Source organism: Podarcis melisellensis (assembly GCF_964234715.1).
Source record: "Podarcis melisellensis genome assembly, chromosome: 8".
NCBI classification, from domain to species: Eukaryota; Metazoa; Chordata; class Lepidosauria; order Squamata; family Lacertidae; genus Podarcis; species Podarcis melisellensis.
Genome location: NC_138540.1, coordinates 65,081,035 through 65,183,455, shown reverse-complemented (window position 1 = coordinate 65,183,455; position 102,421 = coordinate 65,081,035). Strand labels below are relative to the sequence as shown.

The 102,421-nt window shown below is 43.7% G+C and overlaps 3 protein-coding genes and 1 long non-coding RNA gene across 9 annotated transcripts; 1 reads left to right on the top strand and 3 right to left on the bottom strand.

Moving 5' to 3' along the window:
• Nucleotides 1–24,822: 24,822 nt before the first annotated feature.
• On the bottom strand, nucleotides 24,823–29,613 carry HMGN2 (high mobility group nucleosomal binding domain 2). 2 transcript variants are annotated; one of them, XM_081921661.1, is made up of 6 exons: nucleotides 29,283–29,613; nucleotides 26,951–26,995; nucleotides 26,576–26,605; nucleotides 26,336–26,386; nucleotides 26,083–26,178; nucleotides 24,823–25,725 (listed from the first exon to the last, which is right to left on the bottom strand). In XM_081921661.1, exons 1-6 carry the CDS (start codon nucleotides 29,295–29,297, stop codon nucleotides 25,690–25,692), a joined length of 273 nt encoding a protein of 90 aa, XP_081777787.1. In that variant the 5' UTR covers nucleotides 29,298–29,613; the 3' UTR covers nucleotides 24,823–25,689. The 2 variants fall into 2 exon arrangements, with proteins under 2 accessions (XP_081777787.1, XP_081777786.1); XM_081921660.1 differs by lacking the exon at nucleotides 29,283–29,613 and adding an exon at nucleotides 28,441–28,533.
• Nucleotides 29,614–33,631: 4,018 nt separating this feature from the next.
• DHDDS (dehydrodolichyl diphosphate synthase subunit) lies at nucleotides 33,632–55,739 on the bottom strand. The gene is made up of 9 exons (XM_081920826.1): nucleotides 55,616–55,739; nucleotides 49,941–50,052; nucleotides 48,367–48,483; nucleotides 47,668–47,810; nucleotides 42,722–42,838; nucleotides 42,056–42,157; nucleotides 38,611–38,725; nucleotides 35,452–35,559; nucleotides 33,632–35,073 (listed from the first exon to the last, which is right to left on the bottom strand). The coding sequence occupies exons 2-9, from the start codon at nucleotides 50,001–50,003 to the stop codon at nucleotides 34,837–34,839; spliced, it is 1,002 nt and encodes a 333-aa protein (XP_081776952.1). The 5' UTR covers nucleotides 50,004–50,052; nucleotides 55,616–55,739; the 3' UTR covers nucleotides 33,632–34,836.
• Nucleotides 55,740–55,826: 87 nt separating this feature from the next.
• Nucleotides 55,827–88,844, top strand: LOC309375367. Of its 3 annotated transcripts, none has more exons than XR_014170862.1 (5): nucleotides 55,827–56,360; nucleotides 58,049–58,145; nucleotides 80,106–80,181; nucleotides 87,824–87,886; nucleotides 88,479–88,844. It is a non-coding gene; the product is annotated as an uncharacterized lncRNA (long non-coding RNA). The 3 variants fall into 3 exon arrangements; XR_014170864.1 differs by lacking the exon at nucleotides 55,827–56,360 and adding an exon at nucleotides 56,730–57,019; XR_014170863.1 differs by lacking the exons at nucleotides 55,827–56,360; nucleotides 58,049–58,145 and adding an exon at nucleotides 56,730–57,019.
• ZNF683 (zinc finger protein 683) lies at nucleotides 67,194–89,830 on the bottom strand. Of its 3 annotated transcripts, XM_081920616.1 has the most exons (8): nucleotides 89,552–89,830; nucleotides 83,405–83,426; nucleotides 78,446–78,644; nucleotides 73,898–74,017; nucleotides 73,169–73,421; nucleotides 71,419–72,377; nucleotides 69,688–69,816; nucleotides 67,194–67,928 (listed from the first exon to the last, which is right to left on the bottom strand). In XM_081920616.1, exons 3-8 carry the CDS (start codon nucleotides 78,602–78,604, stop codon nucleotides 67,416–67,418), a joined length of 2,133 nt encoding a protein of 710 aa, XP_081776742.1. In that variant the 5' UTR covers nucleotides 78,605–78,644; nucleotides 83,405–83,426; nucleotides 89,552–89,830; the 3' UTR covers nucleotides 67,194–67,415. The 3 variants fall into 3 exon arrangements, with proteins under 3 accessions (XP_081776742.1, XP_081776744.1, XP_081776743.1); XM_081920618.1 differs by lacking the exon at nucleotides 89,552–89,830 and having other exon boundaries at nucleotides 83,405–83,974; XM_081920617.1 differs by lacking the exons at nucleotides 83,405–83,426; nucleotides 89,552–89,830 and adding an exon at nucleotides 81,502–81,989.
• Nucleotides 89,831–102,421: the final 12,591 nt, after the last annotated feature.

The window sequence follows — 102,421 nt, the reverse complement described above, 5'->3', positions numbered from 1 at the left end:
CAGACGTGACTTGCTCTGAGATCAAGGCCAGCACCACGGCAGGCTGTGGCACCTGACTACATATTTAAAGCAAAGTTATGAGTGAATAGATTGGATCCAAGAGCATTAAAAGAGAAGACAGAAAAAAAATCACCCTTAAACCAGATCTGCCTTGCTTAAGCAATGCCTTTGACAGGCAAGCCTGCAGTCCTAAAGGGGCCACGGTGAGGTACCCAGAGTGTTTGGAGTTCTGTGCAGCTGGAATTTCAAATATGCTGGCCATCATCCACCATGCTCAGTTAGTGCAAGGAAGAGACAGGCAGCCTCTTTTCCTGTTTGAAATGTCAAGCACTCCGCAATGTTTGGAAATAAGTCGAGACCCTCATTGCTCATTTCTTTCCATCCAGGAAACGGGAAATTTGTGGTATAGGGAGGTGAGGGAAGGATGATGGTGAGATTGTAGCCATGGCAACCAGCAGAGATGACCTCTACTGCCTGGGCGCCTCTCATTTGATTGGCTAAGCTCTCAAGTGAGATGGGTCTCTTTCTGCTTTGTGGGTATATATTACCTCTGGCTCAGTTGCCATATTTTTGCAAGTTTCTATGACAAGTAAAAGCTCCTTCGAGCAGATTTATGGAGCTGAAGTAGAGAATTCTCAACGTAGGAAGATCAGACAGGATGTGGTTGGAAGGAACATTGTTTCTTGAGCCTGGTTAACCCTTTTAAAAGCTGCTTCGTGATTGTACCACTTGATTGGGCTTTGAACATGTGGGCATTCCAAGGGACATCTGTTTCTAGTCTTTTCCTACTCCCTGCACTAGTAGAATGTGCAAGCAGACACAAGGAATAAATCAAGTTAGGAATGCACAGCACCTAATTTGATGTTTGATAGGAATTATGATATATGATTGTGATGTTCCTGAGACCCTTTGAAAGGCTCTGTCATCAAGTTGTCCCTAAGATTAGTCTCTTCCATCAATCCAATTAAGCCCAAACATTCCTTGGATACCAGCTGCCACCACCTACTGATTTGGAGAGAACAGTAGGAATCTCCCTTGGAAATCTGGCTTGGACCCAGTCCCACTTAAGAACAAAAGAAGAGCCCTGCTGGATCAGACCAATGACATGTTTAGTCTAGTGTCCTGTTCTCACAGTGGTCCTCCAGATGCCTATAGGAAGCCCACAAGCAGAACATGACTGAAATAGCCCTCTTTTCAATTGCAATTCTCAGCAACTCTTACTCAGAAGCATACTGCCTCTTGCAGTGGAAGGGAAGTATAGGCACTGAGGCTAGTCAGTTCATACATTGGATGAGATATATCTGCTTTTGAAAACCCCCAGACCACAACATAGATCATTACATGTCAAATTCTATTTTGCTAATATAACACTTGCCAGAGTTTAAATGTTTTATCCTAAAAAGACTACCTCTATCCCTAGCTGCTATCCTTACTCTGTTTACATATTTACTGACATCTCTCTCTAATCCCATTCCCCCCTGCCTGTCTCCAGCTGTCAGTTTGCCATTTTCCTAAATGACAATCTCTACCAGTCACTTCCTCTAGCTCTGTCCAACATTCTGCTCAGCCCTGTCAATCATTTGTAACACAATGTTTAAATTATCTAGTGGGGTGGATTACGTTTGGTTGGTTGGGGATACATTGGGCTGGAGGAGTAATGTTGTTAGATGATATATGACAAATATCTATAAACTAATTATAAATACAATCATCATGGGTGTATGACACAAGCACAGAATTTGATCTCTACTCCTTATTGACAGAGCAAAGTGAAGCCTATTGGAAGAGACCAGGATTGGTGCATGTGTGTGGATGAAATCCCTTCTTTCGCTGTTCTCCTCTTTAAAATTACTTTCCATCCTCCAAGGCTGCTACTTCCCCTTGTAATGTTTTGCAAATAGCTCCTTAGGGGAGAGTTCAGTTTGGGAAAAGGTACATTGCACCCTCCAGTGATGTGGTCACCATCCAGACTGGGTTTCCACAACTGCAGTGTCCTAGTTGGGGCTGATGGGAATTGTAATTCAAGACATCTGAAGGGTACCAATTTGGGGGAAGGCTGTTCTACACACTAAATAATATGTGTTTAAATGAATAGACCTATGTGCTAGCTCTTTGTGCCAAAGCCACAAATGTCTTTGTATAGAAGAAGCTGACTTGTGTGGATAACATTGTTTTACTTTTGATAACAAGGTATATAGTAACCATAACAGAAGCTCATAAAATACAATGCTATGCTTTTCCTGTGACTTAAACCTTGATTATAAATAAATAAAACTAGGCCTTTTAAACCTTACTTAGATGCTTCACCCTCCCCCAATCTGAAATTATCTTCCGCCCTCCTAGGTTTGTTTCAAATGATTCCTGGCCAAGGCAGAGCAGCAAATGACCTTTAGTCAAAGTGAACAGTACCCAAAGCTAGTCAAGTTCTTTACGTATTTCATTCAGAAAATCACCCAAGAACCATTTGCTGCTTTTTTGTGACATCCCAGATCTGTTGCCTGAGGCAGCCGCTTCACTCCATCTAATGGTAGGGCCACCTATTACTGAATACATTTTCTCTTATGTAACTGCATTTAACTGAATGGCCTCCTGATCATTAAAGAGAAGTGCAAGACTCATCAGATGCTTGCGGCCACCTCTTTCAGGGGAAGTGGAGTTCCACATTCTCCCTGCCTTGCTATCCCCCAGGCATTAATTTTGCAGGATGTCTGCTGCTGTGAAGCATTTTCCACACTCCTGTTGCTGCCCAGACTTGCCTCAGAAGGCTGTGGCATTTTGGGCAGCTGTGATCACATGTAGCAGCAAATAAAGTGCATTTTTTTTAAGTTGGAAAGAAACCCATCACAAAAGGAAAAATATATTAAATGTGATGTTCAAGGGCGCTGGCCAAAACATCTTACATCTGGAGCTTCTGTTCTCTCTCAAAGTGTGACATTCACACCCAGCAAAGGAAAAATAAAATAGTAATGGAGACGTATGCACAGCTCAGACAAAGTGATACATCATCTTATCCGCATACAAAAACACAGAAAATAAAAACAAGATGGGAGCAGGACAAAACAATGGTATATGAATTAGTTCTCAGATTGTATTTACAGTTCAAGCCCATTTATTTATTACTTTTATATTCAACCTTTCTCCCAATGATTTCAAGGCAGCAGATATGATTCTACCTCCCTCCACCCCAGTTATTCTCTCACAACACTGTGAGGTTGGCTAGGCTGAGAGAGAATGTGACTGGTCCAATGTTGCTGAGGGAGTTTGGTGGCATGGGTTGAGGAGATTCGAATCTGGGTGTCTCCAGTCATAGGCAGTCTAACCACTGCACCACACTGCCTCTGTGACAGATGTTTGTTTTCCCAGGGAAGTCAGTGAGAATTATACTTCTACAAAAGAGGGGTTGTTTTTTTTTAAGGGAGAGGGGAATATCTAATGGCAGGAACGTATGGCTGCATAGAATCAATAAAGCTGCCTAGGGCATGTTCTATTGAATAACAGGATTTAAATTTAATAAATAAAATGTAGATTTTTCGTATGAAGGTACTCCCTGAGAGTGAATTATTATACCCTCCAGTGTTGGTCCATGCTAAGGCAGAGACATTGACCCTGACACTAGCCTCCGAGTAGCTTTTACTTCAAGGCAAACTTCCAGCACAGCCAAATTCACTCACAACCTCATCCAGCTACAGAGAATAATCTGCCTCTAACCCCAAATCTCTTCCAGTTGAATTTCCAAATGCTTCAGCTGATTTTTTTAAAAACCAAAACACTTGTGTCACCTTATTCCAGTAAGAACTTTACACAGGCTCATAGCACTGGCTCCCTTCCTCTTATATTTGCCAGCAAAGTACAGTTATCACACCAGGAAGAAGAGCTTAATTCTGAAGGCTCAGCTACCCACCCTCACCTCAGCCTTTGCCTCACACTTCCATCTTCAGCCAACACTTCCAGCTGCCATAATTTCTCTCAACAGGCAGTTAGCTGCCCTTTCTTCACTGACTGGACCCTCCAACCAATCAGTTTGTTAGTTCCCTGACCAATCAAAATGAATTTACCTGACCCAGATCCCTTCTATAAATATTAAAAAGCCATTCTCATTCTCCTTCCCTCCCTTATGTGCTTGTGTACACACTATACCCAGTGCTTTTTTCCCCCCTAGAAAAAGCGGTGCTGGAACTCACCATGAACTCTGTTAATGGCCATGGCACCCACCTGAGAGGTGCCAGAACTGAGTTCTGGCTAGTTCCGGCTGGAAAAATGCCCCGATGATTATACCTTTAAAACATATTGGAAGTACATTCTGTCCTTCAAGGAATTCTGGGTACTGTAGTTGGTTAAGGGATTATGGGAATTGTAACTCTGTGAGGAGTAAACTACAGGGCCCATAATTTTTTTGAGGGGAACAATGTGCTTTGAAGGTATACAGCATAACGCAGCTTCTGCTACTTCTAAACAGGCCTGCAACATAGGAACAGCACAAGGCCTTGAACACTGACAGCCATCCTCAGAAATCAACAGAGGTCACAGACATACAAAGCGCAAAACATAAACAGATGCTCAAATACACAGCATTTCACCACCAGGAGAAGTTATGCTAACTAGCTGGTGTGGGCTAGCTAGATCATTGGTAAAAAGTCCATTTCATCTATGAGCCTTTTTCAAGTCATTGGTAGCTTCTGATTTTTTTAGGGAAATGTTCTTTGTCAAATTCCAGCACGAATCGTTAAATCTGAAGCTACCAATAACTCAAAAAAGATTCGTCGTTGAAATGGACACACTGCCCGTGATCTATAATTGTTGTGGTTTTATAATACTGTTCAGTGGTACCTCGGTTTACAAACTTAATCCGTTCTGAAAGTCCGTTCTTAAACCGAAACCGTTCTTAAACCGAGGTGTGCTTTCCCTAATGAGGCCTGCCGCCAGCAGTGCCCTTTCAGTTTGGATTCTGTTCTTAGACTGAGGTAAAGTTCTCAAAGCAGGACACTACTTCCGGTTTTGCAGAGTTCGTAAACCGAATAGTTCGTAAACAGGGCTGTTCTTAAACCGAGGTTTAAGATTTGTATTTGGATTTGTATAGGTTTGCAAATTTATATTAATATAATTGAAACATAGTGTTGGAAGGGACCAATATATTAGATATAAAAAAGATAGAGATATATTTAGAACATTCTATTTCTAATTTTTTCTTGTGAAACTCTTTTAACATATATGTCTTTCATGCATCACAATAAAGCAAAATGAGAACACTGTCTACTTGCTTAAAAAAAACCCCTCATTTCTAATTTCTCTTTGTTTTTATTAAGCCTTCCATTTCTTCTCTCTTCCTCCCCATTACAAATAGGTAGTTGTGGAAGTGATAGGAGAAAGTTCAAAGCTGATAAAATGCTGCTCTTTCTAACCTCAGGGGTCAAGTCAGGAAGCAATATCTAGGCTGGAATTTATTTTTCATGGGATAAAAATGTGCCTTCAGGCATCTCTCTTAAAAATTCATGCAGTGAAGGCAGTTTCAGGAAAGGGATAAATTAATGCTGAACCAATTGAGCCAAGATTTATCAGAAGACATTTTTCTGACAAAATTTCTGAGATTTCATTTTTTTGGGGGGGAGGCCACTTCACAGATCGCACCGCCCCTATATTCTTCACCATTTTTTGTGGCAGTCACCATTCCCCAACATACAGTGTCCTGAACCAACACTATGGCTGCACACACCCCTTACGTTTAAAACACTCCCCCAATAATTTGGGGAACTGTAGTTTGTAAAGGGTGCTGGGAATTATAGCTGAGGGTGTAAACTAGAATCACTTCCCATTATTCCTGGGGGAGGGAGATGTGCTTTAAATGTATGGTGTGTATGTAGCCTGGGTATGGTGCATTACCTGAAGAGTGGAAAATGTTGTCCAGGATGCCAACACGGTGGCTGCTGCCACCTGCAGCCTTAAAAGAATAAGGTCTGTGCCACTGCCAATGGTGAGCCCTGCCCTTGAGAAGCTGTTGGAGAATTCCCCCTTCCTCGGAAGAAATTCAGTGAAATGATCCCCATCCCCTAATTTCTCAGCCCACAGTTATGGTGGAGAATTTGGAGAGACTAACCGCACACAGCTCAATAATTTGCAGGCAGAGCAGAAGGTACCAGTCCCTGGCTTCTCCAGTTAAGAAGGTACATTGATAAAATGATGACCTGCTTCAGTGTAATGTGGCTTCACACATTCTTATGAATTAGGTCAACCCTCTGTTACTATGGTGACAAAATGGCACTGAGGATAGCGCTGTTGCACTTTTAATCAGGGCTCAGCCAAGTCATTTTGGCCACCTGAGGCCAAGATGGCTAAACACCGCCCCCCCCTCCAATCCACATTCAGAAGCCAACTGAACTGGCTTCCACCCTGGCAACAGGAAAGCATACTTCAGCTCAAGTTTAGGATGTGTGGCATGGACTGTTTAGCACACAACAGCTCTATCATAAAATGGTGGCCGTGGTGGGGAGATTGTGGGGGAATGGTAGAAAAAGGCAGGGGACTGCCACAGCCTCACCCAGCAATTGCTGCATGCGGCAGTCACCACACTCTGCCTAATGGGAGGATCAGTCCTAATGTTGAAAGTGGCAAAGAAGGATGGAACTTTAGATGACACAGCTCACCATTGCAAGGTGCAGGGGTGAGAAAATATGCATGTGCTAAATATCCCTGGCTTCTACATAACTGTTAAATGGGTGTCTCCACTATCAACCGCTACACAAAGAGAAGGCACACCACATCCCATCAGGGGAGGACTTTGGCAATATGGTGCCATCTGTGTGGTTAAAATTTGATGCCCCTGCCTAAGCAGACTTTGGGAAGGAGATATGAGGCTCTGGCAGGGTCCTCTGGTCCTCCTGCCTCCTTCCCAAAGCCTAGTTGCTTGCTCAGCTTTGGGAAGGGCTATGGAGAGCTCTAGCAAAGGCAGTTGCACCAGGTGCAGAATGTATGGGGTGCTGCAGCAGGCACTGCAACTATGACATCCAATGGAAGGCGAGAGGCAGGGGGTGCCCGATTTTGGCATCACACAGGGAACCACTAAAATTTGAGACACCAAGGTCCGCCACTGGCTCTAGGACCCTGCCAGAGCCCTCATGCCTCCTTCCCGAAGCAAGAGCATACTATGCTTTGGGAAGGAGGCAGGCAGACACTCCCTTGACTCTGTGCCCTGTGTGCCCTGCCCTATATCTGCCTCTGATTTCATGACCTACCACTTATTACTGACACCAGAGGCATAGTAGTGATAGAGTGTGGGGTATACACATGTGTGCATATATATAGTCACAGTATATAGCATAACACCCAGTTTATTAGGATCAGCATGACTGCAATTCTATGCATTTTTTTACTGCATGCGAGTAAGCTCCATTGAACTCATTGAGGTGTGCTTACTTCCAGGAGAGGCTGGCCTATTAGGTTGAATAGGATACTGCCCCAGCAACAGTGCTGGATTAAACCCTGTGGAGGCACCAGGCAGTCAAAAAAAATGGGGGGGGCTTGCAAATTATCTTGAAGCTTCTACTTGGCTACTCACGAATATTCTACCAGAATCTAACTCACATAAAACTTTGTATCTGGAGGTTTCTTGTGCACGTGCTCTAAATGGGATAACAATGAACTAAGAAAGCTTGCTTGCAATTTTATTTCAAGATCAAATCAGTATTATTTTGATCCATTGTCATGGGGCCTACTCCGCCTATTTCATAATCCGGCTCTGCCCAGCAACCTCATCGTGTCCTCAGCCAGCCCCCACCTTCTGGCCTTCTTACTTACATCCAATTCAAAGTGCAAGGTCTGTCAGCTTAGGCTCAGTGCTGCCCTTGTAGAACTCAGCAGGGAGAATGTTGGTGACAAAACTAGAATTAATTGGCTTTGTCTCTCATTAGCTGTGGCTCCACCTACTGCTGGCCATCCTGTCTTCCACCTCACCAGTCACAATAGGCACCAGCCACCACTTCTTACTTCAGACTGCATAGGATCAACTTGTAAAACTCGTGAGTTTTACCCAAAGTATATTCAACTAGCTCAACTGCAGCCTTTAACTTTCAGTTAAAATACAAACCATCTTGCAAAGAAATGTTCCTACTTAAAGTGTGAACCCCATCAAAGAAAAGGAATGAACTATCAGGTTTGAGTATGCAGTGTCTGCTTCTTATTCTCATTCTCAGACTTCCTCTACACCTCATTTGCTTGGCAAAAGAAATTGGGCCCCTCCGTTACTGGCTGTTCCTGCTCCAGAAAAATAATTAAAATAAAATCCAGAGGTGCACTCCACTGCATTCCCTCTTCACTACGCTACAGATTGATACTGACTCTGCCACCAGGTCCTAGACCCCACCTGCTCTATACACTTAAATATCACACCACTTCAAGTAGTCATAGCTTCCCCAGAATAAAGCTGCAAGCTATAGTTTGTTAAGGGTGCTGAGAGCTGTTAGAAGGCCACATATTCCTCTCATAGAGCTACCATTTCAATCTATAGTGGTTTAAAAGTCAATCCCTCTTCCCAAGGAACTCTGGAAATTGTAGCTCTATGAGGGGAATAGAGTTTGCCTAACAACTCTCAGCACCCTTAACACTGCTACACCACATTTCACACAATTCATTGAACTCGACATTGACTTTCCTGTGTTGTTTGGGGAGCCACATGCATGCTGCAATTGCGTAAAGGATGTAGATTTGCCGGTGGGGTGGGGATAAAATAAACTGCTCAAAACGTGACGTCTGCAATTCCTTTAAAAAGATCTACAGCTTCCAGATCATTTATTACACCTCCAAGTGTCTGTGCATTCCTTCCTACCTATTTCGAAAAGCTGCAAACATAAAGCCCCACTTTTGGCAGTTCAGATGCAAAATGACAGCAGAAATGAGGTCAGTACAGTGGAAAGAGATGTTTAAATGATGCTGTAAGAGGATTAGGCTGCATTCTTCCATGAGATGGTTTGGATAGGCTGGGGAGATGCAACTCCACCCATAAGGTGTCCCAACACCAAACGTTTAACAACAATCCACATTAGGCTATGACTGGCTTTGAGTATATCACCTATATAGGGGCAGGAAAAGGAATGTGCCATTTGTCTGCAATATATCTGGTGGTGATGAGTGATTAAGCCTACAGACGAGGAGTGTTGGATCTCATGCATGCAGCATGAAATTGCTCTTTACCTTCTTTCTGCCCTTCTTTCCCATTATATCCATGTGCATGACCACGGTCAGCTGATCTAAAAGCCTGATGCTTTCATTTAAGTCTCTGACTAGCCCCTTATGACTGGCACTGCTTCTTAGAAGCTCTCTGTGGAGCTGGGGATAGGGGAAGAAATCAGTCAGTTCACATTTAAAGGCAATTCTACCTCCTTAGCACTTTCTGATACAAGGCATGAACTGAGGGCTTATCCACACCCCCGCTTTCCCAGCTGCTTTCCCTTGGGGAAACATGATCTTTAGCACAGAATTGGAACAAATGGCAATTGGGTTTTCTGCAGATTGCTGTCTGTTCTGATTTAATGCTAAAGAGCAGCCTTTCCAGGGGGAAGGACCCATGCATAGAAAGCATGGGTCAAGAGGAAAGCCATGTTGTAGGCACAGGACGAGCAGAAGTGTGGGCAAGCCCTGAAAGGCAGCCAACCTTCAAAATTCACACTTCTCCGAATTTTGCAGTGCAGTTCTCCAGCCAAGTGATGAGTACTGCAAGTATATAAAAATGCATATATAAGAGAAAACAACATACAAAAATAATTATATCAGGGGGAATGCTTTGCAAAAACGTGTATATTAGGAGGAATTCACACTGAAAAGATTTTCATTAAGACTTATTTTTTTAAAAACTGCAAACTGATGTGGACATTTGGAGAAGTTAAGATGGGAAAAATTGAAACTGGAATTGACCGACTTAACCTTTTTGGAGCCACTTTTCTCTCTTGCTTCAACCCCCAGTTAAAAATCCCCGCATGAAACTTACACCCTGCACATTCAAAAGCCATTTGCTTGCTTGTCTCTGTTGTCAGTCTTGCTTCCCCCATGTCTCTTTCCCTTCCCTTGACCTTCTCTCCCACACAGCCATCATTTATTGAAACAAGTACTGAAACTTTTTTTGGGAACTGTGCCAGTAAGTGCTGCAATTTAGTATTTATTGTATTTTGATACTATGGATCCCGGAGATTTTGGCTTGGGATCCTATGACAGTATTCTTTCTTGCAAATCAAAGAGATTTTTTAAATGGTGAGCAGTACATAAATTATATGCATGCATGCATAAATAAATAAATAAATAAATATAAAGTTTAGTTTGCATCCTCTTTGAGGGAGACCTCTGTGCAACTTTTTTTTTCTAGTGGCATGTAAATTGAGGACACTGTGCAGATAACTGCAGCCTTTGTCCTCCCAGCTGCTGAGAAGCACTTTTATGAAAAAAAATAAAACACTGCTAAGTATCCAGAAACTGTTGGACCTGGGAGGGCATGTTCAGCCCTTCATATTTATTTCCTCTTCCCTGGACTCCTCTGGAGCCATTGCCTGGTTGGTGCTTGGAAGTGTGGTGGTGTGGATTGGGGCTTGCTTGAAGGGCCAGGTGGGGGCAACAAACCAGTGAGCACTTGTGGCCCATCACAAACATGAAGAAGGCAACTTAGGCATCCCAGGCCCAACGCATCTTATACAGAGGCGTATTTTCTAACTGTCAATGCTTGATATTAGTCTCTGCTCCAATTTGTTAATGTCACCTTAAATTTTAAGACCAGTTCTCTAGAATGTTTGCAAGCCCCTTGAGTTTTGTTTCCTCTGTAAAGAAGATCAGAGCCAGCTTTGTCACTAACTATAAAAGAATGCTGTAGCCACAGCTATTGCAACTCACTATAACGCACGTAGAGTGCTAATTAATAATTGAACTGATTATGTATGTTCCTTACTGTTACTTTTTGTAACCGACAATCCAATAATATGTATTCCATATGCTGTTTTCATTTTTATGTTGTATTTCTGGTGTTACTGCCGAAAACCAACATAATGCATATTAAAAATAAAAATAAAGGAATGCTGTAGGATGCCTGCCTAGTGTCAGTCCATTGACAGTAACACCAATTGAATGTTGTTTTTACTTACTTTATTATCAAATTTGCCCGTCACTTTATCTTGCCCAGGGCAACCCAAAACAACTTAAAATCAAAGAGTAGCTCCTTGTAGGACACATTTTAAAAGAAAGTCCTGTGGGACTAGATCAGTTCAGCTTCCCCTATGCTGACAAGCCTAGAGCCATATTAGCTGATCTTCTACTTACCTCTACACACTAACCTCAGCTACCATAACTAAATAAACCATGTCTTCTTCTTCCTCCTCTTCCACCCCTCATCATCATTTCTAAGAAAACTATGCTTTCTGCCCATCTAGGCAGCTCTGAGCAGGAAAGATAGAACTAAGGCCTCATTTGCTCAGTTAACAACATTTCATTGCCTTGAATTGTCCCACCACCGCAGTAATTTAATTAGGGTGAGGCAACAGCAACACCTTCCTCCAGGCAGAAAGCAGAACTGGTTCTCTAAGTTTGGGCAACACATTCAGAGGCGGCAGGCCTCTCTATGGCTTCTTTATGTATTGCTGAGAAGTGCCTTGGGATCAATGATGAAAGGTGGTATGCAAATCTGGACAAATGAGCAAAGTAAATAGAAGATTGAGTTTAGGTAACACTGAAATTCAGAGACAGATAACCAGTGGTGTAGTGGTAAAATCTGAAGAGCAGGAATTCATCTTGATGGCCCCTATAGTCATCACACCCACCCCAGGCAAGTAAAAAAATGAACATAGCTATATTACATTCACATGCACACGCACCAAAGGACAACAGTACCATTCACACACATGAGGAAGGCGTCAGCAGCAGGCTTGGGGTAACCCCAAGGTTTGTAGATGTATAAGTACATTTTTAGGTGGAGGGTGGTACCAAAGCTGGGGATGGGATCAGGAGACCAAAAGCAGCTCAGTGAGGACTGAGCATGCTCAGTGGGCACAGGATACTGAGTGTCTGGGGTATGGAATGGAAAGGAAATATAGAATATTGTTGCATTTTAAGCCTCTGTCTTTTAATTCCAGTGCTAGAGCCCACAGATTCCTTCCAGATTGGTTTCAGCCACTGGTTTAATAGTTTGCTGGCGCCACCACGTGGTAGAATAGGCATATGACCACAGAGAAAAAGAAGGCTAGCAAAATATTAGACTAGGAGCCTTTTCACACAACCTTCAGGCACACACCTTAGAATTGTTGGAAGAGAACCCAAGGGTCATCTAGTCCAATCCCCCGCAATACAGAAATCTCAACTGACAGATTTCCTCCCAATCAAAGAGGATAGTCCCAATTCCTCAGTTCCACTGTTGAAGAAATTTCAGGCGACTGTAAATTCTCAGAAGCAGGACCTTTTTCAGGTTTTTAAGAGCCTGCTGGATCAAGCCATTTGCCCATCTAGTTCAGCATCCTTTTCTCACAGTGGCCGACCAGATGACATATATGTTACTATCTAACCATTATTTATGTGAAAATGGAGGGGTGGCATTTGCAACACGAGTGTGCATTCTGGTGAATGAAGATTTTATATTCGAGTTACAAACCCTACTGAAATAACAGCCACTTAAGTCAAGTGTGAAACACCCCCTATAGGCCACAATAGGGCACGATCAAAGCTTAAAGTGAAAATTCCCTGACCTCTTTCACAATTGCATCACAACTGTTGCTGAAAACTAAACAGGTTTTAAAAGCAGTCCATGATAAGATGTATGGCGAGTGAAAAGGATTATTCAGACATGTAACCCAAGTGGACTGTAAAGAACTCTAAAATAATATTTTCAAACTAGATGAATGGGGAACAAAATGGTAAGTAAGGTTTCATGTGTAAATCAGGGCAAATACATCCAGAGAGATGGGGCTAAATGGCTTTAAATAGGAAAGAGATCTGTGGGTTATGGTGGATGGATCAGTTACAACATCAACTCAGTTTGTGGCAGCTGTGAAAAGGCAAATTCCATCCTATTGGGCACTATTAGGAAAGGGACTGGTAATAAGATTGGCATTATAGTAATGCCCTCAAATAAATTTGCCACGTGACAACATCTGGAATACATTGAACAGTTCTGGTCATCCCACCATATATAAGAGCTGGAAAAGGTGCAGCAACCAAAATGAAGGTTGGAACACTGTGCTTATGGGAATTGCTGGAAGAGTTTTGGGCTCTCAGGTGTTTAGAAAAAATATATTACTAAGTGAGGTGGGGTAGGGACATGATCAAGTCTGATAAAATTATGCATGGTGTGGAGAAAACGGATAAAAAGGACTTCATATTGTGCCCCCATAATCCTAGAACTAGGGGCCAACCTATGAAGTTGACTGGGAGTATATTTAGGGTAGGCAGAAAGTATATCTGCACAGAGAATACAATTGGCTATTGGCAGTGAATTCCATAAACTCATCAGCTTAGGTGACTTCAAAAGGAATTTGACAAACCCAGGAGGGATAAACAGCTGCTAGACATGAGAAGGGAGGGCTGCAATAAAATGTTGCAGTGAGAATCCCCAGCCCTGGACAGCAGTATTCTTGTTCAGAACTCCAGGCCACTTGGAAGAGGAGCTTGAAGCACTCTGCTGGAGCTCAAAGTAGGGCAGGGTTCAGAAGATGGAAAAGGGACACCATTTCCTCCTTTCCCATCTGGCTGAAACCTCCTCTGTGGTGCTATCAAGAATTACAGCTTGGGAACTGGTTGCCAACTCCAAAACTGAGAGGCTTATTGCTGTAGCATATACCACATGCGTTCCAGAAGTGGGAAAGAGATAAGGGATCACTTTTTCTTTCCAGTCTGAAAGAGCCCTGTTATCTGCAAGGAGGGAAATTGCTTTTTAAACTCATAACACATGTTGGGCTCGTCACTCACTCTCAACTCAACCTACCTTTAAGGGATGCTGTGAGGATAACATGAAGCCGAGAACTATGTACGCTACTTTGAGCTTCTTAGAGGAAAGGTGGAATATAAATTGCAAAAATAAAAAATAAAATAGACATCACCTACAAGCCTAATCCCCACCTGCAGGATATTTACCGTCCTAACATGATAATGAGGTAATTAATGGTGTAAAATTCCCCCACAGTGGACAGTGAGGTGAACAACATATTTTTTTGTCCGACACTGAACTGCAGAACAAAATGGTTCTTATTTAAATGCGTTAGCGAAATGACCTTGTGGACCCAAGCCAGGCAGTACTGTGTTTACAGTAGACATTAAATGTGGAGATTTGTCTGATGGTTTGTATCTTGCCTTCAACTTTGAGTCAAGACACCACTCCAGTGGAATACATTACATCACTGCAGATGTTTAACCTAGGCTATTTCAAGCAGTCTCTATCAATTCATTGTGGAAACAAACTGTTTTCTGTTAAAATAGAGTTCCAGGCGTTCAAACTAGGTACATGACAAGAAGCCACCCCTTTTAAAGTTGCAGTGTGATTTCACTGCAATAAAATAACAATGACTTGTTTAATTGTTGAACATTCTCGATAAGCAAAAGCCATTTAATACATTCTCTTTGTCAGCAGCCTGTCCAGCGCAGCAGCTGGAGCAACTGTGTGTTTGGAGATGTGTGTCTTTCTTGCACAATGTGTCCTCACAGCAGGAAATACTGGTGCAACACTAGCACAACACTGCTGCAGCTATGCCAAACATGTTTGTTGCATAAAGTGTAAACCAGCTCTTCTGAATCTTGTGCGGTTGCTGTGGAAAGAGTGCTATTTTACAGGGCAATCTTATAGCTATCTACTCAGAAGCAAGTTCCACCGAGTTTAATAAGGTTTACTCCCAGTTAAGCACACAGAATTCTAGTCTTAATAAGGTAAAGGTTGAAAATAGGGTTGTGGGAGATCATCATTTTGGTTTGCATTTAAAGGTGGCTCTACCTAATTCACACTTTCCAAGATCATCAGCAAATCAAAGCACAGCCAGCCTTCAAAATTTACAGTGTTGTTCTCCAATGAAGCAATGAGTATAAAAATGCAAATACAGGGTGCATAAAAGGCATACATTAGTGAAAATAACACACACAAATGCTTTAAAGTAGGGAACCCTGCTTTGCAAAAATGTATATATTAAGAAAATGGCATACAAAAATTTCTATGAGAAGTTCACGCTAAAATGCTGATGAATTTTCAGGACATTTTTCTGAATCACAAACTGGTATGGGAATGTGGAGAACTGAACTTAAGATTTGGAAAACGAGAAATTGAGGCTGTGTACACAGTCCTGTTTACTATGCATCTAGTGAGCTCTCACTGCTGCTTTGGGAAGCAGTATACACAGCCACAATCCTTATCTATCCTGTCATTCCTTGCAAAAGACTGCATTTTTATGCATTCCCCGCTAAACCAGCTTAGATTCAAATTGGGGGGAAAGCAACCTAGCTCTGCTTTAAGATAGTAATGTAAACCCAGCCTGAGAGAAACCAAAATGTACAGATTTGCCTAACTGGTTGAAGAGCAGCATATTTTAAAACTGAATAAAATGGACACAACAGATCATAATCAGTTATTTTAGTTTATGGAATTGTCATTAATGGAGTTTTTATGTTTTCGACATTCTTTTTTCCTAGATGCCTTTTTAAGGGTTTACCTGAGGGACCTTCCTGCTATTCGAGGTAGCATATTGCAAGTAATTGCAATTAAGATAGAAACATACAAAGCAATTATTCCCCTAAGAGCTGCAATTTGAGCCCAGACTCACCGAATTCAAAAACAGTCCCTTAGTTTGTGATAGGATGAAATAATTCAACACTTGGGACTTCATTTGAGTTGTTGTTGTTTTAGGAATAAAATACACTGTGCCCCATTTCACTGGACCAAGAATGCATAAAATGTGTCAGTTCCAGTTCGTTTTGAGAGAAGGCTCCAATAACCCACTGCCAAATTCCTCCATATGTAACATTCCACTTTTATTAATAGGCAAATTAATAGACAGGTTACGCTAACTTCAATTGGTCTACTTTAAGAGAGAGAGAAAAGGGGAATACTTCCTCCCTGTTGGGCAATTAAATAGTTTTGCAAGATTATGCCAATACATAGGAAATTTAAAGTTTTCTCTTTTAAACCCCCCCCCACACAACTCTTTCGTTTCTAATGTGCACAATTCTGCAACTGACCAGCATAGGAGATAATTTCCAAAGGGACTTACTTGACATCTTCAAAATTTCTTAAACTGAGCTTTCTGTGATGCTTTTAAATTGCAAAGTGCTGGAATATAACCAAATATTGCATGTGTGAAGGGAAATTACTCACTGCAATGATAAACAAATTGACAGACTCAAACACTCGAGCTGAAAAAGGATCACTCTGTATGTTTTGCATCTACTGTAGGAATCAAGGATTTCCCTTCTCACAAGACTGGAGATTAGGAAACTCCAAGGCATATCAAATGTCTTTGTGGGGTTTACCATCAAGGAAGAAAAATTTGGGCAACACACTTCCACATTCCACACTTCATGAAGTGGATCACTTATATATAGGGAACTGTGATGCACATCTGCCATATAATCTTGTTTGTAACAAAGCTTGAACCTTTTTAAAAATGCCTTTTGTGTGAGGAAAGCAGATATAGCTTCATATTGGAATTTCTGAATTGAACTATTAATACATAAACAAGTATGATTTCTTTTTGGTCATCAAACATACCAAGACTTTGCCAATAATGATAATTATTGTCATTACAAAGAATAATTCAATTTTTATCATGATAAAGCTACTGGATTGTAGCCAGTGAAGTTCTAATCAGAGTAGACCCATTGAAATTAAATAGACCCAAGTTAGCAGTGTTGATTAATTCCATTAGGGCCACTCTGAGCATGGCCGAACACTGAATAAAACCCACTGTAACACCCCTCAAAACATTTATACCAACAGGTTTTTAGAATCGTCTTATTTTGGGAGCAATCAAAAGCATTTTCTCCCCTAAAAGGCATCTCAGAGTGTATTAGGACAATATATGAAACAGAAATGGACAACTAGAGGCCTGAAGTTATTTGGCACCAAAGTAACTGCCTGGGCCCACAAGCATTTTAATCAAATGTGATAAAAAGAGTGCCAAGTTTGACTTTTAAGGAAAAGGATTGGAAAGAAATACAAGTTATCAGAAAATTTGTATCAGGTTAGCTAACCTGTGGCTCTCTAGCTCTTGTTGTCTATCTAGCTCACTATTGTCTATGATCCAGCAGTAGCTTTCCAGGATCTTAGGCAGAATTTTTTCCATAACCTGTCAGCAGCTCGTTTTTTAATCCGATACCAGGAATTGAACCTAAGTACTTCTGCATGCAAATCGGACACTATAGTACTTGAGCCATGGCCCCTTTCACTACACTGTTGCAATTAGTCTTGTTATATTTGGATTAAAACAGGAGTCCTCTCTCCTCAGCCTCTATGCACAATTATAGCTTTAATTTGGAAAACTGCCTAAATTAGTCAAATGTACAAATACACATTCTAAAGTATGCTTAGAAGAAAAGGACTAAAAATATAGTAAAGGTAAGTTATGCAATGTACAGCCACTTTAAAAGATTTATATTTCTCATTAATCAAGCTTTTTTTTGGCAGTCATGCACAAATATCATGAGACTGAAAACCACAATTTCCTGTGCTACAATTTGAAGAGAAGGCACAAATCATCCATTACTTGAACATGAAAAACTCATGTTTGCATGAACATGCAAGGTCTATAGTAGACACTTTGGCACCATTATTGAAAATGAAATCTACACAGTCTTCTTTGCAGTGTGAACATGGGAATCCAAAGTACAAAAGTTGCTTTCAGTCAGATCCTATATTTGCAAATTTCATTGTGTTCAATGGAAACAATACCAATGTACTCACGATGGTGGTGTTAGGCTACAAATTCTAGACAAGTCTACTCAAAAGCTGTGAGTTCAATAGGACTTACTTCCAAATAAACATGCATTGAAGTGCCAATGTATTGTCTCAATTCTGATTGCTTCTTTCTCTAAATTCCATAGTTGGGTTCTAGTAGATACAAATTTATTTCTCTCTCCAAAGGGTGGCATAAACACCTGGGAGGTACGGGCAAGCAAGGGATTGTATAGTATGAAGAAAGTGACTGACGTTCTGAAGACTTGCAACCAGGCACACTGTCATGCAGAAATCAGAAACTCTCAGCGATAGTTTTTACAGGCACATTTGTGGAGAGCGGTATACTTTAAAAGGATAAGTAAAATAAAAATACAAATCACCAAAGGCAAAACTTACCACAATCCTTTTCAACTGAGTAAACTCTTACAATCTTTGTGTTCTGCTGAATATTAACTAAGAAAGGAGAAAGATAATTTTAATATTTCTTGTAAACCGCTTAGAGGTTCCACTACAATCAAATGGTATGCTGTATTAAAAAAAGGTAAAGGTAAAGGACCCCTGACAGTTAAGTCCAGTCACAAACGACTCTGGGGTTGCAGCACTCATCTCGCTTTACTGGCTGAGGGAGCTGGCATACAGCTTCCGGGTCATGTGGCCAGCATGACTTAGCTGCTTCTGGCTAACCAGAGCAGCACACGGAAACGCCGTTTACCTTCCCGCCAGAGCGGTACCTATTTATCTACTTGCACTTTGACGTGATTTCAAACTGCTAGGTTGGCAGGTGCTGGGGCCAAACAACAGGAGCCCACCCTGTCGTGGGGATTCGAACCACCGACTTTCCAACTGGCAAGCCCAAGGCTCAGTGGTTTACACCACAGTGCCACCCGCATCCCAAGGTATACTGTATGCATATTGTTAAATAAATAAAACTAATGTGGAGTTGGGAATTCACCAACATCTGGTGGACCACAAGTGCTTCATTTCCATACTAAAAGCACAACAAATCAAACCATGTGACAAGTAAAATCTATCAAGACTGGCCAGTTCAAATTAGTAAATGAGATGCTAAATAGAGTAACCACCGCTTTATTGATGGAATCAAATAGGGAAGAAATAAATATAAGGGTGGCTTCAAGCACATAATATAAAATCTGGCTTGTACTGCCTAAGGTTACAAAATCTATTCTATCTGGGCAGCACTCATAGGTTTTGGAAACAGCATTACATTTTGATCTTAACTTCTGGAAAAGTTGTTTTGAGCATTTAAAAAAAATATTATTTAATCATTTTTTCAATACAAACATCACCCTCAAAAGACACATACAACAAAAGCCATGGTAACAATAACACAAATTGACAATTCAGATTTGAATACGCTGATATACCTATTACACTGATACACTGATACACTATATACACTGATACACCTTTTTAAACAATATTTTCCCACCTCTCTCTCCTCCCCACCATTATCCGCCTTATCGCTTAAATATTCATTCCAGATTTCTTCATATTTATCCATTCTTATTTTGCGTCAACATGCAATTCGTTCATATGTAGCTAATCTGTCCATATTATCAATCTGTGTGCTCAATGGAATCTTTTTGCAGCTCTTCCAATTCATCAAAAGAAGTTTTTTTTGCTTCTAATATAGCACGGTACATCCATTTTTTTGACCCCTTAAAATCTCCGTTTCCGGAATATAATTTAGAATTAAATTCAGTTCCCCTAAATAACAATTTCTTTTTATTACTCTTGCTATAAATATCCTCACCTCGCACCAAAATGATCGTATCATCGGGCAGTTAATCAACATATGTTGATTATTCATATGTTGAAGTTCGCATTTTTACTCCCACATCTCCAGCAGTTGTCTGCATTTGTTATTTTCTTCTGGTAGAGTTTTACTGGAGTCCAGTGGACTCTGAATATTATTTTCTGTTGAATAAGTCTTAGTCTTAGATCCATAGAGGCTATATCTGTTGATTTTATACTTGACTCCCATATATCATTTGTTATCTGTACCCCTAACTCTTCACTCCATTTTTGTCTATCATATTCTAAATCATATTTCTTCCTGTTGAGTAGGGTTTTATATAGTGCAAGTGTAGTTTTTTTGTTTTTGTTGCAGAGATTAAATCTTGTAGCAGCATGGGTGTTTCCGATGCTGCTATAGCGTCAGGGCCAAACTGCCTTTCCAACTTATGTTTCAATTGGATGCATTGCCATTGTGTTTCACTGGTTAATCCGTACTTTACTTGCAAAGTCTTATATTCCACAAATTTATAATTTTCATCAATTAATTGATTCAATGTCAAAATACCTTTTTTCGTCCAATTTTGCCAAATTATTACTTGATTTTCAATTTTGGGTTGGCCCATATTGTTTATTTCTCATGCTGATAGGGGTCATCCTTATTATTTTTATTTATATTCATCCAAATTTGTATAGGTGCTTTAATAGTCTCCAGGATAATATATTTCATAAAATTGGAGCCGAGTTTAGTCCACCCTACAAGAAGTTCACAGAAACTATATTCGAGAGTAGCCCAATTGGGATTCCTGCTAGCTCTCCAATAATTAGTCTTACTCAGCAGGTAAGCCTGCTGATATGATTCCAGATTTGGGAGCCCAAAGCCGCCTTCCTGAGTTGGAAGTTGCATTTTATGCAGTGATATTTTTGGTGACAGACAAGATTTATTTTTTGGAAGTATAATTTGGGAATATATATTGGTAATCCTCTAAGAATGTGTAAAAGCTTTGGAACAACATTCATTTTGAGGACATTAAAGGAAGAGGTTTAGAGGTCCACACCTTTCAATATCAAAAGAAATCTCATTTATAATTTGATTCAAATTTAATTTTACAATTTGGGCATAGCAACTTATTTTATTCCTCAAAGCTGAATAATTAAATGCCAAACTACAATTAACTACATATTTACCTTCCATTATTCATGTAAAAAATCAATTATCAGGGACATATAAACTTGATGAGTAGAACATCAAAGACCACAATGTAGAAAAATGTTTTACCAGAACCCCCAATGTGTGTGTGTGTGTGGGGGGGAATAATCTGATTACTGCATTGAGTGTGTGCATAAATTGAGCCTATGCTTCGGACTGTATATTCATGTTAATTACCTTGACCAGCCAGATACAGAAAGGGGCACACTTTGCAAATGTGGCCAGCAAATCTATTTATTGATATAGATTTTTATCCCACCTTTCAGAGATTCTATCTTCACAAGATGACTTACATCATCAGTGACCAAAAATATATATACTAAAATTTACGAATTGTTAAAACAGCAATAGAACTCACATAAAAAGCAGATGAATTACAACTAGCAACAGTATATCCATCCTGGCACCAAACTTTAGCGCATATCCCAGAAAAAAAGCCAGATCTTCAATTGGAGGCCAAAACTCCGCAGGGAACTTGAGAGCTGGGGTGTCATCACCAAGAAAGCTCTCTCATTTTTACTTCAGTTCGCTCCAGCTTGAGATGCTACAGCTAGGAGGGTCTTCCTGGTAAATCTTACTAAGTGAGAAGGTCTGTATAGGAGCAGCTGTCCTCTCAGGTCTCCAGGGTCCACGTTGTATAGGGCTTTCAATACAAATATATCCTGAGTTGGGCCTTGCAGTATATTGGCAGCCATTGCACTAACTTCAGAAGAGGCATTACATGCTTATGGTCATATTCAACAAGAGACTATTGCAATTTGTATCTATAGCTACTAAACCAGTCTGAAAACCAGCCCATTACACCAATACTTTCTAGAGGTTACCAGCCCATAGGCCATCAGGCTAGGATTTTGCTGCTCAGAAATAGCTGTAACGTAGGTGTGGCAGAAGTATTTTTATGCATGCATGTTTGTGTTGACAAGTTTACCATTTTTGTTTTGGATTGAATATATTGCTAAGGCTAGTTAACCTGGGAAAACAGGGACTAAGTTAAATGTAAATAGTTGTGTGAGACAGTTATGGGCAGTCTTGGCAACTGTTACTAAGGGATTTGGGATGTTGGGAAAGTGAAAGTTGAAGCAGTTAAGGGCAGGGAGAGAAACAGAGGGAGAATGAGATGGAAGCGTGATTTGGAGTACATCTGGTTAAGGGAGATGTAATCAGGTGCTGCATGTGGATATGGAAGAAAACAGGGATGGAATGTGTGGGAGGTGCAGGGGGGGAACCAGAAGTCTACACCAAGGACTCATGAAAACATCGCTCCACAGAAACACCCAGGCAACGCCATGGTATCATACAGGAATCAACTGGGGAAAATGACTGCAGTGCTGAGTCATTGTACAAGGACATAGCCTTGAAAGGGTATTATGTACTAGAGAAATTATTCTTTGAATAATTTAGAACAAAAGTTGTTTAACACATGTAGGCTTGCAAACTCCCTTTCCAGAGTGCGAAGACTGACCTACCAGCCAAAGGTAATAATGGACTACATTCCTTCAGAGGGAGTGCAACCCCATCTAGAACAAGCAATTTGCCTGATTTCTGGATCTGGAAACTATCTACTCACAGGACCTCAATCTTTTTGGGATTCACTGGCACACCACTAAATTCAGGCATGAGTCCAGAACCTGCACAGCTTCACCTGGCTTGTATAGAGAGCATACTGATGCCACTCCAACCCCCCAATGACACCACCAAATGTTTCAACACCACTGGTGACAGAACCCTGTAAACTTACCAGTTCAAAACGCAAAGGGCCGATAATGGTTGCAACACTGTGCTTCCAACACCTATCTCAGAGCTGCTCAGGATACCCTGGTGGATGGTATCAAAAGCTGCAGAGATCCACAATTAACAAGGTTGTCTTCCCCATCCATCAGCATGACCAAAGCTGGTACAGATGCCAAACCAGGCCTGAATCTAGACTGGAAAGGGTCTAAACATTTCCTACAAGAACAGAGAAGAGCTTAGCCAGCACCACCCTCTTAAGCACCTTCCCTACAATGGGATATTGGCAACATGATAGTTGTTTCAAATAACCCACATTAGACCTGGAGATTTGTATCATTTCCAGAAGGAAATTTAGTACTGCCCTAGCAGTGATGTGCAAGTTTTTGTTTCCTTGTGCTGAACGTATGCATCTGATAAGAGGCCTACAGCAGCAGCATTATAGTAATGGAAATAATAGCTGGGAGTGGTGTGTTTATGATGAAAGAGCAATCTAATGAAAGCAGCAAGCATCTGCAAAACTCTTTAATTCTCCAATTTTATTTTTTGCTGTCACAAAATCCAATTATGCAAATTAACACCTATCTGCTTTTGGAAGGTCATGCTAAGTTACTAATTTTGAAAACATTATGAGGACTTGTAGAAAGTGCTGTAAAAGAGCTGATGCACTGGAAGGTTTAGTCTCACCCAACCTGAGTCTCAGCACTCTTCTCAACCTGCTGGATTCAACTTGATTCCATATTACAAAAAAGAAAGTCCCACTGCATTCTAGAGCCTTTGAATCTTCCGTATTTTTATGGTGCTACTTTCTTTCTGGTTATTCTAAGATTAATTTAACAACATGATCAGATCTAAACCAAATCACTGCTTACTCCTTGTGTAATACCACTCTTGGCCTTCAATTCAACCTTGTGTTAAGCATTCAAATGGAGTTGTCCACCCTATACCTCTCCATGAATTCCTACTCCATTCCATACTGCTGTAGCCACCAAGAGTCACATGTAATCAATCACTATTATTTTTGAACAATAAAGGCAAGATGACTAAATCCTGTAATTTACCTAAGCAGATTTAGTCTACAGAATGAGTGGAGCCTCAGGTTCAGAGCTGCATGGGGCCCTCGAAGAGAAGACTCTAAGGCACAACCTTCAACAACTGTTGTTGAGTAGTTTTGCTTGGCTGGAATGTATTGCTGAACTGCAATAATTCTTCTTGCTTACTTGGAGAGCTATGCATGTACACCTCCAACTTGTGTGTGTATGCTGAAACCTCCAACTTGTGTGTGGCTGGAATGTAGTCTCCTGTCTAAAGGTAGGGTTGCCATATTTCAAACAGTGAAAATCTGGACAGAAAAGCTGTTGAGCTTTCTTGGCAAAATCACAGAAATTTGCCGTTTCTGAGCTCCTTTTCTGGAAAATCGGCAAAAATGGGCCTGCCGTCATGGGCTGCCATGCGTCCGGATTTTCCCGGACATACTGTTGATTTCCGCCTGGACACTGCTGCCAACTGCAGTATTCCAGATATGTCTGGGAGATTCCAGATGTATGGCAACCCTAGTCTAAAGGTAAAGAGTCAAAACTGTTTTATCCCTCTTTTGCCTAACTACCACTGGCATATGGTCCCTGGAAGTTTGTTCACAAGGAAATGAGGCCATTGGGCTGAAAAAGGTTCCCCACTAGTGTCTAAAGCCTTAAACATTAAGATAAAAGGCACACAGTACAACTCAGTATTGCAAAAGAAGCCCACAAACGTTACCAGCCTTGAAAAATGTTTACTAAGCCTACTGGGGCTTGGAGAAGAGGCAAAACACCCTCTTTTACAGCAGCTGTGAGCTTCCATCCTCTGTCTACTCACATGCAATTTCTTATCACCTATGGGTATCAGGGTTAGTTCTTAAATACAAGGCTGGTAGAACTCTTCTGAGATTATACCACTATAGGACATAGATGGGGAAAAGCATGACAAAATATTAAAAATAGCACCAGGGGTGAGGGGAGAATAATTTTCCTTGACATGCTACTTTTGCATTTTGTCATGCAATTCCTTCACCTACATTTATAACTGGAAAATTCCCAAGAGAATTGAACCATGTGGTTTTTCTGATCATGTAGATCAATGCTTAGTGTGTTTCTATGACAGCGATGCCATTTTGAAACGTATATACTTACATTTAAGCTCACCAATATAACCCTGAAAGAAAAGCACTAGAAATCAAAGAGAACAGAGTAAAAAAAAAAAAGAACAGTCCAAGCCAAACAATATCCAGCTTTATTAAAGGTACTTTTCATAAAACAATCAATCAATGGTATTCAGGCAGGACATGGTCTACAATCTGCAATGTTTTACAACAAATTCCAACTCCCCTTTCTTCTTGGACTACCAAAATGTAAAGTTACTATATAAAACCCAATGAAATCTTCAATTCTTACTTGGAACAGGGAAAGTTTAGAGTGAGGGTGGACACTTTCACATTTAGTATGTTGTTTAACAACTTTTCACAAGCCTACCCTGACTTTTAGAGGAAAACAAAACCGTAGAATTCTTAATTTGAAGATTCACAATATAAGAAATGTGGCTCATCTGAGAGCCATCCTTCCCCCACCCCATAGTATTTGACACCAGAAGTCTGGATTGCCTGACACTGTGAGTACGAATCTGATTTATGAGAGCAAGTATCAAAAGACCCTATGCCACACTCAAAGGAGTGGTAAATGCAATGCAAATGACAATGTGAAAGAACAGAGGAAGTCTAAGTACTGTTTTAAATGTACCTTCTCAGACACAAGCATTTTGGGAACTTCAGTGTTCACTCAAGTATTTCAGAAACAAAAGATGAACAATATCAGGGAATCCCCCTTTCTTGCGTCCATGTAGACCCCCTCTTGTAAAATTGAAGGGGGCTTTAAAAAGCCCAGGTTCTAAGTAACAGAGTCAATGGCATTTGTCCCCTCTCCTTCCCCCAAAACACAACAACGAAGCGTTCTGTGTGCTAACAACATAGCTTTAAAAAAAAAGTAAAACAAAATTCTGCATTGTTATAAAACTTGATAAAAAATAGTATTTCAAACTGTACAGTCACCAGAAGTACACAGTTATCAAAAATTCACACAATTCACTTGGCATCCCCAGCACCTTCAGCTTTCTGTGCCTGAAAGACAAAGGCAGTCCCGTCAGTTTTCTTTATGCTAATGCAAGCTTACTACCCACATAGGCCAATGTCTGCATGAATCTATGTAAATTATATGAAACAGACACACACCCATTAACACAATGCAAGCTATTATGAAAAAGTATTGATGTTAGACTTGAGCAGAAGAACGAAGACAAATATTTCTTACATAATTTTTAAAACTGCAATCTCATATACAATCGGGAGCATACTATTCCATTCATACACAATCATTTCACAACAAATTAACAAAGGAGTTTGGAGGAAACATGCTGGTCCATATCACTAAATATATAGTTTAGCAAAGTAAAGAAATCTACTATATTGCTATTATACCTGGTCTGTTTTGGCATCTCCATTTTCTGCAGGATTGTTTCCATCCTTGCCTGCATCAGCTTTCCCCTTCTTCCCCTTAGGTACCTTCTCAGCCTTCTGCCAATCAATGGAAATAATTAATAGTTCACAAACCATAAACATCTGCTGATATAAAGGACTTCACACAATTTAAAACAATTGTTTGAATATAAGTATCTCAGACAAGAGAACAAAGATGTATTCGAGTTCAAATTGCATACAATTTGAATTTTACCTTTGGAGCTGTTTTTTTAGGTTTAGGTTCTGGCTTTGGAGGAGCAGGTTTCTAGAAAAGACAGAACAATTCAAAAGTAGTTTTGAAACAATAAGGTATTTGTTCACTTTAGTATATGATGTCATGCTTAACAGCCAACTTAATCCCTTTCAGGGTGTCAATGAGTTGACTATCAGTAGTTCTTTAGAAGTTACTACTGCTAACAACCCTAAAGGACATTCCATCACACAACATACTTACAGCAGATAACCTTGCTGATCTCCGCTGTGGCTGTTTTAAAAAAGAAAAGTTAACCATTAGAATGAGTTGTTGTTTTTAGAATAGAGACCTAAAATCCAGCATTCAAATATACACATTACATTCTACTGATACAATTTTCAAGATCAGAAAGCTAACATACTTCTAGTAGCATATCTCCATCTGACAGGTAATGTTAAAATGAGAGCAATGTGGTAAGAAAGCTAGATACATACAAATCTTTGCACATTACACCACAAGCTTAACCATCTCTACTCAGAAGTAAGCTCAACTGAATTCAATGGGATTTAGTGGCAAGTGAATACATTTGGGATTTCAGGTTTAGTCTATAACATAAAAATATAGTAATGCTCTTACCTCATCCTTTGCTTTGGCCTTGTCACCCTTGGTATCTCCTTCAGCCTACAAGGAATTAAAAAGTGAAACAGCTGAAGAAACCCTACACCATCAATCTAATTTCTTCGGAGGTTTTAAAAACTTGGATAAGCTGATGTTACTTAAATATATAAAGAAAAATATTTAATGCATTGCAAAGCTGACAATCTCACCTTTGTCCAATTCCTTTTCCCTCAAATTTTAAAATAGCACACACTCTCACAACTACTTAATATTATTTTTCCTCCCTGTATGCAGTAAAGAAAGCTGCCATATACAGAATCAAACCATTAGTCAATCTAGCACAGTATTGTCTACATTGACTGGCAGCACTTCCCAGGGTTTCAGACAAGTCTTTCCCAGCCTTATCTGGAGCATGGATTGAACCTGGAACCTTATGTGTGCAAGGCAGATGCTTTACTACTAAGCTATGGCCTTTATATTTTAAATCAAGACGTTGGCATTTTAAATTCTATGCTCAGAAAACCAAGAAATTGCTTGTGAAAAATCAAATAATTTTTCTAGTTGCATAAAGAAAATATGCGGCATAGAAGATGCTCCCTGGGGCCATATAGTGTCGTCAGAAGCATCAACTATTGCAACACTCCAATTTATGTTCCTACAGAACCAAGTTTTACTCAATGCAAGTTCCCATAGTTTTTGACAATTATCATTTCAATAAATTTGATATAATTATTACCAGTATCTTCTAATTTTAAAAAATGGCTATGTTGTATGCATTTCTGCATCCTTAGTGACCATATGTTCTCCCAATGAGAGATGTGTTTGTGGGAGGGTTGTGTGGATAACAGCATTGCCAGATGCCCCTAATTTTGATGCATTATTCTTTATTCCCCAACACTGCAGCTCTAGGCAACATAATGGCTCCTTTTATTTCAGAACACTATGACCTCTATTGAGTCCGTGTAACAGACCCAAGATCTCACTTATTTCTGGAATTTTGATCTCGCAATTTGAACCTTGCTTGCCTGCCTACCCCTAGTGCCTCTTCAGACCTATGAAACCACTCACTGTGCGACATTTAAGGCTCTTGTCGCTTTAAGCCTTAAGGGATCATCCCTAGATTCAGAGCTCAGGCAACTCCCCTGGGCCCAACAGACCCCCTCCTTCCCAAGACACAATTGGGGAAACAATCCCGAATGCCTCTTTGAAGTGAAACGTGGATTTGGCAACCTAAAGGGCTCCAGAGAAGCAAGCCACGACGTGTACGTGTGTGGGCAACTCTAACCCTCCTTCGCCTCCCAACACTTAAGATGGTCACTTTCCCCCTTAGAGAGAAGGCAGGGGGCGGGAAAGATTCGCTAAGGAGCGCATGTAGGGCGGGAGGCGGGGCCTCTCCAACATCTTCACTGACAGGGGAAACCTCCATCCCCCGCGCAAACAACTGACAAGTCTCTCGCCAGGACGCCATAGGGCTGCTCTTTCCCCTCCCCCAGGGCTTTCAAAACTACCGCTTTTTTGGGGCCTTCCCGCCTTTTCGGGAGCGCGGGGGATGGCGGGGGAGAAAAGCCTGCGCCCCCCGCCCCCATTACTGTATTTATTTGTGAAGGAAGCGGGAGGGGGAGGCGGATGACAGAACGCGAGTGGGAGTGCGCGCACGCGCCCTTTTTTCCAACGTACCCCGCTTTATGTTTGCACGGGCGCGCACGCGCGCGCCCAAGCACCTACAACCAGCCACGCACGTGCCTCTCTCCAGCCAACCACCCTCCCGCCAAAAAAAACAGCCAGCTCGCTCCGGCTAAGCTGAGTCTCTTATCTTCCATATCTTGCTCTTCTGCCCACCCGCTGGCGGGCGCGTGCCCCTTCCCTATTGGTGGGGACTTAAGTGAGCGCGCGGGCGAGAAACTGCCAATGATTAATATTCTCGCGCCCATTCGAGTGCGCGCGCGCGCGCCGTCTCTCTCGCTCTCTCTTCTTCCTTATAGTTCCCCCCCCCCTCCCTACCCCCGGCGATCAAGAATGCGCGACGGTTAACGGTCGTTCTCGCTCCGCTCCGCCCACTCTTCCTCCTCACTTTTAAGTCCTCAGAAGCACCGTCGAGCCGCCTCGCGCGCGCGCGCTCTTCCCCCGCCTCACAACCGTTAACCGCTCGTGGAGGAGGAAGGAAAGGAGAACCGGGGAGGGTGGGGGGGAGAGGGAGAAAGAGGAGGAGAAAGGAAAGAAAATGGCGGCTGATCTAAATCTCATCCCCGCATAAGCACCGCTCCTTCTGCAAACTACCATGTCTCTTCCCCACTTCCTCCTTCCCCGTCTCCCGTCCGAGCCATTAGGTTCCCTCGCCGCAGCCACGTACCTTTCTCTTGGGCATGTCGGCGGCGCGAGACAGAGGGGGAGAGAAAGAGAAAAAGGAGGCTGGGTTGGAAATATAAAAGCGCGGTCTCTGTAGGAGGGAAGGGAGAAACTCAACCGCCTGTAAAAAAAAAAAAGGAGGGGGGTGCAGAGAAGCCGCGCAGCAAGGAAGAGCAGAAGAGGAAAAGAGAGAAAGGGGGGCTCCGTTTGTTGGGTTCGCTCGTGTCGCTCACGACCCCACTAATTTGAATCGGGTGTTTATAAAGTTTTATATAGAGCCGGACGCGGCCCAACCGGTTCCAGCCGGATCCCCACCGCCCCGGCTGCCTATTGGACAGAGCGCGTCACGTGGCAAGGGCCAGCCAGGGCGGGCGCTGCGAGGGGAGGCGAGGAGCGAAGGGGGCGCGCGCGCAACTAGTAAATCCTCCCTGCAAGAGCTGTTGCTCGGTCTTTCGACCACGGCGCGAATTTGTTTTAATGACAACAATAAATGGCAATACTAAGACCGACCCTCGGCGCCGTATAGAATTTTATTTTTATTTTTAATAATAACCCGGACCTCTTTTTCGTTACGTATGTACGCAAGAAAGAAAAATGCATTTCGTAGATTCTCATACCACTCTTGCTGCCTCCCCCCTCCGTTAAAAATAATAAAAAAACAATAATTTCTCTTGGGTTTTAAAAAAACGCACTGCAAAATTAATTAATTAAATAATATAAATCCTCTTGGCTGAGAAGGAGCTCTCTGCGTAATCTTCACAACTCCTCTGGCGCGGTGACTGGACTTGCGCCCAGGTAAGCGTACATAAAGCTTGCGGTCGAAAGTTACCGCTGAGAAGCCAGTGCAGTGTCTCTCTCTCGCTGCAGGAGGGCGAAAGACCGACCTGCCTGGCGCACCTGCACAAGCCATGGCGTGCCTCTCCTGCGAAGGCGCAGGCAGGAAGAAAATGTTTCCGAGAAAGGGCCTTTCCCCTGTTCTTCCTGCCCCTCCAAGCCAATAACAACAACAACAAGAAATCTGGGTGGAAGCTTGGGTGGAAGAAGATGGTGGCCTCTTCTAGCGCTCGAAGGGAAAGGAAGGTGCGGTCATTGCCTAGCTGAGGAGGGCAGAACGCAACCCACAGCGCCCTCTTCCTTTTCAACCTTGACTACGAACTGGCAGGGTCTCCCTCAAGAGCGAGCAGCAAAGGGCCTCAGGTGCAGCAGCCACCTCGCCTTCCCCCTCTCCTAAGGGAGAAAGAGGGGGAACGGAAGCGTTCTTGTGGCGCGGGGACACTTTTACCGAAGACGCTTCCTTGGCAGGGGCCAGGTGAGGAGCTGTCCTTTTCAGCACCATTCTGTCCTGCTGCTGGTAGAATACCCACCCCAAAACCCAGCAGTTAGAAAGAGGCAGGGGCAGATATGGAATACCTGCAGAATAAGGCATGTTGCCCACATTGGATCTGTCATCGTATATAGTGTCTCCCTTAACATAATTTGCCTTGCAATGGACACAACCATGCAACATCATTACAGCTTGCACTATTAAGCGGTAAAGGTTACATTCAGGGTGAAGTTAAATGAGAGAGTTGCAGTGATGTCTTCACTCGTACAAATAATTTTGTGTGGCTTATATAGCATTAGAACACATTCTTCAATTGCACATGCACAGCTAATGATGGAGGATCTTATCGTCTTTGTTCAAGGGCAGCATGCCACCAACTAGGCAATTGCTGAGGGGGCTGTATATGGAACCTTGCTTATGGGCTACTTTTGGAAGCAAAATGCTGAACTAGACACAACTATGTTCACAGGATGTAGTGATGGCTACCAACTTGGGTGACTTAAAAAGAGGATTAGACAAATGTATGGGGGTTGAGGCTATCAGTGGTTACTAGCCGTGATGGCTATGCTCTGCCTCCACAGCAAAACACCAAATGGATTTCCAGCAGACATCTGGTCGTGCACTGTGAGAACAGGATGATGGATCACATGGACCATTGGCCTGATTCAGCAGGGATTGTCTTCTTATGGCATCCTTCTTCACTGCATTTCACTTGGGAGGTGCTCCTGCCAAGGCACCCAGAGGAGCCTGCATGCTTCACCTGACTGCTGTCCAGAGCAGCAGAGCAACAGTCTGGGGAGCATGCAGATGGGCAGGTGGGCTCCTAGCCACTCCAAGCCAGAGTGGAAAGGCGTGATTTTTGTGTCCTGCTGGGCCTGCACCCTCGGCAGGGCCAACTTCACAAACTCCTAGATACGCTCCTGAGTTCAGGGATGGGGAACCTTTTTCGGTCTTAGGGCAAAATTCCTTTGTTGGCAACCATCCAAGGCTGCATGGGTGATCAGACACAAGGGTGGGTGGAGCAAAGAGAGAGATTTACTTTTGTACATTAAGCTTCCTTCCAGCGATGCAAAGGTTTATAAAATATATGTGCTTCCCTCCAACCAGGCAAGCAAGAGGCATTATCACAATTCAAGGTCACATTCTAACCAGGAAAAAGTACTCTAGCATGGGCATGAGACTGAAGGAGCCCAGAAGGCCAGACAAAACAGTAATGGAGGGCCACTTTTGGTACCCAGGCTCAAGGTTTCCCATCCTTGCTTTAGAATTTTAAACAGGCTGGAAGCAATATTGGTAACTACACGAAGCACTTTTAAGATTTAACATTTCATATGCCAGTTGCCAAATCTAACAATCTTCAACTTTTTTTTAATTCCATCAGGATTCTAGTTATATTTCACTATGAACACAGTTACTACAGTAGAGCTAAACAACTTTGCACTCTTAAAAATAACTCAAGTTGGCCTCTTACTCTCATTCTCCAGGAATAGAAATACCCCTTAACAGTAGGTGCAATGAACCACATAACGGCAACACAGCCGCCATTCATTCCAATTGTTCTCAGTGTGATCTACAAGCCATTTAAACAGGCAAGCATGTACTATAAGCCTGTTTAGTCAGATTAAAGTCATTGACATTAAGCACACAGAAGCAAGTTCCACTGAAAACCTACTGGACACCCTGAAAATCTGCTAGAGGGTGGTTGAATGCCTTTTTCATTCATAATTTGAGCCACCCAAGGCAGCTTTAAAAAGGCAAAGTATTAAAAACACAAAGCACAAATGGATGCGGGGGGTGAGGCTGGGGTGCAGAACAAGCAAGCAGCAGACAGTTAGTACAAAACCGGAATCCAGCAAAATGACCCCCCCATCCAGTCCAAAAACCTGCCTGCCAGAACTGAGTACGCTCCACCAAGGAGTTCCCAAACACCCAAACATTTTGGTCACTGGAAAGGATCATATGAGAGCAGACTGTGTTTTAGGTATACTGGTCCCACACAGTTGAGAACTATGAAGGCAAGTGTCCAGCACTTTCAATTGCTCCTGAAATTAGACCAGGAGTCTGTGAAAATGATGTAAATCAAGAGCAAAAAGCTCCAAAAACACTATGCAGTAGTCTGGCTGCTGCATCTTATACTATCAGGTCTCAGAAGATTCAGAGACACAACATCCCACCACCAGCACATTAACAGTAATCTAGTTTTGATGTGTGACCATGACAGATGCAACCGGCAGCTTGCATGCTTGCCAGCATAGGATGCCACAGTGGCTAGACTGATGCAAACTGTTCTGTATACACCTAGTGAGCCAGGTCATTATCTCCCCCACCCCACTGACCAACTTTTGGCAGGTAAGTGGGAATCACCCATCCATCTGTTATCATGATGGAAGTGATATGTTGGTAGGCAGTCCCACTCCCTTATCAAACATTGACCCATGAGATGGGGTGGGGTGGTGAAGCACCAAGTAGGATTGAACTCTCTGCTCACCTACTCAGGGTTCAGTCAGGCTCCCTGCAGGAGTCTGCTATGGATGCATGTTCCCCATAGGGAATGCACTGGTGAAGTAACACCCAGCAGGATTTTAAAAAGCCCATCAGCTGATGGACACGTGGTTGTGATTTTGGGGGGAAATGGCACCACAAACCAAATTGGATTCCCTGAAGGACCAAAACTGACCCATGCACTGGAGGCTGACCACCCCTGAGGGGGTTTGGACTGGTGTGCCAACATCTACTTCTAAACCATGTAGACAAAGAAACACCTTCATTAAGGATGTTGGACCTCTTGTTTCCCACAGAACCAACCATTCACGTTTTTCAACTTATTGATTGTAAGTTTTTAATGCAGAAGAAACATTTACTAACAAATATTCTTTCCCACCTCTGAAAAGATAACACATGGCTGGGAGGTTATGTGCATGCCATGTTCAAGAAACAGGAGAGACATTCCCTTTAGAATTTGAGGCCTTTCTTAAAACAGCTGTTTCAGACATCATAAAAGCTATAAAGATTCCGCTTCTAACAGTAGGTAAAGCCACTGTATGAGAACAAAGTTCCCATAATTTATTGGTCACCATGTATTTCTGTATACAGTATATCCTTAACTACTTGCATCGAAAAAAGGACACAATTCTTAAATGGTTTGATGATTTACAGTATCAGTTCTCTGACAATTGGCTCATCCTCACCATTTTTTAAAAAGATAATTAAACTGCACATTTCTTCTTTGGATTCACATAGCTTTAGAATTGAAACTTTTAATAATATTCAGCTTATTTTTAAAATTTGTTGTCTCCCCCCAAAAATTGCTTTATTCATGGCTTGATGCCTTAATCAGCCTCTTCACAGCTGTATACAGCATGCTGAATCTGCAAGTTTTTTATTTTTAAAAAATGACATTTTCTGGTGCCATCTGAAAGTAAAACACTTTAAAAAACCACACAGAGAAAGACAGCAGAGTATGCTGTATTAGATACACCTCCAGCAAACTGGAGTGCCCAAAGCTCTGTAGCACATACAGAGCCAAGCAGAAAGAACATTTTCCCAATCTAGTTTTTATTAATTTATGTACCACAATGCCAAAATAATTCTGGGGCAGGCAATGTATGTTTCCTTGTAGAGCCTCACAAGTACGCAGGTTCACCAAATTAGGGCAATTCTATTGTTTCTGGCCACACACAGAAAATTGAGACGAGAATTTTTATTTTTATTTAATGGGACAGCCAGTCTTCTAATTAGGCATCAAAAAGCCCATCTAGAACTAGACACCCATTTATCTGTGTGCATGCAAACAAGGTCCTTGTCCACTTTCCCCAACTGCACCCCTCCCTGCACGGCAAGCAACTTTTCAGAATTCGAAGAAGTTTAAGGAAACTTGTTTAGCTGAGGCACCGAAACACTGCAGTTTGGGAAGAGGGAGTGAAACAAGGACAGACCTTCCCAAGAATATCTACTCAAGCTTGTCCTCTTTGTTTGGTTACCTTTATAAACCCACGTGGAATTTAGGAAGCATAAACTTATTTCAGACACCGTCATCCCCAACCAAAGCTTGAATAACAACCAGAAACACAGAGGTGGTAAAGTCTTGTATATGTCTACTGAGAACACAAAGGGAAACAAAACTTTACATTCCCATTAACAAGTGAAGACCACTGGCAGCAGCTGAACTGTTTGTAACTTGATTCATGTCCTTCCTCTCCTGCACCAGACTCCTGGCCCTACAAGTTCCTTTTTGTCATGCTGATGCCATACTCAGTTTTTCTAGGAAGTCCATGTGCTTATTCTCCAGGGCTTGCAAAAAACTCTGGATTCTCTCTTCCCGTTTAGCTCTGCATTCCTGGAGGAGAGTCCGCCGTCTCTGCGCATCTGTACAGGATGCAGAACCTTCCTCTTTCAGCTTCTCAAGCACACAGATCTTGTCATTTTCCATCTGCTGCCACTTCCTTTCTTCCATGTACAAATCCCTGGCTTTCTGAAAAGAAATGGCATATGAGTTGGTGAAAATGAAGCAAGCCTAATAGTCAATAGGGGGAGAGTCAATGTGGTGCCTGCCGTCCAGATGTTTGCGGGACTACAACTCCCATCAGCCCCAGCCAGCATGGCCACTTGGTCAAGGTTGATGAGAGTGGTGTGCCTTAACATCTTCAAAGTACCTCACTGGCTTCCCTGGAATAGAGAAGCAAAAATTGTTGGAGAAATTTGCTTCTCTATTCCAAATTTGCTTTTTAAAAAAACTGGCACAATTCCCAGTCTTTTAAGTCTTGAGAAAGTCAGTTAATATTCATAATATGTTGGTGGGGAGTTCTGGGTTTGCCAGATTTTCCTCAGATTTGTGCCCTCCGGGTGTTACCTGCAAAGCATTGTAGTTCATCTGGAACTGAAGGACAGCCTCCCACAAGTTCCAGAAGGAGTAATCTGGCCACAACACAGACTGGAAAACCAAGCATGTATGAGATGTCTGCAGAAAGAAAGACAAGGAGTTTAACAGGCAGCCCGCAGAGGGAAGAACACCACAGAATCAAGCAACGTTGGCCAGTGAAATTATTCTAGCACAAACCCTTTCATCCATATGCTACATACATTCCTATTCATTGATTGCATGGGTTATGTGCAGATACTTTGGACCATGCTGGAATTCTGTAACCTCAAAATTCTACTATAAGAATGTGAAAACAGGGCGGAGAGGTGTTTAGCTTTGCACTAGGACCTTTGCAGTCATGAAAAGTGACTTCCCCGTTGCTGCTGAAAGAAAGGGCTGAGGCTGTGAGGATTCATTCTAGAGTGTGCACATTCAATACCAATTGCCATTCCACCTCAATATCCTTTTGGCAGTGAAGGGAGCATGATCAGTCCAACACTACACCTCTAAAAAGTTTTTTTGGTTTTTTTGGGTGGGGGTAGGAGAAGGGAGGGCATTGAGCTCTAAGGATGTATGCCTGAGGTGACAACCTGTGGTCTACTCTAACACACTCTCTCTCTCTCTCTCTCTCTCTCTCTCTCTCTCTCTCTCTCTCTCTCTCTCTCTCTCTCACACACACACACACACACATTCTCTCTCTCTCTCTCTCTCTCTCTCTCTCTCTCACACACACACACACACACACACACACACACACACACACACACACTCTCCAGTGGGCTCCTGCTGTGATACCAAAAGATATTTGTGGCTCCCTCCAAATTTCTCCATAAAAAAAGAAATTTAAAAATCCTCTCCTCTCCCCACCCCAGCAGTTCATGTAGGTCCCTCACTGTACTATTGTGATGACAAATGGCTTGTGTCCCTCCAAGCCACCCCCACCCCAGTTCAATTGGTCCATTTTAAAACAATGGCTTTAACACTTACTTATAACAATGGTTTTGAATAGTCTCACCTTTATCTAGAAATATCTAAAATAATTAAATCACCCGTACAAGCTTCCCCACAATTGTCTTTACGGAACAGGATGACTGTTAATGTGAAGGCTTGTTGCTCTAAACAACCTTTGGCATGGATGCTAACTGCAGCCAGGATGGTTTAAGAACATATGGACTTCAGCTATTGCAGGGAGGGGTGGTGGTGGGGATAACACTGTTTATCCAGAGGGATGGATGATCCAGATTGCTGGTGGGATTTTATTTCTGGTGGGATTTTATTTTGCATGCTTTGGACTTAGATGCCCAACATTCACCATCCACGCCAGCTCAGGAAATATGGATGCCTCAATTTAGACTGGTGTGTTGCCATTTCTTCCTCTTATCCTTTTTTTGTTTGCTTGCTTTTTTTCTGTATAGTATGATGTGATACCCTGCTAATAAACTTTTGTTTGCTAGTAACACTTTTTATGTTACAATAAAAATAACAAAACAACATTATGGGGGAAATGTTTTGGAAGGCAGCCTTGAGAACTACAGTTCTTGTTGTGCACATTTTCTCACTTTGGCCATACCTCCTGGACAACCACGTGGCCCTCTGCCTGGAAAAGGTTAGCCAACTCTAATGCAGGCCAAAGAGCACAGATTCTTGCAGGCCTGCTTCTTGCAGTCCTTTTTGTAGCAAAGCACACCCCCTCCTTTTCTGCTGGGAAAAGGATCATGTTGCAGGAAACCAGCAGGTAGAATGACCCCGGCATTTGCAAAGCAGGGTGAGAGCTGCACTTGCTTCACATTCAACCTACACAATTCACTAGCCTCCTAAACATCAAAATGATAGGTGCCTGTTTAATCTCAGCTGATAACCGATTCCAGAAGGCTGTAGCTGCAAGACTCAAAGCCCAGGTTCTAGGTACAGGCTAAGTGCACCTTTGGGACATGTGGTACTCCCAGAATTCTCCAGCTGAGGGGTGCAGTTGCCAGCTAGGGATATATGGGGTGAAGAGGTCCCTTAGCAAACGGGACATGGAAATCAAAGGGGGAATCCTGAAAGGAAATTTCCCCATTTATAGTTCATGCTTTAGCATAAAACGGAAAGCTGTAATTCAGGGGCAGCTAACTTGCGGCCTTCCAGACACTGCTGGGGTATAGTGCCATTGTCCTTGACCACTCAAGGTGGGGCTGTTGGGAGCTGGACTTCAGTGGCATCTGGAGGGCCATAGGCTGGCCACTCCTGCTGTAATGTTAGCAGTATCAGAAGAAGAGCTCTGTTGGATCAGACCAAAAGCCCATCTAGTTTAGCATCTTGTTCTCAGAGTGGCCAACTAGGAAGTCCACAAACCTCCCAGCAACAGATATTCAGAGGCATATCCATGGCTTAGGACTGGCACCTGCATGCAGCTTAATCCAGAAGCTGCAGCTAGTGTAGAATGCAGCAGCTAGGTTGGTTGTTGAAGTATTCTATTGAAACCATAAAACACCTCTGCTGAGGTTGCTGCACTAGCTAGTGTTACAGTTCAAGGTTTTGCTTTTAGCATTCTAAGTCCTAAAAAACGTGATCTGGAAGGGAGACCCTTGCCCAATATAGCCCTACCAAGCTACTGCTCTTCTCAGATGCAATAGTGTTGAGAGTACCATATGCCTTAACTTGCACTAGAAACCAGACTTTTGGTTCTGCAGTTCCTTTTCTCTGGAATCAGTTCCCAGCCGAAATCAGTCACCAGCATCAAGCTGCCTAGGCGCCTTCTAAGTACATTTTTGTTTCAGAAGACTTTCTTTGAGGCATGACCCAGTCATTTATGCAACATCAGTTTTATATCTGAACAAGATTTTTGGAGCCCGTAGGAGTGGCTTTATTGTTTTTAAAGCTTGACATTGACTCTCAACATTTAGCCCTGATCTGACAGCTCCTTTGTTCACACTGGAATTCCAGTACGTGATGCAGGACTGTATATCTTCGAATGTATTTTTATTCTAATGGTTTAATGAAGAGAGATTCAGATTCCACCCCTAAAGCTGAAACGCAAAATCTTTCCTGAAACCGTACAACAAAATCCCCAGAGCCAAAGTGCTAAATTATTTCTAAACAAGACCAAGCAGAGCAGGAGAGGTGGGTCTCTCTCTTCCAACCTCATGGGTAATTTCAGTTCACTGTTACCTGCCAGAGCATGAAATCGCTAAGTCTGACTTCTCCGGAAGTCCTTATTAGGATGTCTGGATGAGGAGATTTACAGGTATACAGGCACTTGTCGATCAGCGACTCCGATACATCACTAAGAGACACAAAACTTAAATTAGCGAGGCAATGTTTATCTACAAAGTGGAATGCACATTAGGTGGACCATGAAGACCTTCTGGATCAGGCAAAGAAGAAGAAGAAGAGGAGGCCCACTTATTCCAGCATCCTCCTCCACACACTGCAGCCATGCAGATGCCTATGGCAAAACTCCATAAGTGGTACACGTGGGTATCAACCCTCACCTTCTGTCGCTCCTCCAACTGGTATCCAGAGGTTTAGTAAAGGTAAAGGTACCCCTGCCCGTACGGGCCAGTCTTGACAGACTCTGGGGTTGTGCGCCCATCTCACTTAAGAGGCCAGGGGCCAGCGCTGTCCGAAGACACTTCCGGGTCACGTGGCCAGCATGACATCGCTGCTCTGGCGAGCCAGAGCCGCACACGGAAACGCCGTTTACCTTCCCGCCAGTAAGCGGTCCCTATTTATCTACTTGCACCCGGAGGTGCTTTCGAACTGCTAGGTTGGCAGACGCTGGGACCGAGCAGCGGGAGCGCACCCCGCTGCAGGGATTCGAACCGCCGACCTTTCGATCGGCAAGTCCTAGGCGCTGAGGCTTTAACCCACAGCGCCACCTGCGTCCTGATCCAGAGGTTTACTGTCTCTGAATTCAGGGGTAGCCTACAGTCATCATCATGGCTACGAGGCAGTGGTGAGGCTCCTAGCCATGAAGACTAGAAAGACGGCACCATGTGCTTATTTCTGCACCTCTGGATCTTAACTTTAAATGATTCCATCCGAGTGCCAACCTCCTTAAAGAAGAAAAGGAGGGCACAGAGAGCAGCATGGCCTACCCACTTAGGAAACTGCCTTCCCCAAGAAGCAAATTCCAAGCATTTTTCTGAAAGCACTGAGGACTCTGTTTGAACTTGCTTTGGGTGGTAAGGAGTAAACTGGCACAAGATACATTTGATAAACATGTTTCATATACGATCAGACTCATTATATTATTTTTTCTAAAGTGTGGAGCAGATTCTAAAGGGCACAAGGGAGATGTGCCCTTTATTTGGAGTTTCTAAACTCCAAATAAAAAAACAAACAACTCTTGAATCTATACTAGCACTATGCCTAATTGCCCATTCTTTGTTTATGGCACTTATTTTTCTTTCTCATTTCAATACTGTACTACTTTTCCGCCAGAGAAGAATGCACCAAGTAGGTGAAGAAGAAATGCAACACAGTTACAACCACAAACACAAAAAGGCAATACAAAGTGTACCAGCACTTAAGACCATGACATCTGAAAGATCATAAACCTAAAATAAATCCACTTGTGTTTTGTCCTCACGCCCTCCAGAGACTTGAAAGAACAGGGAAGTTCTAAAGAACCAGCTCAGTGCATGGAAAAACCTTGTGAATAAGAGTAACTAGCATGCAGAATGTGTCACCAGCCTCCAGGCAGAGAGAGAGATATGGAGAATTCTGCTCATCCTCTTCCAGCCTGATTTGGTTTCTTGGGTTTCTGTGCCAGGTGTGGAGCTGCTCCTCCTCCTTCCCCAGTCCACATTTGCCTAAATGGAACTCCATGTGCTTGCCTACATGCAAATCCTTATCACCTATGGCTACCAGACTCGTGCTTAAATACAAGGCTAGCACAGGAGGATGGCATGTGGTGAGCCTCTAGAGGAGCAAAATCCACAAGAACGGCACCACTGCTAAGGTGGTCCTGTTCCACTGATGTAAAAATTCCTATGGGTCTCAATGACCAGAATACTTTTGTATGTGGAGAAGCCCTTACTGCATCCCAATGGTCCTCCAACCCCCAAAATAGTAGTTTTGTGACTGTGCCCAGGTGGTGGGTGTAGAATGCAAGACATTCCCAGGTGACACTGATCAGTCAGCAGCTTTCAATTCAGTCCAGAATGCTATCCTCCTGAAGGGGCTCTGTGAGATGGAAGTCAAGAGGTGCAGTATTGTGGTAGTTCCAGTCCCATCTGCAGGACCACTTCCAGAATGTAGCACTTTCACTTGGCCCTGAAGCAACTGTGCTGCCGAGTTCCATTCTGTCCCACATGAGCTATAGGAAGCTGCTAGGAGGGGGTCTTATAAGGATTTGAGGCTTGAATAGCTGAAAATCAGTTTTCATTTAGAGAGAGGATGGGGAACCTCAGCCCTGAGGCCAAACGCAGCCCCCTCCAGGCCTCTTAGTGGCTCTCAAGACTTGTATGGCTCGGGAAGGGGTGCAGCCTGGGACATGTCACCAGCACTGCTTAGCAACCTCCTATTGAGTACCCAGCGGTCTGTTTCATGTTTGTTGTAGCATATGCTTGCTGTGTGTGTCTTTTGTTTTTCAAATAGTTTTGCTTGGTTTCAAAAAAGCTATATGGGCAGGTATTTGAGACAGAAAGGTGGCACACTGAGTTTTAGTACACGTGACTTCTCTCAAGAGGTTTGGTCGCACTGGCGCGGGCCTCAGGCCCCTGCAACTATGATTCAGAATGGAGTGCGAGAGGTGGAGGGGTGCCGAAATTTGGCATCACCCAGGGCACTGCTGAAATTTGAGACCCCAAGATCCACCACTGCTTCTCTAAGAACATTTAAGGGGTTTTTAGAATGGCATTGGACTTCTGCGGGAAGGCCCAGGGAGTTGCAGTGGAGAATGTAGATGAGGAAGAGGTGTAGGTCACTGGGAGTAAGTCAGCGTGATGCTGGTGGACTACAATCCCATTATCTCTGACTGCTGGCCATGCTGGCAAGGACTGATGGGAATTGAAGTCCAGAAACACCTGGAGGGCACCAAGTAGGCTAGCCTTGCAAAAGTATTATTATGGCTGTGTACAAACAGACTGGAAAACTGTAATTGGCATGAGCTTTCCTCCTGCAGCCTGAGCTTTGCTTTCCCCAACCTTTTCCTAAGCAGCACAGGTAGAGCCTGCGACTCAAGTCCTGACTGCCAGCTTGCCTTTCCGCTGAGGCTTCGGATTTCATGACTGCTTTGTTTGCATTTCCAAGAGCCATGCGTATTTATGCCCTCCAATGTTTGTTTAGTGCTTTAAGGTTGCTGGTGTTTTTTTGTTTTGTTTTTTTGTTTTAAAGTTTTTCATGCTTTGAAAACTGCTCTTCATGATTGACACAATGGCCAGCCAATCAGTGTGCAGGAATGTGCTCCAAGGAGTGGCGGTGGCAGCAGCATGGGGACGGGAAAATCTGGCTTCATGTGGGCACAAGGGCCCGATAGTCAGCACAATGATGATCCAGCTCCTTCTGCCAAGCCTAAGGAACAGAGTTAAACCTGGGACTGAAGATGGTATGCCACAGAGTGGATGCTTCCACAGCAGCCCCATTGCGGAAATCAAACATGCAAGGTTACCTGGGCTGAAGCAGTCCTTCTTCGACTCCCCAAGCCAGCTCTTTCACCGCATTGCTAATCTCTTGTCTTGATGTGTATGCAATACCAATGTTCAAAAAACACCTTTTAAAAATAAAGAGAGAAGAAAAATGATGCAACGTGTTAAGGAAGTTTTCCTCCCTCTCTTATCATACCTGAACTTGAGTTCATCCAATTATTCTATTCTGAATATCCTCCTAAAAGGAAGCTGAAAGGAAGTATTTAATGTTTGATGCTTTATTGTATTTTATATATTCTGTAAGCCGCTCAAAGTGGCTGAGGAAACTCAGCCAGATGGGTGGGGTATAAATAATAAAATTATTATTATTATTATTACTATTACTACTACACAATTAAAGGAAGCACAAAGGGTTCATAATCCACACAAAGCCAAGATATGGACGGGCCCAGGGTTTCTGATACAACTGCAGAGAGATTATGCACAGGGAGTGGCCTGACCTAATACCTCCCTGCCCCATTTTGACATTAAATCCAGACATGCACAATGAGAGTAATGAATGATCACTTGGTTTTTGTTCAAACATCTGACAAACATGCTCCTACTGATGTTCTGTTTGCTTTTATGGTCTTGTGACGACTCCAATAAAACCATGTTTTAAAATGGCAAGACTTTGCAACAGGACTCACGTGTTGTAGTGCTTCGTTGCCAGCACAACTTTGGCAATTAGTTCCTGGATATCTTTCGGCAGGAGGGGCAGGTCCCCGAGAATACGAACACACACACCGTGTCTCTCCAAGTTCTCCCTAAAAGGGAGAAGAGGAAGAGGAGGGAGGAATTTGACTAACACAACAGACAAGACAAACCCCAGCAATGCCAGCACATACAGTATACAGACATTATTAACCGACACTCAGTTATTCAGAGATTCTGCTTACATCTTGCAACAGGACACATGGAGGAGTGGGGGAGAGAAGAATACAAGTCACAAGGGTTTTCCACGCAAGCAAGAGTTGGATCTGGGGCCATGTGAAAAATGACAAGACAGCAACACATTTGAAACTGTCCTGCCAAAAGCTCCAAAGATGTTTACTATATCATTCAGCAGCCATGATTTCAGCTTACAGTGGTACCTTGGTTCTCAAACGCCTCGGTACGCAAACAAATTGGAACCCAAACTCTGTAAACCTGGAAGTAAGTGTTTCAGTTTGTGAACTTTTTTCGGAAGCTGAACATGCTCCGTTTTGAGTGTTACGCTTCCGTTTTGAGTGTTATGCTGACGATTTGAGCGCCACACTTCTTTTTTGAGTGTTACGATTCTGATTTGAGTGCCACACTTCCATTTTGAGTGTTACACTGAGGTCTGTCTGTTTTTGCTATTTATTTTGCGTTTTTGTGGCTCTTTTTTGTTTTGTTTTTGTGACTGTGTGGAACCCAGTTCAGCTACTGACTGATTGATTGATTGTGTGACTGCAGTACATTGTTTATTGCTTTCATTTTATGGATCAATGGTCTCGTTAGATAGTAAAATTCATGTTAAATTGCTGTTTCAGGGGTTGTTTTTAAAAGTCAGGAACGGATTAATCCATTCTGCATTACTTTTACAGGAAAGCGCGCCTTGGTTTTGGAACGTTTTGGTTTTGGAATGGACTTCCAGAATGGATTAAGTTTAAGAACCAAGGTTCCACTATACTTTAATGAGCTGTGAATGAACAGAAATGAAGTGTATTGTGTGGGTGTTGGTTTTTCAAACCCATTGCATGGGGAAACATTAATTAATTTAGTCTACTGACTTTTACAAGAGGGGACCAGGCTATCTACACAGTTGCACTTTGCTTCAGCCTAGGGTGGAAGGCAAAGGTGCTCAATCCTGCCATCGCCAGGCTCCACTGGCTAAGAGCCCCAATAAAAATTATTGCCTTCAGGGTCCCAACTGAATGCCCACTCTTCTTAGACGTAACCTGAGAAAAAAATCATATAATCAGGTTTACACTACAGTAGGAAGAAGGCTGTTCATACCCACCCTAGACTAGAATTATATTTACTTTCATCTTGGTCTAAATTGGAGAAGCTCCCCCCAAGATTCTAGACAATTTAATATACAAATTAAGCACCTTAATTGTTTCACTTTGGAGGAAGGACACACACTGAAGCTCCAAGAGTAAAAGAGCTCCAAGAGTTTACTTCCTTTACTGGCTGTCCCTCTTATCAGTGTTATGGTATCATTTGAAATGTGTTTTGGTTGTGAGCAGATCTTAGCTCTAGGAGAGCACTGCTCCAATTAATAAAGTTTGCTTTATATCAACAGTAATTTGAAAGTATAAAAATTCCCAATAAATAATAATAATAATAATTTATTATTTATACCCCGCCCATCTGGCTGGGTTTCCCCAGCCACTTTTCCCAATGTAAATTATATACCAGCCAGCAGGTTACAGCCAGTTGGGTTAATAATTCCAGTCCTAACAACCTTTCTTCCCATAGTTAACCAGTCAGCAATTGGCAAACCCTGAAGTTTCACTTCAAGTACAGGACAGGACAGTATGAAACATACTTTATAATTAATGTAATAGCTATCATATGACACTTTTCTTACATTCCACATACAATTATTCTGTAATCCTTATGCACAATCTTGTGGAATAGGTTACAGCGATTATCCCTATATAAACAGCGGTGGGAATGGGGGTTTGGAGCTTGCCCCCAAACCACCCACTGATTTCATGACAGCTGACTAATCTGGGGATATCCTTGTTCACAGCTCATTCTCTTAACCATCATGCTACCCTCATCTCAATGATAAATAACTTCGGTTTAATTATTTACTTGTGTTTTATTTTGTATTTTATTATGCGATGAAGGACAGTATATAAATTTTATTATTAAATGATGATGATGATCATAATAACAATAATAGGTAGGAAAGCCTGTGCCCCTCCAGATTCATTTAAAGCCCACCTTTCTTTTATCATGGCATACATGAGGTTCTCAGGTGGTTATCCATCCAGGCACTGATCAGAGCCTTGCTCAGAATCTGCAAGATGGTGATCCTCATGTATTTTAAGACCATACCCAGAGGCCCTGTGGGCACCAATGGTTGGGGCTGAGGGAACTGAGAGTCCAGCATCATCTCTAGAGAGACCTATCAAGTACAGTCATATTTAGGCTTAAATATGCTTCGAGTTGGGCGTGTTCGAGTTGCGCTCCTCAGCAACCCGGAAATAACGGAGCGCGTTACTTCCGGGTTTCGCCACTTGCGCATGCGCAGACGCTCAAAATAACGTCACCCGCATGCACAGAAGCGGTGAGAAGCGACGCGTGCGTGCACAGACGTGCCGTCGCTAGTTATGTTTACCTCTAGATGCGAACGGGGCTACGGAACGGATCCCGTTCGTATCTAGAGGTACCACTGTATTTCTTCAGGTCAACTGTGTGTTTGAGAAAGCAGGCATTGTTGCGGCCTGTGGAAACTCGATTCCTAATGGCCATTTTCATCCCGATAATAGCACAAGGATGTGGAATAATCCTCCAAACTCTCCATAGTCCAGCACAGAACTGAAAAGAACCCAGTAAGTACCCACTACTCTAGTTTCTTTCTGCTGCTCTATCAATATACACTAATGGTCTATTTGACCCAGTAAAATTCAAAACACAACCACATTTCTCTTTTTATCCTGGTCCCACTAACAGCTGTAATACAGTCAAGCAGCAGCTATTCACAGGAATAGCTCAGGCTAGTTTTGTTTTATTTCGTAGTGCAAAAATATGCAGAAACATGAATAATATACCTATAAATAATATTCCTCCAGCTTTCTTAGCTTAATTTGTTGCAGGAAGTTAACAATGGGACAACGAAAATAGATTTAATGCGATTTAATGGTAGCCAAGAGACTGATATGCATACATGATCTCCTTTTGATAATATGATAACACTTGCAACTGATGAACAGACATGTTTACAGACGTAGACTCTGCTTGGATAAATGATAATATTTGGAATACATTTATATAAAATGTGGTAGGCTATTAATATTTACATTAGCGTTAGAACAGTATCAAATTTATAAAAGAATGTATGGCTTAGGGTATTGTTGTATATATTCATATATCCCCCCTCCCTTACAGATTTTTGTGCCTTTTTTTGTTTGTATCACTTTATTGCTTTATAATTTAAAACAGTTCAATAAAATATCATTAAAAAAAAGATTTGCTGGTAAACATCCCCTTGGTTTGTTGCAAGAGAATGGTATGTAAATAATTTTATAATTATGAATTAATAAATGTTAGAAATGATCACAAAAATTGTAATAATTTTATGCAGGTCTCTTTCTTGCTCTCATATTATCACCACAGGGGTTAATTAGCCTACTAATGTTTATGTGATCAGCACTGCTTTGTAACTGGCCCATGCATGTACATTTAAGCTTTTAATTGTCACAGTCTCTATTTTTTCCATTTCAATTCCCTCCAACGTCACTGTTGACCAGATTATCTTTACCTCCATCCACCATCACCCCACAATGTGCCTACTATGGCACTTCACAAAGTAGACACTAATCTGCTAAAGCTTATGCCCTTGAAATTATATACTGAAAATAAAATAAATGGATGAAACTTTGGGAAGGTATTGTTCCAAAAATAAGTTAAAGCACAGCAATATTCCATATCCTCAGTTACTAATCTGTCAGTTCACAGAAACCTCAGCCATTTCCCTGTAGAATTATACAAAAATTTTAGTCACTAAGGAGACTGACAACTAGTGTGACATTTGTTTCCATATGTACCAAGACTCTAAAGATCTTCACCTGAGGTCTTTCGCCAAATTACTAGGTGAAATGTGGCAGGCAGGTAATGAAGATGGGGCCTTTTCAGTGGTGGCACCTCAATTATGGAATAATTTCCCAAGATGTTTACCTGGCAACCACCTTGATGTCTTTTTTTGGCAGCAGCAAAGACCTCTACTGTCTTTCTCTCTCCACCAAATGATTTTATGCTGCTTATATAGGTTATTATTGCTTTTATTCAGTGGTATCTTTTTTATTTTAATAAAAGGAATATTTTGCTTAGGTAAACTGGCTTGGGAATATTTGTGGGAATGGCAAATTATAAATATGTAAAACAAATAACCAAACCCTGCTTCCAACAGTTTGCCTTTGAGACAATACAAAAAAGCTACTTTAGAATCAAGTATATTTACTGCAACTTCCCCCACCAGGGCAAAAATCATGTTCTAATGCAGGATTAATTCATGGGTTCTTTCCAACTGACCTTTACTCAGAATGGACCCACTGAAATGAACGGCTTTGACTCACTTAGGTCCATTAATTTAAATCGGTTTGTTCTGAGTAAAAGTCACTTGAATACAATTCAATGTTTCCCGCTGGTGACAGAAGTGATGACTCAAGTCAGGCCTAACTTTTAAATGCATGCAGAAATACATCATGTTCCTTAACAGCAAATGAGGGCAACCTGTGGCCCTCCAGATCTTTGCTAGACTACAACTCCCATCATCCCTGACCATTATCCATGCTAGCTGGGGCTGATGGAAGTTGGAGTCCAATGACAACTGGAAGGTCTCAGGTTCCTGCCCCTGGACTTGCAGGTTGCGACGGAAGGTTAGAAAGAAGGAGCTTACTGTTCTTCTAGAAGACGGGTAAATTTTTGCCTTGCCATCTCCATCAGGCCTTCCACTTCTTCCTGGGATCGCTTGAAGTTCTCAATACTAAAGGCGTAGACTGTGACTTCCCGGATACCCAGACTCAAGCACCACTGCAGTGTCTGTAGAAAGGGAGCTATTTATTCAAAGCCAAAGTGACAACAAACTAGTCACTAAAACTAAATTTTTGCTTTTGGGTCGCCCTTCATCAAATAGCTCTAAGGTGGGTTACAGAAACACACGCAAACCTCTCTCCCCATTTGATTTACGGATATCTGCTAAATAGGTGGTTTTTGCTCCCTTTGTGCTCATCAAATGATCTCTCCAATGACCACTGGGGCCACCACTGGAAAGGCCCTCTCCCTGGAGGTTACCCACCTCAATTCATCCAGAGAACCCCCTGAAGCTTTTAAGGTTCAGGTAAGTACAGAGGGGAGAAAACTGTATATAAAATAACTTGGTCCCAAGTCATTTAAGGCTGTAAAGGTTAAAGCCAGCAATTTTAATCTGGACCTCAAAAGGAAGAAATTGAGGCCAGACAGAAAAAAAGAACAGGGAACAGGGTGATTAGACACACACATTTTGACCTAGCCAAGGCAAATGTGAACCAAGTCTTGAAGCCACCATCTCGGCCTTTGCATCCTAAACAGCCACTTGTCTAGAAAAGGTCCTCCTCACCTGTGCTAGTTTTGCAAATCCCTGTGAATGTCCTTCTATTTTTTTCACTTTGTGTTTTTGAGCATAACGGCGGTTGCCATCCATGATGAAGGCGATGTGCTTGGGCATTGGGCCTGCCTAAAGGCAAAGGGGGAGGGGAGAAAGCAGAGAAATGATAAGCTGTCAGAAAAATGATAATCAAACTCAATTTCACCCTAGGCATGTATCATGAGCAGATATCAAAGGTCAGCAGAATCAGGCACCTGCGGACAGCCCACATTCAGACAAGAGCCATCTGGACCCAATCCTCCTAGTCTTGCTTGTTCACCTGTGCCTCATTCTGGCCCAGAAGGGATGAGCAAATAAAGACCTGCTGCCCACTGCTCGTCTGCCCACTGGTTCTGTCTGGCAAGCAAGCAAGCAAGCGGGTGGTAGAAATAATAAGTCACAGCAATAGAAGAGAGTGGGTAGACTGTATTGCTAATGGCCTCCTATACCAGGTCAAGGCATGAACTCAGGCTTGCCCTCCCTAAAGGTGAGCACAAAGTGTGTGTGGGGGGGGGGGAACGGCCCGAAAATAACAGTTGTGTGCAGAGTGCAGGAGCAAAAGCAACACAGATTAAGTCAGCAGTACACCTCTACCCCCCCAAATTACAGGTTTTTTAAAATAATAACTGCTGAGTTTTAGAACAAAAACACAGAAACTGAAAGGTGGTCCAGAGCCTAATCCTGGCAGATCTAAGAGCACCATAGGACAGCCTTGTTCATATGCTCATAAAGGTTGGCAACCTGCAAATGCAAATACACACACACACACACACACACACACACACACACACACACACCAACCTGCTGAGGAATAGTGGAGGAGGAACAGGGAGTTCTGTCCTCCTTGCAGGACCCCTGTGCTGGGTGCAGAGGACAGGCAAAGCCAACCAACCCTTCTCCACCATCCCACTCACTTATCTGCAGGAAGGAAATTCCTTCCTGCCTATGACCAAAAGAGCTATCCTCTACGGCAGGGCTGTGGAACCTGCAGCTCTTGGTCAGGCAATACATGGCCCTTAGCCTAATACCATGTCAGGTGGGAAGCCTGAAGGGAGGAAACATACGGAGTTCTGAAAGTGATCACTACAGAACTTAGAGAATAGTAATTTGTCTGTTCCCTCGGCAGTACACTATTGGGTGGGGGGAGACAGAGGTGGGTGCCCCTGCCTATATTTAGCTCTGGCCCATGAGAGATCACTGGCAAGAGAAGGAATGCCACTGCAGAAAAAAGGTTCTCCAGGAGAGACTCTAGGACCAGAATTTCCAGAGGTGTTCCCCTATAGCAGAGGTGGGAATCTATGGCTCATGGGCTTAATGAATCCTGCCAGGCCTCCCCAAGCATGGCCACCTAAATGTCATATATGACATCGCGATGTGCAGTGCTTTGCAAGATCTCATGGCCTACAAGATAGGGGATCTGGGTTGCTGGCAGGATTCAGCTCTTCACCCTTCAAGCCCTATAGCATCATATATGCAGCAATGCTTCTAACACTCACATGCAAGCATCCAAGTCAAATAACTTGTGATAGCATCAGCATAACACTTACCTTTATCACACTGGCACAGAATCTCTCCAAGATGGACAAATCTCCTTCTTTTATCCAAGACATGGTCCTCCCTTTTCAAGCAAACTTTTTTAAGTTGAAGAGAAAGGAGAGCCTGAAAGTTATAGGAAGAAAAAAAAAGTTTTATTCATCCTTATTATTAATTAAATTTCTATCCTGCCCTTCATCCCAAAGAAGCCCAGGATTTGGGGGGTGGGAGTGGGAAACAAAGCAGTGAAACAAAATAGTAAAACAATAACATCAAGAACATCTAAAAACAGTCACATATCCTTCGAGTTAATACTGAAGGTCTACCAGGCTTGCACGTTGAGCACACTGCTTTATGGAAGTGAGTTGTGGACAACTTACAACTGCCAGGAGTGATGCTTCAACACCTTCTACATGAGCTGCACCAGGAAGGTTTTGGGTATCACTTGACAGGACAGAGACTCAAACAAAGATGTGCTCTCCCAAGCCCACATTCGCAACATGTCAACACTCTGGTCTCAGTGACATCTACACTAGCTTGGTCATGTCTACAAAATGGAAGATGGCAGACTCCGAGACCAGGGAAGAGAGACGGCGGAAGATTGGAAGAAATTTAAGGACTATCTTAGGAAATATTGCAAAATTAATGAATGTTAGAATGATGTTGGTTTAGAAATTAAGTGGTTTTCAGCTGTAATGATTAAGTAAAAAGAAAAGAAAGGTTAAAAATTAAATGAAAATTAAGGGAGAGGATTTGTTGAATTAATAATTAGAAATTGGAATACAGAAAGGGGAGGTATGAGGAGGTCGGGGAATTAAGTTATAAGAAAATAAGGGAACGAAACCTTATTTGTTTTTAAATAGTTTTTAGTTTTGTATTTTGTCTTTTTTATATCTGATATTTTCTGTGTGTTTTGTTTTTGCTATTGTTTTTTCTTTTTTCTGTATAACTTTTAAAACTTTAATAAATATCTTTTTTTTAAAAAAGGAAGATGGCAGAATCCCCTAGGGCCTGCTCTATGGGGAGCTGGCTTTAGGCACCAGGTCAGTTGGCAGACCATCTCTGTGTTACAAAGATGGCTGCAAAGGTGACCTGGAGGCTGGCAACATTAATCCCACCATATGGGAATCCTTTGCAGACAATTGCACTATTAGGAGACAGTCAGGTCGTGTATCCATAGCAATGACCAGAGGAAGAATTACTGCTGGGAGGAGTGCAGAGAGAAGAAATGTTGTGGTGCACCTGCAGCAGCACAACCGGACAATTTCATCTGTCTCTGCTCAACAAAACATGTCTCTCCCGTATTGGTCTGTACAGCCACAGCACGTGCTGTACGTCTCCAAAGGTTTGACTTTACCCACAAAGGTGCACTCTTCCATTGTCTCCCAAGACAGGCGGGTGCCAACTAGAACAACTAACTGCTAGGAACAGTTATCTTTCAGCCATCAAATGCCTTTGTGAACAGGAATGTTTTAAAATACAATCTGAAGACACCGGAATTTTGGGACACAGGGTCATCTTTGGATGAACATGCATCTTACTGATCCATAACAGAAGGAATGAAAGTTCTCTGGTTCTCCAGCTGTTGTTAGACTACAACTCTCATCATGGCCAACTGCTCACTATACCGGCTGGTGCTAATGGGGAGCCTTGTTTCACAGCAGTTATGGAGGAAACTTTTCAGTTTTATTGATTGTAATATGATAGAATATTGGCCCAGTGTATAACCACAGAGCCTAGGGCTTGCCGATCAGAAGGTCGGCGATTCGAATCCCCGCAACAGGGTGAGTTCCCATTGCTCGGTCCCTGCTCCTGCCAACCTAGCAGTTCGAAAGCATGTCAAAGTGCAAGTAGATAAATAGGTACCACTCCGACGGGAAGGTAAACGGCGTTTCTATGCGCTGCTCTGGTTCACCAGAAGCTGCTTAGTCATGCTGGCCACATGACCCGGAAGCTGTATGCCGGTTCCCTTGGCCAATAAAGCGAGATGAGCACCGCAACCCCAGAGTCAGTCATGACTGGACCTAATGGTCAGGGATCCCTTTACCTTTACCGTTTATTAACCTGGCTTTTAAGATCCACCTGAAACCTGTGCTTTCAGGTTTTTTTGGATTTCTGTTTCAATTGCGTATTCTTACGCAAGGCAATTTTCATGGAAGAGCAATATATAATAAAATTAATCTCTGCAGAGGATGGACTTGCCATACTAGCATTGCTAATTGTGCAAGAGTCCATGGGCATGTACAAGGCTCATGGGCTCCTATGCAGTACTTCCCACAAAGCTTTTGCCACCCTTTATGTGCAAATAAAAAAGAATTCAGAACTAACTCCTGCAGCAAAGCAGCAATTCCTCATGTAGCCAGCAAGGCTGAAGCAAAAGATGGTTTAATTGACTATTGTTGCACCAACCAGTTGCTGTGGAAAAGAAAGTTTCAGGGTGCAATTCTGCAGTACTTACTTGGGAAAGTCCCACTGAACTCAATGGAGCTGAATAAACATGTACTGGATTGCAATGTCAGTTACATAACTCCTCCCTCAGTAACAGCAACCCCTCTAGCAGTACTGGGGCAAAGGGGGAGAAGGCATTCTGCCTTCTCTCTTGCCTTCTCTCTTAACAATTGTTTCAGTGGTTTGAAGGCTGTTTCTCTTCTCTTGGACAGTGCCTTGTCTTTATACATTTGCCCAGCAGCCATAGGAGACCTGGAACTCCACATGAAGTAGTAGTAGGAATGCAGTGCCCTGTCCCTCCTCAGCACAGAAATGTAGTAGGTTGCTGCTAGAGGGACGAAGCTATTCATCCTTCTTCTGCCAACCCCCAGCAAGGTAACAGGGTGTGCATTTGGTTTTGGGCAGACTAATAACTTTAGTGGGGTTATTTGGAAGGCTGCTACTGGAGCAGCGGAAGGAAAAGGCTGAGGTGGGGTTAGAACACAGCAGAAAAGGAGGGAATGCTGTATTCCATAAAATAAATAATGGTGGCTCCCTGTTTGTGGAATGCTCACCCCAGAGAGGCATGTTAGCACCATCACTATCTATTTTAGGTGCCTGGCAGATACATTTTTATTCACCCAGACCGGTGGACTTTAATTTTTTGCTTCTTTTAGTAGAGGGATTGAGTTGGATCTTCTATTTTATACATAATACTGTACTGTATTGGTGAATATTTTAGGTTATTTTTCCTCTTGTTTTTACACTAGCTTTTAATTTTGTAGGTCAATTCATGTTCACCTTTCTGAGAAAAAGTGACTAATACAATTCATAATGATATATTATGACTATACAGTCGTAATATAATATGAAGACTATATACACCTGTAACTCAGGATAACACTTAGTGCATCTGATAAAACAAACTGTGGTCCATGAAAGCTTATGCCATCATAAACCTGTTAGGTCTTTAAGGTGCCACATGACTTTGTTGTTCTTGCTGCAACAAGATTAACACAGCTGGAAATATGATGGAGGTGTTAGTCATCAATATATCAGCGTTTCTGCTTTATTTTTTTAGCTCTGTTTACTGCTCTTGAAAGCCACTTTGAGAATCATTTGGAAAAGATGTCTAAAAATAAACTTGAAGAAATGTAGCCTAGTTTTCACTGAAGTGGCAAACCTAGGAGTGTTCCACTTCAGATTTCAAGGCAAGATCTTTCACATTAATGATAATAAAGATACAAAACTCCTTGCATGCAGGAAAGTAGCACATCAGAAAGAAGCATTCTAGCCCAGCCCTCTTTCAATATACCATATTTTTTGCACCATAACACTCACTTTTTTCCTCCTAGAAAGTAAGGGGAAATGTCTGTGCGTGTTATGGAGCGAATGCCTGCGGGTGGCAGGGGGGATCTGCTGCAGTCGTGAGCAGAGGATCCATGGTTCCCCTTCCTTCCCTCCTCCATGGTTACAAAGCATGGATCCACATGGATCCCAGGATTTTTGCATTGGGCTACTCCAAACTCACTGTCAGATCACATGTCTGTGGCCACAGCATGAACCACAAAAATCATATATCCACTATTTCGTTTAGAATATTTTTTTCTTGTTTTCCTCCTCTAAAAATGTGCGTGTTATGGTCTGGTGCGTGTCATAGAGCGAAAAATACGGTATATATTTTTGGAGTTTCTCTAGCCATTCCTTGTATGAGTTTCTGAACACACCCAGGAAGTTCCTGGTCTATGAATATGGATTATTTGGCAATATGAAAAAGGTAGTGGGAGGAACTTCTCTAAAGATGTCGGCAAACTCCCCCGTCCTTCTCATAATTACTGAGGGTGTTGGGAAAAACAAGGTATTTCATCAAAAGAGGAAGATGTAATTATTGTCACCTCTCCCATGACAGGAGAAAGAGAAGAAGGGGGAACCCCACCTTTAAAAACAGAAATCATAAAGCAGGTTCATTTTCATGGCCCAACTAAATGAAGAGAGTGGAAGCAAGACATTCCCACTTAGGCCCTATTTCCTAGCGCGCTCTCTCTATCTGTGTATAGGTAAACAAATATACACATAACCACCACACATGAATGACCATACTTATCATCAATATTTATATCCTTCCTATAAAGTATCTCAAAGATGAAACCCTTTACAGTTGGAACAGATTCTTCCTTATTCCCTAGTATGTTCCAGGGTTTCTGAAAAAGTGCTTAACTGTTCAACCCTATGCATATCTACTTAGGATATGCTGTAATCCTAGGAACTTACCTGTAAAGTCCAATTAAATGGGGCTTACTTCTGAGTAATGTAGGATCATGTTATTCTTTCATGGGGTTTTTTTACATATAGTTGGACTGTTGGGGGGGGCAGGTTAGGGTGGGAGAAAAACTGCAACCTTATACCCACTTATCTCAGAGTGAGACCCAGAATGGGGATTACTTTCCATATAGAGTTGTTCTATAAATCCCCAGCAGTAGCATCAATGAAAGAGTAAAAACAATAGGATCATGTCCTGTAAGAGACTTCAGCTGTCAGCCTAACCCCACTTACCTGGGAGAAAGGTCCATTGAATTCAACAGGACTTACTTCCGAGTAGGCATGCTCAGGATTGCAGAGTGACCAATCAATTACAGCACAACCTGTTGTAGGTTCATAGGAACCCAGAAAACTACCTCATACCAAGTCAGACCACTGAGCCACCTAGCTCAGCTCATCTACACTTGGCTGGCAGTGGGTTTCAGGGGAGTCAGTCTCTCCCAGCTCCACCTGAGGATATCTGGGGTTGAACCAGGGACCGGTTCCCATGCAAGGCAGATGCTCTACCCCTGAGCTATGATTCTCCCATTTCTCCAGATTCATCAAGAGTCAAACCCATCCCAGGGATTAGCGCTGTAGACCACAAAGCCTCACACCGCAGTTTATTCGTTCATCTTTTAAGGCACCACCAAAACTCTTTGGGCACTGCAACAGGCGAATCCTTTTCCAAAAGATGAACATACGGTTCACCATGTCACCCACGGAAACAAACTAAGAAAAGCCATTCGACCTGGAAGAGGGGCCCTCTCTCTTCCCTCCACCTTGAAAGGGGTCCCTCCCAAGACGGAGGGGGCACTGGAACCCCCCAAACCACCGCAGGGGGCAGAAAGAGCCCCGATCTTTCTTCCCGCCTAAGAAGGGCTCCTGCGTGTTTGTCTCTACAGGGCACTGGCTCCAAAGGAAGCCCCGCTGAGCTTGACCAGTAGGCGCTCCTCTCACTCACCCGCCTGCCGGGTCTGAAGTTGCACCTCTTGGAGACTCGGAGGCGGCGGCTGCTCTGCAAAGGAGCGTGACGTGCCCTTCCGTATATGTCACTGCGACTCGACCCGCCTTCCGAGTTACGTCACCGGCTCGGAAGTGCGCCGCGAGCGCGCGCCCCTCCGCACGAGGGGAGGAGGATTCCAAGGCCTGGCCCCTCAGAGAAAGAAGGGAGTGCGCGTGCGCGCCTTTGGAAATCTCCGGGCCGAGCGTTGAAAGATTCGAATTGGAACGCTCGCGTTGCAGCTGCAACGGATGGTGCTCGAAGAGGCTCGCGATATTCTGACAACAGCAACGGCCCTCGCATACAATAAAAATTTAGCCTAGCATATGCGTATGCATCTTATATCTATCTAGAGCTCTGTGTGTGTGAGACCCGAAAAACAGTTCTAAATACTGCAGTGCAAAACGTTTAAATTCTGAACGTAAAAATAATAGTGATGATAATAATATTCTGCTTGATATCAAAACAGCATTAACACTTAGCATCGATACTAACTGGAAGTGCAGGCAGAGGTGAAACGATAGGTATAAATGGCGGATAAATGGCAAGCTGACCTTTGTTCACCAGCCTTGAAGTACAGGCGAATCGCGTGGCACTATCGGTAACAGCGACTGCCAGCGCCACCCGAAGCCTGGCTAGATCGTCGGTGGTTTTAGAAAAAGAGTATCGGGAACAGACAGCCCGTCAATCCCACAGTTTGCTCGAAGTAAGTCTCGTGGAGTTTAATGGTGAAAACTTGCACAGGGTTGTAGCCAGCAATATTATCACCGCTATCGTTATTATTTACTCTGTCTTTTAGGTTAACGTCTTACAAGTCAATGTGCAAAATTCAAAATCGATAATAAAAACATGATCAGTTACAGTGTAATGAAATAACATTAAAAGCGCTGCTAAACAAAAGTTATCTTAAAACATGCCAGGATACAGATAAAAACTACAAACAAACCCTAAAACCAACCAAGATATAACAAAGCAAATGCTTTGTGTATGTATAATTATTATTAAGGCATTTTTTTAAAAAAATTATTTACTATGAATAATTCTTCCATTTGCTTGTTTTCCTGTTCATGCCCAATATTTTCTCCCTTTTTTATCGGGTTCATTCAGGAGTCACCAATCTTTTTACACCCATTGGCACACCGGGATTTTTCAGTGAGTGCTGTGGGCATCAACCCCTCTGGTCATTTCTTTCCCCCCACCACCATGTGAAACATGAAAAGAGCATGCACACCACACACTTCACTTTTCAAAGGATCTGAATAAAAGGCAGATCTAGTAGAATTAATCTGAGCACATGGAGCTGAAAGAAAAAGAAGTGACTTCCAACTTTTTTCTTCAACTCTGTTCTTTTTGAGGAAGAAAAAGGTGACTATCCTTTAAGAGAGATTAGATGGGGCGGTTCAGAGGCTTCATGGGCAAGACCTCAGCAGTGGTGGACTTTGGGCTCTTAAATTTCAGTGTTGCCCTGTGTGATGCTAAAATTTGGTGTCCCCTGCCTCTTGCGCTCTGTTTTACAGCATTGTTGTGCTGCTTGGCACCGTGGTGCCCAGTGCAGTGCCCAGTGCAGCTGCACTAAAACTGCCTCTAACCTCAGTATCTTGAAACCCACACTTGCCATGTTGGCATATCTGATAGCAAGCATATGTGCAGTGACTGTGGTTTTCTTAACATTTGTACAGGGCCCTAGAAATTTTGGCATTTTATAACTAATGATCTGTATTTTCTGAAGTAACCCTGCTGTCAGTCTGCGTTAAGAACATTGATAAGTGATAGCCTGAATTTGGCAAGCATGTAAGAAAGGACGTAAAATGTTTGCTTTACCTTTAATGAAACTTCAGGTTTCTGTCAGTCTCTGTCTTCAAAAAAGAGCTTCCAGCGGCTCCTTCTGAATACCACAGGGCTCTGGAATAGAGCTAGGGAGCCTTTGACCCTCCAGACTTTTTTGGACTCCATCTCCCATCAGCCCCAGCCTGGATAACCAATGATCAGATGATAGGAGTTGTAGTCCAACAGCTTCAGGAAGTTCATTACCTCTAGAAAATTATCAAAGTTCAGACTTAAGGCTGCTGGCAAGAAGGGCTCTCCACTGCCCACTCTTCTTCTGGTAGGGATCTTGTGCCTTAAACAGCCAGTAGGCAAGTAGAATTTCAACAGGGATAGCTTTTTTCCAGGATGGAGAGGCTGTGCTATGGGGAAAACTTTATCTGCTAAAATCTGTCTGCCATGTAGTTGCTAATGCACAGGAGCCTTGCCAAGGGGGGAAATGTAAGAACTCTAATTATTATTATTTTAATTATCACCTATTGTTTGATTAATGTGTACTTCATTCATTAGCATTTTCAAATAACCTGCAATTATGCTTTACAATTCTTGTTATCTTGCATCCTCTTCCAGTGAAATCGATTTACTGGCTGGGTCATAAGACCAAATTCCAGAACAGTAACCGTCGTATCCTTGTTATGATCAAAGCAACAGATAAAGCTAAGATACAGTGAGTGACTTCTTCAACCACCACTCCCCTTTCTTTCCAGTCTAAATCCAAATCATTCTGAAACACTCACTCCCCCTAACAACCTTGAGTAGAACTTGATGTTTCCCATTCAAGCCTTGACCTCTCTAAAACAAAGTGTTGTGTACGATGCAAGTCCTCAGAGCAGACCCATTGAAGTTAATGGGCATGACTAAATTAGATTCAGTCATTTTAGTGGATTTACACTGAGTTGAACTTAGTTGGATACAACCCTAAAACTGAATAAATTCTTGCCTCTATCACACTTTATTTTATTTATCTGCTATGTGAAATAATGGCATTTCATCTAAGACATGGTAGGGATGGAATGAGGGATTGGAAGGGAAATGGAAAGCAAGTAAATTCAGATATTAATTCTTCATAATGTTCAGGGCTTGCATACAATTAAAGGCAATTTTAATTGATTTATCAAAGCAGTTTCCATTGGTTGATAAAATGGGGGGACAGAGACCAAAATAGTACACATTCCAATAGTTCTATGCTATTATATATATATGAAGTTAAACATGAAGTTGAAGTTGGCTTTTCATTTTCATCATCATTATTAATTGTGTCACAGACAGGAAGTTCAAGGAGCTGAAGTTACAGCGGTGCATTTAAAGTAACTGTGTATAAGCAAAATTATACGCAAAAATATTATATTAGGACAAATTCACACTAAAACGCTAGTGAATGTTCACGAGGACTTTTAAAAAAAACAAACAACCGTGCAGATTAACGTGGAGAATTGAATTTAGAAAAAAACAAAAACTGAAATAGACAGATTTGCCCATCCTTACACAGAGGTGCACAAAGTGGTAACCTCAATGGATAGGAATATACAGAGAGATGATGTGGGGGAGGGAATATTTTTACACAGCTCATAGGTGTGTCCCATTATGATGCAGAGCACCAGTAGAAGTATAAGCCACTCAGAAGAGTAAAAGATCCAATCCGAATGGGTGTGTGACCTGCTGTCATCCAGCAATGAATTGGGAAAGCATCTCATAAGCACCTAGAGAAGAACAATTATTTTCCGTAGTGAGTCGGCCACTCCTAGATCCTATTAAACCTCAGCCTGACTATTTCAAATGTGGGTGATCGTGTGTGTCACCAATATGAGCAGTAAAACCAGTGATTTAAATGGAATAGAATGTGAGAGCTAGTTAGCATTTTAGATTAGGACTGGGGAGGCCCAGGTTCAACTCACGAAGCTTGCTGGGTGGCACTGGGTCAGTAATTCACTTTTTCAACCTATGTACCACACCATGTTTTGAGCAGGCATCGGAAACAGTACAGTGGAACCTCAGTTTTTTAACGTAATCCATTCCGGAAGACGGTTTGACTTCCGAAACGTTTGAAATACGAAAACTGAAAGCGGAAGCCTCAATACAATAGGGAAACTCAAAACAGAAGCCATGTAGCATTTTCGGCTTCTGAAAATCGTTCAGAAACCGGAGCAGTTACTTCCAGGTTTTCAGCGTTTGAAAGCCGAAACATACGACTACAGAGACGTTTAACAACCGAGGTTCCACTGTACAATGAAGGTGCCTGAACAACATTAACAGGCAGTGAGTTCCAGAGAACAGGTGCTAGGGTTGCCATATTTCAAAAAGTAACGTTCCTGACACACACAAAGTGCATTGCCATACAATTCCTCCCTGACTCCATTTTAGGCAAGCCTAGCAGGTGCTGCCCCACTATAAATGTTCCAAGTGCAACAACAGGGATCATCCAGTGTTGAGCATAAGGGTTAATTATGTTAATGTTAAAATCCACTAGCCATGGCCAGGGGATGGGTGGTGTTGCTTAGAGACCAAAGAGACATGGTCTCTGTGAGGTAACACATGCTTTAATTGGATGTGTAGTTCTGATGCAATTTCCCCCGTATGTTTAAGCTGAATGGCTCACTGAACTAAGATAAAAATTTTCTGTTCCTTTCTCTTAATATTTTACAGTACTTTTGCTGTTTCCTCAGTAAAGTGTTTGCGTAGCCCTTGGAATCTAACCCTCACATAAGATGTGGTTCCCCTTTACTTGTGGGGTGGGGCTCCTGCACACCATTTACTGCTCTGCCAAAGGTAGCAAAATCCTATATTATTGCTACGCTTTTGAATTGCTTCATATGAAACGTCCCAGAGACATTTAACAATAAAATTTAAAAAAATCAGCAATAGCAACCCATATGAAACACTTCCTTGTATACAAATAATTAAAACCATTTACGGTAATATATAAAAAAATATAATTACAGCAATTTCATATATAAAAGCACAATTAAAACAATTTGGTGTATAAGAACCATTTCAGATCCAATACAGATACAGACTTGAGCTGGCCCTGAGCATGAGAGTTTGGTGACAAACGTAATTAAAGCAACATCACTGCCACACAGACAGTGTGGTTTCTGTCCTTCTGGAGCTGTTTTAATAGATGCAATCTGTTTTGTAGCTGGAGCTCATAGAGGTGTCGTCAGCCCATTGGGTGATGGAAGGGGTGGGTTTGTCCTCGCAGTTTTGCAAGATGAGTTGCTTGGCAGCTGGGACTGCTTGGGGAAGTATTTACTTGAGGGTTACGTCCTATAAAACTGGCACATACTTCACCAACAGAGTGAAGGAAACCTCAAGCACCAAATTATATACAGGTCAAAACTACACCAGAAGGCTGCCGTTGGTGAGCACTCCCACATCATATACCCAAGGGTGCCAGATGGCTGTCTGCCAGTGTTGGCTCCAGGCTCTAGGGAGTCCTTGAGCAAGGTGTTCTCAATAACCCTACCCTGCTTTTCTTCCTCATGACTGTTGGTGCTGCCCATTTGCTTGACTGTAATGCAACCCAAAGCTGTTGATCTTGTTAGAATTCCCGCTCCTTGATTGCAGTCATTGGATTTTTGTCTATTACATGATGGTATATGTTTTGACTCCACAGAGTGGGAAGTGATGGAGACAGGATCTTGACTTGACTATGTCTTGACTATGCTACCAGTCTTGACTATGCTACCAGTCTTGACTATGCTACCACTCAGTGGATTTGTAACTGGCTGACTGACCGAACCCAAAGGGTGCTCATCAATGGTTCCTCTTCATCCTGGAGAAGAGTGACTAGTGGGGTGCCACAGGGTTCTGTCTTGGGCCTGGTCTTATTCAACATCTTTATCAACGACTTGGATGATGGACTCAAGGGCATCCTGATCAAATTTGCAGATGACACCAAACTGGGAGGGGTGGCTAACACCCCAGAGGACAGGATCACACTTTAAAATGACCTTGACAGATTAGAGAACTGGGCCAAAACAAACAAGATGAATTTTAACAGGGAGAAATGTAAAGTATTGCACTTGGGCAAAAAAAATGAGAGGCACAAATACAAGATGGGTGACACCTGGCTTGAGAGCAGTACATGTGAAAAGGATCTAGGAGTCTTGGTTGACCACAAACTTGACATGAGCCAACAGTGTGACGCGGCAGCTAAAAAAGCCAATGCAATTCTGGGCTGCATCAACAGGAGTATAGCATCTAGATCAAGGGAAGTAATAGTGCCACTGTATTCTGCTCTGGTCAGACCTCACCTGGAGTACTGTGTCCAGTTCTGGGCACCACAGTTCAAGAAGGACACTGACAAACTGGAACGTGTCCAGAGGAGGGCAACCAAAATGGTCAAAGGCCTGGAAACGATGCCTTATGAGGAACGGCTAAGGGAGCTGGGCATGTTTAGCCTGGAGAAGAGGAGGTTAAGGGGTGATATGATAGCCATGTTCAAATATATAAAAGGATGTCACATAGAGGAGGGAGAAAGGTTGTTTTCTGCTGCTCCAGAGAAGCGAACACGGAGCAATGGATCCAAACTACAAGAAAGAAGATTCCACCTAAACATTAGGAAGAACTTCCTGACAGTAAGAGCCTGTTCGACAGTGGAATTTGCTGCCAAGGAGTGTGGTGGAGTCTCCTTCTTTGGAGGTCTTTAAGCAGAGGCTTGACAACCATATGTCAGGAGTGCTCTGATGGTGTTTCCTGCTTGGCAGGGGGTTGGACTCGATGGCCCTTGTGGTCTCTTCCAACTCTATGATTCTATGATTTGTGTTACTGTGTTCTGTGAAGTGGGACTATTGTCCTTTGTTCTTTTTCTCTTTGCTGTCTGATGCTAGAGAAAGAGGGAGCCATGTTGCAGTGCTCCATGTGTGTTTATATGTAAATAAAGTAGATTAGCCAAAATGCTGAGTTGCTGAGTTCTGTCATGCAAGCTGCGAAGACTCTGTGGATCCCTAAGTGTGCTGGTGTCTGTTGCTGTGATGTTCAGGCTGAAGAAAGCTTTTGAAGCTTCTGAACGATTGATCAGGGGGGAGAGAATATGCCAGTTGGGCATGTGTCTCTGGCAGGGTCTTACTCGAGTGTAGGACAAGCTCCTGACAGATCTTACCGGGTGAGGCCTTGGCTTTCTGGGGCCTAGCTGAGAACTGCCAGATTCTTGTCACTCCCATTGCAGTAGATCGGCTCATGGGAGCCCGGGTGATGCTATCACCTCCAGGGCAGGTGACAGGAAAGAGGACCTGGCCTAGCTGGTAGGAGCAGTAGCCAGCTGATATGGCAGTTCCTCCACTATATGTCATGGTGGAAGCCATGTTTATTCTTGTGACTGCTTTATCTACATATTAAGTGGTAGGTGTGGCTAATTTTACCATCAAAATGTGCATATATGTCAGAGGAGCTAAAGACAACTTATAGGTACTTTTCTTCCAACCTGGCTGGTTCCTTGAGCCAAACTGGGAATCTGCTGCCCCTTTGGATCTTGCAGTTTGAGGCGGTCACCTCACATGACCTCATAGGTGGGCCGGCCCTGCCTGCTCCCTTACCCAGAAAGCAGTCATACCTCCATGTTCTAAGTAAGGATGGGTGAATGTGTCCATTTCAGTTTCCTCTCCGTTTCCTATTTCCCAATACTAAGTTCAGGACAGGTCTCCACATTTTTACATCCGTCGGTAAAAAAATTTAAGTCCTCATGAAAATCCTGATATACATATTTTGGTATGCACTTTTGCCTACCAGACACATTTTTACAAATAAGTTTTCCCCTAATGCATATGTGTGTGTTATTTTCACTATGTATTTTTATGCACATTTTACCTTATCATGTGCATTTTTGTATTAGTTAGCTGGAGAACCGTGTTGCTAAATTCACAGAAGTGCACATTTCAAAGATGGCTGTGTTTTGATCCCTATATTGTTTCAGAAAGTGTGAATTAGTTAGCTTCATCTTGAAATGCAAACTTAATCAAATTTCTCTCCTCTGTACTGCTGAGACAGTCACCATTGCTGCCCTCTGCTTTGGGGGTGTCTCCTTTGCCCACTTTCCTCACTCTGATGGTCTTATTGGTGATTCTGGCCTCCTTTCCTCCAAATCCAGACCCTTCGCATCCTCCCATCCTCTTGCTTTTCTATCTTTGGAGTTCATGCTTTGGAAGCTTGTAGATGGGTTCTTAGTATTATAAACAGATCATTCAGATTTCAATACAGTGGTACCTCAGGTTAAGTACTTACTGTAATTCGTTGGGGAGGTCCGTTCTTAATCTGAAACTGTTCTTAACCTGAAGCACCACTTTCGCTAATGGGGCCTCCTGCTGCTGCCGTGCCGCCAGAGTATGATTTCTGTTCTCATCCTGAAGCAGAGTTCTTCACCTGAGGTAATATTTCTGGGTTAGTGGAGTCTGTAACCTGAAGCGTATGTAACCTGAAGCGTATGTAACCCGAGGTACCACTGTAAAGCAATTTTAGTGCTAAAACTGAAACGATTCGCCTTCATGTCTCTTCTCTCTCTCTCATCCTTCCACCTATGCATCTCTCTTCCTCAGTCTGGACTTAAGACTAGAAAAATGAGATACAGGAATAAGCCAAGAAACTGAAATGGATCGATTCCTCCATCCCTAATCCTCAGACACTTTGCTCCCACCTTTCACTTTTCAAAGGCATCCGGCTCCTTCTTTGCCACATATGTTTGGAGCAGCCTTCCAGAACACCTGTGTGATGACACCTCTCTCTTACTTCATTTAAAGCCCTACTTTGAACCCACGTTTCCCATCAAGCCTTTGGCACAACGCCTATTCTCCACACCCTATGTAACTAATGCTAATCAAGTGGAGCAGAAAAAATTGCATATTATTTCCCCCACCTCCCATGTTGAATTTTAGAGATTGTAAGATCTTTAGACAGGCAACTAGCCTCTTGCATTCTGTGACGCACTGCACTCTGTAAATACTATGGAGTAACAACAACAACAACAATAGGGTATCAAATTGATGCATCTCATCAGAACAAAGATTTCTTGCTGAACAGGACTTTGACCAGCAAAGTCTGGTGAAGAAATACAAAACTCCATCTGTGCGAGGAAAACAAGGTCACAGCCACACCATACATTTAAAGCTCTCTTTTACCACTTGAGTGGGACGCAGGTGGCGCTGTGGGTTAAACCACAGAGCCTAGGACTTGCCAATCAGAAGGTTGGTTATGCGAATCCACACGACGGGGTGAGCTCCCGTTGCTCGGTCCCTGCTCCTGCTAACCTAGCAGTTCAAAAGCACATCAAAGTGCAAGTAGATAAATAGGTACCACTCCGGCGGGAAGGTAAACGGCGTTTCCGTGTGCTGCTCTGGTTTGCCAGAAGCAACTTAGTCATGCTGGCCACATGACCCGGAAGCTGTATGCTGGCTCCCTTGGCCAATAAAGCGAGATGAGCCCAGCCCACCCCACAACCCACAACCCAACAACTCAACTCAACCCAACCCACAACCCAACCCAACCCAACAACTCAGACAACCCAACCCAACCCAACCCACAACCCAACCCAACCCAACAACTCAACTCAATCCAACCCACAACCCAACCACTCAGCCGCAACCCCAGAGTCTGTCACAACTGGACCTAATGGTCAGAGATCCCTTTACCTTTACCTTTATACCACTTGAACAGCCATGGCTTCCCTCAGATTGTCTGTTTATTTGGTTGTAAGTTGCTTTGGGTTGCCCTGGGGAAGATAAAGTGACTAACAAATTTAATAATAATAATAATAATAATAATACAACAATGGAATTGTAATTTGTTTATTGGGCTGGGCTGGGAATTGTAGCTCTGTGAGAAGTCTCCTTTCAGCATCCTTAAACTACAGTTCCCAGGATTCTTTGCAGGGGGGATGCCATGACTGTTAAAGTGATACGTGAGTTTTTTAAATGCATGACATGGATGTGAACATACAGGAATTTTTTTGGAAATTAGAGCTTGTTTGGTGACAGATATTTTCAGAGGGGGAAGTGTGGGGGGGTTGTAGTAAGAGTCCTTTCTGAAGAGGACACACAAAAGCAAAGGAAGCTGTGTTGATCTATGGGGTGGGCTGGGGGAAAGAATCTAAAATTCACTCATGGTCAGGCAACAATTTAGGACTAGCCAAAGTGTCACAGAACAATGAGCTGCATTTTCCAGAAAACTTACCCATCAGGCTGGATGTTAAGCAAAGCAGGGCTGAGAGAGGAGGGGAAACAGTTTAATGAAAAACAGAGCAAGTAGAATGAGGGCTGAATTTCACACACCCCTCCACAAATGCTGCTGACCCAGTTTGCCTCCCTGTCTCACCGTGGCTGTTTTAAAAGCAGTTGAGAGGTGCAATCATGGATTTATTTTGCATTTATTTTGACTCTTGGATACTTCTCAACACCAGCGGGCAGGTGTGGAGGATTAGTCATCTATATGTGTGTTTATTTAACAGACGTTAGAAGCTACTTTATTGTATAAACTTACAGGCAGTTTACATAAAATATACATTAAAATTATCAATAAAATTCCAAAGTTAAAATAACCTAAAGAAACGAACAAAAATCAAAATATCAATAAAACCAGCAGTTAAAAATATGCATTATAAAATAAAACTGCATGTTAAAATACACACTGACCTTACGTATCTGTGTAGACTTGCCTAAATAACAAAAAAAATTAGCAGTTAAAAAAGGCAGAACTTTTCCTATAAAGCAAGGCATAATCTCCTTGTGCCATGCTACCCATGCCTCAATACCAGAAGGCCATGAGCATTTTTAGAAGTGTGGGTTAAAGTCCTAGGCTTGTATATCCTCTAATTCAGGGGTCGGGACCATTTCCCAGCACAAATGGTTTCCTCATGGGGAACCAGGGAGGAGGTGCATGCCAGTCGTGAGTGGGGCAAAATGTCTTGGATCAGCTCAATTCTTTCATTTATTTGGGCTATTTATAGCCCACTTTTCAGCAAAGTCTCTCAGAGTAGCATACAATAGGAGAATAATCACAATTTATAAGCAATAAAACATGGAAATAATAAAAACTGAAATAAAGCAAGACACAGCTGAGCAATACAATAAGGTAAAACGGCAACATTTAAAACCCCAAACACGGAAAAGGCCTGGGAAAAGAAAAAAGGGTTTCAGTGGCATCACCACTAACAAGAACTACCAAGGCTGGTTCAAGGCACGCCTCTTGGGAGTTATTTCCAGAGTTAGTGGCTACGTAGACACCATACATTTAAGACACATTTTCACCAAAGAACCCTGGAAACAGTAGTTTACAGAGTTGCCATTCCCAGTGCCCTTTAAAAACAAACAAACAAAAACAAACAAACTACAATTCCCAGAATTCTTTGGGGGAAGTCAAGTCATGTGCTTTAAATGTGTGTTAAATACGTACAGTAATACCTCTGGTTACGAACCGTCCTCCTTGCGAACGTTTCGGGTTACGAGCTCCGCTAACCTGGAAGTACCGTTTTTTTTGCTCTATAAGACTCACTTTTTCCCTCCTAAAAAGTAAGGGGAAATGTGTGTGCGTCTTATGGAGCGAATGCAGGCTGCACAGCTATCACAGAAGCCAGAACAGCAAGAGGGATCGCTGCTTTCGCTGCGATCCCTCTTGCTGTTCTGGCTTCTGAGATTCAGAATCTTTTTTTTCTTGTTTTCCTCCTCCAAAAACTAGGTGCGTCTTGTGGTCTGGTGTGTTTTATAGAGCGAAAAATATGGTATATTTTTATAGAGCGAAAAATATCAGGTGCTGATGGTTGCGAACTTTGTCCCGGGATGTGTGCGTGCAGCAGGAGACCCCATTAGCAAAAGCACGCCTCAGGATAAGAACGGACCTCTGGAACGAATTAAGTTCGTAACCCGAGGTACCACTGTATATGGCGTGTACGCAGTCAGCAGGCTTCCATCCTGCCTCTTACTCACGACTAGCGGGGCAGCCATGAGCCCAACATTTAGGCTGGTTGTTTCGGCAAGGACTCTCTCTTAAAACAAAGGGTGTAGTTCATCGCTGGGAAGAACGCAAACTGCCTGTGGGGGCTTGGTGAGCAGAGGGCGTTGTGCTGACCAGCTGCCACCATTTCCCTCAGGATGATGGCCTCCACTAGCACAGCAGCCCTGACAGGATCAGGCTCTCCCTCCTCCAGCTGGTCGGCATGCGGGCTGAAGTCAAAGCGGTCAATCATGTCATTGAAATGGCAGAGCTGGGCAGGCGAGCAGTTGGCACACGGGTTAAGTGGGCAATACCCCCGCCGGTGCACCTCCAGGCTAACCCAATGGATGTAGGTCTTGTGGCAGCGGGAGCAGTGGTGTAGGCGCTGGCGATCGTGAAGGCGCTGGTGGAGTTTGAGGTGGATGTGCTGGGTGAAACGGCTGTGGCATAGGCAGCATGCATAAGCCTTGATCCCAGAGTGCAGGCGGAGATGGGTTTTGAGGTTGCTGGTACTGCTGAAGCGTTTGGGGCAGACCTAGGGGAGAGATTGGTTTCTTGTTAGCCCAGGCACTGGTGCACTATGGGAAGGAGAAAGCCCTAGACTGGCTCATCTGTGCTTATTTTCCAGAACGATGCGGTTCGTATTAAGCCTTGAGCTTGCTCCTTTACTTGTCAAACTTCAGAAGATCAGCCTGCTAGGAGCTCTTTAGCATCACTGAGGTGCTGCTTTCAACCAATCAGCTGGAAGTGGAATTAAAAACGATAATTTCCTCATAGCGCTTAATAGAGTCAGGGCTCAGAATGAACTAGTTTGGTTTAATTATGCTCACGGAATTACCGGTAGTTCAGAAATCTCTGAACTATACCTGAAAGTACTGCCCACATGCCAGGTGAACTGAATTTCAGTTTCAGCTAGAACTATGAATGATTTCTAATTCATCTTCAAGTTTATTCTCTTACATGTGGTTTTCCGCTCTCTCTCGTTAGACTCTTTGGGCCTTTAAACTTAAAGATCATAATCATCGGGAAAAGGAGATTAAACCACCTACATTCTACTTATGTATATTTTGATGTTCCCTTAGTCTTCTTAAGCATACAGTGGTACAAACGCTTCAGGTTACAGATGCTTCAGGTTACAGACTCCGCTAACCCGAAAGTAGTTCCTCAGGTTAAGAACTTTACTTCAGGATGAAAACAAAAATCGCGTGGCAGCAGTGTGGCAGCAGCAAGAGGCCCCATTAGCTAAAGTGGTACCTCATGTTAAGAACAGTTTCAGGTTAAGAATGGACCTCCAGAACGAATTAATTTCTTAACCAGAGGTACCACTGTATTTTATACTTCAATGCAGTGACTTATAACATTCTGAATGCAGAGGAAGAATGAGAAAGGATTATTTGGATCAACTTGACTTGAATTGAACTGGTTTGTTTTGTAAAGGGATGTTCATGGATGTTCTCTTTTGGACATGTTGATTTTGAACTAGTTTCTTTTTAAAGTTTCCAAGCTCTGAGTATAGTGTAATTCAGCAGTGCCTTTCCTTGTGGTCATACGAAGAAATAAGACCCACATGACTTTAATTAGAAGCTTTCTCCTTTTGGTTTCTAGGCCTAATTGCTTACAAATTCAGTGTGGCCCCAATGAATCACTGGTGAATTGCATGATAATTTGTAGGTTTCTATTGCCTGCTGAGACTTTTATTTCCTGCTGCACTGTAATACAACCAAAGCCGTGTACAAATATAGAGCTTAAAAAAAAGCCATGGATACAGTAAATCAAATTAAAATGCAACACACAAATACAACAGTCACATATGAGAAAAGAATTAAGGAGGTCTGAAATGTGAAGAAAGATTTGGCATGCATTTCTTACACTTAGATATTGAAATATTAATATGCCTAATAAGCTAATGATAAAATTAAGTATGATTTGATGGCCTGTGTGAAAGTGAACCAGCCTGACAGACACTATCCCAGGCCCTGGCCCTAGAATCTACCAACTGTGTTTCCAGTATTGAGGGACCAGAGAACAGCTTCCCGCTCCATATTTCCAGCCTTATGGTTTGGACATATTCATATTGACTATTGGGAGAAGGAGAAACAACTTCTCCCTCTCCACTCCATGTATAATTTTATATCACTATCACTTTCCTCCTTAAAGACCATTCCCCCCCCCAAGCCCCAAATGCTATAACTTTTCCATACATATATATCTCCAAGGGGCCATCTCCAATGGTCTCCTTTTCCCACCCCCCACTTCACCTGGCCTTTTAATGAGGAAAGAAAAGTGCCACCTACCAGGCACTTGTGTGGCTTCTCGCCTGTGTGCACCAGATGGTGTTTCTGCAGGTGAGCCAGCTGGGTGAAACGTTTTTTACAGACCTGACACTGAAAAGGCTTCTCGCCACTGTGCACTCTCAGGTGGACCTGTAGGAGGAGGACAGTTCAGCGTGAGCTTGGAAGGGATGGAAAAAGGGGTGCCTAAAAGGGTGTCTTTAAGAAAGAGAGACATAGAGAAGGGAACAAAAGCATTCAGCTGTGGTTTGGAACAGAAGAAGCTGCTTTAATACTGAATTGGACCAGTGGCACATCTAGCTGACAGGCAGTGGCTGGCCAAGGCTTTAGGCAGGGAACATTCCCAGCCCTACCTAGCAATGCCTCGGATTTGAACCTGGGATCTTGCACAAACAGGGCGGATCCCCTGCGACTGAGTTTTGTGTCTTCCCTCAAAAGAAGAGCAAACTTGAAGACAAAGAATCTCCATCTGCAATGAAGGGTATGCCACTCCCAGTGCTTCATGAAGGAGTGCAAATAAAGAAAAATGCTATTATTCCGCACCATTTTGAAGTTCCCTTCCTTTTTTCAGCCAAAACCCATCTACCAAGCTGGTCTCCACTAACAGAGAATCTAAGGGTAGTCACAATGTGAAATTCAGTAAGGTATACTCAGGGCCAGATTTAAGTTTGATGAGGCCCTAAGCTACTGAAGTTAATGGGGCCCTTTATATGTCCGGGACGCAGGTGGCGCTGTGGGTTAAAGCCTCAGCGCCTAGGACTTGCCGATCGAAAGGTCGACGGTTCGAATCCCTGCGGCGGGGTGCGCTCCCGCTGCTCGGTCCCAGCGCCTGCCAACCTAGCAGTTCGAAAGCACCTCCGGGTGCAAGTAGATAAATAGGGACCGCTTACCAGCGGGAAGGTAAACGGCGTTTCCGTGTGCGGCTCTGGCTCGCCAGAGCAGCGATGTCACGCTGGCCATGTGACCCGGAAGTGTCTCCGGACAGCGCTGGCCCCTGGCCTCTTAAGTGAGATGGGCGCACAACCCCAGAGTCTGTCAAGACTGGCCCGTACGGGCAGGGGTACCTTTACCTTTACCTTATATGTCCAGCTGTCCTTTGTCAACAACAAATTGCCACTGTTTTTTGTGTTGAATATATGCTATATGGCAATTAAATGGACCTAATATGTATCTAAAGCCATTTGAACATAATTTTATTTGTTTTTTATCTTATAGTTTGGAAATGTACATCCAGGTTTTTTCCCTTTAATTTTTTGGGGGGTCCCCAAGAGAGTGGGGCCCTAAGCTATAGCTTGTTTAACTTATACATAAATCTGGCACTGGGTATACTGAGCACACACCTGAGTGAACCCTTACTACACCCACCCACCCACCCTCCCACACCCCTAGCATATTACTGGGCTATGTCTGCAACCCCATCTCATAATTCTGACCCCAAAATAAAATTCTGCAGCCATAGTCAAACACAGTGTCACAATGTAAAGCCCGGTGTTAACACAGGTACAGACACCTAGACTGCAACTGCACGTGGGTTGAGCAAGTGTCTAGGGCGGGTGTGCAGCTGGGTACAAACTGGTACTTGCCAGCTGTTTGCAAATGCTATTTAGTCACCATGCCCAGACCTTCAGGAAACAGATCTAGGCCATCATGTAGGGTGTGGAGAGAGGATTAGACAATTCTGGATGGGGAGGATAATTGGTAGGAATTTGTTCTCAACTGGATGTCCAGATGTACCTTGAGATTAGAAAGCTGCCCAAAGCTCTTGGAGCAGATATGGCACTCGTATTTGATTTTGCCATTCTTCTTCCCCAGAGGGTACGTTGCAGACTTGCTGCTTTCCTGGAAATCTGGTGGGTTGGTCTTTGGCGTACTGAGGTTGATGGTCTCATCCTGGCAGGCAAGTTGGGAGGGAGCTTTCAGCTGCTGAACTACGGAGCCACTGGAAATGGCAGGGTGCCCTTGGTCAGAGTCCAGAAATGAGAAGATTCTGGTGTGGAGAGAAGAGAAACGATTTGGTGGTTTCTGGTCCACTTGTTTTCCATGTGGCAAGATGGGAGGGAAGACAGCTTGAGACATCCCCAGAGAGGGAGGTCCCCTTTTCCCCAGGGAAGACAACTTTAGGGATGTGATTTCTCTAGGACCTGTTAGAGGCAATTCAGATGGAAATGAGAAGGTCTGAGGGGCCAGTAGAGATGTGGGGTGGTGGGCATCTGAGGTGTTGCAGGCATAGTGATAAGCCTGGGGTAGGTTGCTCCTTGGCTGGCACTCTGAGCAGGAGGAAGACGGGTTACTGAGATGGAGCGGAATTTCCTTCCAGAGCGAGGTAGTTGCGTTGTATGGGTAGCAACTGGGGCCATACTGTCTCTCTGGGCCCATGTCTCTTTGGCTTGGAAGACCAGGCTTCTCAGAAGCAACTTCTTCCTTGGATGCATTGTGGGGAAAGTTAAGCTTTGTGGCCTGTTCTTGCATGCTCCCAGGGGTCTGTGCCTTTGAATCCACTTTTTGGTTTTCTGCTGTCTTCCTTGGCGGCATGTCTTGTTCTAGCTCTTCAACATCAATGATCTCTTCCTCATCCTTGTCTATCTTTGTGTAAATAGCTGTGCATTTTTGGTCATCTTTGGAGGCATTCTGTGGTGGTCTACTGACTTTCTCAGGGAAGGGCTGCACCAGGGAATCCCTTGAGATTAGATACTCTGCAAAGTAAGAAGCAAATCTACTTTTAATTGTTGCTCTTTATCTTGAAACGCATTAATTTTTACTTAGAGAAATGAAATACAACAGTAACCAAAAAAATCTGACAAATTTTAAATATATCTTCCACAATCATCACCTCTTTTTTTAAAAAAGGAAAGAAATTAAGAATGTCAAATATATATTTTTAAAAACTCTTTTCAGATTCTATGAGACAAACTAGTTCTGAGTAAAGATGGATTAATAGTTTCCCCAATCTTAAATCCAGTGCTTCACATTGCCACATCAGATTGCAATATAAAAAGTCCTTTTGAAAATCCATTAGCATTTTGGTTCCAGTTCCTCAGACATTTTTGTTTGCAATTTTTCCAAAGGCACACATTTTTGCAAAGCAATTTATCCTAATAGAATGCATTTTGCATGTTATTTTCCCTAACATATGTATTTTTAATGCACACTTTACCCTAGTATATGCACTTTTCTACACATCACTTGGCTGGTGAAAAGTAAATTACAAAATTCAGAGAAGTGCACAGAGAAGGAAAACTACATTTCAGCTGACATACTGAGAACTGCAAATCAAAAATGCACATAAAATTGATTTTCTCGCTATATCCGAGTCTGTTTCTCAAAAATGAACTTTTTCCATCTCAGCATATGTAACTGGGTGATGGGGTGTAGGAGGAGATTTATGTGTTTATGCTGCTGGTCCTGGAACAAAATGGCCCTTGCCTGAATTGTTGCTCTTCAAACTATTGACAAGTGTGGTGTTCACCACCTACAGTGCCCTCACCTGGTTTAGTTGCCAGCTCCCCTGAGAGCAAGCTTTGGAATTCTCTAGGTACGCCATGCATGTACCAAACCAAAAGTTCAGCTCCAGCCAAGATGGGTGTTATGGTATAGAAATAGATCTCCAGGTTGCACTGACAAGCCATTAAGTTCTGGGCTGGGTGGGTGGGAGCCGGATTCACATAGCACATCCAGTTACTGCAGTTGGGGTCATTCACGTCAAGGATATGGTAGAGCTCTCCTTTGGCAGAGAGAACCTGGAGGAGGGGAAAGAGAAAGAAGATCTGGGTAATTGCTGGCATACATATATTTTAACGGGGGACCAATTATTCTGTGTTCCTCTCTCTCAACAGTCTTAATACTTCCTTGAGCCTCATCCATTTAAGGCTGCCGTCTCCTCCTAGACTCCATCTTGCGACTGATTAAAAGCAAACTTCTGTGGCTTAAACATTAAGCCAGCTTTTCTCTTTCTCCCCACACCCCTGCTTTTCACCAAGCAGCTTAATGAAGAGAACTCAGAAGCTTACTCCCCATTTTGTGATGTTTTGCTTCTTCCTAACCAAAGTGTTGCCCATCCAAGTACAGAAAGGGGCTGCTCCTTGATCAAAATTGGGTTACAATATCTAAAGTTTCCAGATACGTAGCAAACAGACAAACAAATAACTTTAAAAAATACATTGTAGATTTTATCTGGCCAAAAGGGGCCATTGTGTCTTTTGCAGCTGTTACTCACCCTCCAGTAGTGCTTCTGATCCATGTTTTTGGGGATATTCTCTCGGGTGTAGATCTTCCCAACCAGCGGCCCAAAGCGTGTTCCTTGCGGGATATACTCTCTGCTGATCACAGCTATTACCTACAGAAGCACCAAAACTATGTCAGTTCAAGTTAGGCCTGAGTCTTCATGTCCTTCATTTGTACCTGCTAATATTTGGCTGATTTTATAAACACATATTTTATGGCAGGAGAGACTCATGCACATGAGCACACAAAGAGAAACCAGGAACATAATATTTTAGTTACAGATAGGTAGCCGTGTTGGTCTGCCATAGTCAAAACAAAAAAAAATCCTTCCAGTAGCACCTTAAAGACCAACTAAGTTAGTTCTTGGTATGAGCTTTCGTGTGCATGCACACTTCTTCAGATACACTGAAACAGAAGTTTCCAGACCCTTCTATATAGTGAGAAGGTGGGGAGGGGTATTACTCAGAAGGGTGGTGGGAATGGCTATCTGCCAATCACCCATTCCCACCACCCTTCTGAGTAATACCCCTCCCCACCTTCTCACTATATAGAAGGGTCTGGAAACTTCTGTTTGAGTGTATCTGAAGAAGTGTGCATGCACACGAAAGCTCATATCAAGAACTAACTTAGTTGGTCTTTAAGGTGCTACTGGAAGGAATTTTTTTTTTGTTTATAATATTTTAGACTTGTAATGTAATGCTCCAGAAACCTAAATCTATTAACACCTCTGCATGGTGGAAGAAGAGTTCCCTTGTAAGAAAGGTAAAGGTAAAGGACCCCTGGACTGTTAAGTCCAGTCAAAGGCGACTCTGGGGTTGCAGCGTTCATCTCACTTTCAGGCCAAGGGAGCCGCTGTTTGTCCACAGACAGCTTTCCAAGTCATGTGGCCAGCATGACTTCCCACCACAGTGGTACCTATTTATCTACTTGCACTGGGATGCAAGTATCTACTCTGCATGGGACATGGGTGGCACTGTGGTCTAAACCACTGAGCCTCTTGGGGTGAGCTCCCATTGCTTTGTCTCAGTTCCTGCCAATCTAGCAGTTTGAAAGTTCCCTTGTACAATTGATTGTACTGGTCTCCCAGGTCCTGTGCCATCACTGTAACCATTGCACCATGCTGGCTCTCTTTTCGGCAACCTTCCTGACCTGACCGAGACAGAAGAAGCAAAGCTGTTGGAGGGGTCATGGCTAAGTGGTAAAGCACCCCTGCTCTGCGTGCAGAAAGCCCCAGTTTCAAACCCTAGGTAGAGCTGGGAAAAGACCCTTGTGTTGAAACTACAGATATCCACTGCCAATCAGCATTGACAATAAGCCGACTCATTGTAATGTAGGGTTTTGTTCTGGATGCCTACTTCTAATCCCACTTCCTTTCCACAGCACATCTATGCTATAGGTCCTATCTGCACTGTATATTTAAAGCAGTACCATACAACTTTTAACAGTAATGGCTTCTCAAAAAAACCAAGCTCTTGGGAACTGTAGTCTCTTAAGGGTGCTTAGAGATGTTAGGAAATTCCTATTCCTTTCCAGAGCTACGATTCCCTGCGAAGAGGGACTGCCAGTTAAGCCACTTCAAAAAAGAAATTTGCACCGTGTATGGATTCTAAAAATCCATGTATTATCCTATGTATAGATTGCTTAACCAATATAAAACCTGCCCTCTTTTTTCTCAAGCTTCTGCTTCCCCCTAGTGGCTTCTTAAGGTTATGAACATAGCCAAATGCCTTTTCTCTGTGTTTGGAGACAATGCGGTTGGGGTTGGTCAGTTTTAAGAACCACAAGCGGGAAACTACAAGCCTTGGCAGGGGTGGGGACAGGGAGGGCTCCCTGTTTCCTTTTGCCCTTCGCTGACAGGGTGCCCTCTAAATGTTTTGGACTACAACTCCCATCAACTCTAGACAGCATGTGCTGGTTGGCCAAGGCTGATCTCGTGAGTAGTTGTTTTTTTAAATCAGCAAACCGCAGCATCACAAAGAGCAGCAAGTATGCAGGGAAAGCAAGACAAAATCCTGAGAAAGATTTCCATGCCTTCCTGTCTGGGCACCTGAATTCAGGTTCAAGACAGGTGTAATATCTGCAGAGCTCTGAGGAGCCCTCACAGCCTTCAGTAAAAAGAAGCAGTCTACTGTATCCACAAATACAGTGGGGAATTGTGGGGGGTGATTTATGAAAACCCCATTTGACAAATTGTTGGCATGCATGGATCAGGAAAAGCAGGCTTTGGAGGAGGCCAGTTGGCCAGTGTCCTGTGTGGTCACCAGCACACCTCTCCCCAATCCCCAGAACACCTTTGCAACCATTTAAAAACTGTTTGACGCTCCTTCTAATATGGAGGAAAACACAGGCATATAAATCTGATAGTGCTTGCAAAAAAAACAAAACCCCAACCCAGTGCATTTGAAAGCATAGCAATAAAATCATCACCTTCATAATTACCAGTGCTTGCAAGAATATAGGTTATTGCAAGCACCAATGACAAGCTGTGCTGTGTCTTGGCCTGTGTGGTTGGATTTCAAACCATGTGGGCAGGGGAAAATGGGTCACCCAAGATCATTGCAATGTCAGGTGATTAACAGGTAAGGTGTAAATGGAAAAGTGTGGTAATATGAAAGAAAGAAAAAGGTGTGCTGGGCCCGGGGGTAACCCATGAAATGCAGCCTAGGACCGGTCCAGAATCCAAAGATTCTGCTGGGAGTCAGTCCGACAGGGCCGAGGCAGGACACAAGGCAGGAAACCAGGCAAGGACAGGTACAGGATCTCGGGCAGGATCTAGCATACAGCAATGTTGCTCCCACAACCTGGGGCGGGGTTCAACAGGCTTTTATCTTTGTCGGGATAGTGGCTGGTCCTGATCCCCCATGACTCAGCTCCGTGTTTTGCCAGAAGGCGAGCACTCCTCCTGCGAGTACTCATGTCTCTCCTCTCAGACCTTAGTCTCTGCAGCTCGGGAGACGTTGGTGGGTTACTAGACCCAGGGACCGCCTCAGCCTCCCCTGACCAAACTGGTAGTGGAGCAGCTGTGATGGCCCAGCTGAAGACAACGAGGTAATCCCCGCATCTGGAGCCAGAGCAGGCTCAGGCCCCTGACTCGGCCCAGCTGGTGCTTGTTGCAGGGGAACCTGTGCATACTGGGACTCTTCAGGTTCAAAGGCACATTCCTCCATTGTCTCCTGAGAGAGGCGGATGCCAGCCAACCAGGAGATGTCAGGGAGTGGACCTGGGACCTTCTGCATGCAACGCACTTGCTCTGCTACTGAGCTCTGGCTCTCCTGAAGGGGTAGCTTGCCTGGAGCATGCAGACTGAAGTGAGACTCACACTGCCTGATATGCTGCTAGCATGCAAAGCTGGGCTCAAGCTGCGGGTGAGGAACCCACTTGTGACCCCTCCTTAAATACTACACCACCCTTCCCCTCTCACATACTTTGGCGAGAGGAAGCTGGGTGTGCAGAGAGGCTGTTAACTCTGCATCTCATATGCCTACAGTCAATTCCACAATGCTTGGAGCCCTCTTTCCTTTCCAGCAGTCATAGTCAGAAAAAGATGACAACTGTGCAAGGAGCACCTGCTAAAGATTCGGAAACCTAGGCGAAGGGATTTTCAGACACGGTTCTTCTGCCAGTCCTGTGAAGACCTGCCACAGTCTGTACCCATTCAGGGCTGGGGCTGGGGAAATGGTAGAGGCTGGCAGTGGTGCAGACCAGGTCACAGAGGATGGTCAGACCGAAGCTGGCCAGGTGGGTGGGCGGGAGGGAGGGAGGGAGGCCGGGATGTAGCTGGAAGAGAATGAGGAGGGATTGCTTTGTCTCTTGCAAGGATGGGTGAATATGTCAGTTATGATTTCTCTCAGTTGCTCATTTGTATAAGTTCAGTTCTCCAAATTTCCACATCAGTTTGTGGTGTGTGTGTGTGTATTTATAAAAGTTATTGTGAAAATTCATCAGCATTTTTTTTGCGAGTTTCCCCTATTATATGCATTTTATATGCAATTTTACACAATACACACATTTTTGCAAAACAAGCTCCCTTAATATAATGCATTTTTGGATGTTGTTTTCACTAATTAGCATTTTTACTTTGTACACTGGTTCCTATACTTCTATCTCCCCTACCCCACAGACAATCTGAAAATCCCTGAGGGTCTAGGCAGGCCACGTAATGATCTTTCTGCCTGTTGTAGCAATTGTAGGGGTGCTGTATGATTTCTCATTGTATTTTTACAAAGATGCCATGGAACTACCTGAATGAAGCAGTCATCCATGGAACACAGTTTGGGAACCCCTACTCTGGTATTTGCATTTTTGCATATATTATTTGGCAGGAGAACTGCCCTTGCACAGTTTGAAAAAGTGTGCATTGCAAAGGATGGCTGTATTTCAGTTTGCAGATTGTTTTGGAATTAGGTAGTTTTGCGAACTGAATCGAATTCCGTCCCCATCCCGTGTCGCTTGGGGTGTGCGGACAGAGGAAGGGGTGCAAATCAGTCCGGGAGACCATACAAGGAAAGGTCCGCCCAGCTGGGCTGGCCACCGGCATTACCTCATTGTTGCTGTTGCGCTGGAAGGCCAGGTTCCGGGGCAAAGAGGCTTGTGCTCGCGGAAGGTTGGTGTATGGTTCGTACAGCTGGTCCTTCACAATGTAGGTACATTGATCCTCAAAACCCTCCTCTCTCCATGGAATGCTGGTCTCTTCCTTCATCCTTCTCCTCTCAATCCAGCCACGGGATGGGGAACAGAACCTGGCACAAGAGTGAAGGATTTTATTTGTTTGTTGGTTTCACAAGGATACATAGCTAAGTCTAGGTACCAGGGGGATCTGTGACAATTCCTGGAATCACTTATTCCTGGAGGCATACCTAGGGTCCCTTGTACCCTTGGCAAGAAGCTGTACTGGAGAAACTCCTGCCCCCCAAAAAGAATCTGAGAAACAGGCGAGGTTGTCTGAACAGGAGGAACGAGCCTCCTTGGGGCTAGATGGGGACACCCATGCTGCTCTCTGCCTGGAAGATGCTCCAAAGACCCCTTTCCATCATCATCATCATCATCATCATCAGCAGCAGCAGCAGCAGCTGGAAATCCTAGCAGATTCCCTATTCAGGCAAAGCAGGTGCTGGCAAGGTCGCTGCTGGTGTCGGGAGGACTCCAATGCCTGAGAGGTGATTTTTGTGGCTCCCCCTGGGCTTGCACCCTGGGGAGGGCAGTTTCGCCAATCCCTAACTATGCTTCTGCACATTCTGCCCGCCAGTGCTTTTTCTTCTGGGGTGAAGCAAGGGTATGCATATCCCTAAACATTTTCTGAATCTAAGTTTGGCCTCATTGAGGGGCAGTAGTTCAATATGAGTAGGAAAATGAGAGTCCCCCTAAACATTTTTTTTGGGGGGGAAGCACTGCTGCCCACTAATATCTCACCCCTTTCTCAAATTATTTGTTACTTAAAGTGTTTTTTAAGTAAAAAAATAAAATAAAAGCCCATAGGAAATGAAAATAACATCAATGCATATTTTTATAGCTAATTTGGAATTTCAGAGGTAGAAATAAAGGGAACAAGAGAAGCGGAAAACAGTTTGTTCATATTTATTGTCTCTGGGCACTTCCAGGCTGTCTCTGTTTTCTGGTGGGATTCAGTCACACACCAGCAAATTCAGGTAGTGCAATTAAAGTTGCTTTGGTGCTCTTGTGCGATAAACCTGCTCTTCCCACCCACCCCGACTTCCAATTGGAGCTTTTCATGACCAGAAAAGTGATGAGTAAATGCACTGGAAAGTGTGGGGTAACATTTGCTTGATGTCACATCGTGAACAAGTCGGAACAAATGCTAAATAAGTGGCCAGCATTGTCTATTCTCCCTGCAACCCTACACCAGTGTGCTGTAGTGGTTAAGAGCGGTAGACTGATAATCTGGTGAACCGAGTTCACGTCTCTGCTCCTCCACATGCAGCTGCTGGGTGACCTTGGGCTAGTCACACTTCTCTGAAGTCTGTCAGCCCCACTCACCCCACAGAGTGTTTGTTTTGAGGGAGCAAGGGAAAGGAGAATGTTAGCCGCTTTGAGACTCCTTTGGGTAGTGATAAAGCGGGATATCAAATCCAAACTCTTCCTCTGTGCAAGCAAAATCAGGATGAATTTCCTAAGTCAGCAGGTCGGCTGGGAGTGACCCACCTTCACAAATGGATATCTGTTGCTTGCTCTGCCTTTTGCAGGTTCTGAAGGTATATCTGTCCAAGTGGCGCTAAGCTACTGATCCCCCGTGTTTACATAGGAAGAGCATATGAACAGGTAAGTTGTGTCCATCCTAACTGCAGGTGCATTTCTGTACTGTTGTGATAAATGCAACCTAAGAACTCGGTGACAGTGCTGCTTTATCTAATCAAATCTTGCTCTCATTCATGATTTTGGACCGGTTGCATGAGCAGTATTGGAAACTAGGGCTGGGCCGGCCCTATCATTTAGGCAGAGCAAGGTAGCTGCCTCAGGTGGCAGATGCTGGTGTCTGTGGACTCTAGCAATGAGGTGCTGAAAGGGACAGAGTTTTGGGTGCTCCACAGCCTGCTCAGCACACGCCTGCTGATTTCAGGTACTGTACAGTGGAGGACACTGTGCCATTTTAGGGTCCACCTCAGGTGCCAAAGTGTCTGGGGCTGGCTTTGTTTAAAGGTACAGTGTGTACAACACCCAGTTCCCACTCCTACTACACATGTGGGGAGCTCTTGCTGCTGGTGTAATTTGGGGCAGGGTGGCTGAGTGACAAACCACTGGACGGGCTCCAGTGCTGAGGCCCAGGCCCACCGATGATCCGCAGTTTGATAAACACTGTTTCAATTCATAAACCAGTAACAGAAAATAGGTGGGAATCTTATCCTATCCTAGAGACAGACTACAATTATACCCTTCTGCAAGAATGTTTTTTTGTTTACCTCTAGTAACTTTTTTTTAACCAACTCCTATTCCTACGCCTCTAACAAATTGGTCTACTGCTATTAGCAGGTGGTTATATTTATCGCCATGCCCTGAAAAGCTTATCTTGCTGATTTTTCCTCCTCAGGGTTACTTTTAAAGGAACAGGAGCAGTCCATGCCATTTTTTTTTTTTTTTGTCACTTGGCAATCTTAACCTTATGTCTAGTTTACATCTAGCATGTGATTAGAGGCATGCTTGCAGTTCCCTAGTGATAAAAGTAGCAGTTTTCCCCATAGTACAACAACAAAAATTTGTTAACCAGTTCATTTACTACAAAACTGGATTTTGTTTTCAGTTCATTTCTTACACAAGGACTTCCATTTCTTATAGCCCTACTATTACTAGGAAGCAGAGTGTAGCTGCATCTCATCCATTCTGACAAAAGCTCTGTGAGAGGGGCAGGCCATCTAAGAATTCCCATTTCACAGATTGGAGGACTGAGGCAGAGAGACTGCTGTTTGCCCCAGGACAGTGTGAGTTACAAGCTAAGCTGGCATATCAGCTCTGCTGTTCCATGAAAGAGGAGGCAAAGTGTTGTCCACTGGGCTGCTTTGGTCCTCATTTACAGTGGGAGTGCGCAGATTGCTAAACATGCACACCTCCTGCCTCCCAAGACAGAGATGAAAAATGTGCACTTACTTGGAATTGCCTTTTTCTGGTGTGGCTGCAGGGAGTCCATGGTGGCCCTGCCTGGCCTCCTTCTCTCACCATTCCATTCCCATCACTTCCCAGGACCACCACCAGCAGATGATTCTGACAGTATGTTTTTGCAAGCGCACTTTGCAAGGATATCACGTGGCAGGGGATTACAGGGGATTAGCTGGAGATGGTTCCTGTTTCGCCCAGCAGAAAAAGCGGGTCCAGATGGAGGATTTGGTAGCCCCTCTACTTAGAAGGCTAAGATAATGTTAACGGCAGCAGCCTCAGCAGGAGGGATGCCCTGACCCCGGCATGAACCAGGAGGTGGCCTCTTGAGGTTTTGTCTGACCCACTTGGTGGAAATTAGCATTGCCCATCAGCCAACTCATCCAAGACTGAAACGTTTTCAGTTTGAATGAAAATCAAGATGAAATTAAAGCTTCCTGACCAACCAAAGCTTGCTCGGAGCTACTGGTCATGGCTATATTTTCTAACAGTAGTAAATATGCTTAGCATTTTTAGAGATCCGCAGGAGGAGGAATTGATTGTTAAATCACTGAGAATTGTAGCTCTGTGATGAGAATAGAGGCCTCCTAACAACTCGGACATGACTAAACGACTAAACAACAACAAAACAACTCTCAGCAGCTTTAACAAACTAGACTTCCCAGGATTATATAAGGGAAGCAGTGACTGTTCAAAGTGGCATGATACTGCTTGGAATGCACTGTTTCCCATTTCCTCTATGAGTGGTAGGTGCTTTTCAAAACTCAGATTACTGGATCCAACTTTTACCCAGATCCCTTGGGAGAGTGAAGTTTTTAGGCAGGTCTTTTCTCTCTTTCTGTCTCTCTGTTTGGGGTGGAGTGGGAAACTGATCTGAGGGAGGCGGGAGAAAAGTGCCCACTTGAAATTCCAAATGTGCCCACAGGCCAACATCATCATCATTATATTATTAAGATTAGTATACATTTGCTGGCACTTGGGGTTGAGAGATAGGTTCAAACATTTTCAGGCAGGCAGTGTCCCCCAGAGAACCTTGGGTACTGCTGTTTGTTAAGGGTGCTGGGAATTGTAGCTCTGTGAGGGGTAAACTACAGTCCCCAGGATTGTTTTGGAGGAAGCTGTGTGCTTTAAAATTTGATTTAAATGTATGCTGAGGGTGTGGCAAGAGTGACTGGCCCAAGATCCACCTGGTAGGCTCTGTGGTTAGGTAGAGATCCGCACCCAGGTCTCCCTTGTCCTAGCTTGATGCTATAACCCAGGCATAGGCAAACTTTGCTCTCCAGATGTTTTGGGACTACAACTCCCACCATCCCTAGCTAACAGGACCAGTGGTCAGGGATGATGGGAATTGCAGTCTCAAAACATCTGGAGGGCCAAGTTTGCCTATGCCTGCTATAACCAATATGTTTAATTCCTGGTGCAGAAGTACCTAGAAATCACTGGTCTCTCTGTGGGTGCTGAGAAAGAGACAGAACGGTATAACTGCCCTCGAAGGAATTGCTCTTTTGATGTGGGAATTGTTAGAGAACCCCACAGCAAAGAACATCTACAAACTCTGAGGCCTAAATGTTATACAACAACAAAAGAGAGTCCTCATCATTTCCCACTCCCCATCTGTGGTGTCAGCTAAGAGGTCTGAGGTAGTTTCTTTTTTACTACTCAGGAGTCAGCCAACCCTCCAGCACTTTCGTTGAAAATGGCAAAGCAGCAGCAGCAAGGTTTGCATTCAACAGAAAGCATGATGAGGACTAAATAAATATGTAACATTTCCAGTAAAAGATTGGGGCGGCGGAGTGGTGGTACGAGGTGGAGGAAAGTGTGACAGTAGCTTGCAGGCTTCTGGGCAGTGTTCAGCGAAGTGTTGAGGAAAAGCTTAACAGAGAAAGTAACTACTCACCAGGACAGTGCCTCAAATGTTCCTAGAATAAAAATAATACTGTTTAGCAGACTTCAAACATTCAAAATCATCTCACATACATGGTCTCAGTCATTTTAGGCCTACTGTTAAACAGAGTGAGGCAGCCCTCTCAGGCAACTGATTTGTGGGTGCTATAAAGGGGCAGCAAATTGTTATCTGTTTGATGGACTATTATTACAATTATTATTTTGTGAGATTTCCTGTCTGAGGTGCCAAATTAACTTGACTAGCTTTGCATACTATTAGGGATGGGGCAGAAATGTTACTTTGTTTGCATTTTAATGAGAAACTACCTAATTTGCATTCTCAAACAAGTACACGAGCCAAAGAACCGCTATCCAATGAAATTCTTTGTTTTCCAAATCTTGTGGTGCAGTTCTCCAACCAATCAATGTGTGCAACAATCCATATAACTGGGGGAAATTGTACATAAAAATGCATATATGTGTGGAAATAACATACAAAGCTGCATTATAATAGGGGAAATTGCTTGCCAGAATGTGTGTATTAGTCAAGACTGCATACAAAAATGTGGTTTTTAAAAAAAGAAATCAACAATAAAATGCTGATAGATGTTCCTGATGTTTTTTTCTTCTTAAAAAAACCCATTCTTGCAAATTGCTGCAGAAATGAATTTAAGATTGAAAAAAAAAAGGGAAACGGAGAGAAACTGCCCTATACCTGGAGGTCTCGGGGTGCTTCACAGAATAAACCCAAAATATAAAATCACAAAATACATAATCAAAATAAAAATACCAACCCAATAACCCCCCCAAACCCACATTTTAAAAGGGCATAGGATGCCCATCAAATCAACCAAAGGCCTGGTTAAGAAGGAACCCTTTTGCCTGGCTCCTAAAGGTGTATGATGATGGCACCAGGCAAACTTCCCTGGGGAAAGCATTCCACAGACAGGGAGCCACTGCAGAGAAGGCCCCTTCTCGTGTTGCCACCCTCCAGACCTCTCGAGCTGGAGGCACACGAAGGAGGGTCTCAGAAGATGATCTCACGGTCTGGGTAGGTTCATATGGAAAGAGGCAGCCCTTGAGATATTGCAGTTCTGAGCCATTTAAGACTTTATAGGTCAAAACCAGCACTTTGAATTGGGCCCGGAAACTAACTGGTAGCCAGTGCAGTCGGACCAGGATTGGGGTAATATGCTCAAACTGTCTTGATCCAGTGAGCAACCTGGCCACTGAATTCTGCCCTAGCTGAAGTTTCTGAACCATCTTCAGAGATAGCCCTACGTATAACACATTGCAGTAATCTAACCTTCAGGTTACTAGAGCATAGACAGTAGTTAGACTATCCCTGTCCAGATAGGGGTGTAGCTGGGCCACCAACCAAAGCTGATGGAAGGCACTCCGGGCCACTGAGGCCACCTGAACCACAAGCGACAGCAAAGGATCCAGGAGTACCCCCAAGCTACGAACCTCCTCCTTCCTTCAGAGGATGTGTAACCCCATCAAGAGCATCCATCCAATCTAGAGAATCAGCCACTAACAGTGCCTCAGTCTTATCTGGATTGGGTTTCAGTTTGTTGTCTCTCATCCAGTCCATTACTGAGGCAAGACACTGGTCCAGCACTTCCACTGCCTCAACTGCAGATGTAAAGGAGAAATAGAGCTGACTGTCATCAGCATACTGCTGACAATGTACTCCAAACCTCTGGATAACCCCAGCCAGCAGTTTCATGTAGATGTTAAACAACATAGGGAATAGGATTGAGTCCTGTGGAACCCCACATTGAAGGTTCCATAGGGTTGAAAAGCATTCCCCATGCAACACCGTCTGGAAACAGCCATCCAAGTAGGACTGGAACCACCACAAAGTGATGCCACCCACCCCTAGTTTGGACAGTCGCTCCCAAAGGATACCATGGTCAATGGTATTGAAAGCTGCTGAGAGGTCGGGGAGAATTAACAGGGACATGTTTCCCTTGTCTCTCTCTTGACAGAGGTCATCATACAGGTTGACCAAAGCATTTCTTTTTTTTTTGCCAAAACCAGGCCTAAATCCTGATTGAAATGGATCCAGAAAATCAGTTCCTTCCAAAAGTGCCTGGACCTGGTCTGTGACCATTCGCTCTAGAACCTTGCTTAGGAAAGGGAGATTAGCCACTGGCCGGTAGTTAGTTAGGTTTTCTGAATGCAGAGAAGGTTTCTTAAGGAGTGGTTTTACCACTGCCTCCTTCAAACAGATGGGGACCACCCCCTCCCACAAAGAGGCATTGATCACCTCCCTGGCCAAGCCAGCTGCTCCCTCCCTGCTGGTTTTTATCAGCCAAGAGGGGCAAGGGTCTAGAGTGCAAGTGGTTGCCCTGACCGATCATGTCCATATCCTTGAGCTCATCCAACACAACAGGACTAGACTGTGCGCTGAACACCCCATGAGATTCATCTGCTATAACAGCAGAATCAATGTCTTGGTGGATGTGAGCAATTTTGTCCTCAGAATGCTTTGCAAACAAGTCACAGTGAGCCACCATTGGTTTTACCACCTCCTTTGGGCCAGCCTGTAAAAGGCCCCATACAACCCGGAAAAGGTCTACTCCATACCAATTCAAATGTCTTGGGGTGGCAAGATGACCCCAAACAAAGCAACGTGCATTGTGCTGTGTCAGTAAAAGGACACTTGCCTACTTCCCTGGGTTGGTATTTGTTTGAAAAACCACATGGGGCATTTTTCCACCTAGAGGGGCTAAAACTGGCTGGGACAAGAAAACACTCCAGCTGCAAAAATCAATAGATTTATCCCCTCCCCACTGTATTTTTCATTTACCGAATCAAAAATCTAAGTGGTAAGTGGCTGCAGTTTGGGGGAATTGAGGAAAACGGTGCAGGAAACAATAAATTAAGAGAACTATGTTGTGGGTCTACTTCTGTGTAAATTCTACAGTGTGAACTGAGTGAATTCCATCCGCGTTTTCCTGGAAGGTGGTTTAAGACTAATTGTAACGGAGCAGAGATGGGGGAGAGATTTTTTCCTATCTATTATGTTTATGGTATAGCAAATGAATTATTTTATATCAGTAGTTGAGGTAGATTTTCTTCCTAGTTTCAGAAATATCATTACCCGTGTGATCATTATAGATTCCTAGAACCTCCATAATATTTACAGAACAAGATAGCTCCCACGTCAGATGTCCTTTTTATTGTGCAATCATGACAATTTGTGCTTACGATGGTATTGGGGTGGTAATATGTGATCCTTTCAACCCTGTTTGTCCCTGCAAATGCTTTGGGGTGGGCCTACTGCTTCCTGATCTTTCCTCTCTGGGGATTTTTCCACTAAAACTCCTCCCCAACTGCTTCTCTCTCTGCTAGGAAAAGATACAGGTAGCCACATCTCACAAGGTTTGATGTCTCATATTTGTAAGTGCTGTTTCAATTTTAGCATGTCAATATATTCAAAACTAATCCCAAAGGAAATTCTACAGATACTACATTTCTCAAAAAGTCTAACGATATACTGTAAAGGTAAGAGGGAACTTACACTCTTTTATGTCAGCAGATAAATTCCATACTGCATTCCCACCAACAATTAAAGCATTAAGAAAACTATATTTTCTGCATTATATATTTGTGTTTAGTTTGCTTTATTTCTCTGGCTACTTGTGTTCTCCTCACACCAGGAACTAATAGCAACTTTGAGGATGTAGGGAACAATTTCTGTTAGGGAAATTGGGGGGCGGGGGAAGAGTACTGGGAATGCTTTTAGGTCAGGGATGGGTGACTTGCACCCCTCCAAATGTTGCTGGACCAGTTGATAATAGTGTTGTGTGGATCAGTCAGCACTGGGTTCAAATTCTACTTCAGCTGTTCCATTGGGGGCTCTAGATAAGCCCCTGCCTCTTATACTACACTCTTATACCTTTCTACTCAGAAGTAAGTCCCACTTAGTTTAGTGGGGCTTACTCCCAGATGCTTGCTCCTTCGCCTCTCTCATTCTATAAAAACTGTGATTTTCACTTGCCTTTGCTGAGGGCTTATTGTGACAAAGAATATTTTGCAAGGTGAAGCCTTTTGCACAAATTGCCATTCTCCCCAACAGTTACGGATTAAAAAAATTAAAGCAACCCCAACCCCAATAATCCTGGGAACTGTAGTTTGTTAAAGGTGCTGAGAATTGTGACACAGTGGGAAGTAAGATGCAGCTCCCAGGATTGTTAAAGATGGGGGTGCACTTTAAATGTATGGTGTATATACGCAGCCTTGAAGTGTATGTTATGCCTTCAGAGAGTGTGGAATGGAAAGGGCTATGTGTGCAATACTGGCCATTTTTTGCCTGATTTGCTGCATTCCATTCCGTGCAAAAGTTGTGCATTCTGTTCTATTCATATGTCTTTGTTTGATGTTCAGAGCTTTCTCCTGTGACAATGTGTCCCTCTCCCAACAGCAAGAAATTTCCCCAGTACTACACCATTGCGAGGTACCATCATTTCCCAACATGTCTTCACAGGTGATTGTTATCACTTTTTTAAAGTTTTGAGTGTCTTTTTAAGTCATCCAGCCTTGTTCTAGGAACCCAGGAATATGCCTTATACAGAGTCAGGACATTGGTCCTTCTAGCTCAGCTCTCGGTCCACCATAAATTGCCCTTTGGAATCACCCTTTGTTCCTTATTTACTTATTTTTTTATTGCCATGCTTGCTTTAATATGTGTATTCTTAACTGCCATGGATTGGTATTTATTTACAAAACAAAAGAGTTATGTCCAAAGTGGATCTTACTCAGAATAAACCCACTGAAATTAATGGACATGACTAACTTCGGTCCAATAATTTTAAAAGGTCTACTCTGAGTAGAAATTGGTTGCCTACAGCCCATTATTTTTAAAATATTGTCTGCAGATCAAGCTGTTAATAAAGCCACAGGGAAACAGTTGGCAATCTATTTCTGAGCAATTAAAACAAATGAACTATCCCACCCATTTTATTTCCATCTCCTTTACCTCCCCTCCCACCTTGCTCCTGGCCTGCAGTTCCACATTTTTCTATTGCTACATGCAGTTTTTCTCTTTTTAAAATTGTTTCTATTTCCTTTCTTTTCAGTTTTGCAATTGGGGTGTTTGAACAATTTCAGTTACCCATGGCACTACTGTTTGGAGAAGACACCTATATATTTGGGGACAACAAAAAGTCTCAGCAACTCTTGAGGACACACCATAACATCTGAGGTGCTTCCACATGGCAGTTTATTGTAGACTGGATATTGATCATAGGATACTGGTGGACAAAGATATCAGTTCTAATTCTCTGAGTTTCTCATTTTTCCGATCTTAAATGCAGTTCTCCACATTTTCACAACAATTTGCATTAAAAAAAAAACAAGACAAAAAACCTTCATGAAGTTTCACCAGGATTTTTGTACAAATTTCTCCTAATAAACTTATTTCCATATGCAATTTTGACTAATGTACGCATTTTCACAAGGCTTTCCCCCCTAATACAATGCATTTTATAATTTTATTTTTGTTGTGCATACATTTTTGTACACTTTACTTGGCAAGAGAACTGCATTGCAAAATTTGCAGACGTGCGGGTTTTGAAGCACAGCTGTGTTACGGGTTGCATACTGTTTCTGAAAGCACAAATTAGGCAGGTTCACTTTTAAATGCAAAATGATGTGACCTTCTCCCTCATTCCTAACTGCTCGTGCATGCAAGGTTTTTGTGGCAATGTTTTAGGATTTTCCATGGAAATCGTCAAATGGGAAAATAATGCAGGGCAGAATTTTGAAGAGGATATCATTGTGATCACTGCGCACAACATGCATGTGTGCACAGCACCAGGTCTGCAATAAATTGCCACCTACAAGGCCCCCACGACTCTTCAAATTCTGCCGAAACAAATGGCAAAGTGTGCCTATGATACCTTTGCCAAATGATACCTTGCCAAAGTACCCTTGTATCACAGCTGTTACAGCCCCTTGGCTTGTGTCATTCAGAAATCCAAACTTCCTATTGCTAAGAATATAAAATATGGCTATTTCTAATGGGATACCTGGATATAAAGGGAGAGCAAAGGAATGTTGCAAAACGACCCACCGAAAGAGTGAGGTAGGCACCAGAATGGAAAAGCCCTTTGCTTCCAGGGAGCAGGCAGGAGGACCAAAGATTGCCTACCTGGGTTTGGATTGCTGCTTCTTTATCTCTCAAGCCAAGAACCAGTTGTGAGAATGAAAGGGAATCCACTCTGATCTCCTTTTGGGCACGTTATGAATGATTCAGCTGAAGCAACAGGAAGTGTCCTTAATTCTTCGGCTCTTGCTATATGCTGAGAGGAAAGTCAAAGCCACTATACCACAAGGAGGAGGAGGAAGAAGAGAATATTCTCTAAGGTGCTTAGTTTCTAAGAAGAGAGGTGCCAGGGTTCAAGATAGGTTGGAAGCTACCCTGTATGACACAGACACCCAGATGAACTGTATGACACAGACACTCAGATGAGACACAGCTGCCCCTGATGACTCACTGGTCCAAAGACATTCTTCCATACTTGGGGGCACTCTTTTCTTCTTCACATTTGCATCCTATGCTTCAGTTCAGCACCTGGGCAGAAAACAGCTTCCAGGGGCTGGTTTGGACCCTGCCCTGATAATAAAATGCAAAAGACCAGTTCCGCTCCCCTTAAAACAAACACAAAAAGCTGCCCACTGTCCCTGGGCATCTCACTAGCAGCAAGCACCGTGGTGTTCCACATCTTTACACTTCCAATGTGTGTAATTGTATCACAAGTCAACCTGTTAAAGAACCCAATGTACTCTTGGTCACTTACAGAGCTTTGGTTAAACTTTGCCAGGGGCAAACTAAGTCTTGGGTTAATCCTCAATTTGGGTTTGATGGGCACGGGATTGCTGCTTGTGGACACAAAATGAGGTAGTCACATTTTGGTGGCAGGTAGAATTTACCCTGAGACACAGAGCGGACTCCAGGGATGGTCTCTGGATATTTGTTGGAGATCCAAGACTTCCAAAGGCTGCCACCCCAGCCATATTGTTATGTTCACTTTGAATGGAGCAGCCAAGATCATCAGGAGCAGCATGGGAGAAATTCTAATTCATCTGTCTACTCCTGTGTGTATTTGCCTGTCTCTTCAGGTCACACTGAAGGCCATCTGCTCTAAATCTGTGTGGTTAGGTGAATAAGAGAGACAGGTCCTGCTTGGTGGTGGTGCCTAAATATGGAATGCCCTCTCAGTGGAGATCTACCAGGCTCCCTCTTTGACTCCTCCAGACAACCTGTTTATTAAGAATTCATCCTGATTTGCTTGCATAAATCTTGCATCAAGGTTATAGGATCAGGGAGCTTTTGTGGAAAGAGGGAGAGGGGATGGGAGAAAGTAATCTAAAAGTGAGAGAGAGGTGGGTGGGGGAGATCCGAATGCCAGGCAATCCCACTTTCACACCTTCAACGTCTTATTCAATGGCTGGAAATAAAGACTTGGGTTATTGTAGGTCCAAAGAGGGACGTGCACAGCCCCATCTGCATTATAGGGCATGCAAGCTTCCTTTCTCACCCTTGAATCTCCTCTACTTTTGTGAAATGTGATGTGGGCAACAAATGCCACACACACTTAACTCGGAGTAATTCCCACGGAACTCTGTTGCACCATTAGGTCGCTTCCAGACAACCTGTTCAATGAACATTCAGCCTGGTTTGTTCATGGAGAGATTAGACAACATCTTGCCCGACAACTGTGACACCTTCCACTGCCTTTTCCTAATGCTTTCTGTACCTGAAAGTGTATTTGTTTCAGAAGAGCTCCAAACCCACTTTAATGGCGCAACCAGAATGTGCTGGGGAAGTGATTGAATCCCACACAAATATATTGATAGGCTGGAAGATACCTTTAGCATGCAAAACCTTAGAAGAAGAGCCTTGCTACTTATCTTTGGAGTAAAGCTTTTTGTCTGAGGCTCACAGGAAACCCACAAGTGAGCAAGACATCATCTAAGGATCTCTGAGTTGAGGAACACCACAAAGAAAGTGTGGCACTGCTGAGGGGAGGGCGAGGGAGCGAAGGTATTGCAACAATTGATCAGCTTGAACTGGGGCATCTTTTTAAGGGAAGAGAGAATTCATGGGAATGACATCAGTAAAAGCCCCCAACCCCGTCCCCAAGGGAAGCCAAACCATTTACTAGAGGACTGAAAGTCGAGGGCTGATGCATAGAATCCTGGAGCTGGTTTCAAATGCCTGGAATCACAGACGACACTGGGCACCTTGTGAGTTTTTCAGCCTTGATTCCAGTGCTTGCCAATAACATCTTGCTTACAGTGTGAAGCATGCGCCATCATAACAATTAGTAATAATATTTTTTATTTATTTATACCCCACCCATCTGGCTGGGTTTCCCCAGCCACTCTGGGACAGTACATATAAAAACATAGTAATACAGTCTTGCTGCATCATTCTGATGCCAATTCCTGCCTTCATCTGCCTCTTCTTCCCACCCACTTTCATGGTGCTCTCTGCAACAGGTCACTTTGTTGTGTGTTAGGGCCTGCCCCACTTGTAAAATGCTCCTCCTGTAAAATGGGAGCAAATGCTCATTTCTCCAGCCAGCTAGAGGTTTGTTTTCTGAGCAACCAGCAAAGTGCTGGTTTGGACCTTTATGAACCTATCTAGACCCTTAAGCCTTCCTCTGAGGACTTCTCCATGTTCCTTTTCTGAATGAGGGCTCAGAGGGTGGTGACAAGCAAGAGGGCCTTTTCAGTTGTGGCTCCCCACCTGTCAAAGATCTCCCCAGTAAGTTTCGCTTGGCACAGTCATGAACTGGCAGGACAACGGGGGGGGGGGGATCTCAGCACGGGGTGTAGCCAGGACTGAGATACACTGGGGCAAGCAGTGGGGGGGGGAGAGAGGGGTTGGTGCCCCATGTGGGGCACTCTAGGAGGCTGAGACAGGCAAAGGCCCACAACCCAGCTCCCTAGCTGGCCAGGTAGAGCAGGGGTAGGCAACCTAAGGCCCGGGGGTTGGATGTGACCCAATCACCTAAATCCGGCATGTGGATGGTCTGGGAATCAGTGTGTTTTTACATGAGTAGAATGTGTCCTTTTATTTAAAATGCATCTCTGGAGCATAGGAATTCGTTCATTATCCCCCCCCCAAAAAAATATAGTCCGGCCCATCACATTGTCTGAGGGACGGTGGCTGAAAAAGGTTGCTGACCCCTGAGGTAGAGGTTGCAACCTCTGGGAGGAGGGGTGTGATTCCTCAGATGGAACTGGCTTGGAACAGGTGTGGGTCACCTGCCTCATCAAGCCCAGATGCTGCAATCAGTAGGCAAAGTACAAAAGGGAAGCGGTGCTATGTCCGCTCAGCTGCCTACCTTGACTTAGATGCTCCTGGACCTCCACTGGACTGTGCTTCAGGGTTGACTCTGGACTGTATCCTGACTGCTGGACTTCAGACTTGACTACTTGAATTGACCTTGAACCTCATTTTCTGATCTCTGGACTTTGCTTGTGTGGATTGACCCTTAGACTTGGCCTACTGATTTGCTGCCAGGTAGGCCAGCGGTCCAGGGCAGGCACCCTCATTGACATTGCCAGCTAAAGTTTTACTGTTTTACCAAGGCTTTTGATAGACTGAAATGATGTTTTCTTATTAGTGTGCTTCCAATCTTGCTGTGGTTGTTATGGGAGTTTTGTTTTGTTTTTACAATACAATGTTTTATATTGTTACTGTGTTGTAAATCACTAGGAAACTGTCGGGTAACAAATGAATAGCAAGTCTAATTAATAATAATGGTAATAGTGCTTGTGATAGTGCAGGTATACCTGAAAACTACAATGCATGTAATAATAATAATAATAATGTATTATTTGTACCCTGTCCATCTGGCTGGGTTTCCCCAGCCACTCTGGGCGCCTTCCATAGAAACGAAAAATACACTAAAATATCACAGATGTAGGAGTTGTGCCAATCCCATGATTCATTTCTGCATTTAGGGGCAAAGCAGCATAGCTTGAACTACCCCATATACTTGCCACTTCCTTGCAAGAGGCTGAAAATTTGTCTGGTTCTGCGTATAATTTTACCGGCTGTCAATTGCCTTTTAATCCTTCGAAATCCATAAACCAAGCCTCCCTTCTCCTGAAATTCCCTTCCATTTATGTCATTAAGCAATAACAGTACTCCTCTTATTCTCAGGTGTTGAGATCCCTCCCCTCACATCCTAGGGTTGCCATACGTTTGGAATTTCCTGGACACATCTGGAATACTGCAGTCGGCAGCAGTTTGAAATATGGCAACCCTATCACACCCATGCCTTTTCCTGTTCCCCTTCTGTAGAGCAAAGCAAGACACTATTCTCAGGTGATGTTCTTTGTGGAAGGTGGGTATACGAATTCATTTGATATCATGCATTTATTCCAGATGTAGGGATGGGAGAAAAAAACAATGTCGGTTCACATTTAAAGCCGAACCTATCAAAGCCACACCTTCTGAAACCATATGAGAAACGAAACACAACCACCCTTCAAAATTCACACTTCTCTGAATTTTCCCCAACCAGGGGAAAGTGTGCATAAGGATGAATATATTAGTGAAAATAAACAAAAATGCAATGTATTAGGAGAAATTGCTTACAAAAATGAGTACATGAGTCAAACTCCATACAAAAAAATGTGTTTATTAGGAGAAATCAGCACTAAAATGCTAGAGAATTTTCATGGGGATTTTTGTTTTTTTATTTTAAATCGGATTCCTCAAGAAATATGGACAACCAAATTTAAGATTGGAAAAGCACAAAACAGAGAGATCCAATAGTGACAGATCTTAACCAGGAGTGAGCAACTTCCAGACCATTTGGCTCACAAGGCTGTTTTAGCCAAGCCACACACACCTGCCCAACCCCTGATGTCAGCTGTGGGGCAAGAAAAGACATGGTTGGACTGGCGGAGGGTTTACAGTCACCACTGGCCAGCTGGTACAAATTTCATACCATGTCCTTCAATACATTTCATTTTCAGGGTGGCTTGTTTGATTTCAATAGAACAGAAAAGTTCAAACAACAACCTAAATGAGAAACCTCAAAACCTCAGTGGTGGAAACATCAAGGAGCGGAACAATTTAGGCAGCATAAATTATACGGTGGATTAAAAAACCTGAGAAAAATTCTTTTTTTAAAAGCATTGGTGCGGAAACTACCTGGGTAAGTACTCAGTAAACTATTCTACAAATTTCCATAGAGCAAGCTTTTGGGCAGGCTGAATGTAGTTGTTTAATTGAACTGTTAAATGCTGCTTAATCACTGGAATTTCTAAGCGACATGCAGAAAAATGTCAGAAACAATCAGGGTCTCGGGTATCAGCACTTTGAATTAGGCTCAGCGACACACTTGAGAATGAAGGTAATCATAAATTGCTGCTGGTTGAGCAACTGTTGGGTTAAAAGTTGGCACTCCTGTTACTATTGATTGCATTATTTCCTTTTTTTAAACGTATCCTCTCGGCCTCCAAAAAAGTACTGGGTCCCTTTTGAATGAACTACTCTACTCCAGGCCTAATGTGACCAAATGGGATGGTTTCTGACCAACACAGAAATCTTGTTGGATCAAACGAAAGGCGTTTCTGCTTGAGCATTTTCTTTCACATAGTGTCCAACCAGATGCCTCTGCCAAGCCCATAAGCAGGCGAGGAGGGTAATAAGCCCTGCCCCATTGGTGTACCCTGGTGACTCAGGCATATACAGTGGTACCTTTGGTTACAGACGCTTCAGGTTACAGAATCCGCTAACCCAGAAATAGTACCTTGGATTAAGAACTTTGCTTCAGGATGAGAACAGAAATTGGGCGGCAGCAGCGCAGCAGCAGCTAGAGGCCCCATTAGCTAAAGTGGTACCTCAGGTTAAGAAGAGTTTCAGGTTAAGAATGGACCTCCAGAACGAATTAAGTTCTTAACCTGAGGTGCCACTGTACTGCCTCTGAGCCTGGAGGTACAGCCAAAATGACTATAGACGCTGTTGCACGCTTTATCCTCCATTAATTTGACAACCACATCTTTTGGCAACCCATTCCATATACATTATACATTTAAAGCACCCTTTCCCCGCCCCCGCCCAAATCATGGGAACTGTAATTTGCCGCTCATAGAGCCACAATTCCCAGCACCCTTTGCAAACTAGCATTCCCAGGATTCTTTGGGGTGGGGTGTGCATACACTGTAGCTCTGCAATGTGGGTAAGTGTCTCCTTTTGTGTGTCCTGAATCTGTCATCATTCAGCTTCATTGGATTACTCCCCGGTTCAAGTATTATGAAAGTAGAAGGGGAAACGGCTCTTTCTTCATTTTCTACAGCCATGTAGCATTTTATAAACTCAAACACGACTCCCCTTAGACCTTCAGTCAATCTCTAGAAGATGCTTACTTCATGCCAGATCATAAGAGTTACGAGCAGATTTTTCGCAGCTTAAACCCTCTGAGTTCAAAACAACAGCTGCTGATTTCATGGGTGAGTGGGCTTCTGGGTTATCTGCCCCATCTAGAGACCTTCCTTGGTAGGATCCCAGTTTCATTACAGTAATAAATTAAAGAGTCGAGCTCCTTACATTGTGATTAGATCAATCATAGGATTGTGGAACTGGGTAGGGAGACCATTCTGAGACCCTTGTTTTCATTTTTTTCGGGTCTGTCACTGTAGTCCAGAAATAATGGAATCCAACAGTAGAGCAACTGTGTTATGGACTTGGCCATTTTGGGTCTCTTTTGAGCTGAGGTCTGGTGATTGTGTGAGGCACAACCTGATATAGCAAAAGAACGCACTAGGCCTCATGCTGGCAAGCGTGGAGACCTCTGGACAGCATACCTTCCAAATGCCCTGGGGAAAATGGGACATCCCATTTTTCCACGCAAGATTTCGGTGGCCATGTTTTCGGGGCAAGAATGTCACAGGGGGGAGGTCACGTGAGTTGCCCAAGAGTGCTTCCCAGCAGACATGCATCCTGGTTTTAGGTTGGAGGAAGTTGGACAGTATGGGACAGAAGACTGGTGATATCCTGAAATGCACCAGCCTTTGGGTCTGTCAGGCCTTGACAAACTCTAACAGGCTCAGTAGCAGGTGCTTTGTCAAAAGTGTCAAGTTCCCAGGCAGCAATCATGGCGAGGGACAACACATTTAGTGTCCTCACATTGTTGTTCAGACTTTGAAGCAAATTGTGAAGTTAGGGCTTTATAAGACCTGAGGGGAAGAGATAGGACCTTGAAAATCAGCTGACTGAGCCTATGTACACACCACTGTTTATAACAGCTCCATTCCTGGTTGAGAGTTCACTAATACTTTTCGTCCTGAAATAAGCTGTGTGTGCCTAGCAGCTGCATAACAGGCAGAAATCCAATAGGGCAAGTTTCTTCAGTACCTGACATCTATACCAGGAAAGCTTGCACCAACTTTCGCTAAGGGCTGCAACTTCGTGTCAGCTGTGTGAGCGAGGGAGTGCCCTGAACCTTTTTCTTATAAACTGCATAGTCGATCTTCACAAGTAATAGAATTGTTTCCGCCACCCCTTGCTGCCTCTTCCCCCACAGCCCAAGTGCATTGCGGGAAGGGGAGAAGCGATAAGCTCCCAGTGGCAAGGGAAACCATAGTGAGAAACCACAATAATTTGGAGCATAGTGGGGTTGTAGTGAAAGCTCAGGCTGCAAGTAACACCTTGAGAGCAGGTGTTGTGCTGGCTGCGACAGTCTGCTGTCCTCTGTCCCTCGCAAGCACAAATGCAAGGGAAGATGAGACACCAATTTCATACATGCTGCTTTTCACATGTGCCTCTCCCCTAGAATATCATTGGCAGTGAAATAAGGTGTGTTCACAATTGCATTGTCAACTTTCCTTGTTGGGTCACCTTCGAATAGATGTGTTCTGTCTGAAGGTGCAAACATTTGGGCAGGGCTTCTCACACGTTTTAAGCTCTCCACCCTGCACTGAAGGGTTTCTTCACAGTCTGGTACCTGTGGAGGAACCCACAGGCAGGCCCTGGTGGTATGATGATGCATCCATCCATCCCATCCATCCACCCACCCATCTCTCTCTCTCTCTCTCTCTCTCTCTCTCTCTCTCTCTCTCTCTCTCTCTCTCTCTCTCTCTCTCTCTCTCTTGCAGAGGGAATACAGAGTAAAAGAAATGAGCTTTTAGGGCTGGGGCAGCAGCGGCAGCACCTCCCTGTAGCTGGCAAAGGGATGCCCGTGCATAGCCTGCCCCTGGGCGGCCAAGAGAGGATGAGGCCGCCGCAGCCACCCACCAAGGAGCGAGGGAGGAAGAGGGAGATGGGAAAGCACTGCAGGAGCCACGTGCCTTGCCCAGAGCGCCTTGCTGCAAGGACAGGAGGGCGAGGTGACACAGCAGTGTTCCTGGCTCCATGTTTTCTGCCTTATCTCTGCTCCCAGGTTGGGGCTGATTTTCGAGGAGAGACCCCCTTGATTAGATGCTGGCCGACAAAGGGATTGACTACTGCAGGGTCCACACTTGCCCTGCCCTGGGAGCCAGCAACCCATGCTACGCCCTTGGTGCTCAGGTCCTGATTGCAGGCTTCTCATAGGCATCTGGCTGGCCACTGTGAGAACAGGATGCCTGGCGAGATGCACCACTTACCTGATCCAGCGGAGCTATTCTTATATTCTTAACAGTACTGGCAGGGTCAAAAGGAGCGAGAGTCGCACCCTATTTCCTCCCTCTCGCCACTGTGGTTTCCATCTCCTCTGCCTCGGCCCCCTTTTGTGGTGTAGGTGATATTTTTAAAGAAGCCCTGACAGCAGAGGTGAAACTGACAAGAATCTAGAGAAGCCCCTACTCTGTTCACATGACATTAACTAGTAACTACTCTGACAAGAAATGCAGAGCGGAGAGGAACGGAAAGGAATTGTTTGTTAAATATTTATGATCTATGCTCTTGTAAAGTATATCAAGGCAGCTTGCAGCATAAATATATATATACAATATAATCAGTCCCTAAATATCCATAAAACAAAACAGTTGTACCTCGGGTTAAGTACTTAATTCGTTCTGGAGGTCCGTTCTTAACCTGAAGCACCACTTTAGCTAATGGGGCCTGCTGCTGTGTCGCCGGAGCACAATTTCTGTTCTCGTCCTGAAGCAAAGTTCTTAACCCAAGGTACTATTTCTGGGTTAGCGGAGTCTGTAACCTGAAGCCTATGTAACCCGAGGTACCACTGTAATTAAAAGCATCAATAGGACACCAGTGAATATTGGCTGGTCCAAAAGGAAATTCATATTGTGAAGGCTTGTCTAAGCAGTGGTTTTTCAGAAGACATCTCGGGGAAGGCAGAGATGGCTCCTGCCGAAGCTCTACTGGCAGGGAGTTCCACAGGGAAGGGCCTGCCACATTAAATGTTTGGCCCCTAGTGATGGCCAACTGAATCACAGGGGAACCACCAGAAGCACCCAGTCAGAGGACCTCAGTGCTCAAGTGGCAGTCTAAGTTATCGGATGGTCCTCATGGTACTTTGGACCCAAGTTGCTTGAGGCTTTGTGAATTAATACCTCGAGTTACATACGCTTCCTCATGAAATCCTCATAGGCAGCTTGCTGGCCGGGCCTCCTTCCTCATCCCGGCTGCTGCCAGCCAGGCCAGAGCTGGGCCAAGGAGAGGCCTTTCAGTGCACCCCGGACTCCAGGCTCCGGCATGTGTTTGCCAAAGCAGCGGCCGCTTCCCAGAGAGCACCACCCGTCAAGGGGGGCTGTAAGCAGCGGCTGGCACTGGAGAAAGATAAACATGGTGCTGGCTCTCCCGGTCCGAGGAAGAGCTATTGCTGAGTGGCCTTGCCTCCCCCTACCTTCAAATCTCCCCCTTCCTCTTGCCACCCTTCCACCTCCCCACAAAACAACCCCGAGCACTGGCTGTTGCTGGGTGCCCTTTCCAGCTCAGCATCCTTCCTGCACTCACCTTCCATGGCAGTGGTCAGGCACAGCAGTGGCGGCAATAGCAGGAGCCCGAGCCAAAACAGGAGCACGCACAGGCCTGGCATCGGCTCCATTGCATGGCACTCCTGGGGGCTCTAGGCGGCCATGGAACTCTGAGGAGAGTGGCGAGGCCAGCGGAGGGGGGGGGGAGCAGAAGGATGGGGGGCTGGAGTGGGGTTGGGAGGAGGATGGGGGAGGGGCATTGCCTGGCTTGGGCGCTCACTCGTTCCATCCGCAACCATGTCCGCCTGGCACTCTGGGAGAGGGAGCGAGAGCTACAGCTTCTGGACAGAGTTGCCAGGGCCACACCAGGAGTCTGGTGAGCATGAGGACTTGGGCACTTCACTGGCCTTTGCGCCCCTGTGTGCTCTTGTGGATTCTGCTCTCTCCAGGGGAAAGGGCTTGCTCAGCTGAGGTAAACCTGGTGCGGTGGCTTCACAGCAGGGTTCTGCAATGGCCGAGCAGGCCAGATCTAGGACCATGGCAGGCTGGATGCGGTCCGTGGTCCGTAGTTGGAAGGCCCCTGACTTACATCATAGGAGCCTACACAACACAAAACACTGTTGCTGTATGTAGGTTTTATTTTATTTGTTTTTTATCTTATATTTTGGAAATGTACATCCAGTCTTTTTTTCCTTTAATTTTTTTGGGGGCCCCCATTAGAGTGGGGCTCTAAGATGTAGCTGGTTTAGCTTATACATGAATTCAGCACTGATACATACCCTCCACCATCCTGAGAAAATCCCTTAATCCCAAATTTGTTTTGTTTTGTTTTATTCTTTGGTAGACTTACAAAAAGGGAAAACACACATCAATAAACAAATTTTAGAAAGGGGCAATGGGTTGTAGCTAATGCAATGCTAATTTAAATATATTGAGTGGAGTACTTGTGCTGGCGGAACATTGTCACGCAAGGGAAAGCATAATAATAATACCAAATAATAATAAATAATAGCAGTAATAAAGAGACCCCTGTCCTTCCTTTGCAGATTCTGCCCCTCAGATCTGCTGCTGAGCGAGTGCAGCTACCTTTGGGCGCCTTCCTCTTTCCTCGTTATTAAAGGTGTGAAGTTTCAGAATGAATGTTGTTCTTGCCTCTCACATTTTATTTTCTTATTTCCCGCCTGATTTTGCCTTTTCTGCTGACACCTCGCAGCCCAATCTGGTCAAGAAGAGAAGATGTGGGCTCCAGATGAAAGATGAATCATAGATCAGACCCGATGGCAGCAGAGGAGAGACTGATTGTGAGGCGTGGGGGGGGGGGTTTGAAAGGAGGGAATACATTGACTTGTAGCTCTACTGTAGCGAACTTTCAGCAGCTCGCGTTCAGAGCTCTGTCTTCTTTGCTGCTGGTTTGCTGGGGCTGTGAGCTTAGATTAGCTTGTGGTCAATGAAAAAAGCTCCGTGTTCAAATATTGCCTCAGCCACAGGCAGATTAGGTGAACTGATTAGTGGACACTGTCTCAGCTTCAGCCTTCCTTCACCCATCTGTAAGTTCGGGTGTCATAATATTGGCCTACCTTATAGGGCTATTGTAAGGATATCCCAGTTAATGTAATAAGTGAGGTGCTTTGAACATTCTAAAATGCGCTGTAAATGTAAAGCATTATGTCACCACCTGCAAGCAATGTAAGAATTGCCCCCTAGCAAACTCTGCCTAACAGTCTCTCGATGCAAGTGTGTGGCGTGTTCTTTGTGAGTGGTGTAGATTGGCTTCAGCCGCAGCTGGTGCCCAGTCAGGCTGCAGGATGAAAGGCAGGGAAGTCCGCAGTAGGTGAAGCCAATGGCAGGCAAAGTCAGCTGGTTCTAGCTTTGTCCCCACCTTCCTCCCTGCTGCGTTCTGCAAGGGCAACAACTGAGGCAAGGGAGGAAGAAGTTGGCAGCCAGGGCCACCTCATTGGTGTGGTTGTAAGCAAGAAGGCAGGCGACTGGAGGGAGACTGAGCTTGGTGGAGCAGCGCTGCTTTCCCCCAGATGAACCAGCCTTCATGGATTGGCTTGTTCATGGGGTAAAGGGCCCAACCTGACATGAATTTGCATGTTTCCTGACTTTTTTTTTTAATGAAAGGAAAAGAAGGCTTGGAAGCTTCTACTGAGAGCAGAAGAGCAGGCTGGTGGAGGGAAGACGAGCTGCTTTAACATCCTCTAGCTGTTAATATATGCAGTGGCGTATGTGAGGGGTCCACAGGGGCAGTTGCCCCGGGCGCAAAATTGTTAGGGGGTGCAACATTTCACCCCCTGCCTCAGTACGGCTGCATGCTTCTGTTGCTGAGCTCTGTTGAAAACGGCTACACCATACGAACCAGGAAGTGACTTCTCCAGATGATGGAACAACTCCTTTTATTATCTCTGTGGTTGCAGTCTCCCGGTTGACACACAGTGCTCCCCCCCCCAGGGGGTATGCAAGGGTATGCAGTACCAGTACCTCTTGTTCTTCTTTTTCTTCTTGTTGTTAAAAAGTGTGGCACTTACTGTAACATGATGAGTACTGGTACTTATTTTTCTACAAAAAAAAAGCACTGGTGACACAGATGTTGTTAGGCAATCGAATACGCATGCGTACGCCATCAGTTTCCCTCCCTCCCCTCCCCGCACAACCCCTGCACTGCCCAGGGTGCTGGCAACCCATGTTACGCCACTGAAACTATGGAACTCACTCCCGCAGGAGACAGTGATGGCCACCACCTTGGATGGCTTTAAAGGGGGATTGGACAAATTCAGGGAGGATTGGTATGTAATAAAAAATGTTCCATCAAGTCCCTTGGGCACAGCAGGTTGTGTTTGTCTTGGTGGGTTGCTAGTTGTCCAGGCCTGCGGGCAATTATTTATCTTCTTAAGGCAGGGGTGGGGAGCCTTATGTATCTCTGCATTGTCCTCATAACTCTCACCAGGCAACATCCCCTCTTCCTTTTAGGAGTAAAGCAACAGCGCTTGCAAGAAGTTACCTGAACCAGGGGTGGGGGGTGATAGTCAGAAAGGCAACCAATTCTTCCCTCACTGATTCCTTCAAGAGTAACTACCTGTAGATATTGTTTTGTTTTGTTTTGTCCAGGCTTTACTTTCTTCCTGCTGCTTCTTCA

What these genes read in the sequence shown, in the direction of transcription:
- HMGN2 (XM_081921660.1), bottom strand. Translation starts at nt 28,518, where the DNA reads ATGGGGGCGGGGGGCGCAGGCTTTTCTCCCCCGCCATCCCCCGCGCTC. An exon ending in GGGAAGGCCCCAAAAAAGCG is followed by an intron (nt 26,996 to 28,440) that starts GTAGTTTTGAAA and finishes AATTCCTTGTAG; the next exon opens with GCTGAAGGAGATACCAAGGG. An exon ending in GATCAGCAAGGTTATCTGCT is followed by an intron (nt 26,387 to 26,575) that starts GTAAGTATGTTG and finishes TGTCTTTTCTAG; the next exon opens with AAACCTGCTCCTCCAAAGCC.
- DHDDS (XM_081920826.1), bottom strand. Translation starts at nt 50,003, where the DNA reads ATGTCTTGGATAAAAGAAGGAGATTTGTCCATCTTGGAGAGATTCTGT. An exon ending in TCTGTGCCAGTGTGATAAAG is followed by an intron (nt 48,484 to 49,940) that starts GTAAGTGTTATG and finishes CTTTGCCTTTAG; the next exon opens with GCAGGCCCAATGCCCAAGCA. An exon ending in GATTTGCAAAACTAGCACAG is followed by an intron (nt 47,811 to 48,366) that starts GTGAGGAGGACC and finishes CCCTTTCTACAG; the next exon opens with ACACTGCAGTGGTGCTTGAG.
- ZNF683 (XM_081920616.1), bottom strand. Translation starts at nt 78,604, where the DNA reads ATGAAGGAAGAGACCAGCATTCCATGGAGAGAGGAGGGTTTTGAGGAT. An exon ending in ATCAGAAGCACTACTGGAGG is followed by an intron (nt 73,422 to 73,897) that starts GTGAGTAACAGC and finishes CCCCTCCTCCAG; the next exon opens with GTTCTCTCTGCCAAAGGAGA. An exon ending in GGAGCTGGCAACTAAACCAG is followed by an intron (nt 72,378 to 73,168) that starts GTGAGGGCACTG and finishes CTTACTTTGCAG; the next exon opens with AGTATCTAATCTCAAGGGAT.